At 37.2% G+C, this 132,350-nt stretch overlaps 1 protein-coding gene and 1 non-coding gene across 4 annotated transcripts; one reads left to right on the top strand and one right to left on the bottom strand.

Annotated features, from left to right (window-relative positions):
- Positions 1–54,659: 54,659 nt before the first annotated feature.
- LOC145564429 (small nucleolar RNA R71) lies at positions 54,660–54,766 on the bottom strand. Its single transcript, XR_014094827.1, has one exon. It is a non-coding gene; the product is annotated as a small nucleolar RNA R71 (small nucleolar RNA).
- Positions 54,767–78,958: 24,192 nt separating this feature from the next.
- Positions 78,959–108,961, top strand: LOC145557029 (kinesin-like protein KIN-UC). 3 transcript variants are annotated; one of them, XM_081618491.1, is made up of 21 exons: positions 78,959–79,483; positions 81,084–81,184; positions 82,690–82,812; positions 83,096–83,281; positions 84,096–84,317; positions 84,405–84,561; positions 85,096–85,245; positions 86,373–86,461; positions 87,399–87,611; positions 87,774–87,908; positions 88,562–88,741; positions 89,366–89,689; positions 91,285–91,404; positions 91,499–91,627; positions 91,721–91,838; positions 91,949–92,041; positions 95,042–95,167; positions 105,508–105,633; positions 105,920–106,063; positions 106,150–106,278; positions 108,611–108,961. In XM_081618491.1, the coding sequence occupies exons 1-21, from the start codon at positions 79,153–79,155 to the stop codon at positions 108,757–108,759; spliced, it is 3,345 nt and encodes a 1,114-aa protein (XP_081474617.1). In that variant the 5' UTR covers positions 78,959–79,152; the 3' UTR covers positions 108,760–108,961. The 3 variants fall into 3 exon arrangements, with proteins under 3 accessions (XP_081474617.1, XP_081474618.1, XP_081474616.1); XM_081618492.1 differs by having other exon boundaries at positions 91,279–91,404; positions 91,505–91,627; XM_081618490.1 differs by having other exon boundaries at positions 91,279–91,404.
- Positions 108,962–132,350: the final 23,389 nt, after the last annotated feature.

The following is a 132,350-nucleotide window of genomic DNA, read 5'->3' as shown; positions in this document are numbered from 1 at the left end:
TTGATGCATATGAGGGCCAATTATGAATGGGTTGTTAGAGGTCCGAATTCTCAGTGTTTTCTTGCTCAGGTCTTCTTCTTCTTCCTAACTCCATCAGGTATTAATTTCTTCTTCTTCCTAATTTCTGATATTAATAATCAGATATCTGACGATGAAGACCTCATATCTGACAATTATAATCTAATACATGATAAGTATAATCTAATATCTGATCATTATTATCTAATTTCTAACACTTATACTCTAATATTTGATATTATTAATCTAATATCTGACTATTATTATCTAATTTTTGACAAATAAGATTTTTTCCTCAATTTTTTTTTCTGTTTTGTATGACCGGACTCACGTGAGTTCGTTCTACACAAAACTTTTACTTGCTCATTTTGTATATGGACAATGAATTTTTGCTCATTTGACAAAATGAACAAAGAACTGTTGCTCATTTATCAAATGAGAAAAGAATGTTTTGCTCGTTTCATAAATATTGTTTGCTCATTTGATAAATGAACAAAGAATTGTTTGATTATTTTGACAAAATGAACAAAAAAATTGTTTCTCATTTGATAAATGAACAAAGAATTGTTTGCTCATTTGATAGATGAGCAAAGAATTGTTTGCTCATGTGATAAATGAGCAAAGAATTGTTTGCTTCTTTTCTAATTTGATAAATGAGCAAAGAATTGTTTGGCTCATTTGATATATGACTTTGGAATTGGTTCTTGAAGAGCTTACACCTAAAAACTACACTCAATTAGCATGTAAATTACAAAATTACAGCTAATTATTACGGAAAACCATAATGTACACCTGAAAATGGAATTATCCTAACTACAACGATATAGTTACTCTTACATAACCAAGGATCAGAATTGACTCAAAACTAACCATAGCTCAACACTAACTAAAAAATACTAATAACACCACTTCTTTACCACCCACTTTATGCTAGCCTCGGCTATCCTGCAATACACCACATGCCCAACCCACTCAACAACAGCTAGTGACACAGCATCACTATAATACCTCGTATTTTTATACGTATTTTAAGTAAAATAAGTATTTTGAGAAGTATTTAATTAAATTGAATTGCTTTATTTAAAGTATTTTAATTATTTATTTTAAATAAGTTTGTAAGTATTTATAAAAGGAAAGTTTATTTAATTAATTAATTTAATTAAGTTGGGGGTTTAATTTAAGAAAGTTTTAATTTAGTAAAGTTTTATTAGGGATGGGATTAGAAAAAATTAAAAGAGGAAAGTTAGGGAAAAAGGGTTTGTAGAGAAGGGGTATAAATATCCCACATATGAGGCAAATCAAACTTTGCCCAGAGTGGAGAAAACCCAAGGTAAACTTCTCTCTCCTTTCTCGTTATTTTTCTTTCTTTTTCTTTCTCCTTTTTCCCCTTCCTCTTTCTTTTTTTTTTCAACTGCTCTTTCCCCCCACCACTGCCGACCACCGACAGCAGGTGGTCTCCGCCGCCGGCAGCAGGCAACCACCAGCGCTGACAGCCGGTGTGGTGGTTGCCGCTGCACCCCTCTCCCCCTTTTCAATTATAAAAAAATAAAATAAAATAAAAAAATTTAATCTTTATTGTTAAAAACTAATTTATGCCTAAATCTAATTGTTAATTATGAGTTTTGGGATTTGATTTTGATGTTTGATTATAAGTATTATGTTAATTAATTTTCAAATTATGTTTTTTTTATTAAAAAGCCCCAATTTTTGAAACCCTAGGTTCTTGATTTGTAAATTATTGAAGGGTTATGATGTATAAATGCTTTAGACCTTTGATTAAAGTGTTTTAAGGCTTAATTACAGCAAGCTTTAATTAAAATATAGTGCTGAAATTTTTAGTAGAGCACTTAAAATCAAGTTTCTTTAAGGAATTTTAATTACCCATTAATTGGGACTAAATTATGATGTTTTAAATATAATTTCAGCATGTTTTAATTAAATTATGAGGGGTTTTATACGAGTATATATTGCTGGAAATTTGTGTAAAGTGGATTTTAATACTCTTCTATAATTTTAAATTGTAGGAGACTTTGAAGTGAGTGATTTTTACTAGTTGTGGCGGTTCTAAGATCGTATACAAGGTACGTTCGCGTACTTAGCATAATTATATTAATAAAATAGCATGCTAAATGTGTTTGGTTGATTATAAGTAGTATCATGCTAGGTTTGGATTGGAAATCATGATTTGGATATTATTGGTGATTGGATTGTGAAGCATGATTTATTTGTGATGGATTATTGAATGGAAAATAATAGTTTGGAATATTATTATGAACCACATATTATTTATGGCATGTTAGAGAGCATGTTTAATTAAACTAAATGTTTAATTTGGTTTGGAATATTAAAAAGGAATTTTTATTATGGTTCATATAATTTTTATTGATGCTATAATTAAGCATGAGGAAAGAGCAATATAAGTGTCTATGTACACGAGGAGTAAATTGTGTGTTGGTGCCTTAGTGCATTTAAGGTCACTAGTAGAAAATATGCTATTTGTAACGCCCTATTAGTAACTGGCGTATGTTATGCTAGTTACGAAATCATCAATAGTAACCGACTAATATAATGCCAGTTACAAATTTCATGACATTAGTAACCAGCGTAGTAAATGTCAGTTACTAATATGTGATTTATCATTGTTTGAAGTTTTATTAGTAACTGACTAAATAAATGTCAGTTACAAATATTAAGTCAAAAAAACTTTGACTAAAAAGCTTGTAACTAGCTTACAAACGTCAGTTACAAATATTAAGTCAAAGAAAATTTGACCAAAGCGTTTGTAACTAGCTTATAAACGTCAGTTACAAATATTAAGTCAAAGAAAATTTAACCAAAGCATTTGTAACTAGCTTACAAACGCCAGTTACAAATAATAAGTCAAAGAAAATTTGACCAAAAAGTTTGTAAGTAGCTTATAAACGCCAGTTACAAATAATAAGTCAAAAAATAATATTTTTTTTTAAGCAACAAAGATTAAGTTTCTACTTTCTATTCATATTATTTAATTTTCATTTAATTTTTATTAAAGGTTTAAAAAAAATTATTGAATGCCAGTAAATTTGCAGAAATAAAAAAAACAAACTGAAATTGTTTGCACCTTCGCTCCAACGAACTGCTCGAGGTGATACATAGGCTCAAAACCAAACATCCTTTGCCTTCAAGTTAACCTATCCAAATCCGGAGAATGATACATAGGCTCAAACCCCAGTCACTATCTAGACAAACTAGTATAAATCCTATAAAACGATTACTTCTACTGTAGTTCTTTATACTCTACCCTTTCATCATTCTTTTTCCGTTTTTGGCAAAAACTCTCCTCCTTAACATCAAACAACAAATTTCTCAAGGGTTTTTTCGCTTTTTCTTTTTCCCGATAATTCTTTCACTTTACATAAACCCTAATTTGATAATTTTAAATTCAAATTTCTCAAGGGTTTTTCCAGACGATCGATTTGAGCTCCGATTATCTGCGCTACCATGGTTTCCGGTGGGATTTTCGCTTTCAATTTCGTCGCTTTCTGTTGTATTTTGGTTCTTTCTTTAATGGCGATTTCCATTTGCTTAATCATTTCGTTTTATTTTTATATTGTTACAGATGCGGATATGGAAAATTACGAATTTGAGTAATCCGAAGATGATGGATATGAGCAAAATGTTGACATTGAGAATCAGTACTATAATTCCAAAGGTTATTTTTCGATGCTTCTTCAATTTGATTGATAATATAGCGATTTGTGGATTTCCTTTGAATTATTGATTTGTATAGCAATTTGGGAATGCCCTTTAGAGTTCATGATTAGTTTTGCAATTTGGGAATTTTGCAGTTAATATTTTGGAAAATTATACAGTAATTATGCCCTTCATTCTTCTGTAAATCTGAACTTGTGCGTGTTCGGCGCAATGCTTGCTATAGTTTGTTTTTCCTTACTGTGAGTATTGTGGAAAATGGGGCATGGCAATCAGTCTTCGCAATGCCTTTATGGTTCACTCAAGTTGTCAATATCTTTTATATTGAAAAGAAATTGGGTTGAATGTGGGTGTTAGTGTAAAGGTTCTTGGTTTATAATGCAAGGCAACTTTGAAAAATATGCTAACGGCATTATAATTGTCCATTTCTTGGGAATTATGGTTATAATGCAAGGTTAATAGCAGAAGGTGTTGTGGTGGACTTATATTTTGTATGAGGTCGTTGTACATAAATTGTATTGGTGAAGTTGGTGAATGAGGCAGAAAAACCTTCTTGATCTTGTCATCAGCCTTTTTTCATACTCCTTGAACTAAGAAAAGATAAAACTTCAGTTTGGGATAAGAAATTGACTATATGAATAGATTTTGTTCCCTTTGTTCACTCTCTCCTTGTACTGGTTAGGAGTGTAAATAGTTTGTGATTATTTTGTGTTTAAACAATCTCAAAATATGGGTAAAAGAAAGAAATTGATCTGGTGAATCTAGAGGCACTTTGCAAAATTGGTTTTTTCTCTCTCATATCCCTTACTTTTTTAAAAAATATTAAATCATTTTCTCTTTTTATAAGTATTAAATCCCCAACAAACTATACTTATATACGAAGTACTACCTTCGTTTCTTATAAGTTGACACGTGTAGGGAATATTTCAAGCATTACCCCTAGCTTGAACTCCACTGTGATCGTACACTTAAGTACGGTGGCGTCCAAAGAGAAAGAAGATAGAGCAAAAGAGTCGCCAACAAGTTTTTTTAGGAACTTGTAAACCGTTCACGAGGTGAAGGTTACACCCCTTAACGATCCAGGGGATCGTCAACTCCATAAGGTCTTGAACCAAATAGGGTTCGGGGATGAAGGTACAAATCCAACCTAAAAGAGATTGAACCTGCCCTAATAATAGGCCTCTACTTTATTCTGATCGTATTCATGTGCGCTTTCTGACTAACATGCAATCATTAATTAGGATTAACCCTAAACCTGTTTATCTATGTTGGTTGAATATTAATACACAAATAAACTATTATTGGCGATCACTTGAATTATAATCAAATTAAACCTAACATGATTATTAATTATCTTATGAAGCATGATTACAAGTACAAATTCCCTTTAAACATGCATAAAAAGGTGTGATCAAGCAATAACAATAAATATAATATATCAAGCAACAAAATAATAATAATAAAAATAACCATAATCATAAATCATAAATTATAATAATCATGATAATAATAAAAATAATCATAATAATGTTAAAGCATAATAATAATAGCAAGATCTTAGGCACGCATGATACTAACAAGATTAATAACAAACCCTAGCATGTCACTAAACATTAAAAATAAAAGCTTTAACCCTAACATGATACTAACATGAATATTAGGAAGAGAAATAGAAAGCATCATAACAATCATACTTGATTTAAGGAACTTATTATTTACCCTAAACATGATACTAGGAAGCAATAAAACATCCTAACATGATACTAGGAATCATAATAACAACCTAGACATGATTTCTATATCATAATCTCAATGTTAACAATTAAAACACTTACTTGGATGCCTCGTACCTCTTTCTAATAACAAAATACACGCGTTAGTAACTTCAAGGAAAATAATAAAACAAACAATTAAATTAAATAATTGAAAGAGAGATTTGGGACCAAACCCACATAAATTAAAACCTTTCACGTCTAGGGCGAAGGCAACTTCAAATTTAGCTAGGTGTTTCTAGTGCTAATGTATGAGGAATTGTGTTTGTAAAAGAGTTGGCTAGAAAAGAGAGAGAGAATCAAGAAATTCTTGATGGGATTTGATGATTGAAAAAGGGGAGATATGTCCTCTATTTATAGAGAAAAAAGAGAGTCGAAGAATAAGAAAAGAATCCGAATTCGAATCGAAATAAAACTCGATTGACAGCAGTTTTTGCGGATTTTGTTTTTATCATATCTTTGGATCTAGAAGTCCAAATAAGGCATATAATATTTCGTTGGAAAGATCTTTAAGTATAATTTCCAACCCAATCAGAATCACATTAAAATATTTTGTAGATAAAAAGATATGGCCGAAATAGTAGGACGATGTCAGTTTTGGATAGAGTTTCATGTCTAATTCATATCTTTTTCGTTATAGCTCGGATTTTATATTATAATATATCATTGGAAAGATAATTTCAAGATATATCCAACCATATAAAATTTGGATAAATATTACGAGGCACGAAAATATAATCTGAATATATTCCACTTCGTACAAAACAAGGATTCTAAAAAGGAGTAGTTTTATTCAATTTCAAACTCTTTGAAACATAATTATCAATCCTAACTCCATTAGGATTTAAAATAACCAACTAGAATATTTTAGAAGACTATAATAAATCTTAATAGCTTTAGGAATGATAATTAATAATAGACCCTCCTCTAGATCATTGGGCAGCATATAAAAACCAAATCGGGCCCAGTTTAGTATTTTGGCCATAACTTCCTCATTATTCATCGGAATTGGACTTATAATATATCGTTGGAAATCTCTTTTCAAGCCCTATACAACTACACCATTATAGAACCCTTATCATGGACCAAACTAAACTGAAATGCACGTTTTTCAAAAATAAGGTAAGAAAAGAAATATTTTCAAAAACAGAATGAAGATATATATTTTAATAAAAACATCCTCATCACTAGACTTTTCACACTTTCACTTTATTGGATAATCAAATGACATGAAAGGTATTCATCACTGGGTTTGTTTTTGGGGAGACACATTTGGGTGTCTACAGAAGCCCTCACTTTGACTGAGTTTGGAGAAACGCAAGTTTCGAAAACAAAAGTCAAAGTAGCAATAGGGACGGAGAATGATTCAGAACGTTCTGCGATCCTAAATCATTCTTGTAACGCCGATACCTGCAAAACTAGCGTTAGTTAAATAGATAAAAGAGTTAAGAAACGCGTATCTTGCACCGTCGACCACACGACTATGGAAGTAACCGATTTGTTGTTGTATAGCTATTGTGACAACCTTCCACAATCTATGGAACACCATCTTGCTGTTTTTGACGATCTTCCGCAAGCTAGAGAATACTGCCTGAAGACTGCTACGCTTGTAAATGCCTCCAATTTCCGCTGTGATAGTTGTAGGGAATAATTTCAAGCTTTAATCCCACTAGCTTGAACCCCACTGTGATCATACACTAAAGTACGGTGGCGTCCAAAAGGGAATAAGATAGAGCAAAAGAGTCGCCAACAAGTTTTAGGAACTTGTAAACCGTTCACAGGGTGAAGGTTACACCCCTTAACGATCCAAGAGATCGTCAACTCCATAAGGTCTAGAACCAAATAAGGGTTTGGGGATGAAGGTACAAATCCAACCTAAAAGAGGTTGAACCTGCCCTAATAATAGGCCTCTACTTTATTCTGATCGTATTCATGTGCGCTTTTTAATTAACATGCAATCAATAGGATTAGCCCTAAACCTGTTTAATCTATGTTGGTTGAATATAATGCACAAATAAACTATTATTGGCGATCACTTGAATTATAATCACATTAACCCTAAACAAGATTATTAATTATCTTATATAAGCGTGATTACAAGTACCGATTCCCTTTAAACATGCAATAAAAGGTGTGATCAAGCAATAAATAATAAATATCAAGCAACATAATAATAAATAATCAATGTCTAAAGGCAAGTGTTCCAATGTCTTTGATATGAACACGTCTCAAATTGCGTCTCTCATCGAGTGCTTGGTACCGTACCTGAGAAACATGAATGCTAAGTGAGTGATGGATTGCATGATCTGAGATTGTCTACATTGATTCAAAATAATAAAAAAAAAGATAAAAAAAGAAATTCAAAACAAAAAAAAAAGAAAAAAAAGTTGAAAATAAACTTGCAAAATTCAAAATTTTCAAATTCAAAATTACACATCTTGGGGATTCTCTCGGGTCTTGAGCCTTTTATCCCTTTCTTCCTCAAACCATCAACTTAACCACATTACAACCCTTGAAAGACCTCTTGAGGTGTACATACACTTGTGCAAAGTTTGGTTAGAGCTACGTTCGGCCTGATTCCTAACGGATACGTAGGCAACCTCACATCGAGGTGCGGCCACATTCATATTCATATCCATGCATGATCGAGTCAAAGAATATCCAATGCTTACCCCTACCCATTTATAACTAGACTTGGGGGCTTGAACCCAAACCATTTAGCCTACTTAGCCTAAAGAGTCATCATCTTTGACTCTTCTCACATCTCTTTCCATCGCCATAACCCTTGCAGCCAGCCTTAGTATCACATTCACACACTTCACTCACACATTCATATCCATATCATCCTTCCCTTTAGGAACCCTTTATCATGATATCTTATTTCCTTACAGCGCATGCTTCATCATCTTTCAAGATAACATTCATTAGAAGAAACGTTGTATACTTGCTTAGCTTCCTGACCTGAGCAATATTCATTGTTTCATGCATCGCATAATGTGCTGAGAAACATTTATATATCAATGATTTTTAATCATACAAAGCATATCGTGCTTAGCTCCTTGACCTAAGCAACGTTCATTATGCAATAATCACTTCATCTGTATACGTGCTTAGCTTCCAGACCTAAGTGACGTTCAAGATCGTTTCTTTACACCATAAATGATGCTTAGCTCCAAGACCTAAGTTAATTCATCTATCGTGTCACATGATGTAATTTTCCTTAGCCTCCTGGCCTAAGGACATGCATCATGCATACATTACTTTCAAGAAAAGCAATTCAATCCATGCGATTCATTTTGTCTTGCTCAACGAGGAAGCTCAAAACTTCTTTCCTTTTTTCGCGTCTTTTCTTTTGGAAGGAAGTTCGAAAATAAAAGTTCAGTTTTCACATCTTTCTTTTTCGGGAGAAAGTCGGTACCCTCCACTCATGACAAAAATTGACGGAAAATTTTTGCTTTTGCATCTTCGTTTGCTTGTGTCTGCACACACACATACACACACACACACACACACTCACAAGCCATACACATGTCATGTCACATCAAGTCAAACTTGGTCAAGTTAGTCAATCACAGTATATACGAGTCCATTGGCAAATTTATTTTTGCAGGTTTCATCTACAGCCCACGTCCGGGGACAAACTGACCATTTACAGCCCACGTCCGGGGACAAGAGGGCCATCTACAGCCCACGTCCGGGGACAAGCGGGCCATCTACAGCCCACGTCCGGGGACAAGCGGACCATCTACAACCCACGTCCGGGGACAAGCGGACCACCATCATTTCATGACGCAAGGTTCTCGATACACAGAGACTTGCAATCTCATCATCTTTCGACTTTCCTCAAGCATGGAAAGTATTATCCGGTGGATTTTTCTTCAAGTATAGAAAACCGCCAAATCGGCTTTCCTCAAGCATGGAAGGCATTATCGGTGGAATTCTTCAAGCATAGAATGACACCATATTCATCAGTCGGCTTTCCTCAGGCTTGGAAAGCGTTATCGGTGGATTTTTCTTCAAGTATAGAAAACCGCCAAGTCGGCTTTCCTCAAGCTTGGAAAGCGTTATCGGTGGATTTTTCTTCAAGTATAGAAAACCGCCAAGTCGGCTTTCCTCAAGCATGGAAAGCATCATCGATGGATTTCTTCAAGCATAGAATGACACCAAATTCATACGTCGACTTTCCTCAAGCATGGAAAGTATTATCCGGTAGGTTTCTTCAGGCTTAGAAAACTACCAAACTCCTCAGTCGGCTTTCCTCAGGCATGGAAAGCATTTCAACAGACGTCATCCGGCGGATTCCTTCAAGCATAGGAAGCTACCAAGCTCATTTGCCACCAATACACTAGTGTTAGATAAGCATTCTATCCCTTTACTCTTTTATCTGTAGAACTAACATTTTTCTGCAGGTATCGGCGTATACAGAATGATTTAGGATCGCAGAACGTCTTTAATCATTCTCCGTCCATATCGGCTACTTTGACTATCGTTTTCGAAACTGACGTTTCTACAAACTCAGTCAAAGTGGGGGCTTCTGTAGACACCTAAAAATGTCTCCCCAAAACCAAACTCGTTGATGAACACGTTTCACTGCCATTATTGGTCGAGTTGAGTATTTAATCTTTAGAGTGCTTAAATCCATGTTCTATCCAATATATTTCATGAACCAATCCAATTTCTAGCTCATTTCCCTAAACCATAACCTATTTTCCACTTTTCGTGTCCACTGAGAGAAACTGATTTTATGGCTATACAATTTTGATCCAATTATTATTTTGTTGGATAGGCCTTTAAATAAGCTTTCCAACCATATATCATAAGCCCAATTCCGAGCTATAACGAAAAAGATATGAGCAAAACACCAAACTCGGCCTAAAACCGACACCCTTCCACTAAAACGACCATATCTTAAAATATACATATTATTTTGACTTGATTTTAATTGTTTTGGAAATTAGACTTGATAAGATTTCCAATGATATATTATATGCCTCATTCCGAGTTACGGATCAAAAGTTATGATGGTTTTAAAAATGGATAAAAACCTGGAATCACCGCGCACAGTGCAATTCCACCGTGTCACGGGAAATTGCACCGTCTGACGGTGGCAATCCCCGTGACACGGTGCCCTTGCTGTGACGCGGGGCTATTCCGTGTCCTATTTGCGTTCTTCGTACCTAAACAATTCCCGCGTCACGACATTTTCCACCATGTCACGGGAATTTACACCGTCTGACGGTGGGATTCCCCGTGACACGGAGCTGTTTCCGTGTAATTTCCGCGTCTCCCATGCCGTGACACGGTGTAATGTACCGTGTCACGGTGGATACTGCCGTGTCACGGTACCTGTGCCGTGTCACGGGACATTCCGTGTCTTTTCCGCGTAAACCCTTAACGCGTTTTCTGAAAATTTCCCGCATCACACTAAAAATGTACCATGTCGCGGGAAAGTTTGCCGTCTGACGGTGGGACTTCCCATTTCATGGTACAGTTTGCCGTGTCACGGGATACTTTTTTAGGGTTTTTATCATTTTAGGGTTCCGTGTGCTCCCTCAGCACATTTTCTCTATAAATACCCCCTCATTTCTGATGTACAGGGCACCAATAATCATTCTCTCTCACCTTACACCAAAAATCATTCTCTTCTCCCTCTTTAACCTAATTTCTAGCCTCCTTATTCTTCCATAATAATTCCCCTAAGCACTCCAAGGAGTCTATACTTAACCCGAGGTTCCGTCCTTAAACCAAGGCGTGAAAGGTACAAATAACCGAGGGTTTGGACCAAATCAACTCTACTTTTAATTTAATTTAATTTCCATTTACTTTATATTTTTTTATTGAAGTTACTAACAGTTTATTCATGATGTAGCAATTTAAAGGAACGCGCGGAATGTGAGTAATTAATTAATTTAATTACTCTTATTTTAATTTTTTATTGCTAGTATCATGATTAGGTTATTTTGTATTTAATTTGACTAACGCTATTATTGTTGAATTGCTTCCAATATTAATGTTTATTCTATTATTATTTTTATGATCACCATATTGCATGTTTAAAGGGAATATGTAATTGAAAATCATGCCTAATAAGATAATTTGGACAACCGGTTTAGGTTCCTTTTTAATCTTATTGTTTAATCAAGTGGTCACAATATTTTAGAATTATGTGGTGCATTAATATTCAACCAATTTAGCTTAATAATAGTTTGGAACGAATTGAATATTTTGTTTGTATGCCTTTGAGATCGCATGAATCACTTTTCACTATAAGAATCGAGTAGAGGCCAATACGGGCGAATGTGACTCCATGACTCACTTCGTACCATCATCCCCGATCCTCCTTTCGTGGTTCCGAACCATATGGAGTTAGTAATCTCATGGATTATGAATGGGGTGTAACATTCACGGGTCAATCGTTGTTGCCTATCGTTGTCCCTTATCGTGGTTGCCTTTTTATGATCCGTGAACGGTTTACAAGTTCCACAAAAAACTTGTTGGCGGCTCCCTACTTTATTTGTCCCTAATCGTAATGTCAATTCCCACTTCCTATGAGTGCCAAGCATATTCACAACATGCTTTTAACGTAGGCGCACATCGAGCGACGCCTACACTATCTCTCGAGGTGCAAGGATTAATCCATCCTAGGCTATCTCAACTGTTGACTCCATGATGAAAGTATTTGGGTAACTTAGGCACGGAGGCTAAGTACTTCATACTTTGTGATGCAACGATGATTGATAAGTGATGAGCGATGTGACAAGGCATGCTTCATCGTTATGTTAAGATTTCATGACAAAGGGTTCCTAGGGGAAGTATATTTGGTCATGTATCTGTGCGGTGTGTGAAAGTGACACATAAGCTAGGCCGCAAAGGCTAAGTGTGTGGAGAAAATATTATTGAAAAGAGTCCAATGGTGGTGACTCTTAGGCTAGGTAAGCTAATGATGTAGGGATCAAGCCCCCAAGTCTAGCTCTAAATGAATAGGGATGAGCATTGGAGATCCCTTGATATGATCATGGTGCAAGTGTGTGAATGTGAATATGAATGCATGTTTATTACGGCCGCCCCTCGATGTGGGGTTGCCTACGTATCCGTTAGGAATCAGGCCGAACGTAGCTCTAGCCGAACCTCGCACAAGTATGTGTGTACCTCAAAAAAGTCTTTTTAAGGGTTGTAACGTGGTTAGGCTAAAGGTTTAAAGAAGAAGGGGATAAAGGCTTAAGACCCTAGATAAGCCCCCAAGGTGTGCAGCCTCGTTTTTGAATCTTTATATTTATGCTTGAGTTTCTACTCTTTTTTAGCTTTTTTTTTTTATCTTTTGCTTTAGCATCTATTTTATTTTTATAAGTGTGGGAAATCCCGATCATGCGGTCTATCACTCACTTGGCATTCATGTTTCTCAGGCACGGTACCAACCACTCGATAAGAGACGCAATCTGAGACGTGTTCTTATCGAAGATATTTTCATATCAAAGACATTGGAACACTTGCCCTTTTGTACACTTTTATTTATTTTTTTTGCTTTTGCTTATTTTTGCTATTTTAATTTTTTGAATCACTCAAGCCTTTTTAGAATTGCATAAGTTACACACCATCCCATCCCAAGGTTAGATAGATGTAGGTTGAAAAAAGAAAGGTCTATCGTTAGACGAGGCTCAAAGTGGTTTATGAAGAAAGGATGTATAATTGAAGGGTGAAAGCCTGAAAGGTAATATGATGTGGCTACAAGGGGTGCCTTAAATCATTGGTATACCTTGTGCTTAATTCAACATGGATTTTTTTTTTTTTTTTAAATGCAATGTAATGAAATGATCATATATAAGGAAATAAATGCTCACTTTATTAAAGGAAAAGAAATAAAGAATCTACAAAAATAATCTAAGGGAAAAGAAAGGTGCCTATGCTAGACTTATTGGGGAAGGAAAAAATGAAAAAGAAATAGAAAAAGAGGTCATGAAATCTTGTCGTTGAAGCTCGCCTCTGTCTTGTGTTGTTTGCTCCGACATCATCCAGTCTTCTCGCTAGCTAGAGGCAATGGGATCTTATTTGCCTCTATGAGATCTTGAATGAGGTTTTGAAACCTGTAGCATTCATCAGTATTATGACCGCGTCCTCGATGGTACTTATAATAGGAGTTTGGATTCCATCTCGAAGATCGATTTTCCGGTGTCGGATCCTCGGTAGGGCCAATAGGTTTGATTAATCCTCGATCGTAAAGATGGTCGAAAGCAGCATCGTAGGTCATTCCAATGGGTGTAAACTCTCGCCTGGGTTTCCTTTTAGATCCTTGATTTTCCATGGCTAAGACATCATTATGGTCAAAGGTACTAACATTATTACTAGAGTGGGCGTTTTCGGAAGAAGAAGGATTGTCGCTCTTCTTTCCTTTCCAGCCACCGTGGTTACTATTGTTAGTAGCTTTTTGCTTTGCGAGGTCGTCTTCGATTTCAATTCCGATGTCATAAACGGCCTTGAAAGTATTTAAGTTGTGTTGATATTTTAAGTGCTTTGAATACTTTTCTTGGAGATTCTTGACAAACATCCTCACAGACTCCTTTTCGTTGGGGACCTCAATCATCTTGGCGGAAGTTTCCCTCCATTTATTAAAGAAAGAAGTAAAACCTTCATTCTCTTTTTGTCTTAGCATCTCAAGTTGTCTATGATCGGTTTCAACTTGAATATTGCACTTGTACCTATCAACGAAAGCGTTTACTATCGATTCCCAGGTAGGGGTTTTCTCCTTGTTAAGGGAGAAGAACCATTGTTGGTAAACGGTTTCAAGAGATAGTGGGAACAGAGAGGGGAAAACCTTCTTATTGATACCCTTAATGCTCATTATAGTTTCAAAAGCTCTTAGATGGAAGTAAGGGTTATCTGTTGCCTTGAATTTAGGGATGTTAGTGGCGTTGAACTTATGCGGAAGAAGTTCCTTGTCCAGCGAGACCCCTTGTGAACTCATGCCCTGAAATTTATAGTCGCTAGATAGCTTTCTCAAGATTTCTTGCACGAGGTTCATTTGTTGTTGTTTTACGGGATCATCGACCTTGAGGGTGAGGAGCTTCAGTGTTTCAGTCATGGTAACTAGTTGGTTCTTAAGCTCATTGACTTCTTCTTGAGTTGCCATTATCTTTTTAGCCTTCCTCTTTTGACGAATTGGTTTATCAAAAAGTGAGACTTGAATAAAGAGGTTGTCCTTGATTAATCGCCCTTCTCTCCTCGACCAAGTACTGTGGAAAAGGAATTTGGGGATATTTATTGTTAATTATTTGACTCAAAATTTATTCAACATGCAATGGATGGAGGAAGTGAAGAAAAAATGGAATAGAATATGGAGGAAAAATGATGTAGATGGAGGGATATGAAGAATTAGGAATAGAATGTATCCCCCAACTCAAATGACGGAAAAGACCGACTCATGCATGAACCTAAGACATGGTCATGGTGATGTGTACTCAAAGTGTGTGCTAAGACTAGTGAGTGTAGGTGACATGTTAAGACTCTTGTCATGACCATGTGGCTAGACTATGTGACTAGACTCAAGCAAAGACTAAGTTAAGACTTCACGTATATGCATTAAACTGGACAGACTGTGGTATTTTAGTCATAACTTTTGATCTGTGACTCTTATTTAGATGAAACCAATGCCAAATTAAAGATAAAACTCGGGGCTACATATCCATAGGTTGTACGACTCGTAGTTCTTTCTAGAACTCCAGCTATGATCAAAACAAGTTGACGCTTGTGCCGAATACGGGAATAAAAATCCGGGTTGACTTAAAGGAACTATGATTCGATTTTATATTTATTTATTATTATCTCAAATTAATTAATTAACTAGTTAAACAAAGTCCTTTAGTCATTAATTAGTTTATTTATTCTTAACACAAGTCAAACAAACGGTTAGGAAAAATCACATAGAGTATGCACAACAAATAATGCACAATTAGTCAAATAGGCACAATATGATGCAATGCGTTTGCAACCTAACCATGGCTCTAGTTCTCTAAAGTTCGGGATATGGTTTAGTCAATGAGGGTCCATGGTTAATTGTCCGGATGCACCGCACAGAAGCCTAACCGTGAAGGGTTGGCGCGAGTGGAAGGGACACCGCGAGTTTTAGAAAAAACTCACTTCCATGGTTTGGTGAATTCAACATCTTGGATGTACCATTTGTTGCACAGAGCGTTCAATCAGGTAGATGGAGCATGAATTCCCAGAGGGTTATGTCCATATGTAGAACACATATGGGTTTCAGATTAGTGAGAAAAAATTCAATCAAGAAGTAGGATCGAGCAAACAATACGAAAAACCGGTCGAAATTAAAACGCATATTTCTGGCTCGGTATTGGGGGAAATTGGCGCCAGCAAACAGAGACTGGCGCTAGCTTTTAACTGTAGCGCCTGACGCCAATACTGGCGTCTGGCGCTACGGCTAAAATGCTGGCGCCAAGCTCTGGCCTCTGGCGCTACTTCCCACATGCCTCAGCAGCTGTCTGTACTCGATAAAATTTTCCAGTTTCGCGCGGTGTTATTTCAGTCCTAGTTGTGAAAGATATTTCTCAAATTTCCTACGTGTAAAATCCTATGTTTTTAACTCATTACGGATGGTCTTTCCAATGAGATCTTTTTTATGCATATAACAATAATGTTAATCAAAATTACGCACATGAAATACTTAGAACGTTTCGAGTCTCATCCACTCATTCTAAATCATTGCCGAAACAAATTCAGGAATTAAAATAGAAATCCTCCCCAGTGGAGTCGCCAAAAACTGTAGGGAATAATTTCAAGCTTTAATCCCACTAGCTTGAACCCCATTGTGATCATACACTAAAGTACGGTGGCGTCCAAAAGGGAAGAATATAGAGCAAAAGAGTCGCCAACAAGTTTTAGAAACTTGTAAACCGTTCACAGGGTGAAGGTTACACCCCTTAACGATCCAAGAGATCGTCAACTCCATAAGATCTAGAACCAAATAAGGGTTCGGGGATGAAGGTACAAATCCAACCTAAAAGAGATTGAACCTGCCCTAATAATAAGCCTCTACTTTATTCTGATCGTATTCATGTGCGCTTTTTAATTAACATGCAATCAATAGGATTAGCCCTAAACCTGTTTAATCTATGTTGGTTGAATATAATGCACAAATAAAATATTATTGGCGATCACTTGAATTATAATCACATTAACCCTAAAAAAGATTATTAATTATCTTATATAAGCGTGATTACAAGTACCAATTCCCTTTAAACATGCAATAAAAGGTGTGATCAAGCAATAAATAATAAATATCAAGCAACATAATAATAAATAATCAATCATTAGAATAAACATGAATAATAATAATCATCATCAAAATAATAATAATAATAATATTCATAATCATCATAAATTATAATAATTATAATAATAATCATGTTCATGTTAATATTAAAGCATAATAATAGCAAGATCCTAGGCATGATACTAACAAGATTAATAACAAACCCTAGCATGTCACTAAGCAATAAAAATCAAATCTTTAATCCTAACATGATACTAACAATCATAAATATTAGGAAGAATATAGGAAGCATCGTAACAATCATATTTAATATTAAAATTACCCTAGACATGATACTAGGAATATCATAATAACAATATAAACATGATTTCTACATCATAATAATATCAATTAAAACCATTAAAGTACTTACTTTTATGCCTCGTACCTCTTTCTAATAACAAAATACACACGTTAGTAACTTCAAGGAAGATAATAATCAAAACAATTAAATTAAATAATTGAAATAGAGATTTGGGACCAAACCCTCAGAAATTAAACCTTTCACGTTTAGGGCGAAGGCAACTTCGAATATGGCTAGGTGTTTCTAGATCTTGTGAATGCGGAATTTTGTATGTGAAAACAAAGTTTAAAGAAAGAATTGAATGATTAAGAGAATGCTAAAGAATTAAAACCGATTGTAAGTGAATTGGTGAGAAAAGGTGATGAATGAAAACAATTGGTTTGAAAACGGAGTTTTTAATACGATATTTATAGAGAAATCGGCCAAAAAGATAAATTAAACAAAACAAAGTCAGACGCATTAAAACCAAAGCTAGGCACCAACACCAGCGTCAGGCGCCAATGGCTAGCGCCAGGCCTGGTTCCAGGCGCCAAGGCCTGGGGTCAGACGCCAAGCTTGATTTTAACGCGTTTTCGAAAAAACGATAAGTTTACCGTACTTGAGGATAAAATCATATAATTTCCTCGAAAATGCTATTTGATTTTGATTAAAACTCTGAAAAGTCAACAAAAGTCAATTTATCAATGCTAATTGAATTAGGAATGAAAAGAACCTTCTAGAAGAATCTAGAAGACTAAAACCATTCCTAATTGCATTAGGAATGATAAATCATATTAGGCCCTCCCCTAGATCATTGGGCCGTACATAAAGCTCAAACCGGGCCCAGTTTAGTAAATTGGCCATAACTTCCTCGATATTCATCGGAATTGGGCTTATAATATATCGTTGGAAAGGTCTTTGCAAGCCCCATCCAACTACACTATTATTGGACCCATATCATGGACCAACCAAACTGGATTGACTGTTTTATTAAAATAAGTTTTCAAAAACAGAGAGAAGAGAAAAGAAATAAAACTTTCCGCAACACTAGACTTTCCACACTTTCGCTTCATTCGATTATGATTCGACGTGAAAGGTACTCATCACTGGGTTTGGTTTTGGGGAGACACAAATGGGTGTCTACAATAGTCTTCGAAAAGATCACTGCTTGTTGATCCTTAATGCTACTATGCCAGTACGTCGGTGCTTTGCTGCTTGTGAACCAGTATGTCGGTGCTTTTGCTGTGATGACAATCCTCTTTTCTTTGGGAATAGTTGCCAACATAACTCTTGTATAATGTATTACAATCCGATTTTGCCAATGCTACGTAACAATCCGTCATTGGAAATGTTGCTACGATGAAGCGACAATCCGTATCTCGGAAAATTTGCCAAAATCCAATTTTTTGGGAAAAGTTGCCAATGCTTCGTAACAATTTGTCATAATAATTTTGCTACGATCGACAATCCACATCTTGGAATATAACTCTTGAAAGCAATCCACCTTGGAAATTTGCCAACGCTATGCGGCAATCCTTTTAGGAAATTATTGCCACTATTGACAATCCGCGTCTTGGAACATTTGCCAAAAAAGAGTCGACCGACAATCCACTTCGAGAAAATTTGCCACTTACTGAAATGAATGACAATCCACGTTGAGGAACCTTTTCCGATATTTATGATGAATAGAGACCTACAACAATCCTTTGGGGAAATTTTTCCATAGGGAACTAGGTGTATGACAATCCAATCTCGGAAAACTTGCCAGAGATGACAATCCAAACTTGAAAAAATTGCCAAACAGAGAAGGAGCACGACAATCCACGCTTGGAAAATTTGCCAGAGATGACAATCCAATCTTGGAAAAATTTTCGTTGAAGAAGATGCGCAACAATCCATATTTGGAAATATTGTCAGTTGGGGATGACAATCCAATTTTGGAAAAATTATCGTTCAAGAAGAATGCGCGACAATCCATATTTGGAAATATTGTCGTTTTAGAAGAATGCGCGACAATCCATATTTGGAAATATTGTCGTTTTAGAAGAATGCGCGACAATCCATATTTGGAAATATTGTCGTTTAAGTGCTTGCTTTTAAACCGATACGTTGGTGCTTGTAATGAGCCAGTGTTTTCGGCGCTTAAGCTAAGTGAGACGATTTTTTGTCAGGTCAATCACTTACTACGATTGTAATCGAGCCGACTACTAATCATGTCAATTTGCTTATAGGGGCTAACTGGCGTACCAAGGAACCCGAAACTGCTGTATAAGGTCAAAATAATCATTCTGAGAGGACTCGAGCTCTATCGCTGCAGAAATATCGCGGGCGCCAAGAATTGGCTCTATCGCCAAACGCTGGGATCTAGAGTCAGGCGCTGAACTCTGCTTCCAGACGCCAGATATTGTTGCCAGACGACATCCTTGTCGTCTAGTGCTGGAGTCGGGTCTTCCCTATTCTGCTCTTTCTGCCGCTGTTGCTCGGTTTCGCTCCAAACTTTGAACTTGGTCGTTTCCTTTCAACCAAATCCGCTCAAATCTTTTGTAAATTAAAGCTCTTCATCTCTAATTTAGTGATCTCTGTAATTTTGCTCAAACTCCTCTCATCTTGGAAGAATCTCATGTATCATATTCGCGGTTTTTTTTTCGAAAAAATCCGGGAATGTCCTTAATTGCCTGCTGGGATGCACCTGCATTTATATATTTGACTATAGGACTTTGCTTATCTTTCTGTAGGGTTGACCTAAGACTTAGTGTTGCTTGACTCACTGACTTGTCGTGACTCAAGGTATGAACTTGACTCGCTGTGATTGACTCGAGGTTGACTCGACTCAAAGTGTTTGACACATGTGTTAGACTTAAATCAAGGTGATATCATGGCATGACTCAACGTGTACATGACTCGTGTGTGCATTGTATTGTTATTGTGGGACTCGAAAATGAAAAAAAAATAAAAAATTTCCGTCATTTTTGTCGAGGGTACCGACTTTCTCCCGAAAAAGAAAGACACGAAAAATAATCGAAGTGAAGTTTTTTTTTTTAAGATGCATATTGAATGAGCTTAATCAAATGTTGTCTCTCATAGTTCAAGGATTGTAACATCTTAGACTATCCTAGTTGACTCGATAATGAAAGTATTTAGGTAACTTAGGCACATAGGCTAAGCACTTCATACTTCGATATGCAATGATGAGTGATAAGCGAATTTGACATGACAAGGCATGCTTCAGTGTTATGTTAATATTTCATGACAAAGGGTTCCTAAGGGAAAGTATATTTGGTCATGTATCTGTGCAGTGTGTGAAAGTGACACTAAATTTAGGTGGCAAGGGCTAAGTGTGTGGGAAAATATTATCTCAAGAAGAGTCAAATGATGGTGACTCTTTAGGCTAGGTAAGCTAATGATGTAAGGATCAAGCCCCCAAGTCTAGCTCTAAGTAGATAGGAATGAGCATTGGAGATCCCTTGATATGATCATGGTGTGAGTGTGTGAATGTGAATATGAATGCATTTTTATTACGGCCGCACCTCGATGTGAGGTTGCCTACGTATCCGTTAGGAATCAGGTCGAACGTAGCTCTAGCCAAGCCTCGCACAAGTGTGTGTATACCTCAAAAAGGTCTTTTTAAGGGTCGTAACGTGGTTATGCTAAAGGTTGAAGAAGAAGGGGATAAAGGCTCAAGACCCTCGATAAGCCCCCAAGGTGTGCAACCTTGCTTTTGAATCTTTGTATTATTGTGCTTGAGGTTTCTCACTTTTGAGCTCTTTTTTTTTTTTTTTTCTCCTCTTTTTTTTTTTTTGCTTTTGCAATTTTTTATTTTTATAAGTGTGGGAAATCCCGATCATGCGGTCTATCACTCACTTGGCGTTCATGTTTCTCAGGCACGGTACCGAGCACTCGATAAGAGACGCAATCTGAGACGTGTTCATATCAAAGACATGTTCATGTCAAAGACATTGGAACACTTACCCTTTTGTACACTTTTATTTTTTTATTATTTTTTGCTATTTTAATCTTTTGAATCACTCAAGCTTTTGTTCTTTGAAAAATTGCATAAGTTACACACCATCCCATCCCAAGGTTAGGTAGATTTAGGTTGAAAACTGAAAGGTCTATCGTTAGACGAGGCTCAAAGTGGTTTATGAAGAAAAGATTGTAAATTAGAAGGGTGAAAGGCAATATGATGTGGCTACAAGGGGTGCCTCAAATCATTGGTATACCTTGTGCTTAATTCGACAATGTTTTTTTTTTTTTTTTTTTTTTTTTTTGTGCAATGCAATGAAATGATCATATGCAAGAAAATAAATGCTCATTTTATTAAAAGGGAAAAAGAAATAATCTACAAAATTAATCTAAGGGGAATAAAAAGGTGCCTATGCTAGACTTATTGGGGAAAGGGTAAATAAAAAAGAAAAAGAAAAGGGGAAAAAAAAAAGAGGTCATGAAATCTTGTCGTTGAAGCTCGCCTCTTGTCTTGTGTTGTTTGCTTCATCATCACCCAGTCTTCTCGCTAGCTAGAGGCAATGGGATCTTTTTGCTTCTATGAGATCTTGAATGAGATTTTGAAACCCGTAGCATTCATCAGTAGTATGACCGCGTCCTCGATGGTACTTGCAATAAGAGTTGGGATTCCATCTCGAAGATCGATTTTCTGGCGTTGGATCCTCGGTAGGGCCAATAGGTTTGATTAATCCTCGATCATAGAGACGATCGAAAGCAGCATCATAGGTCATTCCAATGGGTGTGAACTCTCTCCTGGGTTTCCTTTTAGATCCTTGATTGTCCATGGCTAAGACACCATAATGGTCAAAGGTACTAACATTATTACTAGAGTGGGCGTTTTCGGAAGAAGAAGGATTGTCGTTCTTCTTTCCTTTCCAGCCACTGTGGTTACTATTGTTAGTAGATTTTTGTTTTGCGAGGTCATCTTCGATTTCAATTCCGATGTCATAAACGACCTTGAAAGTATTCAGATTGTGTTGATATTTTAAATGCTTCGAATACTTCTCTTGGAGATTCTTGATAAACATCTTCACAGATTCTTTTTCAGTGGGCACCTCAATCATCTTAGTGGAAGTTTCCCTCCATTTATTAAAGAAAGAAGTAAAGCCTTCATTCTCTTTTTGTCTTAGCATCTCAAGTTGTCTATAATCGGTTTCAACTTGAATATTGCACTTGTACCTATCAATGAAAGCGTTTACTATCGATTCCCAGGTAGAGATTTTCTCTTTGTCAAGGGAGAAGAACCATTGTTGGCAAACGGTTTCAAGAGATAGAGAAAATATAGAGGGAAACACTTTCTTATTGGTACCCTTAACACTCATTATTGTTTCAAAAGCTCTTAAATGAAAATAAGGGTTGTCAGTTGCCTTGAATTTTGGAATGTCGTTGGCATTGAACTTATGCGGAAGAAGTTCTTTATCCACCAAGACCCCTTGTGAACTAATGCCCTGAAATTTATAATCACTAGATAGCTTGCTCAAGCTTTCTTGCATGAGGTTCATTTGTTGTTGCTTCACAGGGTCATCAATTTTGAGGGTTAAAGCCTTTAACACCTCAGTCACGTCAGTCAATTGACTCCTAAGTTCATTAACTTCCTCTTAAGTTGCCATTATCTTTCTAGCCTTCCTCTTTTGACAAATCGGTTTATCAAAAAGTAAGACTTGAATAAAGAGGTTATCCTTGATTAATCGCCCTTCTCTCCTCGACCAAGTGCTGTGGAAAAGGAATTTGGGGATATTCATTGTTAATTATTTTACTCAAACTTTATTCAACATGCAATGGATAGAAGAAGGTAGAAAAATGAGGGTGGTGCTATGGAGAAAGCATGTAGATGGAGAGATGTGGAAAATTAGGAATAGAATGTACCCCCAACTCAAATGACGGAAAAAAAAAGCCGACTCATGCATGAACCTAAGACATGGTCATGGTGATATGTATCAAAGTGTGTGCTAAGACTAGTGAGTGTAGGTGATATGTTAAAACTCGTGTCATGACCATGTGGCTTGACTATGTGACTAGACTCAAGCAAAGACTAAGTTAAGACCTCACGTATATGCATTAAACTGGACAGGCTATGGTATTTTAGTCATAACTTTTGATCTGTGACTCTGATTGGTATGAAACCAACGCCAAATTAAAGATAAAACTCGGGGCTACAGATCCGTAGGCTGTAAGACTCGTAGTTCTTCCTAGAACTCCGTCTATAACCAAAACAAGTTGACGTTTGTGCAGTATACGGGAATAAAAATCCGGGTTGACTTAAAGGAACTATGACTCGATTTTAGGCATATTTATTAGCTCAAATTAATTAATTAATTAATTAAACAAAGTCCTTTAGTCATTAATTAGTTTATTTAGGCTTAATCACAATTCAAATAAACGGTTAGGAAAAACACATATAGTATGCACAAGCAAAGAATGCACAAGTAGTCAAGTAGTCAAAATATGATGCAATGAGTTTGCAACCTAACCATGGCTCTAGTTCTCTAAAGTTCGGGATATGGGTTAGTCAAAGAGGTTCCATGGTTAATTGTCCGATGCACCGCGCGGAAGCCTAACCGTGAAGGGTTAGCGCGAGTGGATGGGACACCACGAATTTAGAAAAACTCGCTTCCATGGTTTGGTGAATTCAACATTCTCGGATGTACCCTTTGTTGCTCAGAGCGTTCAATCAGGTAGATGGAGCATGAATTCCTAGAGGGTTATGTCCATATGTAGAACACATATGGGCTTCAGAAAAGTGAGAAAAACTCAATCAGGAAGTAGGATCGAGCAAACAGTGCTAAAAACTGGTCAAAATTAGAATGCATATTTCTGGCTCGGTATTGGAAGGCGCCAGCAAACAGAGTCCAGCGCCACCTTTTGGCTTTAGCGCCTGGCGACAAAAGTTGTCGCCTGGCGCTAACGTCAAAATGTTGGCGCTAGTCTTTGTTCACTGACGCTAGTTCCTACATGCCTCAGCAGCTTTCTGTGCTCGATAAAATTTTTCAGTTTTGCGCAGCATTATTTCGGTCCTAGTTGTGAAAGATATTCCTCAAATTTCCTACGTGTAAAAATCCTATGTTTTTAACTCATTACGGATAGTCTTTCCAATGAGATCTTTTTTATGCATATGACATTAATGTTAATCAAAATTACGCACATGAAATACTTAGAACTTTTCGAGTCTCATCCACTCATTCTAAATCATTACCAAAATAAATTTCAGGAATTAAAATAGAAATCCTCCCCAGTGGAGTCGCCAAAAAACTGTAGGGAATATTTCAAGCGTTAACCCCTAGCTTGAACCCCACTGTGATCATACACTAAAGTACGGTGGCGTCCAAAGGGAAAGAAGATAAAGCAAAAGAGTCGCCAACAAGTTTTTTAGGAACATGTAAACCGTTCACGAGGTGAAGGTTACACCCCTTAACGATCCAAGAGATCGTCAACTCCATAAGGTCTTGAACCAAATAGGGTTCGGGGATGAAGGTACAAATCCAACCTAAAAGAGATTGAACCTGCCCTAATAATAGGCCTCTACTTTATTCTGATCGTATTCATGTGCGCTTTCTGACTAACATGCAATCAATAGGATTACCCTAAACCTGTTTATCTATGTTGGTTGAATATTAATGCACAAATAAATCTATTATTGGCAATCACTTGAATTATAATCAAATTAACCCTAAACAAGATTATTAATTATCTTATTAAGCGTGATTACAAGTACAAATTCCCTTTAAACATGCATTAAAGGTGTGATCAAGCAATAACAATAAATATCAAGAAACATAATAATAATTATCATAATAATAATTATAACAATCATAATAATCATGTTAACAATAAAGCATAATATTAATAGCAAGATCTAGAGTATGATACTAACAGGATTAATAACAAACCCTAGCATGTCACTAAACAATAAAAATCAAAGCTTTAATCCTAACATGATACTAACATGATATTATATTAGGAAAGAAAATAAAAGGCATCATACTTTTAATCATACTTGATATTAAAGTTATCCTAGACATGATACTAGGAATCATAATAAAACATCCTAAAATGATACTAGGAATCATAATAACAATATAAGCATGATTTCTATATCATAATAACAATGTAAACAATTAAAACACTTACTTGGATGCTTCGTACCTCTTTCTAATAACAAAATACACACGTTAGTAACTTCAAGTATAATAATAAACAAACAATTAAATTAAATAATTGAAAGAGAGATTTGGGACCAAACCCTCAGAAATTAAACCTTTCACGTCTAGGGCGAAGGCAACTTCGAATATGGCTAGGTGTATCTAAGTCTAATGAATGCGGAATTTTTATATTGTGAAAAGGCTAGTTTAGAAAACAAAGAGAGTAATCAAGAAATCTTGATGAGAGTTGGTGAATGAAAACGGAGTTTTTAGAAGGCTATTTGTAAAGAAAATCAACCAAGAAGATAAAAAAATCAAAACAGAGTTCTGACGCGTAAAACCAAGGTTAACGCCAAACGCTTACATTAGCGCCAGGCGCTAACGCTAGCTCCAGGCGCCAGACTTAGCATCAGGCGCTAATGCTGGCGTTTGGCGCTGACTAAGAAATCGACGCGTTTTCTTAAAATCAGATAGAAATTTCCGTACAGGAGGATAAAATCGTATTTTCCTCAAAAACGTTCTTTTATTCTGATTAAAACTCTAAAAGTCAACAAAAGTCAATTTATCAATGCTAATTAAATTAGGAATGAAAAGAACCTTCTAGAAGAATCTAGAAGACAAAAACCATTCCTAATTGCATTAGGAATGATAAATCCATATTAGGCCTTCCTATAGATCATTGGGCCGCACATAAGGCTCAAACCGGGCCCAGTTCAGTAAATTGGCCATAACTTCCTCAATATTCATCAGAATTGGGTTTATAATATATCGTTGGAAAGGTCTTTTCAAGCCCTATCCAACTACACTATTATTGGACCCATATAACAGACCAACCAAACTGGATTGGCTGTTTTCTTAAAATAGGTTTTCAAAAACAGAGAGAAGAGAAAATAAATTAAAACTATCCGCAACACTAAACTTTCCACACTTTCACTTCATTCGATTATGATTCGATGTGAAAGGTACTCATCACTGCGTTTGGTTTTGGGGAGACACAAATGGGTGTCTACAAAAGCCCATACTTTGACTGAGTTTGGAGAAACGCATGTTTAGAAAACAAAAGTCAAAGTATCGATTGGGACGAAGAATGATTCAGAACGTTCTGCAATCCTAAATCACTCTTGTAACGCCGATACCTGTAAACTAGCGTTAGTTAAACAGATAAAAGAGTTAAGAAATGCGTATCTTGCACCGTCGAGCACATGCTTCTGAAAGTAACCGATTTGTTGTTGTATCCTTGTTGTTTTGATGACCTCCTGCAAGCTAGAGAATGTCATCCCGCTTGAAAACTGCTACGCTTGTAACTGCCTCCAATATCGAAGATTGCTTCGCTTGAAATGATCCTCTAGCGCTTTGTGACCATCTTCCAATATAGAAAGGATGGTTGGTGTCAACAAGCAACCTTTCTGCCGTCTTCCAAGCTTGTCCCGTATGACTTTTTATTATCCCTGCAGGGTAAAAAGACAATATGGCCTACTTCAGACTATTCCTTCCGGTGATCTTCGTCGTCCCTACGAGCTCCCTATCTCTCAGGAAGTAGACAAATTTGATGCTTATTGGAGTGCCAGACCTTTAGGGAAGCAATTACCCAAAAGGTTCCTCCTTTCTTGCCCAATGATGTGAAAAAGTGGCTTCTGAAGAAACCTTCAAAGGAAGTGAAGAAAAATCAGAGTAAAACTGATGTGAAGAGTCGTCTAGGTGACAAGGTGATTACTGCTAAGGAACGCCTGGGTGAAAGGATCGAATTCAAGACACCTATAATACCTAAGAAGAAGAGCACTGCAAAAGATAAAGGGAAAAGGAAAGCTGACACCATAGAAAAGAAAGCTTGGGTAGAGAAGAAGCATGGAGTCCTAGCTGAGGGGGAAACTATTTACTCCAAGATTGAATGTAGGTCCTCTTAAGGATGCCTACTAACTAAGGTTATGGATGAGAAAGAAGAAGCAGACAAAAATTGGAAAAGGGCTGAGAAAGAGAAAGAAGATTAAGAGCATTGCTTAATTTTCAATTATTAGACTTAGTTTTTAAATTTAAAGTTAATTTATTTAAGCCCTTTTTTTTAAAAAATTCCATCAATAATGTAATTTTATTTTATTAATGAAATTCCAGTTTTTAAATTAAATTATTTACTTTAAATTTATTTTATTAAAGCAATGAAAACCGAAGAATTAATTTTTCAGAAATTTTTTCGAGTACGGAAGTCGAAAATTTTCCGAAAAACACCGAAATATTCCCAGAAATTTAACTGTAAATTGGCGCCACAGATCAGCGACTGGCGCCGGCTGCGGCAGTCTGGCGTTAGGCGACAGATGCTGTCGTCTGGCGCTGATGTTGATCGGTTGGCGCCAGAACTTTTTCTGTGACGCCGATGTTTCGTCGATCTCCTGTTGAATTTTTATTAATTATGGGATGCGAGATTTTAGAAAAATAAAGTGGTCGCACCCGTAAAGGGTTGTCTACGTATCCTTTCTTAAGGAATCAGGCCAAACGTAGCTCTCTTGAGTATCCTACTCCAGTAATTATGGGTAGTATTTCTTAAGTTGGTCCAGATTTGTCATGTTCGAGAACTCATTGCCATCCATATCAGTTAATTTTGCTGCACCTCCTGACAGGATTGTTTTGACAATGTAGGGTCCGGACCAATTAGGTCTGAATTTTCCCCTTGGATCTAAAACATTTTTCCTTAATGCTTTTAACACCAAGTCTCCTACTTTGATGTTTCTTGTCTTGACCTTCTTATTAAAATGCCTAGCCATACGAGTTTGGTAACACTAAATGTGATGTAGAGCTTCTAGTCGTTTTTCATCGAGTAGAATTAGCTCTTCGTATCTTGCCCTAGTTCATTCAACTTCATCAAGTTTGCTCTCTAACGCGATGCGTAGAGATGAAATCTCTAGTTCTACAGGTTGTACGGCATCCATTCCATAATCATTATAATAATAAAAATAATCATAATAATGTTAAAGCATAATAATAACAGCAAGATCCTAGGCATGATAATAACAAGATTAATAACAAACCCTAGCATGTCACTATACATTAAAAATCAAAGCTTTAACCCTGACATGATACTAACATGAATATTAGGAAGAGAAATAGAAAGCATCATAACAATCATACTTGATTTAAGGAACTTATTCTTTACCCTAAACATGATACTAGGAAGCAATAAAACATCCTAACATGATACTAGGAATCATAATAACAACCTAGACATGATTTCTATATCATAATATCAATGTTAACAATTAAAACACTTAGTTGGATGCCTCGTACCTCTTTCTAATAACAAAATACACGCGTTAGTAACTTCAAGGAAAATAATAAAACAAACAATTAAATTAAATAATTGAAAGAGAGATTTGGGACCAAACCCTCAGAAATTGAAACCTTTCACGTCTAGGGCGAAGGCAGCTTCAAATTTGGCTAGGTGTTTCTAGTGCTAATGTATGAGGAATTGTGTTTGTAAAAGTGTTGGCTAGAAAAGAGAGAGAGAATCAATAAATTATTGATGAGAGTTGATGATTGAAAAATGGGAGATATGTCCTCTATTTATAGATAAAATAGAGAGTCGAAGAATAAGAAAAGAATCCGAATTCGAATCGAAATAAAACTCGATGGACAGCAATTTTTGCGGATTTTGTTTTTATCATATCTTTTGATCTAGAAGTCCAAATAAGGCATATAATATTTCGTTGGAAATCTCTTGAAGTTTACTTTCCAAATCAATTAGAATCAAATTAAAATATTATGTATATAAAAAGATATTGCCGAAATAGTAGGACGGTGTCAGTTTTGGATAGAGTTTCATGTCTAATTCATATCTTTTTCGTTATAGCTCGGATTTTATATTATAATATATCATTGGAAAGATAATTTCAAGATCTATCCAACCATATAAAATTTGGATAAATATTATGAGGCACGAAAATAAAATCTGAATATATTCCACTTCGTACAAAACAAGGATTCTAAAAAGGAGTAGTTTTATTCAATTTCAAACTCTTTGAAACATAATTATCAATCCTAACTCCATTAGGATTTAAAAGAACCTTCTAGAATATTCTATAAGACTATAATCAATCCTAATAGATTTAGGAATGATAATTAATAATAGGCCCTCCTCTAGATCATTGGGCAGCATATAAAAACCAAATCGGGCCCAGTTTAGTATTTTGGCCATAACTTCCTCATTATTCATCGGAATTGGGCTTTAATATATCGTTGGAAAGGTCTTTTCAAGCCCTATCCAACTACACCATTATAGGACCCTTATCATGGACCAAACTAAACTAGAATGCACGTTTTTCAAAAATAAGGTAAGAAAAGAAATATTTTCAAAAACAGAATGAAGATATATTTTAATAAAAACATCCTCATCACTAGACTTTTCACACTTTCGCTTTATTCGATAATCAAATGACATGAAAGGTATTCATCACTGGGTTTGGTTTTGGGGAGACACATTTGGGTGTCTACAACACGTATTCCTTTTTAAGAAGTGCTTTTTTAGTTGACACGTTTCCTTTTGGGGTAAATTTTTTTACCTTGTATTTACTAGATACTCTACTTGCCTTTACATTCTCTCTCACTCTCTCTCTCTCCTTAATATATGTGCCTAAATCAAACGCGTCAACTAAATAGAAACGGAGGAAGTATTATTTAACAAGTTCAACTCAAATGTAAAAAAAAAAAAAGTTCAACTCAAACTCTTAAGACTCCGTGTCGAAAAAGCTTATGTAACATGTATATGCACAGGGAAAGTATACTTTTTCCTCTTTATCTTTGTTAATTAATTATTGCTAGATGAGATGAGATTAATGATGATACTAGAATTGTTAAGCTGGCTTGGAAGTCAAAAGAGGACTACCTTGTGTTAGGTGAAAAGATGTGAATATATTTGACATTGAGATAAGTTGAAACAAACGCCATTAATTTCTATATGATGAATCTAACATGATTGATTTTTGGTTGTATATCTTTTATTTGGGCACCTTGTGCTAGGTATAAAGATGGTGGTACCGAATGTGCTTAAAAGTCTATTAGTAATGAAAGTAATATTTAATTTATTAAATAATTGTACTATGTTCATTTGAATTAGTGTGCTCAACAATGTGGTGGTACCGAATGTGCTTATCATGTGATGAGATATATGTATGAGATAGTATCTTTCCATAGCGATTGGAAGGGTAATTTGAAAGAGGATAGTGATGAATTTACCTCTTTTGTGCAAGCTAAAATGCTTTATACGAGTTTTGGTTGATGTTTTATTTTTATAAAGTATAATATATATACACGTTTTTTTTTATATATTTGCAGGAGTATTTGGTAAGACTTCCAGCCTACAATGATGTAGAATTGGATGAGATTCAAGAACAATGGGCTAAGTTTTTTAGGCTTAATTTTTTGTTGAAAGACTAGTTATGATTAATCGCATTTAGCTTAATTAAACAATGTAACACATTTAATGTATCTACTTTAATTTTTTTTAGCCTATTGGTTATCGTTATTACATTTCTAAATTATAAATCAATGAATTTTTTATTCAAGTTTTAATTTTTTTTTGGATATTAAAGTATAGTTAATTTTGTGTATTTTATGGTTGTGGATGAATAATTCAATTGAGTTGTGTGAAAAACTATTTAGAGTGTTTGTATTGTATGTTGTAGGTGAATTTAAGTTATATGGAAGTATTCGGAGTACGTGTTTTGTTGGTTGAATAGTAACATGTTATAACCCATTTGACGATGGGTCGTTTGGTAGGATATACTACCATTCTTGTATTAGAATCAAATATTTATAAAAGAAAATTATTATTCATTAGTAACTGGCGTAATCTAGTGCTAGTGACTAATAGTATTTTTTTTTAAAAACAAAAAAATATATTCGTAACCGGCGTTGTGATTTGCCAGTTACTAATAATACCCTTATTGTAACCGACGTAACTTAATGTCAGTTATGAATAGTATGAAATCTAACTTGGAAAATAGACTTTTTGTAACTGGCGTTGGGTTAAGCCAGTTACGAATAATACATTATTTGTAACTAACATTAGCCGGTTACGAATAATATTCACTAGTTGTAACGGTGGCATTCGCAACCAACAATGTCAGTTACAAAAAGTCAATTTCGCCAGTTACAAATAGCACTTTTTCTACTAGTGAGTGTTCTTAACACCAAGGGATAGGTTTTGTGGTGCTTTATGCGTTTAAGGTGTCACTGGCACCGAGTTAGAATTAAAAAGGATTCAACATTAAATATTATGTGGTAACTAATTATTCAAGAATTTAATTGGTATATTTGGTTGATTGAATGATCATTGTTGATTGAATAATTATAGTTTGAGAGTCATCACCAAGTTTAATAAATTGTAAATAACGTAAAGTGAAAAAGATTATGCACCAAAAAAACTCTTGGAACGTATACACCTTGAGTATGAACATATGGGGGGAGTTATGTAACTTTATATTTGGTCATAACTTCTACTGTGGTACAGGACATTGTATATATATTCCTTTTATTATTATTATGTGCAGGAATTTTGCCACTTACGAGTGGTTATTGATGCTGGCACGGTTAGCTCCCGTGTCAGTAACCTCAAATTTATTTGGGGGAGGTTGCGGGGGGGAAACCCGTTCGATGCGCATTCAATACTAAATAAATTATGTAGTGTCTAGTGAGAACTTTTATTGAATGTTGTATGCTTGAAACACAGGTGCAACAAGGTAAGTTGTGTGTTAATAGGAAATTATATGTCAGTGTGTTAATTACGCTTATGTACTTAGCTTTGCTGATTGTGTGTTTTGTATGTTTGTTGGTCTTGTCTTTACCTTGGCCCTATGATGACCCATTTTTAATGGAGAGTAGTGGAAGCAAGTAGAGATAAGTTTTTCAGGTGATGAAGCATTTTCATGAATGGGCATGAGTGAAGAGCGAATCATGCTAGTTTCCATAAGTATATGAATGTTTAATTGCTTTAATTATTTATGACTCTATTTATTTCATGTGACTAACAAAAGGGTTTTGGATTTCGGTTTTGATTAATATATAAGGGCCTACAATGGTTCCAAGTTGTAGGTTGATTTTATTTTACTTCGTATGACTTTGGTTTGACTTTACTTTCGTTTTTTGATTTTCAATGTTGAATTGGTTTGAAATGTTTTGAAATTAGTCTTATGCTGTTTGTCTTTGATAGTTGTCTTAATCGTTATCACGGTGGCAGTAATGTCTTCGATATTCCTATTTAAAGTTTTAAACAGGGGAAAACAAGTATTTTAAAAGGAAGGAATTTCTAGGGTGTTGCAATCACACTCATCCTCCCTGGCCACAGATATCCCACACCATTCACACAACGCCCAAGCCACAACAAATAAGTCTTGCTGCTTCTACCAAACATAACCCCCTCACACAGCAACTCTCCACGCAACCATTAAAAGCAAAACCACACAACCAAATAATATTCAGCCACTTCAATCAACTCAGAAGTAAATGACATAAACTTAAAAGTAAATTACATAAGCAAAAATATATTGACATGGTTTAGATTTAGTTATCAGTTACACATACACTCTTACACACACACACACACACACACACACACTAATGAGTAAATAATTCATTGCTCGTTTGACAAATGAGCAAATAACTCAATGTTCATTTGTGAAATGAAAATACACTCTTACACTAACTCTCTCGCTCACACACACACACACACACACACACACACACACACACACACACACACACACACACACAAATCTGAATCTAAAATTTGAATTGAAATCATTAGTTTCTGAAGTCGGAACCTAAAATTAGAACTACTGGCAAAAAAAAAGAGGGGCAGAGGGGATAGGTTTGTGCATGGAACTGGAAGAAGGGAGTGGGTTGGTGTGCAGGAAATAGACCAAGAATGGGGTGGGGTTAGTGCACAACAAGCAGACCAAGGAACTCATAATATGTTTGCTCATTTTAATTATTTTTGCTCATATTGTGTATACTCATTTTGTGTATACTGAGTACTTATAGATCCTTGAATTACATGTTAATCTCATTAATATTTGCTCATTTTATATTATATTTTGCTCAATAACGAGTTAAGAAAACAGTAAGAAATGTTCTATTATACATATTTAGGTTTGCTCATTCATTTTAATTTAGGAAAAATTGCTCCCATTAATCTGAACTTTGCCTCATCCTCCGAAATTAATCCCAATTTTTGTTTATTATCTATCACTCCCAACTTTAGGGGGTATTAATTTCTATTGCACCTACAGGTCATCCAACCTGGTATAGTAGGTTACCTAGACATGTGTCAACACGTGATAGGTCCAAAAATTAATTTCGGCGGATGAGGCAAAGTTCAGATTAATGGGAGCAATTTTTCCTTTTAATTTATTTGGTCATTTTAAATTTGATTGAAAATAAGAGCATAATAACAACATTCAATTGAAAATAAGAACCTACTAACATTATAATAAGAGCATTCAATTGGAAATTTTAGAACTGTTCTTAATTTTTATTAATGTAATTCAAAAATTAACATGTAATTCAATAATTTTAATGAAAATTCTAAATTAACATATAATTTAATAATTAATGCAATTCCAAAATTTTCAAAGCTGTAAAAATAAAAAAATAATAAAAAAAAAGTGAACATTAAGATTAACATGCAATACAAAATTAAAAGTATACAAACAAACCTCAATGATTGATGAAATTGTTGACTATCGAAATTGTTTACTATTTTACAAGAATAGGAGAGAGAAATTGCCGACCAAATGTAATTTCTAATTAGTTTCCATTGTTGAGCTTTGAGGTGCAGAAAGAATAGATAGGTCACTTGTGAGAAAGAAGAGCATAATTAATGAATCGCCATTGATAGAGCTTTGATTTGCAAACAGAATAAAGGAGAGAGATAAAGCAAAGGCAGGAGCTTTGATATGCGTAATTGGCAGGCTTTAGGTTATAATTTCTGCTGTTGGATTTGATCTAATCTAGCGGCTGAGATTTGTCCTCACATAAGGGATGGGTTCTCACGTAGAGGGTGGTTCTCACCGGATCCTGACCCAAATAAAAGACTATTGAAATTTTTTTTACTAGAGAAACAGGAGGGTATTTGGGAAACTGGGAGTATTGAACTTTGAAACAGTTTCATCCTACAAAAAAAATGACATCCATTGCAAAGTTATGGTGGGATTTAGGACTATCATCTGATCAAAGCAGAAAAAAATCTACGAAAATAACATCAGGTGAAAGTAAATTTATCCTCAATTTCATCCTATATTAATCTTTTTTCAGGTTATGCCCCTTTTGATTTACGAAAATTGAGTTAGGGTTTATATTTTATAGATTTTTAATGTGAAATTTTTACAATTAATTTATTTAAATTATGCTTATATATATGATGTTCTTGACCATCTTATAAAATTTTGTGAGGTATGGTTTGAATTTATTTAGAGTTTTGAGGCCAAATTTTTTTTGTTTATAGTTGATTAATTTAAATTATGCTTATTTATGATGTTCTTGACAATCGTATGAACTTTTGTGAGGTTGGTTTCAATTTTTTGAGTTGAATTTCATGTATTTAAGTAGGTGATTGTATGTAACTAAATGAAGACTAATCTATAACATTTGAATAATTAAGTTGTTGATGAATGTTGTTATGATCATATATGATCAGTTTAGGTAATTGTAGACACCTAAAAATGTCTCCCCAAAACCAAACCCGATGATGAACAACCTTTCACCGCCATTATTGGTCGGGTTGAGTATTTAATCTTGGAGTGCTTAAATCCATATTTCAATTTCATAAACCAACCCAACTCCTAGCCCATTTCCCCAAACCATAACTTATTTTCCTATTTTCGTGCCTTTAAACCCAAAATAATTCATTTCGTGTCCTTTAAAACCATTCATTTCGTGTCCTTTTTACAAAAACGTTTAATCCAGTTTATTTTGGTCCATAATCTGGGTCTAATGATTTAATAATTGGATGGGGCTTTAAAAGAGTTTTCCAAAAATATATTATAAGCCCAAATTCAAGTTATAAAGAATAAGTTATGACCAAAATATCAAACTGAGCCCAAACCGAACCTAAGCCCACCTTACCTACGACCCAATGATCATGTGGAGGGTCCAAATTATTTAATCCCATTCCTAAACCAATTAGGATGAATTAGAAGCTTCTATAAGTTTCTAAAATATCTTAATTATCCTTTTTGAAAAGATAAGATCAAAGAGTTTGAAATTGATTTTCGGGGCAGTTTTTTATTTTAACGAAGTTTTTTTTATATTTAAAATATTATCCTTGAGTTTGATAAATAAAATTAATTATGTTTAAAGTTAATTAAGCATAAATATATGTTTTTATTGAAGTTTTAAGTGTTGGAAATAGTTTCTAAGTATTACTTTTGATGTTTTATAAAGAGGGTTTAATCACCCATTAAAAAGGGAGATTATTAGGGGTTTTTAAATAATTTTCAGATTTTTATTAAACTTTAAACTTGCTGTAATTTCATGTATAAGAGTGTATTTTAAGGTTTTTATGAAGAAAATTTAAAGAACTATATATAAGCCTTTAATTTTAACTAAAGGGAAGGTTTTAAAGTGTTGTTTGATTTGGATTTTGAAGGTTTTAAAGTAAGTTAGTATTGCTGTAAATTTGATTGATTGGGTATTGATTGAGATGTTATTATTTGGTTTAGGAGAGGAGTTTATTGAAGGTGATTTCTAGATAGTAAAGTGGCATACCAATTCGTTTGCTCAAGGTACGTACAAGTTACGAAACCTTGCTTGTAGGTGCATGTTTAAGGACGGATCGAGAACTTAGTATCATGTATAGGGTTGACTGAGTTAAATTGTTTGGTTATGCATTGTGAATTTCAAATGATGTGCACTATTTTATATTGCAAGCATTATTTGTGCTCTAATTATGCAAGGTGCGCTTAGAGGCAAAGGTATGTGATTGGTGTAAAGATTAATTTATTACTCATTCATGATTATGCAAACAAGATGAGTAAAGGAAGAATTCAAGTCTTATAAGACGAGATTAAGGTTTTGGGGTGCCTTATGCACTCAAGGTGTTTATACACCGAGGTAGTAAAGGATTAAATAATAAATGTTGTTTGTCACTAATAAATCAAGAATTGAAATTGGAAACTTGCCTTGCTTGATTGAATTGTTATTGGAATGTTTGTATTGTTATGCATATGAGTCACCACCAAGTCTTAACCTGTAAATCACGTAAAGTGCAAGATGGATGAGCAATAAAACTCTGGATTGGTGCACAACTGGAGTAATGACAATCAGGGGTTGGGGTACATGGGGTATTAGACGTGTACTTTTATCGAGGCCGTCTGATCTACGAGTCTCCTATTTCAAATGTTATTTTTCTAAAACTAGGAGTTAGGTGAGATCTCATACTAACTACGGTCACGGAGTCGCGCCCGTGGTCGTTGGATGTTTATTGATGTTTCCGAAAGGAGGCATGGGTTTTTATTTTATTGATGTTCCAAATGGAGCATGGGTTGGACAACCTTGTCTATTGCTTAATCCAATGAATAAAAATAATGATTTACCTATTATTAATATTAGTAATATAAATAGTTGAGTCGTGTGTTGAGTCTATAATTTAATGATGCATGATGATTTATTATTAGTAGCATGTTATGGATTTCTTATTTGTTTCACAGCTTGTATGTACTCAGCTTTGCTGATTGCGTGCTTTTGTGTGTGTCTTTTTTTTGTCATGGCCTTCCCTTTTCAATGACCCTGTGACGATCCAATTTTTACACTTGTAATATTGGGGAGCAGATTAACCACAGGTTCTTACACACGCAACATTCGCATCAGGGTTGTGGGATTTTGAGTGGAGAGTTGGTTATTATTCGCAGTTTATTTCTTTTCATAAGTTTGAATTTATTTAAACTCTTGTTTTATTTATTTACTACTTTTGTGGGGTTTTCAATAAGGGCCTTAATGGTTCCAAGTTGTATGATTTAATTTGGTTTTGGTTATTGGTTTTGAAACTTATTTATAACTGAGTTAGTTTTTTCGCTGCTAATTTCTGATATAGCCTTAACGTTTGAACACGTGGCGGTAGCACACCAGTAATTCTCTTGAATATTGTTCAGGGTCTTCACAGGTTTAAAGAGAGAATTATTGGGGTGTTACACAAGCACATTCACCACATGCTTTTACGTAGGCGCACTTCGAGCGACGCCTACAGTAATGAATGGGAATTATGTGATCTATATCTATTGCTCATACATTTGTGTAAAAGTTTTGATTATTTGGATTATCTTGTATATATATGAGATACAATACTTAATACTTTTAATGATGTATATATGTCATGTAATGGATGTTGAACTAGTTTATTCTTTATTATTGTCAGAGTAATGGATATAAAAGGTTGTTTGGTTATGCATCATGGTGGTCAGTGGCAAATTGGTGATGAAGATGTATCTTACTTAGGGGGGTCTATAAATGTCTTTGATAACATCCCTGAAACTGTTGATGCGAGGTATGCGAAAAATATAATAGAGAGTTTGGATTATAATGACATTTTGAAGGTTCATTTTTTTAGACCCTATGAAGGATTTTAATTCCAAAGTTAGGTATCTTGTATTGTAGGGAATATTTCAAGCGTTAACCCCTAGCTTGAACCTCACTGTGATCATACACTAAAGTACGGTGGCGTCCAAAGGGAAAGAAGATAAAGCAAAAGAGTCGCCAACAAGTTTTTTAGGAACTTGTAAACCGTTCACGAGGTGAAGGTTACACCCCTTAACGATCCAAGAGATCGTCAACTCCATAAGGTCTTGAACCAAATAGGGTTCGGGGATGAAGGTACAAATCCAACCTAAAAGAGATTGAACCTGCCCTAATAATAGGCCTCTACTTTATTCTGATCGTATTCATGTGCGCTTTCTGACTAACATGCAATCAATAGGATTACCCTAAACCTGTTTATCTATGTTGGTTGAATATTAATGCACAAATAAATCTATTATTGGCGATCACTTGAATTATAATCAAATTAACCCTAAACAAGATTATTTATTATCTTATTAAGCGTGATTACAAGTACAAATTCCCTTTAAACATGCATAAAAGGTGTGATCAAGCAATAACAATAAATATCAAGCAACATAATAATAATTATCATAATAATAATTATAACAATCATAATAATCATGTTAACAATAAAGCATAATATTAATAGCAAGATCCTAGGCATGATACTAACAGGATTAATAACAAACCCTAGCATGTCCCTAAACAATAAAAACCAAAGCTTTAATCCTAACATGATACTAACATGATATTACAAAAGAAAATAAAAGGCATCATACTTTTAATCATACTTGATATTAAAGTTATCCTAGACATGATACTAGGAATCATAATAAAACATCCTAACATGATACTAGGAATCATAATAACAATCTAAGCATGATTTCTATATCCTAATAACAATGTAAACAATTAAAACACTTACTTGGATGCCTCGTACCTCTTTCTAATAACAAAATACACACGTTAGTAACTTCAAGGAAAATAATAAACAAACAATTAAATTAAATAATTGAAAGAGAGATTTGGGACCAAACCCTCAGAAATTAAACCTTTCACGTCTAGGGCGAAGGCAACTTCGAATATGGCTAGGTGTATCTAAGTCTAATGAATGCGGAATTTTTATATTGTGAAAAGGCTAGTTTAGAAAAGAGAGAGATAGTAATCAAGAAATCTTGATGAGAGTTGGTGAATGAAAACGGAGTTTTTAGAAGGCTATTTATAAAGAAAATCAACCAAGAAGATAAAAAAATCAAAAATAAGTTATGACGCGTAAAACCAAGGTTAGCGCCAGATGCTGACATTAGCGCCAGACGCTAACGCTAGCGCCAGAAGCTAAGCTTAGTGTCAGGCGCTAATGCTGGCGTTTGGCGCTGACTAAGAAATCGACGCGTTTTCTTAAAATCAGATAGAAATTTCCGTACAGGAGGATAAAATCGTATTTTCCTAAAAAACGTTCTTTTATTCTGATTAAAACTCTAAAAGTCAAAAAAAGTCAATTTATCAATGCTAATTAAATTAGGAATGAAAAGAACCTTCTAGAAGAATTTAGAAGACAAAAACCATTCCTAATTGCATTAGGAATGATAAATCCATATTAGGCCCTCATCTAGATCATTGGGCCGCACATATGGCTCAAACCGGGCCCAGTTCAGTAAATTGGCCATAACTTCCTCAATATTCATCGGAATTGGGTTTATAATATATTGTTGGAAAGGTCTTTTCAAGCCCTATCCAACTACACTATTATTGGACCCATATCATGGACCAACCAAACTGGATTGTCTGTTTTCTTAAAATAGGTTTTCAAAAACAGAGTGAAGAGTAAAGAAATTAAAACTATCCGCAACACTAAATTTTCCACACTTTCACTTCAATCGATTATGATTCGACGTGAAAGGTACTCATCACTGCGTTTGGTTTTGGGGAGACACAAATGGGTGTCTACAGAAGCCCATACTTTGACTGAGTTTGGAGAAACGCATGTTTCGAAAACAAAAGTCAAAGTATCGATTGGGACGGAGAATGATTTAGAACGTTCTGCAATCCTAAATCACTCTTGTAACGCCGATACCTGTAAACTAGCGTTAGTTAAACAGATAAAAAAGTTAAGAAATACGTATCTTGCACCGTCGAGCACACGCTTCTGAAAGTAACCGATTTGCTGCTGTATCCTTGATGTTTTGATGACCTCCTGCAAGCTAGAGAATGCCATCCCGCTTGAAAATTGCTATGCTTGTAACTGCCTCCAATATCGAAGATTGCTTCGCTTGAAATGATCCTCTTGCGCTTTATGACCATCTTCCACATCTTAGGGAACACGATCGAAGACAACTTCGCTTGAAATAGCTTCAAGTTGTTTGTGACAACTCTCCGCATGCTAAGGAATGTTGCCGAAGATATCCTCGCTTGAAGCTATCCTCATTTGTTGTGATAATTATCCAAAGGAAATTACCGAAGACCTCCGCTTGTCGATCTTTAAAAGTTCGCTTGAACTTTTCTTCCGCTACGCCTGTACGTCGGCGCTTTTGCTGCTTTTGAACCTGTATGTTGGTGCTTTTTGCGATGAGTCAATGATTAGGCACTTTAAGCTAAGTGAGACAATCTTTCATCAGGTCGATCACTTTATGTAATCAAGCTGATTATTAAAAATCTTGTCAAATTGCTTAGAGGGGCTAACTGGCGTACCCAGGAACCTAAAACATATTGCAAAAAAGTTAGAACAACCGTACTGAGTGGCTGACTGTTCTGGCGCCGCTGAAATAACATCAGCGCCACTTATCTGGCTGTAGCGCAAGACGCTAGAGCTAACGCTAGGCGCTAAACTTATCGATTGACGCCAAGGTCTAGCGCTTGGCGCTAGAGTCGGGTTTTCCTTAAATACCCTTCTCTTCTTCATTTCCGCTGCTGTTGCTCGTGTTTCTTGCTCGAGAATTCTCAGAACTTCAATTCACTCGTTCTTGCTCGTTTCTCAACTAAATTCGCTCAAATTTGTTGCAAATCAAAGTTTATTTCATCCATTTTCCTGATCTATGTAAGTTTCCTTCAAACTCACACCGGTTTTGATGAATTTTACATGTGTTTATTCTCGAATTTCTTGAAAATTCAAAACTTAGAATGCTTAATTCTCTTTGTTTATCAGATTTTATGCAATGAAAATTGCTTGATTATGTTTATATATTGCCTTGGGAGTAATTTGAGACTTGTTTGACTCAATTTGGTGAAGAAATGAACAAATTGCCATTATTAGACCTCTTAAGGTCGGGAAAACAATGTGGCTTGTTTTGATGTTTTTGCTAGCAATTCTTGTCCAATTTGTCACAATAATTACTATAGTATTACAAGAAATTGTTTGATTTCTTGGAAAATGCCATTATGCTCAATTTGAATTTGTGCTCTGTTTTAATACTACGTACTCTGTTTTTTGCGAACATAGTATCATGCGGCTAGGCGAACCTTAGATACCATAGAACCTTAAATTATGATGATTCTGCACAATGTAGCATGGCTAAACAGCGAGGTTCCGGTTCACGGTCCCGAGACGTTCGACGGGAGCACGAGCCCATAGAAGACGATGCCGAACCGTCCACTTCACTTGGCCGACTCCCTGAGTGGGATGAGCGGACCTTGTACTTTTCCCCCGTCCATCACATTTCTGAGAGGGTGAGATGGGGCATCACTGTTGGGAGGACGCGCTTTCATGGTTCCGGCTGTGACGGCTTGGGCGATCTGTACAAGATGTACATCGCCAGAGATGATCAGACGAGACTTCTATGGGAGTCTTGCGGTCTTACTGCGCTGTTTGAGACCTCCGAGGCAATGGTTACCTCTAGCGGGGGTCACCATGTATTTTGTGCTTTGGTGGAGTTCTTTTGGGACACCACCAACACTTTTCACTTCCCCTAGGGTGAGATGATGGTCACTCCTACCGACTTCAGTCTCATCACAGGACTGGAGTTTAGCTCCGTGCCACTGCCGTTCGATAGCGGAATCGACGTCTTTTCTCCTGAGGTCGAGGAGATGTTGGGTCTGATTGCTATTCGGGCTCGAGCTGAGGTTGAGTCGACTCAGTTCAGCGCTAGGGGAATTCGCCGCTCGACTCTAGCAGCGGCTTTTGACGATGGTGCGACTACCCGAGAGCAGCGGGTACGCATCTTTGCACTCATCTTGCTGTCGGGGACGTTCTCCCCTGACAAGGGTAGTAGGGCGCTGCTTTACTACCTTCTTGTCGTCCGCGATCTACACCGGATCGGGACTTATGACTCGGCCGGCTTGGCCTATGCTGATTTTATCCGAGCGCTGCGGGACTCGTGTCGACATCGGTCCTTCGGGGCAAATGTCGCTCTGTCCGGCTTTTGGAGGGCGGTAGAGGTATACTTCATTCTCTATAAATTTAAGCTCTACATTTTAGTTAGAATTTGCTGACAACTTTAGTTTCTTGTAGATCTGGTTCTACGAGTACTTCCCCTCAGCTGCACTGGCAAGACCGTCGTCGCGCAGGCTTCCAGTTAGTGCTTCCTGGGGCAGCCGCCGCGTGGGGATGTCCACTGCCTATGTCCGAGATTGGATCATCTCGGTATGATTCTCTCCTTATTTGATATTTTGTGATGCCTTAGATAGATTCTTGCCTGATTGACGCTCTTTGTAGGAGCCTGAGGTGTTGTACCTACCGTGGGTCGACTTGGCAGTCCCTGGGTTAGCCGCGCAGTATTCTGCTGAGCGTTGCTATTTCTTAGGGACCTATGGAGCGGCTGCGTACCTTGGAGAGAGGGTTGCTATTCAACATTCCTCAGATACCTTTGTCGTTCCTGCTCCTCCACCACGTCACATGTTTAACGCCACGAGGTTGGTGAGCATGTCGGAGGGAGCTGGTACCCCTTGGCGATCTTGCACGATCCCTGGGCGATGCTATGGGGAGGAGCTAATACCACTGTTAGCTCCAGTTCCTGTACCTGCTGAGGATGTGGCGGTACGATTTTCGGCTTTTACCTTAAGTTAAGTAGCCCCTAAGTAATGCTTTACTGATTTTGTTTTGCCTTGTCAGGATGATGCTGTTGAGTTCGTGCCACCCCGTATGTCTATCCATTATTAGGGGACATATGGGCCGAGTGAGGAGATGATTCCTCCGGCTCCTGAGGACGAGCGCTTTGTGGAGCGGTCGATTCCTCCCCACCAGACTCGGGTAAGCTGTTTATTTGAAACTTTTTGTCCATATATCTTATGCATGTTTACTGACTTTATTTCTTTGACAGTTCCCACGCGAGGTGGTTTCAGCAATGGCACGATGCGTAGATGCCTTCAAGAGCCAGCTTGTCCGGATGAGGAACATGGCTACCTGCCGTAGAGACGACGCCGTTCTGGAGGTAGTCTTCCCTTCATATGTTTTTGTATTACCGCTTCTATTTTGCCTGTATCTGATTTTAATTTCTTTTGCAGGGTCAGCCCATTCCTTCTCGTACCCGCACGAGGCCTGAGGCGCGGAGGGATCCGGCGAGGTCTAGCTCGAGACGTCGCTGCACTGCTTCCGGAGGTCGGGGCGGTCGTTCTGAGGCTACTCGTACTGAGGCGGTAGAGGGCTTAGGTTCTTCATATGAGGGTGACCATGCTGCGCCGGTAGGCCAGGGAGAGGCTACCTCGGCTCTTAGAGGTGGTGGGATGTACGAGGTCGGCTCGTCATCGCAACAGCCTCCGCAGCCTCAGCCTCAGGGTTATCTAGGGTGGACGAGTCCTGTGTTGAGTTTTCCTCCTCCCGAGGAAACCGGAGCTGGTGCTGGAGCTGGAGCTGGTGGAGCGGTTACTCCTCGTACGGCGGAGTTTTATGAGATGATGGGTTTACGTCTCCCGGCACCGTAGCTTATTCCTGTGCTTTCATTATTTATTTTGACTTTGTATAGAACTTTGCCATTCAGTTAGACTCATTACTTAGACATGTTTTGTATATACATACTATTATGAGTTTATTCCTTATTTATCATGTTTTTCATTTTTTATTTTTATTATTATTATGTGCATGTTTGTTTGTGCAAGGAAATGTGAAAAAATAATTTTGCGCAAAAAAATCCGTCATTTTTATTATTGATGGAGGGTATCCGACTTTCTCCCCCAAAAAAGAAAAAATGAAAAAAGGAAAAATAAAAATATTGGATTTATAAAAACTTGGAAGTTAGTCCAAATAAGATTAGAAAAATAATATAAGTAATATAATAGCTATATTAATTAAAAGGGAGGAATAAATGAATATTTAGAAAAAGATAAGGAAACCGTAAAGTCGTTAGCAGACTCGAATTAAGTTAAAAACGCGGTTTTGTAGAAAGCTACACCAAAACGTGTGGCGCCAGGCTCTGGCGTCTGGCGCCAATATTGGCGTCTGGCGCTAATGAGTGCTGACCCCGAATCCTTCGTAGATTAAAACTGCTCCGATTTTGTGCATAAATAGCCCCCTGCCCAGCCGATTCTCTTCATAATTTCAGTAGATAAAATATTTCTTAGATTTTAGAAAAATAAAATCATGTCTTTAGTCTCCAAAAGTTTTACCAACTACACCCATGAATTGTGTCGGTCACTTAATGCCAAAGAGAGAAAAGAATTAGATGTTTTTCACTTGGGGGGTATTTATGGTATCAAAGGGGTAGATCTTGATTCAAATTTTATTCATACCGCTCTAGAATATTGGGATGTAGATACTCATTGCTTTAGAATAGGGTATGATGAAATTAGCCCTTTGCCGGAAGAATTTGGTGCTATTTTAGGCTTCCCTGCACTAGATCTTGTAGTAATCCCTACAATAAATGAATATTATTATAAGGATTTTGAACGCTTCTTCAATTTAAAAGACAGAGATCTATCAAAAATAGTAGATGGTAGCATAGTTAATTTGAAAGAATTTGCTCGCCATTATTTTGATAGACCTTATTATGAGTCTTTCCATGTGTATAGAAGAAGGGCTTTCCTGTTTTGCATGCTTAATCAATTTTTTCTTACTAGTGGTAAAAATAATGAGGGTCAATCAATTATATCCACTGTTTTAGAACAAATTGAATCAGGGAGAAATCCAATGCCTTTAATAGTTGGAGAGACTATGCTTAGTCTCGATGAATTGAAGAGGAATCCAAAAGCACCTTTTGGGGGCTCTCCAATTTTATTACAGGTAGAAAAATAATATTTTTAATTATAGAAATCAAAAATATATTTTTGTATAGTAATAATAATTTATTTGCAATGTAATTTTTACATATGTGGCTAATGGAAAGACTGGAGTTAATTAGCCCTCCAGACAACATTGAAAAGTATACTCCAAATTGCTTCGTGAGGAGGAAGAAACGCTTCTCTAAGATGGGGCGCCATGAATGGAAGAAGCTCTTCGAGTCTTGTAATTTTGCCATCAAGTGGGTCATCCCTTGGTGGAAAATAGAAAGGATGGTTGGTGTCAACAAGCAACCTTTCTGCCGTCTTCCAAGCTTGTCCCGTATGACTTTTTATTATCCCTGCAGGGTAAAAAGACAATATGGCCTACTTCAGACTATTCCTTCCGGTGATCTTCGTCGTCCCTACGAGCTCCCTGTCTCTCAGGAAGTAGACAAATTTGATGCTTATTGGAGTGCCAGACCTTTAGGGAAGCAATTACCCAAAAGGTTCCTCCTTTCTTGCCCAATGATGTGAAAAAGTGGCTTCTAAAGAAACCTTCAAAGGAAGTGAAGAAAAATCAGAGTAAAACTGATGTGAAGAGTTGTCTAGGTGACAAGGTGATTACTGCTAAGGAACGCCTGGGTGAAAGGATCGAATTCAAGACACCTATAATACCTAAGAAGAAGAGCATTGCAAAAGATAAAGGGAAAAGGAAAGCTGACACCACAGAAAAGAAAGCTTGGGTAGAGAAGAAGCATGGAGTCCTAGCTGAGGGGGAAACTATTTACTCCAAGATTGAATGTAGGTCCTCTTAAGGATGCCTACTAACTAAGGTTATGGATGAGAAAGAAGAAGCAGACAAAAATTGGAAAAGGGCTAAGAAAGAGAAAGAAGATTAAGAGCATTGCTTAATTTTCAATTATTAGACTTAGTTTTAAAATTTAAAGTTAATTTATTTAAGCCCTTTTTTTTTTAAATTCCATCAATAATGTAATTTTATTTTATTAATGAAATTCCAGTTTTTAAATTAAATTATTTACTTTAAATTTATTTTATTAAAGCAATGAAAACCGAAGAATTAAATTTCCAGAAATTTTTTCGAGTACGGAAGTCGAAAATTTTCCGAAAAACACCAAAATATTCCCAGAAATTTAACTGTAAATTAGCGCCACATATCAGTGACTGGCGCCGGCTGCGGCAGTCTGGCGTCAGGCGACAGATGCTGTCGTCTGGCGCTGATGTTCATCGGTTGGCGCCAGAACTTTTTCTGTGATGTCGATGTTTCGTCGATCTTCTGTCGAATTTTTATTAATTCTGGGATGCGAGATTTTAGAAAAATAAAGTGGTCGCACCCGTAAAGGGTTGCCTACGTATCCTTTCTTAAGGAATCAGGCCAAACGTAGCTCTCTTGAGTATCCTACTCAAGTAAGTATGGGTAGTATTTCTTAAGTTGGTCAAGATTTCTCATGTTCGAGAACTCATTGCCATCCATATCAGTTAATTTTGCTGCACCTCCTGACAGGATTGTTTTGACAATGTAGGGTCCGGACCAATTAGGTCTGAATTTTCCCCTTGGATCTAAAACATTTTTCCTTAATCCTTTTAACACCAAGTCTCCTACTTTGATGTTTCTTGTCTTGACCTTCTTATTAAAATGCCTAGCCATACGAGTTTGGTAACACTGAATGTGATGTAGAGCTTCTAGTCGTTTTTCATCGAGTAGGATTAGCTCTTCATATCTTGCCCTAGTCCATTCAACTTCATCGAGTTTTCTCTCTAACGCGATGCGTAGAGATGGAATCTCTAGTTCTACAGGTTGTACGACATCCATTTCATAAACAAGGAAAATGGCGTATTTCATGTTGACGTGCGAATTGACATGCGATAACCCCACAATGCGAAGTGAAGTTTTTCAGGCCAATCCTTATAATTTTCCGTCATTTTCTCGATGATAGTCTTTAGATTTTTATTAGCTACCTCGACTGATCCATTTGCTTGAGGTCTATAAGGGGAATAATGATGATGTTGAATGCCATATTTTTGTAGCAATTCTTCACATTCGGCTTGAAAGTGAGTTCAATTGTCACTTATCATTTCATGTGGGACTCCGTATCGACAAATAATATTTCTCTCGATAAAGAGTGCTACATGTTTTGCAGTGAGTTTAGCGTATGATTGCGCTTCGACCCACTTTGTGAAGTAATCAATTGCCACTAGGATATATTCGTGGCCTCCTGTTCCTGGGGGAGTGATTCTGCCGATGATGTCAATTCCCCATGTAGAGAACGGCCATGGCGACGTGTAGGTGTAGAGCAAGGATGGAGGAATATGTTGTAAGTTGGCATAGATTTGGCACTTAGGGCATCTTTTCACGTATTGATGGCAATCCCTATTCATTGTAGTCCAATAATATCCTTCTCGCATTATCTTTTGGACTAACATTTTGCCATTTATGTGAGTGCCACAGATTCCTTCGTGGACTATTCTCATTGCTCTTTGGGCATCCTTTTTTCCTACACATAATAGAGCTCGACCCTTAGGTACCCTTTTATGTAACTCGTTGTCTATAAGTACGTATTGGGAAGCCAAGAGTCTTAATGCTCGTTTTGCTCTTTTGTCAGCATGGGGAGGGTATTCTCCTTTGGTGACGTAGTTGAGTATATCCGTGTACCACGGTTCTTCTTCTTTTTCTTCTTCGTCTTAGACTACTTCTTCATCTTCTATAGCTTGTATATATGCTGGTTTGTGCCTTTTTTCTATAGTAAGAGGCATTTGCTCGATTTCCGTGGGAATCCTAACCATCAAGGCTAGTCTTGCCAAGGCATCAGCAAATTGATTTTCTTCTCTAGGCAGGTATGTGTATTCTACCTTCTCTAACTGATTAGTAAGAGTTTCCAAATAGGTTTGGTAAGGGGCTAGACTTTCGCTCCTTACTTTCCACCTTTTGGATATTTGATTGATGATTAATGAAGAGTCCCCGAATATCCGTAACTTTTTTAATCCCAATGCCAAAGCTGTTTCAAGGCCTACCACGCATGCTTCGTATTCAGCAGCGTTGTTGGTAACGTTGAAATCAAGCTTTATGGAGATTGGAACATGCTCTTATTTTGGTGATACTAGTAGTACTCCAACGCCACATCCCTTTTGGTTTGAGGCTCCGTCAAAGTATAAGGTCCAAGTATCGTCTTCAGTGACCATTAAGTCTTCATCTGGAAACTCATTGTCGTGTATTAGCGTCGAGTCTTCTATTGGAAAGTCCGCTAGAAAGTCTGACACCACAGATCCTTTGATAGCTTTTTGCGGCATAAACCTTACATCAAACTGGGCTAAATTGACTATCCATCTTGATATGCGTCCATTGAGTGTAGATTTCTCGAATAGATACTTGAGTGGATCTAATCGGGAGACTACAAAGACGGTATACACTAGCATGTAATGTCTTAACTTGGTTTTGGCCCACATCAAGGCGAGGCACAACTTCTCAAGAGGTGTATAACGTGCTTCATATTCAAGCATTTTCTTGCTTAGATAGTAGATTACGTTCTCTTTGCCTTCTACTTCTTGTGCTAGCATAGCTCCCATTGTCTCTTTGGTAACTGTTAAGTACAACCTGAGAGGTATTCCGGGAAGTGCTGGTGCTAATACGGGAGGATTTGCAAGATAGGCTTTGATCTTTTTAAAGGCTTTTTGACACTTGTCATCCCATATTAATGGTACATTCTTCTTAAGCTTTTTAAAGATTGGTTCACATATCGTCGTCAATTTTGATATGAACCTACTTATGTATTGCAACCGGCCAATAAATCCTCGAATTTGCTTCTCGGTTTTGGGCGGTGGCATTGACATGATTGCTTTGATTTTGGTTAGGTCTATCTCTATTCCTCTAGAGCTTATGACATAACCTAAAAGCTTTCCCGAGGTGACTCCAAAAGCACACTTAGATGGGTTCAACCTCATATTGTATTTCTTAGCTTTTCGAAAATTTTTCTTAAGGCTACTTGATGGCCTGGACGGTCTTTTGATTTTACAATCATGTCGTCCACATATACTTCGACTTCTTTGTGCATCATGTCATGGAGTAAGGCAATCGATGCACGTTGGTAAGTGGCACCCGTGTTTTTCAACCCGAATGGCATTACCGTATAGCAGTAAGTGCCCCATGGTGTTATGAAGGTTGTTTTCTCCATGTCTTCTTCTGCCATGAGAATCTGATTATAACCTGCGTATCCATCCATGAATGAAAGAAGTGCATGATTTGCTGTGTTATATACCAGAATATCGATGTGTGGTAAAGGGAAGTCGTCCTTTGGACTTGCCTTATTTAGATCTCAATAGTCGACACACATTCTTACCCTTCCATCTTTTTTCGGAACTGGGACGACGTTGGCGACCCATTCGGGGTATTTTTGATACCTTGATGAAACCTGCAGTTATCTGTTTTTGAACTTCTTCTTTTATTTTAAGAGCTACGTCGGGTTTCATTCGACGTACTTTTGTTTTACAGGTTTCATTCCCGGAATTAGTGGTATAGTGTGTTGAGCTATTTCTCTATTAATGCCTGGAATATCTTCGTATGACCAAGAAAATACATCGATAAATTCTTTAAGTAAGTTAATTAAATTGGTTCTTTCTTATTCATTAAGTGTTAGTCCGATTTTAACTTCTCTTTTATTGGTTGAATCATTTGAGATATCAACCGTCTCAGTTTCTCCAATTACCGGTGTTTTCTTTTCAAGTGTTTCCATTGCTTTAATAAGTTCTTTGTCTTTTTCATTGTTAGTTAAGCAATGCTCGTCATCTTGGGTTAGAGAAGAACACAAGAAGTAAGGAAAAGAAATTATATCATTATACTCTGAGATCATTACATCAAAGAGTGATATGTCTTCAGGGACTTGATCACTAACTATTCTAGGAGAAATGATAGAAGGGGAAGGTGCTAATACTAAGGACTTAGATGACTCTATAGGGAGGGACTCTGACTCTAACTCTGACTTAGACGACTCTTTGAACATCGGTCCTTGCCCTGTCGTGATGGATATCTTTCTTCCACTTGGAGTCATCACCTTGACGGTCTTGCGTCACCCTTGTAGTGATCCTTCCGCTGGAGTGATTAGCTTCGAAGGATCGAATTTTTCACTTTGTAGGACTGTTTGAATGAGCGAGGAGTTATCCTCTTTGTATGTCGGTTCATTCTTTTCTCGCCCAAATAGTAGTCCCATGACGTTAAAGTCAAAGCATGGGGGTGCTTTCTCCTTATGGATAGGAGTTGGGATTTCATCTGTGAAATAGCAATCCAAGAAAATTTCAAATCCCGGTTGCCTTAAGCCGTTTACGACAAATGGCTCGGGGAATTCGTGGCATGGATAGTCCTCTCCTTCTTTTATGAATTGACCATTAAGGGTGAGAGGGTATTGATCCATTGGGATTGCTTTCTTTTGGATGCGAGCGTCCCTACGTGCCTTTGATTTTTCCTGGGCTCGCTTAAGATCTTTCCCAGTCGGTTCGAAACCAAGTCCGAAAGTATCTAATTTAGGGAGGCCAGGTGACTCCAGTGGTTTTGCTATTCCTTTTTTCTTTCCTAGGGTCATCCCAGGAAAATGTCCTTGTTTCTTCAGAATAGCATTCACGATCATGTTAGAATGGGGGTCGTGGCCGAGAGGAGTCCTTTCATCCTCCTGGATTAAGGAGACCTCTTCGTTAAAGCCCTATAAATCTTCATCATCTTCATCGTGCTCCACGTTAATTATTGGATTTTCTATAGACTTGATTCTCATAGGTGAAGCATCGATGGTGACAGGAATTCCCCCAACTATAGCTTTTACTTGTTGGTGGAGAGATGAGGGGACGGCTTTTAGGTCATGAAGCCAAGGGCGTCCCAACAGCAAATTGAATGAAGCCTTGATATCTACTACTTGGAAAGTAGTAGCGTGTTCTATTGCTCCCGCCGTAACATTCATGGTAATTTTTCCAAGAGCTTGACGACGAGTGTTGTCGTAGGCTCTTATTCCTTGTGTTGACGGGGTTAAATCTCCATCCCTTATACCTAGCATCCTCGCAGTTCTAAGTGGACAGACGTTAATGGCTGATCCATTGTCTACAAGAGTCATAGGGACGTTCATTCTCTTGCAAACTACTGTGAGGTTTAATGCCTTATAGTGTTTGTCACCTTCCGGGGGTAAATCCTTGTCAGAAAAGGTGATCAAGTTGATGGGACTAGGTACATCACTCGTGAGGAAGTTAGCCAACCCCTCAGGGGTGGTGTCGGAATCTATCCCTATTTTGTCCAAGGCATTCATTACAGCCAACCTATGTTCTTGAGATGTCGCCAGAAGTTTCCACACGTTCATTTCAACTTTTATCTTCTTGAACTGTTTGACGATATCATTATCTTCAATGATAGGTGTGGGAACTTCATGTGTGGTTGGCATGGGTTGTGTTGAAACAGGAGGTTGCATTCTCCCGGATCTTGTGAGGGCGTCTATTGATGAATCCTCTTCAACCCAAAAGTCATCCATGGAGTATGACACTTAAGGTGGAGGTCCTACCATGTCTTTTAAATAGACGTCTTCTTCGTCGCTGTCCCAAACTCCATTAATACTTGCATCCTCTTCTTGTGGAAATTGGACTAGTTTCTTTTCATCAATCATTTTCTAAATTAAATCCTTGAATTTAAAACAACTTTCGATAGTGTGACCTCTTGATTGATGATACTGACAGTAATATCTATCTGTCCTTTTCAATGATTCGAATGGTCTCGGTTCGAGAGGTTTGATCTCGCCACTCTCGGAGAGCATTTCGAACATTTGTATATATGGGATCCCAATTGGAGTGTAGAGTCTATTACTCTTCTTGGGTTTTTCGGTGACTTATAAAGGAAAACGTGTCGCCTCGTAAGTCGTTCCCATTGGTGTGAACTCTCTCTTAGGTTCACTTTACGGGAGTGGAACCTCGTCATATTTCTCCTGAAGTTCCTTTATAGCCTTAAGAGTTTCACGTAGCAAGTGCGATCCTTCGATCATAGACAGTGTAAGCGATTGTATGTCTTCTTTACTTGCTAATTCCGGAAGATTATCCATGGCGTCAAAAAAGATCTCCTCCTCTTCTTCGATGGTATGGATTTCTTTAGCAGGTTTTATGAGAGACGAGGGGTCAACCTCATTTTCCTCATCAGAGATAGCCAAGGAATGAGCGAGAAGCGCATTATCAATACTTGGCTTCTTACTGGCAGGGGGCAATGGCAGCTTGTTGTTGTCGATTAAGTCTTGGATAGCTTCTTTAAGCTTCCAACAGTTCTCGGTAAGCTGGCCCCTACCTTGGTGATACTTGCAGTGTGCATTGGGGTTCCAGTTAGCCGACCTCTTTTTGACTGGCGGGTCCCCAAATGGTCCAATAGAAGTTATAAGACCTTTTGCATTTAATCGATCAAATGCGGTGTCATAACTCATGCCAATAGGAGTAAAGTTCCTCCTAAATGGTTTCTTTTGTCCTTGATTATTCATAGCAAGGACTTCACTTAGGTTAAAAGTGCTAACATTGTTTGAGAGGTTGGTTTTGGAGGAAGAAGGATTGTCGTTCTTCTTTCCTTTCCAGCCACTGTTGGAGTTATTGTTGGCAGCTTTTAACTTAGCCAGGTCGTCTTCAATATTGATTCCAATGTCGTAGACGGCCTTGAAGGAATGGAGATTATTTTGATACTTGAGATGTGATGTACACGTTCTATACCATATTTTACCCTCATTTTATAGCTATTTCCGTATGGTTTTTGAGCTCTGCGGAGTTACTTCTCGCTAATATTCTCTTCTCTAGTGTGGCTTGGTCTATTTAATTGATTTTGTAGGCACATGAAGATTTTTGGATGATTTGGACTTGTTTTAGATAGCCATGAGAGCTTACGAAGATAGTAGAGAATTTTCCCGTGTCCGCCCTGGAGGGCAACATTGCCTTGACAGCCAAGGTGAAGGAAGGAAGAGAAATGCGGAGAATATGAAGAACTCAACTTCCGTCCGCCCGAACCGGGCAGCCTTGCCCGGGCAGCCCGGGCAGCCGAGGTACTACATGAGGAAGCTAGATAAAGAAGCATTGGGTGAATTTGCTTCTCGCGCCCGACCGGGCGGAGTGTCGAAGACCCCGTTTTCCTTTTTTTTGGGATTTTTCTTAATAAGGGATATAAATACCCTTTGTAAACCCCGACTAGAAGATACTTAGTTATTATTTTGCAGCTTTTAAACATTCATTAGAACCCTAATATTCTCTCTAGATCTAGATTAATTTGCACTTTCAAGTTTTGATCTTTATTCATCAACAATTGGTACTTTTCTTCATTCAAGCAATTGGTATTCATCTTTATTTCTTCTTTTACTTTTAATTACTTATTAATCATGTTTTTTTCATTGATTATTGTTTTTGCTTTCATTAATATGTGTGAGTAATTTCTTTATTCCAAGATCTAGCGGAACCCGAATATGATTAATGCATGATTTAATTCTTTAAATTCTCTAACAATAATTGTAATTGATATGCTTAATTGATTATGCTTATGCCAATACTAGATTAGGGATAATTGGTATTGTTATTAATCCTTTGTTTTAATCACAACGGGAGTTGGGTTTTGATGGATTTGAATAAATCAATTAAGGGTTTGAAGTTCATCACGGGAGTAGTTGAATGGATGATTAGGAAGTTAGAGTAATGTGCTTAAGGTCTTTAATTTACATGATTCCACGGAAGTAGGCTTGATTGTGATTAGAGAAGCCATTGATAACTCGGGAGAGACCATTGGTATTATTCATGGATTACTTTTCCTCATTAATCAACTGAATTATGTGTTAGGGGTAGAATGACTATTGCATTAATTGTATTCGTGGTGAAGCTTGATCTTGGATATTTTTAGCATTGAATTGTCATATTCTTTAGATTTTATCGTTTTAATTAGTTTTTTTTAGATATTGATTCTTACTTATTTTATTTGGTTACTTGCTTAGTAATTGCTTGAGTCTATCTAATTAGTTGAACCATAGTCTCTTGGGATCCGACCCTTGCTTGCCCGTCTACATAGTAGTGGTCTAGTTAGGTTTATTTTTGTTAGGTACACGACACGCCTATCAAATTTTGGCGCCGTTGCCGGGGACTAACGGTTTCATTCTAGTTATTTGTGATTCGTTTTACTAAGCATATGTTTTGTTGCTTCGGCTATTGTTTCTTGTGTCTTTGATCTCCCGTTTTAGTTTCTTTGTTGCATGCAAACTCGAAGTTCAGGTTCAGATGATTTAACACCTTTTGATTATGAGATCGAAGCTACTACAAGAAGACGAAGAGGTAGAAGAAGGAGAAATCGAAATATAAGAAACATGGTCGACCTAGGAACAAAATCTCTTTTGGAGTATGGTATTCCGGATACAACAACCGGATTTCTCTCCAGTATTGTTAGACCACCTGTCACCGCTCAGAGTTTTGAGTTAAAGCCCCAATTCATACAGTTCATCTCCAATGATTCTTTTTCGAGCTCATCAAATGATTGCCCTATGACTCATATTGATAGTTTCTTGGAGAAGTGTGACACTATGAAACTTAACGGTGTCACTGATGATGCTATTAGACTACGCCTTTTCCCTTTTTCACTAAGAGATAGGGCAAGGGAGTGGCTACGGGATGAAGGTATTGGTTCCTTTGATACGTGGGAAAAGCTTGCTAAGGCCTTCCTAGTAAAATTCTTGGGGAAAGAGAAAACCGCAAAATTAAGGAACGAGCTATCTACCTTCCATCAATCTAATGACGAGTCTTTATATGAGGCATGGAGAAGGTTTAAGCGATTGCAGAGACAATGCCCTCACCATGGTATTCCATAATGGATGTTGATCCAAACATTCTATAATGGTTTGACCCATGAGTTTCGCATATATATTGATGTTGCGTCTGGAGGTTCTATCATGACAAAGAACCCAATCGATGCAAAGGATTTGATTGAGAAGATGGCGGCTAATGATAACTACCATCCAAGGGGACGAAATGCTATCAACACAGGCAATAAACATGATGTTGATGCTCAAACCATGTTGACTAGTTCTGTGCAGGCACTAACTCATAAGGTCAATCAACTCCAAGCCGAGTCCCCTCGACCCTTGATGGAAACTTGTCAGATGTGTGGATTGCAAGGCCATACTACACGGGAGTGTCAACCTAATTATGATGGAATGACAATTGAACAAGCTAATGCTTTTTATACCACAACCTCCACAAGGCCATTTGATGAAGGGTGGAGAAATCATCAAGGGCTCTCATATAAGAACAATCAGGCTCAAGTGAATCCTCAACCACCACCTGCTTTTCAAGCAAGGGCACCTTTCAATCATCAATCCACACAAATACCACCACCCCAAACCTCAAAATTTGATCTTGAATCAATTATGAAGGCTTTTACTACCTCCCAAATTCAACAACAAGAGCTTATATCAAGGCAATTTGAGCTACAAGCAAAGCAAAATGAGTACTTTGAAAACTCAATCCAATTGCTCACCGCTCAAAATAAGAGGATAGAGACTCATCTTTCTCAACTTTCACAGCAAGTGAGTCATCTAACAACTCTTCAAGATCAAGCAAAAGTCCAGACAAAACAATGCAATGCAATTTTCGTGAAGAGTGATGAATTGTTTACGGGTGGATTAGAAGAGAAAGTGTGCAATGTGGAGTCAAGAACTGAGAAGCATGAGAGAGAAGGTCCCAAATATGTTGCTCCACAAGCATATGAGGAGCCGATGCCTTTCCCGCAAAGGTTATCAAAAGCTGTGCTCGATAAGCATTTTGGGAAGTATTCCGAGACTCTTAAGAAGGTATATGCTACCATTCCTTTTTCCGATCTTGTAGTTCAAATGCCTCAATTTGCAAATTTTGTGAAAGGAATTCTAGATCATGATCATAATGATAATAAATTAGAAAGTTTGGTAGTAAAGAAGAAATGTTCTGATCTTTTACATGATAGCTTACCACCTAAATTGCATGATCCTGGTAGTTTTACTATCCCTTGTATGATAAACGAAATATATTTTGATAGGGTCTTGTGTGATTTAGGTGCTAGTGTTAATTTAATGCCTTCTTCAGTGTATGACAAATTAGGTTTGAAAAACCTTAAACCCTCTCCTATATCTCTTCATATGGCTGATAGAACTGTTAGACTCCCTAAGGGTGTGGTTGAAGATGTATTAGTTGGGATTGGTGAACTTGTTTTTCCTGTTGACTTTGTTGTAGTGGATATGCAAGAAGACCATAAGATCCCACTCATCTTTGGTCGCCCTTTTCTTGCTACAAGTCAAGCTTTAATAGATGTTCCTAAAGGACAAGTGACCATTAGAGCTCAGGATAAACAAGTTGTGTTTAAGCTTTTCAATGACCATAATTTTACTTTTGATGGTGGTACTTGTTTGAGAATCGATGCTACTAACCTTTTGGTTGATAAGTGTATTTCTAATAGAAATCCTGTGAGCAAAAAGGACAATATTCCACCACATGATGGGTTTAGTTACATGAAGGTCAATTCGAATACAAAGCACATCAACTCTAATTTGAAGGAGTCGTTTGGAGGTGGATATATTGATGAGAAATACCATAGAGTATCTTCTTCGTGTGGTGACCCAGGTTGAGCTACTAAAGAGGGGTCGAGCTAAAGACCTTAAACAAGCGCTAAATTGGAGGCAACCCATTCCGTTTTTTTTATTTATTTTATTTTCCCTTTATTTTTTTCTATTTATTTAATTTTTTTTTTAGTGTCTTGGGGTTACGATGCGACGTTATTTTGAGGGCGGTCCCAGCTCCGCCCTTAGGTATGATCCCTCCTCTGTCAGTAGGGCCTAGTTTTCTTTTTCCCTTGCTTGTTCTTATTCGATATATGTTCACATTGAGGACAATGTGAAGTTTAGCTTGAGGGATGGATTACTTTTGGCTTTGGGCAGTTACATTGTGAATCATGACGATGAATAGCTAGTAAACTACTTCTCTGTGCCCCTATCCTTGATGATTTAAAGGTTTTTGGCTTGATTTTGATTGAAAGACTTGCAATGCGGATTAAATGATCATGATCTGATATTGGATTGTCTTGGCCTAATGGAAATCAACTTTGCACAACTGTGTATGAATCTGGAGCTTGGCTGTGTTAACTGTGAGGCTTAAGCCTTTATTATTTATTCATGTGTGTTAGTTCCTGGTGTGACATTGATCTTAGTTTTGTCTTGAGACTTTTAGTAGTGTGTCATGGTACATTACACATGCACGATGAGGAAGACGAAGGCCATGTTCATTAGGTAGCCTCCAGATGAATTTAGAAACGTCTGTCCCCTTCTTGCTTACCCATGTTGTAGCCTTGTCCATGTTTTTCATCTAAGTTACAAAATTAACCTATCGGCCCCAATTAGTAACTTATCCCAAGTCTAGCTTGGGGGAGCCATCTATCTTGGTGTTCTCTATGGTTTGTGATGATGTTTTGGAGAAGATTAATTTGAAGCTTGAAGGTTATTTTTGCTATATGATCTTTTTTTTTTTAAGCTCTTATAGTTTGTTATAAAAAAAAAGAAAAAATTTCAGCTTCTTGAAGGATAAATAAAAGAGTTTCAAAAAAATAAGAATAGTGCGATGAATTGTTATGTAGGGTGAATAAGGTGGTAGTTGCTCTTAATTCAAGTTATGTTTGGAGTGTGTATTCTTGTGAATTAGTTCGATGGGATTTTGATGTGTATTGTTCATTTTTTATGGTTTCCCTGAAGGACTATATTTACCTACATTTTCCAAATTTTTCCTACCCATTTTCACCCGACTTACATTACAAGCTTGAAAAAGACCTTCTGACCTTCGTGCATAGTATTGTGTTCATGTGAAACGAGTCTTTTGTCAAAATGCTGGAGCATGTGTCACATTTCGAGTCAACTTTTGACTAGGTTGAGCGGCATTATTACCCTCTAAACACGCGAGTGTTGTGAGAATGGGGGGTTGTTATTATTAGTGGGGATGGAGAGAGATCGGGCTCATTTTTAGCTCGCCACATAAAATTGTGCGGAGTGACCACTAAGTGAGATATTCTAGTCATCGATTCCTTATGTGTACATAGTTGACTCTGTTTGATGGCTATTCAGGTTGATTGATAGTCTTAATGAGGTGATTGGTTGGCTAAGATGCTTGTGTGTCCGATTTCGATTTTGAGTATGGTATTTTCAAATGTATTATGGGGTGAAGTATGTTTATTTGGTCGTTGCTAGTCATTGATTGTCTTGCTTGAGGGCAAGCAAGAAGTTAGCTTGGGGGAATTTGATGTACACGTTCTATACCATATTTTACCCTCATTTTATAGCTATTTCCGTATGGTTTTTGAGCTCTGCGGAGTTACTTCTCGCTAATATTCTCTTCTCTAGTGTGGCTTGGTCTATTTAATTGATTTTGTAGGCACATGAAGATTTTTGGATGATTTGGACTTGTTTTAGATAGCCATGAGAGCTTACGAAGATAGTAGAGAATTTTCCCGTGTCCGCCCTGGAGGGCAACATTGCCTTGGCAGCCAAGGCGAAGGAAGGAAGAAAAATGCGGAGAATATGAAGAACTCAACTTCCGTCCGCCCGAACCGGGCAGCCTTGCCCGGGCAGCCCGGGCAGCCGAGGTACTACATGAGGAAGCTAGATAAAGAAGCATTGGGCGAATTTTCTTCTCGCGCCCGACCGGGCGGAGTGTCGAAGACCCCGTTTTCCTATTTTTTTGGGATTTTTCTTAATAAGGGATATAAATACCCTTTGTAAACCCCGACTAGAAGATACTTAGTTATTATTTTGCAGCTTTTAAACATTCACTAGAACCCTAATATTCTCTCTAGATCTAGATTAATTTGCACTTTCAAGTTTTGATCTTTATTCATCAACAATTGGTACTTTTCTTCATTCAAGCAATTGGTATTCATCTTTATTTCTTCTTTTACTTTTAATTACTTATTAATCATGTTTTTTTCATTGATTATTGTTTTTGCTTTCATTAATATGTGTGAGTAGTTTCTTTATTCCAAGATCTAGCGGAACCCGAATATGATTAATGCATGATTTAATTCTTTAAATTCTCTAACAATAATTGTAATTGATATGCTTAATTGATTATGCTTATGCCAATACTAGATTAAGGATAATTGGTATTGTTATTAATCCTTTGTTTTAATCACAACGGGAGTTGGGTTTTGACGGATTTGAATAAATCAATTAAGGGTTTGAAGTTCATCACGGGAGTAGTTGAATGGATGATTAGGAAGTTAGAGTAATGTGCTTAAGTTCTTTAATTTACATGATTCCACGGAAGTAGGCTTGATTGTGATTAGAGAAGCCATTGATAACTCGGGAGAGACCATTGGTATTATTCATGGATTACTTTTCCTCATTAATCAATTGAATTATGTGTTAGGGGTAGAATGACTATTGCATTAATTGTATTCGTGGTGAAGCTTGATCTTGGATGTTTTTAGCATTGAATTGTCATAGTGTTTAGATTTTATCGTTTTAATTAGTTTTTTTTAGATATTGATTCTTAATTATTTTATTTGGTTACTTGCTTAGTAATTGCTTGAGTATATCTAATTAGTTGAACCATAGTCTCTTGGGATCCGACCCTTGCTTGCCCGTCTACATAGTAGTGGTCTAGTTAGGTTTATTTTTGTTAGGTACGTGACACGCCTATCAAGATGCTTGGAGTATTTCTATTGAAGGTTTTTAATGAATAACCTTGCAGACTCTTTTTCACTCGGCACCTCAATCATCTTAGCTGTGGTTTCTCTCCATTTGTTAAAGAAGGAGGTGAAGCCTTCGTTCTCCTTCTGCTTGAGGATTTCAAGCTCCCTATGGTCAGTCTCAACTTGGATGTTGCATTTGTATCTATCGACGAAAGCGTTTGCTATGGACTCCCAGGTGGAGGTTTTTTCTTTCTCGAGAGAAAAGAACCATTGCTGGCAAACGGTCTCGAGAGATAGTGAGAACAGAGAGGGGAAAACCTTCTTGTCGATACCCTTGATACTCATTATTGTTTCGAAGGCTCTTAAATGAAAATAAGGGTTATCGGTTGCTTTGAATTTCGGGATGTCGTTGGCATTGAACTTCTGCGGAAGAAGATCTTTGTCCACCGAGACCCCTTGTGAACTAATCCCTTGAAACTTGTAGTCGCTAGATAGCTTGCTTAGAATCTCTTGCATGAGGTCCATCTGTTGTTGTTTCACGGGATCATCGATCTTAAGAGTTAGGAGCTTTAATTTAGTGCCTTAGTCACGGTAACCAGTTGGTTCCTGAGCTCATTGACTTCTTCTTGTGTTGCCATTGCTGTCCTAGCTTTCCTCTTACGAGCAATGGGTTTGTCGAAAAGTTGGACTTGTACGAAAAGGTTGTCTTTGATTAATCGCCCTTCCTTTCTTGACCACGCACTGTAATTTAAACCATTTTGTGTTTTAATTACTTGACTCAAATCAACCTTGACTTTACGGTTTTAAAGAGGAAAAAAAAAAAAAAAAAAAAATAGGTACATATTTTAGCAAAAAATAATGTATATATTTTTTTAAGAACCAAGTATTGTATTTAAATTGGAGGATTAATGTAGGGAATATTTCAAGCATTAAACCCCTAGCTTGAACCCCACTGTGATCATACACTAAAGTACGGTGGCGTCCAAAAGGGAAGAAGATAGAGCAAAAGAGTCGCCAACAAGTTTTAGGAACTTGTAAACCGTTCACGAGGTGAAGGTTACACCGATCCAAGAGATCGTCAACTCCATAAGGTCTAGAACCAAATAAGGGTTCGGGGATGAAGGTACAAATCCAACCTAGAAGAGATTAAACCTGCCCTAATAATAGGCCTCTATTTTATTCTGATCGTATTCATGTGCGCTTTTTAATTAACATGCAATCAATAGGATTAACCCTAAACCTGTTTATCTATGTTGGTTGAATATTAATGCACAAATAAACTATTATTGGCGATCACTTGAAATTATAATCATAATTAACCCTAAACAAGATTATTAAATATCTTATTAAGCGTGATTACAAGTACAAATTCCCTTTAAACATGCATAAAATGCGTGATCAAGCAATAGAATAAATAATAAAGCAACATAATAAATAATAAAAAATAATAATTATAATCATCACAAATATAATTAAGAATAATCATCATGATAACACCCATATTAATCATAATAATATTTATTATAGCAATAACAAAATTATAATCATAATAAAATAATCATCATCAAAATAATAATAATCATAAATTATAACAATTATAATCATAATCATGTTCATGTTAATATTAAAGCATAATAAAAATAGCAAGATCCTAGGCATGATACTAACAAGATTAATAACAAACCCTAGCATGTCACTAAGCAATAAAAATCAAATCTTTAACCCTAACATGATACTAACAATCATAAATATTAGGAAGAACATAGGAAGCATCGTAACAATCATATTCAATATTAAAAATACCCTAGACATGATACTAGGAATATCATAATAACAATATAAACATGATTTCTACATCATAATATCAATTAAAACCATTAAAGTACTTACTTTGATGCTTCGTACCTTTTTCTAATAACAAAATACACACGTTAGTAACTTCAAGGAAAATAATAAATCAAACAATTAAATTAAATAATTGAAAGAGAGATTTGGGACCAAACCCTCAGAAACTAAACCTTTCACGTCTAGAGCGAAGGCAACTTCGAATATGGCTAGGTGTTTTTAAGTCTTGCGAATGCGGAATTTTGTATTTGAGAAAAAGAAAGAAAGAATTAAGAGAGAATTAGAGAGAATTGATGATGAATGAAAACTGATTGTAGGTGAGAATTGGTGAATGAAAACGGAGTTTTCAATACGTTATTTATAGAGAAATCAACCAAAAAGATAAAATATCAAAACAGAGCACTTGGCGCACGGAAAACGAGATTGGCGCACCTAAAACAGAGCTGGCGCCAGCACTAGCTCATTGGCGCCGCCAATGGCTAGCGCCAGGCGCCAGGCCTGGTTCTAGGCGCTGATTTCAGAAATTCACGCGTTTTTGTTTTTATCATATCTTTTGATCCGAAAGTCCAAATAAGGCATATAATATGTCGTTGGAAAGCTCTTAAAGTCTACTTTCCAACCCAATTAGAATCAGATTAAAATATTTTGTAGATAAAAAGATATGGCCAAAATAGTGGAAGGGTGTCAGTTTTAGATAAAGTTTCATGTCTCATTCATATCTTTTTCGTTATAACTCGGATTTAATATTATAATATATTATCTGAAAGATAATTTCAAGATCTATCCAACCATATAAAATTTGGATAAATATTATGAGGCACGAAAATAAAATCTGAATATATTCCACTTCGTACAAAACAAGGATTCTTAAAAGGAGTAGTTTTATTCAATTTCAAACTCTTTAAAACATATATATCAATCCTAACTCCATTAGGATTTAAAAGAACCTTCTAGAGTATTATAAAAGACTATAATCAATCCTAATAGCTTTAGGAATGATAATTAACTCCTCTAGATCATTGGGCCGCATATAAAACCAAATCGGGCCCAGTTTAGTATTTTGGCCATAACTTCCTCGATATTAATTGGAATTGGGCTTATAATATATCGTTGGAAAGGTCTTTTCAAACCCCATCCAAATACACCATTATTGGACCCATATCATGGACCAACCAAACTGGATTGACTGTTTTCTTAAAATAAGTTTTCAGAAACAGAGAGAAGAGAAAAGAATTAAAAATTATCCGCAACACTAGACTTTCCACACTTTCACTTCATTCGATTATGATTCGACATGAAAGGTACTCATCACTGGGTTTGGTTTTGGGGAGACACAAATGGGTGTCAACAATTAATATCCGACTTACCCCCCTAAAAAATGACGGAAAAAACGCGCATACAAGACTCTCTTAGACATGGTCAAAGTATGTGTATTGGTGTGTGTGTTGAGTGTAAGTGACATGCTTGGACTCTTGTGTAAGACCATGGGACTTAGTGCCTAGACTCAATTAATGACTTTACAAAGTATAATTGACAGTAAAGTTTAACCATTAATTAGTAAACTGGTTAATTAGACACAAAGCAATGACTCGATCAATAATCCGAACTGTCGTCTAAACGACAGGACTGGCGCCTCTCTTTGCAGTGTAGCGCCAGACGACAGAGCTGTCGCCAGGAGCCACACTCCACAGAGTGGCGCTACAGTTCAAACTTTTGCGCCATTGCTGGAGCTTCGATATGAGACTGTTTTCGGTGTTACTAATCAACAGGGGTATGCCTAAAGTCGTACTAGGTCAATTCTGATTAAAATACTAGACTTTATTTACTCGAATTAATTAATTAGGCAAAGTTCTTTTTAGTCATTAATTTATTTAATCTTAACACAAGTCGAACAAACGGTTAAGAAAACATATATCATATGCACAATAAATAATGCACAATTAGTCAAATAGGCACAATATGATGCAATGAGTTTGCAACCTAACCATGGCTCTAGTTCTCTAAAGTTCGGGATATGGGTTAGTCAATAGAGGGTCCATGGTTAATTGTCCAGATGCACCGCGCGGAAGCCTAACCGTGAAGGGTTGGCGCGAGTGGATGGGACACCGCGAGTTTAGAAAAACTCGCTTCCATGGTTTGGTGAATTCAACATTCTCGGATGTACCCTTTGTTGCTCAGAGCGTTCAATCAGGTAGATGGAGCATGAATTCCCAGGGGGTTATGTCCATATGTAGAACACATATGGGTTTCAGAAAAGTGAGAAAAACTCAATCAGGAAGTAGGATCGAGCAATCAATGCGAAAAACTGGTCAAAATTAGAACGCATATTTCTGGCTCGGTATTGGAAGAATTTGGCGCCAGCAAACAGAGATTGGCGCCGGACTTTGGCTGTAGCGCCTGGCGACAGAGCTGTCGTCTGGCGCTACAGTCAAAATTTTGGCGCTAATATTCTGTTCGCTGACGCTAATTCCTACATGCCTCAGCAGCTTTCTGTGCTCAATAAAATTTTCCGATTTCACGCAGTGTTATTTTGGTCCTAGTTGTGAAAAATATTCCTCAAATTTCCTACGTGTAAAATCCTATGTTTTAACTCATTACGAATGGTCTTTCCAATGAGATCTTTTTTATGCATATGAGAATAATGTTAATCAGAATTACGCACATGAAATACTTATGACGTTTCGAGTCTCATCCACTCATTCTAAATCATTGCCGAAATAAATTTCAGGAATTAAAATAGAAATCCTCCCCAGTGGAGTCGCCAAAAGCGTTAACCCCTAGCTTGAACCCCACTGTGATCATACACTAAAGTACGGTGGCGTCCAAAGGGAAAGAAGATAAAGCAAAAGAGTCGCCAACAAGTTTTTTAGGAACTTGTAAACCGTTCACGAGGTGAAGGTTACACCCCTTAACGATCCAAGAGATCGTCAACTCCATAAGGTCTTGAACCAAATAGGGTTCGGGGATGAAGGTACAAATCCAACCTAAAAGAGATTGAACCTGCCCTAATAATAGGCCTCTACTTTATTCTGATCGTATTCATGTGCGCTTTTTGACTAACATGCAATCAATAGGATTACCCTAAACATGTTTATCTATGTTGGTTGAATATTAATGCACAAATAAACCTATTATTGGCGATCACTTGAATTATAATCAAATTAACCCTAAACAAGATTATTAATTATCTTATTAAGCGTGATTTCAAGTACAAATTCCCTTTAAACATGCATAAAAGGTGTGATCAAGCAATAACATAAAATATCAAGCAACATAATAATAATTATCATAATAATAATTATAACAATCATAATAATCATGTTAACAATAAAGCATAATATTAATAGTAAGATCCTAGGCATGATACTAACAGGATTAATAACAAACCCTAGCATGTCACTAAACAATAAAAATCAAAGCTTTAATCCTAACATGATACTAACATGATATTAGGAAAGAAAATAAAAGGCATCATACTTTTAATCATACTTGATATTAAAGTTATCCTAGACATGATACTAGGAATCATAATAAAACATCCTAACATGATACTAGGAATCATAATAACAATCTAAGCATGATTTCTATATCATAATAACAATGTAAACAATTAAAACACTTACTTGGATGCCTCGTACCTCTTTCTAATAACAAAATACGCACGTTAGTAACTTCAAGGAAAATAATAAACAAACAATTAAATTAAATAATTGAAAGAGAGATTTGGGACCAAACCCTCAGAAATTAAACCTTTCACGTCTAGGGCGAAGGAAACTTCGAATATGGCTAGGTGTATCTAAGTCTAATGAATGCGGAATTTTTATATTGTGAAAAGGCTAGTTTAGAAAAGAGAGAGAGAGTAATCAAGAAATCTTGATGAGAGTTGGTGAATGAAAACGGAGTTTTTAGAAGGCTATTTATAAAGAAAATCAACCAAGAAGATAAAAAAATCAAAACAGAGTTCTGACGCGTAAAACCAAGGTTAGCGCCAGACGCTGACATTAGCGCCAGGCGCTAACGCTAGCGCTAGGCGCCAAGCTTAGCGTCAGGCGCTAATGCTGGCGTTTGGCGCTGACTAAGAAATCGACGCGTTTTCTTAAAATCAGATAGAAATTTCTGTACAGGAGGATAAAATCGTATTTTCCTCAAAAAGTTCTTTTATTCTGATTAAAACTCTAAAAGTCAACAAAAGTTAATTTATCAATGCTAATTAAATTAGGAATGAAAAGAACCTTCTAGAAGAATTTAGAAGACAAAAACCATTCCTAATTTCATTATGAATGATAAATCCATATTAGGCCCTCCTCTAGATCATTGGGCCGCACATAAGGCTCAAACCGGGCTCAGTTCAGTAAATTGGCCATAACTTCCTCAATATTCATCGGAATTGGGTTTATAATATATCGTTGGAAAGGTCTTTTCAAGCCCTATCCAACTACACTATTATTGGACCAATATAATGGACCAACCAAACTGGATTGGCTGTTTTCTTAAAATAGGTTTTCAAAAACAGAGAGAAGAGAAAAGAAATTAAAACTATCCGCAACACTAAACTTTCCACACTTTCACTTCATTCGATTATGATTCGACGTGAAAGGTACTCATCACTGGGTTTGGTTTTGGGGAGACACAAATGGGTGTCTACAGGGATTTAACAACACTATTGTTGATCCATTTTTTACATTACTTCTTCAACACAACTCATTCATGTTTATGTAGAACACGAGGAACCTAGCACCCCTTTAATTCAGAATTTAGGGAGAGAGAGACAAGGATCATTTGTGAGGTTATTAACTACAGAAAATGAAGGAGAGAATGTGACTGAGGTTAATGTTAACAACGAGAATGAACCAGTTTCTATTCCAAGGGAAAACCATGGGGATATAGACTATGATACAGAGGGGACTGATGAGGATGATGATGAGTTTGTAAAGGCAAGGTTAAAAGTGTCAAATGAAAAAAATGAATATTCTTATCAGAAGGAGTTATAAATAATGCTTAAAAAGGTTGTTGCTTCTAAGGGATTAGGTGAAATATGTAGTGCTTTTGAGGGCTTTAGTGATATCCCTATTGAGGATAATGATGACAGCGAATGTGGTTTTCTAGTTATGCCACCTAGCAAAAAGTATTTAAGAGTAATAGTAGACCAAGTGAGGAAAAAGAACAAGTTTTCTATGTTGGTTAAAAGTTTGATAACCCAACCACTTTTAAAAAAGCAATTAGGAATCACTCAATTGCACAAGGCAGAAACATTCCTTTTTGTAAGAATGACAAGATGAGGGTAGGGGCTTTATGTGAACACAAGGCAAAGGGTTGCCCATGGAGAATTTGGGCTTCATGAGATAAAGAGAAGACACATTTTACAATTAAGCCACATGTTAGTGAGCACACATGTGGCAGATCACCTAGAGTAAAGAAGATGTCAGCTTCTTGGATTGCAGAAAACTATCACACACAATTCAAAGTGAATCCATACATGAGGTTACATGATATAATGGAGACCATTTGGTTAGAGTGGGGTATTAAGGTAACTAGATACATGGATTATAGAGCTAGGAAGAAAGGACAATCTCTTATTGTTGCTGAGTACAAGGAGCAGTATGCATTACTTCCTAGGTATGCAGAGGAGATATTGAGAAGCAATAGGGGAAATTTAGTGAAGCTGAAGTAAAATGGCAATGTTTTTGACAGGATATATATATTTTCTTTGATGCAATGAGGAGGGGTTTTTTAGGTGGTTGTAGGCCATTTATTTCATTAGATGGTTGTTTTTTGAAGGGCCCTTTTTGGGGCTAGTTACTAGTAGCAGTAGGTAGGGATGGGAACAACTAGATGTTCCATATAGCATAGGATGTTGTAGAGGTTGAGAGTATAGAGACTTGGTGTTGGTTCTTGAATCTACTTGCTGTTGATTTGGGAACTAATGAAGGAGATGGGTATACATGTCAGATCAACGAAAGGATTTGATTAATGCAATTGCAAATATGTTTCCTCAAGCAGAAAGTAGGGTGTGTGCAAGACATGTGTACTGCAATTTTCGGGGGGTTTTTGGTGGTAGTTTGGAGTTCAAAAAACAATTTTGGATAATTACCAAGAGTACAACAGAAAATGATTTTTTTGTAAAATTACAAGTCATGAGGGAGCTTTCAAATGATGTAGTCGAGGACTTGCTGAAAAGAAACTACAAAAAGTGGTGTAGGGCTTTTTACACACTAATGTCATGTTGTGACAGTGTCGACAATAACATGAGTGAGATTTTTAATGCTTATATCCTCAAATGGAGACATAAGCCAATAATCACCATGCTAGAAGACATTAGAGAGGGCTTAATGGAGAGATTACATAAGAAAAGAGACATGATCAAAGAGAGAGACCTCAATATATGTCCAAGAATACAACAACAACTAGAGAAGCATTAGGTATGGGCTAGGTGATGGAATGCCTTTTGGGATGGTAAAGTCTGTTATGGTGTTAAGGATGGGGCAACCTAAACCAAGTATGCCATTAACTTGGCAGAGAGAACTTGTAGTTGTAATGCATGGCAGGTGAGTGGTAAACCATGTAAGAATGCTATGGTGGCCATATGGAGTACAGTTGACCAACCACAACATTATGTTAATGGTTACTTTAGGAACCACATATATACAAAGGCTTATGATCATCTACTTGAGCCATTAAGTGGTCCAGAAGAGAGGTCATATTCAGAGAACATTGTCATTGCCCCCACGCTGAAAATTAAAGGTGAACAATAAACCAAAAACTAAAAGAAGTTATGGAGTTGAGGAGGTTACGTATTCGAGGAAGTTGAGAAAGAAAGGGGTAGGCATGACATGTAGCTTATGTGGGCTGCCAAGACACAACAAGACAACATGTAGGAATGCACCTAAGGAATCAAGAGTCAGTGCACCTAACACTACTACAGCCACCCAGCATGAACCTTCTCCCACCACGGTCCTAATGCACCAGAGAGGTGTGGGTGTCTACACTTATCCCGATGGCTTTCAAAGAGTTGCAACTATATGTACCACCTAATGACTTAATGTCTTTATGGTTATTTATCCTTAATTGTATAGTTTGTGTATTTATATGATTTTTTCTATGTGTCACAGCCTATTAGTCAGCCTATGACAACTTTATCAAGAGCTGCAACATTTTACTCTGACTATGAAGGAGAACATACCATACATTCTTTCTCTCAAGAATATCCATTGTCACAATCACAAACAGAAAGTGCATCTCATCCACAACAAACAATATCCAATAACTCATTGCAAGATCTAGCTAGGGCAAAGCAATTGGAGATAAGACACAAGAACAGATTACCAACTTTTTATTGATATATTGTTTAATCATTACATAATTAGTTGACACCATCAATTGTAAATGCAAATATAATTACATAATTACCCAAAAAAAAATTTAAAAATTTGAAAGACCGATAAATTCAAAAAATTCATGCTATTCATAATACGGTTCCCAATTGATATAGTTATGTGTAGGTACTTGGTATTTAAGTTTGTAACGCACCCACAAGAAATATTTTGAGCATATGACTTTGATGATCAACAACAATCTGAAGAACATCCAACAACAATTTTTTTTAGTTATTTATAATTACTATTTTTTTTTACCGAATGAATTTTTGGATAATTTGCTATACAAATATGTTGATTCATTAAATGCAAATCCTTAAAATATCGACTGATTTAGTTTTTCATCTTTTTTTCATGTAATTATAAGCATTTTTTATGGAAGTCCCTAAACTATTGATGACTAAGCAGGCAAAAAAATAAATAAATGTAAAGTCCCTAAACTATTGCCAAGCATGCATTGTAGGCCCCTAAACTATTGATGACTAGGAAAGATCCCTAAACTATTGGCTGGAAATAGTACTCCTAGGTGGTTGAGGGACCAATTTGCCTCACTCAATAGTTAAGGGACTAAAATGCTACAAATACGTTAGTTCAGGGACCGTATTTAATTTTAACTCAACTAGTATCAATCAATCAATCAATCAATAATCTTTTTTTTTTACAGCGGGTAAAAGGAGACTAGCTCCCAACAGACTCGACGCAAGAAATAAAACTACAGACAAACTTAGACCTCTTCGTAGAATTAGTAAAAATAGAATACATCCAAGAAATAGGGGGACTACTAACATGATAATCTAAGGGGGGGATACAATGAGATTGACTAATTCCAGTATGGGTGTTAGACATGAGATACTCGAGGTTTGATCCTTTACGTTTTCTTGTCCTGCAAAACTGATTCCTATGATGAGAAACAGCTGGCTTCTTCCTCTTCCTCTTCTTCACATGCGACCTACCCAACCTTCTATTCTTCAATTTATTGGAGTTAAATATGAAGGTAACGGGGGTAGGGATGAGTGGCTCCTCCAGCTCCCATGGGTTCATCCTTGTTAGATCCTACCGACTCCACCCAGCTTGATCGGTAACGTGAAAGTCGTTTATAGGCGTTTTGTTACCATTCTCGATGCATGTGGATGCTTGCTGTAGTCAATGGTGCTTGAGTGTATGTGATCATCTGATTTTTTATAATCAAAAGTGGAAGTAGTGCCACTGCCAACAAACTTGTCAAACTCTAATGGGGGGGGGGGGGGAGAGACCTTCTTCTTCCTCCTGCGATTTTCCCTTGTTGAAGCTTGAAATAAGACAAGTAGGGGATCTTGAGGTATTGGTTTGTCCTCCTACTATTGGGAAAAGAGTAAGTAGTTCCAACTTCATGAACCGATGCATAACTAAGATCCTTGATTGTTCTTGGAGTAACTTGAAGCTTCCTCCCCGGAGACCAATGGGAAGAAGGCATTATTGGTAATAACTGAACTCTCCACTTCCCTTTCAATGACGGGGTCAGTGACAGTCATGTTAGTCAGCCCGCTCCGTTCATCTTTTCCCATTGACACACTATCGGTCCCCAAAATAAAAACCTCACTAACCTTACGTACCTTTCTTAATGTGGGTAGGATGGGTCAGGTGGGTAGACATGTCCCTCCTCTTACCATGAGCCTTCTTAGGCTCTAGCCTGGCAACCTTGCCAAGATCCTTATCAATTTCCTGGACTTCCCTACCACTCTTTAATTTGCTAATCTCTCGGAGTAACCCCTTAATATTCTCCAATTCCTGGATAATATCATGATTGTTAGGTTCAACCTTAGCTGCCTTACTAAGGTCCTCATATGCTTCTTCAATTTGGAAGAGCTTAGCCTCTCCTAAGGCCCTTCTCTAGAAAGCTTTTTCATTACAACCATCATACTTAATGACTAAGGAGCAGAGTTCCTTAGTTTGTTCATGATCATGCACCTTAAGAGCACAAGCTACAAGGTTTAATTCCAAAGTAATTGCAAGATTCCAAAATAAACTACTGTCCTCCCCATTTCTTGGAGAAACAAAGCAAAGGAATTTTAGACCTCTGTCATACCTCTCTCCCGCATCAATAACCTTACCATTTTTGAAGTAGGCATTACCTTCCTCTTTCAGAAACTTGACATGGTGAAGGATATTACGGGGATAATTATTGGAAGCAAATTCAACAATACTATCATCATAGTCGTCATTTAGGTGAATGACCATGAGATCATTTATTAAGGATTGACACTCCATTGATAAACTGAAGAAAACAAGAAAGAAATGACTAAGACAAAGCAACGGGAGCCTTATATAAACTACCTAGACAAGGTATAGAAGCGACTAGGAAGTAGGAATGGTGGTGGTGAGATGTCTCGAGACCCTGTTGACTCAGCCACATCAAAGGAACGGCGACTTGGTTGTTGTCGGAGAACCACCGTCCAAGCAGACCCCCTTCAACCTCAAAGGCGGGACTTCGCTGAGACCCAAATGCGAATAGCTCTTCACTGGCGATCGGAGGACGACACTAGAGTGGAGCTAGAGAGGGGACGGTGATGAGTCTATTTTATATATATATTTATTCCCCGTCCCACGGTCATATTTGTGCTTATTTGAGCTCTGCAAAGCTATTTTTATTACTAATATACGTTTTCTAGTGTTTTTGTAGAGTTGGTATTATTTTGTAGGAATTTGCAGAATTATGATAATTCACAGGCTTATTGAGCCACTACAAAAATATTAAATACGGAGCGTATTTTATGATAGTATATTTTAAGCCCAAGGCCGGGTTAGAGAAATTTAGCTCGGTGATTAAGGGCTCGATACATGAAAAGGTCCAAGATTTCACAAGTTATTATTATTATGGACCAACCAAGGAAAGAAATTGGGCCAAAGAATTAAATAGCTCAAGCGTACAAATCCAAGCTTGCAAGAGGGTTGTTGGGCTTCAATCTCTAAGCTTCAACGCGGGTCCAATCCAGCGGATCAAAGCAAACTCGAGTTTCAAATTCTGAGCTTCAACGCGGGTCCAATCCAATCTTGTTATTTGAGATTTCATAATTGGGGTAGGAAAGCAAGAGTCGGTGGACTTGATTTGTTTTTTAGGAGATTGAGTTGGAGTAGATGTTTGACTTTTCTTATATAAGGGAGGTAGTAGTTACGTAGGAAGGGGGCTCTAGATTTATTAGCTTTAGGGGCCGTTTGGTTGGGGTTAATAATCAAAGGGAAAGGGAATGAAGATGGTTCATTCCCTTTGTTGTTGTTTGTTTGCCATTTTTTTCATTCCCTTTACCCATTTTCATTTTTGAGTTTACCCAAAATCCTTCTATATTGATTCCCCACCCCCCTCTAGACTTTAGCATTCCCTTTCCCCAGCCACCACTACACCACCAACCGCTACCTTACCCAGTCACGCCCACCGCCAAGGCACCTCGCCGGAACTCGTCACACCTCCCCCTCCCCTCGCCGGAACTCAAACCCTAAGAGAGAGAAACCTCCAATTTGCCACTATTTTACAAGAAAATGGCCTCAAAGCGTTCAAGGAACCAAAGGGGTGAGAGCTCGAGGGCACCACAACCAACAATCAACCCGGATCTTCAAATTCCGGGATGGGAGGAGGTTGTCATTACCTCGGAGGAGCAACGGGTTAGGATGGTCAACCTCATCGATCGTCAGGTAATCTCTACCCGTTTTATTCATCATCCCACATTAGTTAGGTTAGGCCTAGATAAATATGTGGAAAAATTATTCAAAGGTATAGGCATGAGTGGTTTTTTTCAAATGTGCCATGATACATATGATTACTTAACATTGGAATTTATCTCAAGTTTTAATGTTATTAAAATGAATGCACTAATTACTCATGTACAATTCCGATTATTAAACAACGATGTGAGACTAACTCTTAAGGAATTTGGAAAGTTGTTTGATTTAAAATCGGATAAACCTATTGAACCCTCTGAAGACCACACCGTCGTGGTCTATAAGAGGCTAACTGGGGAGGATTTAGGGAACCTCCAGCATGCCAAAGGGACATGGATTCAACATCCCGTCCCAAAACTTTGGCAAAGATTTGCCGGCCTCACTATTTTTGGGAGGCATGAACCGGCAAATGTTAGGAGAGATGAATTGGAACTATTGGCATCCTATATAATTCCCACTGCTGAAAAATTAAACATAACCCATAGGATAGCCAATCACTTCCAAAGGGCGGCCAATTCGGCCGAGGCTAGTAGGTCTAGGGCACCTATTTACTTTGGGGGGTTAGTGACCCACATTGCTAGGAAACACCTACGTTGGAACCCGGATGGGCATAGGAAAGTTGTGGGATCGAACCTCATGGACCTACCCTATTTAGGGAGTTTGAACTGGGTGCAACCTGTGGGGAGTGATACTTGGTGGATAGTCCACCGACAATCGGGTAGGAGAGACCAAGCCTTTACCTTACCCAACCCCGCCTTGACCAAATTTGAGAGGGGGAAGCCCTCTTATACTTTCGAGATAAATGGTCAAGGTGAGGTTCACCCACCTCACCCCTCACCACAACCCCACCATTCCCCCATTCACCACTCACCACACTACCAACCACCTCCACCCTTCACCTATGGCATGCCCACTTCCTCGGTCGATTACAACGTCGACCCCAATGCCCCATATGACTTTTCGGCTTTTAGGAGCCAATTAGACCGCATCGAGACGGGGCAAGGGAGAGTTGAGGGTATGATGCAAAACCTAGACTCTAGGTTAAGCACCTTAGATGGGCGGGTTGGTCTTATAGAGAGGAACCTAGGGAGGGGCCTTTATCCCATGTACGATGATTACACCCGTCGGGGGGCTATTCCTCCCGATTCACTTACTCCCGATTGGTTCCAATACCCCCAAGGAGGGTATTCTCACCCCGGTGCGTATGGTACTTACGTGGACTACTCTTCGGTCCACGGATATGGGGGTGATGCTCCTTTTGGGGGTATGGGTGGGAATGTGGACCCTAACTACTATGAAGGTGGTTCGGGGTATGGAGGTGGTGGCTCTAGCCATGGAGGAGCCGGTTCTAGCCACGGCGGGGGCTTTTCGAGGATGGATGAGGATGAGGAGTAGACTACTCTCCCAAGTCAATGAGGGCATTGCTTGATTTGGCTTGGGGGGGTGTTCTTCACTTGGTAATTCTCTTCCTTTTCTCTCTTTATTTGCTTTCTAGTTTAGTTTTTATTTGCTTTCCTAGTGTAGTTTTTATTGCTTTCTTATATATGAAAAATACAAAAAAAATTGAAAAATAAAAAAATTCAAAAATACGTTCCAATGAATTGTAAATCATGCTTCCCTGTGCCCCGTACTTGAGAAAAATTGTTTTGATTCTTGGTATTCGATGATGAATATTGTGGATTTGTTGGTTATGATTTGAAGTTTGATTGCTTGGATTCCTTAACATGCGTCAATTTTGTCCAACCAATTGTGAATATAGTGCTTGACTAGTTGATTTGGTTAGGAATTGTGTGATAGTTCCATAATTCCTGGTATGTCAATGAATTTGAGTATTGATTTGCAACTATGAGTAGTGTTTCATGACTTATTATTATGCACATGAGGAGGACGAAGGCGTTCATTCTTTTAGGTAGCCTTCACATTATTAGATACATTTGTTCCCTTCTTGTTACCCATGTTGTTGCTTGTGCCCCTTTATTGTTTATTTAGCCACATTACAAGCCTATATGAGCCCTATTGGTTACTAGTCCCAAGCTTGGCTTGGGGGAGCTATTAGTTGGTGAGGTGAGGGAGTTGTGGTGTGCATATTATTTGCACAATGTGGGAATAAAAGAAGAGTTATTGTTCTTTGATTTTTGATTGGAAAATATTGATGTTGTGTTTCAAAGTTGAAATTTCCAATATGAGTTAAAAAGAAAAAAAAGAGCAAAAGAAAAAATTAATGCTCAAATGTTCTATTTGAAGGTTGTTCTAAAGAAAAAAAAAAGAAAAAAAGAATGAGTTCAAAGTTTGTTTTTCACTCAAAGTTCTACATTATCATATTCTTATGAGTGAAATTGTAAGTGTTGGGATTGTTTATTTTGTTTGGAGTATATTTGGTGGATTGTTGTTTGGAGTTGGTTATGTTGGAGATGTGTATGATCATTATTTTTTATCATGGGTTTATTAGGTTTTGGCTCCCTTAATGCATAGCTTTTCTCTCACATACTCCCAAATTTATCCTACCTCTACCCTAGCCTTACATTACAAGCTTAAAAGACCTTCCGACCTTGTGCATAGAAGTTATGTAAATGCGAAAGTGTTGTTTGTCAATGCAAGTTATGACTTGGCATATTTCGAGTCGACAAGTAGGATGAGCATTCAATGTTTTTATACACACGAGAGTGTGAGTTGGGAGGGCATTGTTCACATTAAAGGGGTTGGTTGGAGAGAGATCGAGTACATTCTTTACTCGCCACATAAATGAGAGTTGAGTGTGTGAGCACTAGTCTTGAATTCTATATGCTCTTGTGGTTTGCTCTACTTGACAATTGTTGGGGAGGAAGGGTGATTAGATGAATAAGATTGATTGATGTTGAAGCGTGTTCACTAGTTTTGCCTTGAATCGTTGGTTTTAATTTGATTATTGGGGTGAAGTATGTTTTATATGTTCATTGATGAGCTTTTTGCTTAGGGACAAACAAAGGTTTGGCTTGGGGGAGTTTGATATGTCTATTTTATATAGTGTTTTATCCCCGTCCCTTGGTCGTTATTAGTAGTGTTTTTGGCTCTTCCGGGCCACTTTTATTACTAATTTGTGTGTTCTAGTGTTTTCGTAGTTTTAGTTGTATTTTACAGGAAATTGCACTCTTGGAGCATTTTCCCGGGCTTTATTGGATCGACTATGGAAGCTAGAAGGACACGACCACTTTTGGAGCCCAAGATCGGTGAGAGCCGGTGATTAAGGGCTCGGTAATTGGGATCACGAGGCATTTGGACCAAGTATTCGAGACCCGAGAGGAAATATGGATTGGGCCGAGAAATCTAGCCCAATCGAAGTTCAAGCCTCGAAGAAGAAGACCGGGCCCGATCGGGCAAGCATACGCCCGATCGGGCGGCTGCGCGCATAAGGGCCCTCAAGGAAAAGGCGCGCCCGATCGGGTGAGCTAAGCTCGATCGGGCGCGGCACATCAGTAAAGGCATTGTAAAAAAGGCGGGCCCGATCGGGCGGCCCTTCGCCCGATCGGGCCCGTGTTTTCTTAGAAGCTGATTACTTTAGTTTTAATTCTTGTTTTAGGAGAGGTTTAAATTACGTTTTGTACGGAATTATTACTTACTTCTTTCTTTAGACTTTCTCTCTCTACTTAGTATTTTTCTCTCTCTAAAATTCTCTCTAAACTCTTGTTCTTAATACTTCCTTTAATTCCAGATTCACTTTGGTACAATTTCTTCCCTTTTTAATTTCAGCTATTTTAATTGTTTTCTTAATTATGCTTTTAATTATTTACTTGATTGGATTAGTTATGATGATTAGTGAGTAGTTCCATTCTAGGGTTTATGGGGATCCATAATTAATATGAAGGGATAATTTGTTATTATTGATTATTGGTATTGCATGATAATTTCTTATTGAATTGTTTTAATTCTTTGCAATTAGATTATGAATCGAGCAGATGTAATTTGATTGTGAATGTTTAGCAATATTGAATTGATGAATCGAGCAGATGTTAATTTAATATTAAAGACTATTTTTAATAGGAACTTAGATCTAGTAAATTGCGAGAGCCTGTTAGATCTATGTTGATTAATAAATTGCGAGAGCCTGTTAATCATGTTATTTGTGCAATGTTAATTATTAATTATTATGTTTTATCCCGGAATATTAATTATTGGTGAACCTGTGACCCTAGGTTTCCTTATTATTGATTCTTTTCTCCCTAAACTTATTCTTCGTAGTATAGAATTCATACCTAAAAATATTGGTTACTTGGATAATTTAGATTATAATAATTAATTAGAATTAAAAAGACTTGTTTCCCTGTGGAGTTCGACCCTACTTCCCTATCTACTGTAGTTAGTGATTTAGGTAATTATTTTTGATTAGGGGATACGACTTTACCCTGTCAGTGGTTTTGCGGTGGAAGGAGGTTTTTTGGGGGTGGGTGAAGGGAAGGGGTTTTCGTGGGTGGGGGAGGGGATTTCGGGGGTGGGGGAGGGGTTTTCAGGGGTGGGGGAAGGGAAGGGGTGGGTTTCGAGGGAGGGGGAAAGCTGGGCGGTGGTTTCCGGCAGCAGGGGAGGGGGTTTTCGTGGGTGGAGGCCGGAGGGGATTTCGGGGGTGGGGGAGGGGTTTTTTCGGGGGTGGGGGAAGGGAAGGGGTGGGTTTCGAGGGAGGGGGAAAGCCGGGCGGTGGTTTCCGGCAGCAGGGGAGGGGTTTTTCGGGGGTGGGGGTTGGGGTGTGGTGGCAGCCATTGGATATGGGTGGTTTGTGGGGTTTTTGTTTTTTGTTTTTTTTAAAAAAAATATAAGCCAATCATACGCTGACACGTGGCTAGGTAACTTGTTGCATCAGGTTAGATGACCTGTTGGGTGCAATGAAAATTAATACCCCCCAAAGTTCGGTGCAATAGATAATAAACGAAAGTTGGGATTATTTTCGGCGGACGAGGCAAAGTTCAGATTAATGGGAGCAATTTTTCCATTTTTATATATATAGAAAACTTCTTCTACTACAAATATTTACTATACAACAAAAGAAGGAAAATTTTGCATAAAAAAACAAAAGATGAAATTTTTAATATCAAAGATTTAAGATATTCAATCTTAATATGACTACGGGGCTACTCTTCTTACAAAAAATGTTGTCCAACAATCCAATGACATTATTTACATAGAAGGAAAAAAATTCCAAAACAATAATTTATAAAACAAAATTGCATAATATTTAAAGAAAAATTAAAAAAACAATTAATTTTAAATATTGAAAATTTTCAAAGAAAAAACTAGTTACATTAATTAATGAATAACATATGAGTTGTTGTGAAAAAGTACTTAGACTACATGAGGTATATATTGCACTTGGTTGTGATTAGATACATAGTTAGTGAGTAAACACTATATAACCTTAAACGATCTAAAGAAAACGAGATAATATATTAATATTATACTTCTATTAAATTCCTACTCTAATAATATAATACACCATCAATTTGTCTTTGAAATTTTATAATTACTCATATGAGCAACAACATATATACAAAGTATTATTTTAAAATACTCTTTGGTTTCATTAGACAAAACAACTCTTTTTTTTTTTTTTTTTTTTTTTTTATTTTATTTTTTGACACATCGACCAAACAACTCTTTTACATGCTTTTAAATTTTTGTAAAGACATGAAACAAGAAGAAAATGAGGTCAAAATTTGTTCACAATAGTTTTAGATAATTTTATTATTTCAATTAAATATTAAATATAATGCTAAATTTACAATGAATATAAAAATATACCGTGAATGGCACATGATCTAACCTAGTGTATATATCTATCTATCTATAGTAATATATAAAGTGAAAGGGGGTTTTGGGTGATAAATTTTACTAGTGAAAAGGGGTTTTGGGTGATAAATTTTACTTTCCCAACATACCCCTCATTTAAAAAAAAATTACCATCCTTTAAAAAAAAAAAATTGTAACTACTATCTTAAAAACTACCATCTTTAGTTTTTTTAAAAAAAACCTAAACTTCTATCTTTTCTTTTCTTTTTTTTTTTAATAAATATTTTTCAAGAAAAATCAAATTCTATTATTTAGCCTACATGACATCATCAACATGTTTTTTTAATTATATTTTGTACGCAATTCTTAAACCTACTAATATTTTTTTAAAAAATAATTAAACGATAATATTGTGGGAAAAAAAAATCGAACTTAGTAGATTATATTGCACATGCACGCATTGTGTGCGTCTCTTAGCTTATGTATATAAGCACAAAAATTTAAAATCACTCAAATTTAAATTGAATCCAACCAACTCAACTCAAACAAACCCGACCCAATTACTCGAATTGACACCACACCCGTCCTACTCCTACAATTGGTATACGCGGGAAAGAAACCCAACTCAACAACATTCGATTGAACAGAGTCGAATTCAATTATTTTAGTTTTGTTTTTTCCCCTTTCTTCAGTCGTGCTTCCAACTACATCACCTCACCTCTACTCTCTCTCTCTCCTCCTTTTCATCCATGAAGAACCAACGACTACTTCTCCATTTCTCACCATCATTTTCCATTGAAACCGCTTCTCCATTTCTCTCTCTTCCTTCTTCTAACCTCAAAGGGGGAGACATTTGAGGTAAAACGGTGAGAAATTCCATCAATGGCGACCCAGAAATCGGGTAAAGAGAGGCAAACATGGCAGACTTCATCGCCTTCTTCGTCGTCTTCATCATCGTCTAATGTATCGGGTAATTCCCTTAATAAGAGTGTTAATGGTCCTATAATGCATCAACCCAATCGATCTAAGACGCCTGCTACGGCGAAACGGTCCGTAACCCCGAATTCTAGGGCTCATGATTCGAAACGCTCTGTTACTCCGGTTCCGAGAAGTCATAACAATGCCGGAGATGTTGATTTTGTCAAAGCGCCGAACACCAAGCGCCCTGTTACTCCTCTTAATAGAAGCAATTCTATTGTTGCTCATGACCCAGGTTCGTTTCTAATTAATCGACACATTTCTTTTATCACGTTTGTCAATTTAAAAATGTAACTGTAAATTGAATTTATCAATTAGTAAATTATAAAAACTTAGATATCTTGAAAATCCCATGTCATTGTATTTATTCCGTCTATAAATCACAAAAGCTAATCAAAGTAGAGTGAGAAGCATGTTTTTTTAGGCTGATAAATTTCCTAAAATTTGGTTATCATCAAATACTTTTATTGGAGTCGTATTAAGCTGAGAATGTATGACATAATCTCGAGTAATTGGGCGGTTTTAATTGATCAATTTTTTTTAATGTATTTTAGGATAGACTATATATGATGCTTTTTTTTTTTTTTTTTTTTTTTTTTTTTTTTTTTTTTTGAAGAAACTGTATATGATGCTTAATCATAGCTAAGTGTAACCTTTATTTATTTTTTTATTTTAATTATCCATAATTATAGTTAGTTTAAGTGATTGATTGGTTTTGTTGATCTAAATGAGCGCAATATGAATTACAATTGAGAGTGAGGGGTTCAGTGTTAACCACTTGGTCAAGACCTCATTAGTTAAATGATTAAATTGTTGATAACCATTTAATATGTCAACTTTGAAGAATTATATTATTAGCAATAGAGTTTGCATAAGTTTAACCGAATATTGTGAGTTAAATGTACAAGAATATACATTAATCTTTGTGATTTTACTTTGCTTATTACTTTGTACTTTGTATTAATAGTGTTATAATAGAGTCATGATGACGATAATCATAGCGTTGATTAAAGATTGTGATTATCAAATTTTTGTTCTTCCCTATTGCTCCATTCTCTCTCTCTTTTTTTTCCCTTGATGTTAATGATCTTGAGTTCAAAAACTAATGAGCATAGCCAACTCTTTTGAGATTTGCTATTCTAAAAGCCTTATATCAAGCTAGATTATTGTTTGTGTCGATCATCTTGGATTATTGATCAGCACGTAGTATTTTAATTTAGTCGAATAAGGAATTTCAATGCAAGCTATTATGGTTCACATGAAGAACAGGACAGTTTGACTAAGTTTGAGAGATTTTATTGGACAAAAGAATTGGATATTTGTGTTCATGACTTCATGGACAATAGCTTTGTTTGATTTATCTTTTTTTTTTTTGTCAAATTTTGTGAAAGATAAGTAAATGGAGTTTTGAATCATTATTCATGGATTAAGGATTTGAATGTTTGCACTAAAATAAATGAATAGCTAAGAATAAGAGGGAGGGATCTTGCCTCATATGGAGAGAAATTAAAGGAGGTAAACAACTATTGTTTATGGATTAAGGGACTACAATGCATGAACCATGGCTATGAATTAATTGGGGTGGGGGTAGGAGCTTTTAGAACTTTTGTTATATTGAATTTTGAAGTTCAATAACTTCGTATATCATTTTAGTTGTGTATGCTTTAAAGCTTTGTTAAATCTAGGGTTGTTGATACAACTTTAATCTTTGAGAAATTCACTTTCATTGTATATAGGGAAATTTTGCATGATAATCAAATTATTTGCATGAAATGGGATTTTGTTTTCTTTTTCTCTTCATTTTACTAAACTAGCTCTAATGCTGCCCATTACAGAACCCGGAAGAGTCAGAGTGGCTGTTAGGCTTCGGCCAAGAAATGATGAAGATCTTGCTTCAGATGCAGATTTTGCTGATTGTGTTGAATTATTACCTGAGGTGATTATTTCTCCTCTTCTTTTTTTGTCAATAATGTAATGATTTTAATATGAAATGCTTTGTTTTTATAGCCTATTCTCTCTTTCTTTCCATAACTAAATAAGATTGTGTTTGGAAAACCTGAAATTAATATTAATTAGTTGAATTCAATACAAGAAATATAAACATTGATTTTCATTGTCGTTTTTAATGTTTGGAGAACATCTGGATTTGAATTCCTAAACTTGTAAATTTATCTATAACCTAGTACTAAAATTTAAATCACAAACTTTTCTCTCCTTACTTTCTCCACTCTTGCTCTAGCTCAGTGTCATCTTCTAAGAAAATCCCTCCACTTGCATGGCTATGAAGTTGCCAACTTTGTTAAAACCAAACTCCTAATCTAAAACCCTGCCAGCTTCATACTTAATTTTAAAAAGTGCTCCTATGCACAAGACACAATCAGACGTGAGAGCTGGCGCCTCAGTTCTGCGAGGCGCAAAGACCTATAAAAGAGCACACCTATGCACTTTTTCTAGGCTGCTTTGAGCGCCTTCACAAATTATGTCGTGTCTTATGTTGTATGACGTCAATAGCTAATATGTAAGATAATTCTTGTAAAAAAACACCACGTGACTTTGTGGTGGTCAGGTTTACTTTACTTCTAGAGGAGAGATGAAATCCGTATCCCCCAATTTCATTTGAATTTGAAGAACCCTAGCCATTGATCTCATGGCCCATTCACCTTATTTCAGAATTCTTTTTTTGCCTTATTAAATAAATATTAATATCTTTTCTTATATAAATAAGTTGCACCTCACCCACAAAAGGCGCGCGATTTTGCCTTGCACCTAGACTCCAAGGAATTTTACCCCTTGGTGCACCTTGCGCCCTCTAAAACTAAGGCTTCATATTTCTAGATGTGTGTATACTCAGAAGACTAAGTTAGGAGAATAATACGGCGAAGATTTGATGCTTAATGTGTATACTCAGAAGACTAAGTTAAAATGCCTCCCAAACGGTTCTTGAAATCGGAGGGTGTGTGAATGATGGTTTAGGAAGGAGGAGGATAGTCAGGGCGGCGCTGGCCCGGGGTAAGGGGAGGGTGTTTGGGCGGCGGCCGGCGCCTGGAAGGCTGGGGGTTGGGCTGGGCTTGTATGGCAGTGGGGGTGACTGGTTGAAGGTCACTGGTGAGGAATGGTATGGTTTTTGAAGGATCTTTAGTCAATATGTTGTTGGTTGGGTAGTTATTTGACAGTTCTTGATCATATGCTTCATGTACTTTTGGGGTAGTTGTATTGTAGTATCATTGTATTGAATGTTGTTTCTGCAGTCTTCTTTGCTCTCCCTTTTGTTTTATTGGATGCCTTCTTTTCTGTACAGCTTTTTTTGGCATGTCAATAAACTCTTGCTTCTAATAATGAAAAAGGAAATAGTCTAGAGTCACTTGTTGTTTCATTATTTGGCAGTCTGCGGTGCAAGTTTGGCTGGGTGCTTTACTGATTAATTGTTCTTTATTAATGCAGCTAAATAAACTGAGTTTGAAGAAAAATAACTGGAGTTCCGAATCTTATAAATTTGATGAAGTATTTACTGAATCTGCTTCCCAAAAGCGCATTTATGAAGTTGTAGCAAAACCTGTTGTTGAGGTAATTTATTGTTCTAGTTGACTTTAGTACTGTTTCTCACTAACAGAGTAACAGGTAACTTTTATACATCTGTTGGAGTGTTATGTAACTTCCATATTTCATGCCAAAATTTATATCATTATTAATGATTAATGTCCTAATTTTTATAAATGAACTTTCTCATTCCCATCTAATCTTTTATTATATATCTTAGAAATTTGACAAAATCTATTCTATAAAAGGGTTTGTTTCTCTACATATATGATTTTAATTGATTATATTTAAATATCCACTTGCTTGGCAGAGTGTGTTGAGTGGCTATAATGGGACAATTATGGCTTACGGTCAGACAGGTACTGGGAAGACTTACACTGTAGGCAACCTAGGCAAAAATGATGCATCAGAGCGCGGCATCATTGTTAGAGCTGTAGAAGACATAATTGCAAATACATCTCTTTCTAATGAGAGCGTGGAGTTCTCCTACGTACAGGTATTTGACTGCTTTATGCTTTATAGGGTTATATGTTGCTGATCCTAATGTATTTTAGTAATGGATTAACTTGTATAATTTGGGGTACTGGCAAATTGGCAATAGCTTTGCTTAAGTTTTGATATTGGTTGGCAGTACCATGGGATTGTTGTGAACACTAATACTAAAAATGTGACTAGTCATGGTGCCACTTTTTATGTTCTTTAATGCATGACATGAGAACTTGGCTACTATTAGGTTATATTTCTAGAGATTAGAATCTTAAGGATAGTTCAATACTTGGGTTCGTGGTTTAGTTTTCTTTGTTGAAGTGAAAAGCCACAGCTTGCGATTTAAGGGTCATTCCCTTCTAATTTTTTTAATTGCATCACTCTCCTAAATCGGCCAGTGCATCACTTATTCACTTTCTTTTTTGGGCATCTTTCTTATTTTTTTTTATTGTTTCTCTCCTCATATGGTCCCCACTTCTATTTTAGTTCCTTTTTTTTTTTTAATAATTATCTCTCCTCTCACATCCCTTATTTTTTTCAATAAACTATTACCCCACTATCTCCTTTCTTATTATTTTTTGAATTCCCAACAAATCTCACTTACTCAGTATTATACTCCATTCAACTCACCTTCCTAAAACTTCTTGCCGGTCAAACCGATGCACTTACAAAACCCAGTGGAACTAATTAGTAAATTAATTATAATTGCAATTCTGGTTATATAGTGTTCCCCCAGATGCCACTACTGATATGGCCTATTGAAAATTCATTAGCATATTCTCTACCATTTTAGCTGTTACTCATCTTTCGTTTATTTACTCTAGCTGTACATGGAAACAATTCAAGATCTACTTGCACCTGAGAAGGTTAATATTCCGGTTGTTGAGGATGCTAAAACGGGGGAGGTGCTGTTGCCCGGTGCTTCAGTGATTAAAATTCATGATCTTGATCACTTTATGGAACTGCTTCAATGCGGTGAGGCAAATCGCCATGCTGCAAATACCAAGCTCAACACAAGCTCTTCACGCAGTCATGCTATATTAATGGTGATAATTATTTTAAAGTTTTTTCTTTGTTACATATTTCTTTTCTTTCATTTTACATATTACTTGCTGTTTTTGTGTCTGCTTCAGGTTTCTGTGAAAAGGTCCATTGTTGGGAAAGGTAAAAATGTTACTTGTGAAAAAGTGGCTGCTACTGAAGCACAGAGTGATGTGGGCATAGATAAGATACGAAAAGGCAAGCTGCTAATTGTGGATCTTGCTGGATCTGAAAGGATTGACAAATCTGGTAAGTTGGTAGAGTGGGTGTTTATATTTTATGTTAGCCAAAAAGGTATTGTGTTTGATAAAAGCTAGTATCTGTGAAAGCATCTTTGTGTAATAAGAGCTTCTTTTGTAACTTGAACTTTTAGTTCCTGTAATTATATATTCTGACTGGATCTGAAAGGATTGACAAATCTGGTAAGTTGGTAGAGTGGGTGTTTATATATTATGTTAGCCAAAAAGGTATTGTGTTTGATAAAAGCTAGTATCTGTGAAAGCATCTTTGTGTAATAAGAGCTTCTTTTGTAACTTGAACTTTTAGTTCCTGTAATTATATATTCTGACTGTTTCTCTTTCTACAAGTAATGTACTATCAGCCCCGTCAGAAAAAATATATATTAAAAAAGAAGAAACTGAGATAAGTAATGTTGTTATTGGTGTATGATGATAGCATGCAACTGACTTGATGATTGTATTTTTGAAGCTAATGGTTTGATCATACTGTTCTTTCTAAAATCATAGCACCTTATTTACTTATGAATTTGTTTTTTCATGACAGGCAGTGAAGGACTATTGCTTGAGGAGGCTAAATTTATCAATCTCTCTCTCACTGCATTGGGAAAATGCATAAATGCATTGGCTGAAAGCAGTCCTCATATCCCAACTCGAGATTCCAAGTTAACAAGAATTTTGCGTGATTCATTTGGGGGTAAATCTAAAAATCCTTTCTAAATCTACATGTATGGGACTTATTGGTATATGCTGGATACTTTCTCTGTCCTGAAATCACCTGCTCAAATATAAAGTCTGCGTAAGCAATCTTTGGCCATTGGTAATCTTTGAACTCCCAATTTTATCTACTAATGAATTTAGGGTATCACCCCCCTCCTTTTAGTAGGGCTACCTGCAATAAGCTTTCACATGTTTGCTCTTTACTGAAATAAAATTCTTATTTTGGGATGTCCCACATTCCTACATTTGTGTTTTAACTCCTTGTCTTGGGTCTTCTCTGTTTTCTTATGATATTCTGTTGTTAGTATTTCCCGTGCTTGTATATTATTTCCACATGTAGGGGATGCACTTTTTTTTTCAGGAGTCCATGTTTAAAGGAGAGAGACAGAGTGAGGAGTCATGTAATAAGGAGAGAGATCTAGCGAATCCATTGCCATATTAGTAATGTTGTTATGAATATGCATCTCCAAATAAAGGAAATGTTGCAATAAATAAACTGAGGAAGTGTATTAGTGTAGAAGGTTGTTTACCCAAATTCGCTGAATCTTTACATTAAATTCTAAATGCCTTTTCTAAATTTTGATGTAGCAGACAGTTGTCGTTTTGAATCAAGAATCAAATGTGAACATCTTCTATGTTATCACAAGGGGGGTATGTTTAAGTTCATATGAACAACCCCGCCTTGCCTTGGGTAGGAAGTAATCTTATGTTGATGGTGTTGAGTTTGATTAAGTGCTTTAGGTTATCTCCTTGAAAAGAAGGCAGGAAAAGCAAAGTAGTCACCAAAGTTTTTATATCTACTCTAACATCAAAAGCCAAGGAAAAGTTGGTGGAAAGTGGGTAGTAATGAAATCATATAGTATAATAATATAAGTAGATCATCTGGTGGGCTAAGGAAGGTAAAAGAGGATTTCTTTGGCTATCAAAGGAATCTAGTAAAAGTGGGAAGGTAAAAAAAGAACACCCTAGAACGGAAAGCAGGAAGATAAATATAAAGGAGGGACTATCATGCAATCTCTTTGACTTGTCGTATTGTCCATCAGAACTGATCTTGTAATCCTACTTTTGCTTGTCCTAATTTTGGTGTGCATCTTTGTTGCTTAGGCTCTGCTAGGACCTCTTTAATAATTACAATTGGGCCTTCAGCACGTCATCATGCAGAAACAACTAGCACAATAATGTTTGGGCAAAGAGTAAGTAACTTCTCTAAGTTTATGGTTCAAAATTTCATGGTGCACAAATGTCTGTTTGATACCTGCTCTTGATTTTTTCTTTTTGTTTAGAGATTTATAAGCTTCTTCAAACGTACTAACTAGATTTACTGGCTAATGTCTGTGAGATATTTTAATCTTCTTGATTATTACATAGATTTACTGGCTAATGTCTGTGAGATATTTTAATCTTCTTGATTATTACATGGTGGCATGCTTTCTTAAAACTGTGGTGAACTAATTATTTTGATTTTCGAAAAATAAATAAAAAAATCTCAATGCTTATGTGTCTTAAATAATCTTTTGAAGACAGATGGCTTATCTCTTACTTGTGTTTCTATCTTCAGATGGTCTGGTACAGTGTTATGAATAATTACAAATTTTTTTTAATGTTTGCGTGAGACAAATTTGGATGATGTGTCTCATCTGAAAGTTGATTACTTTGGCATATAATTATTTTCTCTGCATGCTTCCTAATGTACCATGTAGTTAAAATTTTCTTCCATTTCAATGGATGATGACTGCTTATTGCCACTGTAATGAATGCTCTCTAATATGCTACTCATCATTGTTTAGTCACTTATGGGATTATGTAATTTTGAAACTGTGCTCTGTGGGAGGGAGGTTATGCTCGTTTTGCCTAAATTCCCTCTTGTGTGAATTTTGGTCTGATTTAATCATTATTGAAATCACTAGCCTTTATTTAAACTTACTAAAGTTGTGATTTAAATTCATTAGTCATCCAGAATTTTCGGAAATGGTCTGAATTATAAGCCCTAATTTGAACTTCTCAACTCAATAAACCTGAATGCCAGGCTGTTTCTCTGTGTGTGTGTGCACGCTTGTTTGTTCTCAATAAATATGCCATTTTCACATTGGTCATTCTATAAGAGTTCTTAGTTGTTTGTTGTGATTTCAGGCTATGAAAGTAGTAAATGTGATGAAGGTGAAAGAAGAATTTGATTATGAGAGGCTTTCCAGAAAGCTTGAAAGCCAAGTTGACCATCTTACTGAAGAAATTGATAGGCAACAAAAGATGAGGGATAAATATAAAAATGAAATGGAGAAGAAGATCAAAGAGTTTCAACGTTCATCCGCTGAGGAAGAAAAGAGGCTAATTGCAAGGTCTGAGGTAGTTTCCTTGTCTTTTATATTCTTATTATTTTTGTTGCCTAATAGTCTCATACTCTCATGAGATCCATCAATTATCTTTCCATCACCTTTTAGACTGTATTTTATTGATTTTGTAAATTCTGTCTTATTTACAGTATCAGATTTACTCATTTGTTTGTAGATCCTAGAGAAGGAAAATGCTCGTTTGGAGCAGGATATGAAAGCTATGTTGGATGAATTAAATCACCAGAAAGATTATAATAAATTATTGCATGATGAAGTGGCACGTCTAGAAATGAGTATAGAACAATACAAGGTATCTCCTTTAACTTCTATTCACTTAGCCCGATTTTGTCACAATTTTAATTATTATTTCCCTTCAAAAGACATTTTATTGACTATGTGTGATTTGCTGTAATTTTACTCTATGTTTTCCTTTGGGGTGGTCATTATATGTATTCTGGAGGTTGAGGCTTTGGAAGTATAAACAATTTGCATACAAATATTAAGGGAATGAAATATAATATGGAAGAACAACTTATGATAGTAAATACTTTGTCTATTTGAGAAACTCTCATGGATTAACTCCAGCATGATCTTAAAGAACTATATATCTATTAAGCTTTCCCAACAAGCTTTTGTAAATGACTATTGCATCTTTGGGACTTATCATAAGCCCATGTTTGAGATGAGTTGCATCACTTGCATGTCCACGTTGTTGGTGAAGGTTGAAGTGTCCATTCCCATTTGGAGTTCCTGATATCAGATATGGATACTTGAGCTGAAATGATGAATGGTTATTATGATATGTTAGTCATTGAGTTGGCATTTCCATGTTTCAAGTATAGTGTGATTTTCATCCTCTTGCACAGCCTCAATTATTCCCTCAGTAATAAGTGTAAATAGTTTATCATCAATCTAATTAATCTTTGGTTCATGAGCTATACTGATTTTGATCTATTGTTGTAGCAAAATCATCAAGAAAACTCGACATATCAGAAAGCTCTTGCAGACACTACTCAGATGTATGAAAACCAAATAGCAGCATTGATTGAGCAGTTGAAGGATGAGCGAGCTCGCTATGAAAGAGCTGGAAATCAATCAGATGTCTTGAAGGCACTTCTGAGTGATCACGAGGGCTCCATGAAGGTCAGTTGCTTTTCCTTTTGATTGCCACACCATAGGGTGGGTGGGGATTAGATTTCAACAATCTGATTTATACAATTGCAAAGACTTTATTGCTAGATACTTGGTTCAGAAGAAAATTTACTTTTTAACTTCTTCACAGCTGGTAACATATGTAGGACTGCCAGTTGCAATTAGTCTCATTACAGCCCAAAATTTACTATTTTCTGCTTACATATCTGTTTTTTTAATTTTATTGTGACATGTAAGCACTATTGCTCCCATCACTGACTCCTTTATTTACATGTTCCAAACTCGATGTTTTCTTTCTGCTGGAAATTCCTATAATGCTGATAGAATTTCTAGCCATATTTTAGTTTGTTTTGAGTATAGTTTTAGGGCCTTTTCTCATTTCTTTTTTTTTTCGAACTCCTGCTATTTTCAATATTAATTTTCATTTTCCAGTTTTTATAATGATTAGACAGGTATGCAACTGTATATTTCATTTGATTGTATGTACTCTCAATTTTCGGCATGCTAATTTTGCTGCTTGAAATTTCAATTTTTCTATACAATCTCTTTTGCAATTTGTGATACTAATGTACCTCATGAGTCGTGACTAATGTTGGGGTTTTTTTTTCTTAGTAGCTATTTCAAACAGAAAATTCCAAACTGAAGAAGGAGCTGCTTGATGCCAAGGAAACACATGAGAAGGCAATAGCAGATTTAAGTAAAAAATTAGATGACATGTATTTTCGTTGTGAACATGCTGAGAAGCAAGTGGACTCTCTTAGAAATGTCTCAAGTGATCAGACTACTGAACAGAAATTGCTCTTAGAAACCATCCAGTTGTATGAGGAGAAAATATCCAATTTAGAGAAGCGTTTTGAAGATGAGCGTGCTTGTCGTGCACATGCAGAGGAACAGATGGAATCATTGAAGAAACATCTCAGTGAAGAGAAATCAAGTCAGGTAAGTCTTCTAATATATGAATCTATAATTTTATATAAACCTTGATTACAGTGGCTTTGATGACATGTTGAATTGGCTACAAGCCTACAAGTACCAAATTTGGGATGTATCTTAGAGTGTAACATGTAAATTTTTGTAACTTGAAGATACTGGGGAATTATGAGTTTCCAAAATTATGATACAAGGAAAGTATTATTTTATTGGGCAGTATTAAAGTGTAGTGTTGATGCATTTTTGTAGTGTTAATTATCAGACACTAATATTTTTGGATAGTATCATACACTAATAGTTGGGGTGAAATAAAATGTTGTACTATAGAGTGGCTTTTCCCCCTGTTTGCTTCCCCTCTCTTTCCTGAGTTTTTTTAACACAAGTTTGGTAAATACCATTTATTTACTGTTATGAGACTTATGAATATGTTATTATCAGGTTTCTTTTTCTCCACAGTCTGACTTCCCAATTTTAAAAATGAAAGAAATATGGATGATTGTGGAAATTACTACACTTTCTTTCTACTATAGCCTATAGGGAAAACTACTGACTTGTGATGTCTGAAAAGGCTACCTTGGTTGGATTTATCTTGTTTTCACCTATTCTAACAAGGCAAGTAACTCTTGCTTAACAATTAACCTTATCTATCATGGCTTTTAACCATTAACTAGTTTTTATGCCCGGGTGATGCCCCGAGTTACTGCATTAATTCCATGATTGAAATCCTTATTTATATTTAATTTTGATAGAATGACATATAATATGGTAATAGCTTAGTGGCTAACACTATACTTTCAAAACTTAAGGTCGTGGGTTAAAACTTCAAATCTTGTACAAGCCATATTCTTCAGTGCGAGAATGAAAGACTCAATTGATTGAGGAAGGTGCAATGTGGCACCTAAATTCTTTAGGAATGCCTTATAATATATTGTATAGATGTTATTGTGCAAATTTCAAATAGAGATAAAACATGAGTACATGACACTAGTACATAAGTGCAATTTTATTTATCTATTACTGACAGAAGCTATAAACTAAAAAACATGGTACAAAGAAAAGACATAGAAGCCTGAAATGTAAAGGTAGTAAAATCAAATGGGCTGTTACATGTTTGTTTATGAACAAGCAATGGGGGAGTTGGTCCTCTTTTATACTGTCTCTTCCCCTATAAAATTTCCACACTTTGTTTTTTAATTTTCCCAAACTATATGTAATTCACAATTCCATTTCAATCAAACTCTTTTGGCAGTCTTTTTAAATCTCTCCATCACATTAACCTGACTTTCTCTCCATCATAGCACTTTGTATACTTCATCTTGTCTCTCTGTCAACAATCAAACTTTTATTGACATTTATAATTTACATCTATACTTTATATATGAGCTAAATTCACTAAAAATAAAATTAAAATATTAAATAAATAAATAAATTTGGAGGTACAGTTGGAGTAATAGAGTTGAAACTTGAATATAGTCAAAAGATTATTGCTGACATTTTGTTTTTTAGCAAGTCCATGATGATATTTGACAGGTATTTATAATCTATAAAATTAGCTAATAATTGTTGTAATTTCTTCATAAAATTGTTTTCATGTATAGGATCAGGTGAAGAGCAAGATAAATGATTTGACAGAAAGATTGCAAGAAAAAGACCAGAATTATCGAGATGCTGTTGATAAAATGCAGTGTCTGCAACTAGAAAATGCGAATTTGCTATCAGACAAGGTAGAACCCTCTAACTTCAATAAATCATTGTATTGTCTAGCCAATCTCAATGTCTCTCAATTTAGTGACAAGGTTTTGTCATCTGTATTTTAAGGAAAAGTTCAAGGATGAACTTGATACTTTAAAGGAGAAATTCTTGACGGAGGAGAAACAAAGGATGACACTTGAAGCCGAATTGGTCAGGTTAAAGAAATGTTTATCAGCAAATAGCGAAGGCATTGAGGTGACTTGAAGTTATAACACCCTTTATTTATCTCTGATGCTGCACTTTCCTGGTGTAGAATATGAAGGTTCCAGATTTTTTTTTTGTTTTCAGGACAAGAAATCATATGCCAAACAGCACATGAAAGAATCATCATCATTCCGGTCAGCCATGGGTTTAAATAGGTCTATATCTGGCCAGAGGGCAACAATTGCTAAGATCTGTGAAGAAGGAAAGTTATTGTTTTTTATTTGCATCTTTGCTTTTTGTTAGTGTGAAAAGGATCTAGGTTTCATCCAAAACTTTTATTTCAAAGGTCCTGATTATATGTCCTTCTATCAGTTGGGCTTGAAAGGATACTAAAATTGTTATCATCTGAAGATATTGAAGTTCAAATGCATGCACTAAAGGTTGTAGCAAACCTTGCTGCTGAAGGTAATGTATTTATCTCTTAGCTATGCTCTGATGTGTTCAGTATACAATTGCTGTCTCTTAAATTCGCTTATGTTCATTTTATTGAATGTTCTAAAATAGTGTTCTCTTTCTATAAACAGTTTAAAGGTGACTGCTTTAATCTTATTGTTTCCTTAAGAAGTGATTAATTGACACTTGTTTAATCAAAATCGTACACTTTATAAAATGTGATGCATTTTGGGCAAGACTGGCATGCTAAAGTGATCCTCAATTGTGCATGCGCTTGTTCTTGTGTGTGTTTTTGGTCCACTCTCCAATCTCTCTTTATGAATGATAATACTGGGGATGTTTGATTTAGTTATTTAGGACCAAAAGAGAGGTTGTACAATTCCAAATCTCTTGTGGGAGTGTCGAGTGTTTGATTGAGAGAGGATTATAAGAGAGCTTGTAGCCTTGTAGGAGATTTTTGGAAGTGAGGTTTATTAATGTAGTTGTGAAAATCTAGGATGCTGGGTATAGGTGTCGGACTTGGGTATAGGTCTAAGTGTTAGACTTGGAAAGCTATATAATTAAGGATCAAGGGGCACGTTTCCATGGAAAAAAATCCGGCCATTACGTTATGTAATGTCCGCTTTGTAATGGGTTTTTAGAATTGCCGATCCAAAAAAGGCTTTTATATACCGCCAAATTGACATTCACACCCAAATAGGCGAGTTGGCCGTTCTGTAATGGTAGAACTCTGTTTTTGAAATCATTACATTCACAAGTAATCGTTTTGGCCATGCTGAGATGCTCTGAATGGCCTTCATCCCTATGAACCAGTGTTGCCATGGCTATGGAGAAGGAAGAAATTTGAGGGAGCGGGAGGTTAAAAAAGAAAGAAAGTACAAAAAAATCCGAGCGTCAAATGAGTCGCATGGTGCTTTACAGCGCTGTATTCCACCTTTTCCCTCTTTTTACTTTTTTATTTTTACCCTTTTTACTGTTGTGACAATTGTTTCCCATCACTTTTTTTTACCCCTTTACTTATTTCTCCTTTGTGGTGAGTTACTGAGTTACCTAATAGCAGTCTTTTTTACCCCCTTTTCTTTTTTTTTTTTTAAAAAAATATTACTCCTCCGTTTCATAATGTTAGTCCCATATACTATTTTGGGCGTTTCAAAAAAATATACCCATATTAAATATGTTCCATTTTTAACTTAATTTTTTTTGGAATTAATTGGTTGTGGATTGATGATATAACTCTAAATAAGGAAAATCTCTACCTTGAATTATGCCATTATGATTTATGTTTCCCCAAAAAAAAAAAAAAAAAAATCAAAAAACTTAAATAAGGTAAACTAATTATGAATTATTTTGTACTTTAATGTTAGATTCCAAATATTCATTTTTTCTTATTTTATGTGATTGATTCTATATGGGACTAACATTATGAAACGGAGGGAGTAATACGTATTATTGTCATAGTTTGAGCATAATATGGTACGTACAAATACTAAGACAGTGAGTAAAGAAGCTGTTTTTTGAATAAGTGTTATTGTCTTTGTTTGGCATCGCTGTGGTTTTCTGATTTTGTTTTTTGTTTTTCAAACTCATATGATATATGTCATATAATGAATAAAAAATTAGTCAAACTTATTAAAATCATGATGATTTTGAAAGCCGATAACTGAAAAGTGGAAACATTCAAACATCTTTTTTATGTTTTTAGTTTTTGGTTTTTTGTAAAAAAAAAAAACTGAAAACAGTAAACAATGACAAACATATGTGATTTTTGTATAAAAATTCACACCGTGAAATCTGCGATTCGTTCTATTTAGCCGTTACAAGCCGTTCCCGCGACGTGGTTGTTATTGTAAACGCGACCGCCATGCACATTTCTAAAGAGTTTAAATTTTTAGTATGGACTGGGGACATGGTAATGCATAAAAGCTAATTTAATAATTTGTAATTTAATAAAAAAAATTTTAAAAAATTGTTTTATAGTTAACTAAATTTTTTTTAAAGTTATGTGAGAAAAATGAAAGGTAATGGTTGAATATATCCATCAACAAGCATGTAAAATGAAATGTTTCATTTTTAAAGAACGGAAAAAGTATATGATATGGATTAGTTTTCTAATCGGTTATAATTTTTATCAAAAAAATACAATGCTGTTACCACTGTTTCTCTACTAATGTTTAAAAATTCTTAATATCAAACCAATATATTACAATGTTAGTAACACATAGATTAGTAAACAAAGGTAACAAATAGTTGGTACAAACGAGTGCTCATTTATGAGTTTGTTATTTGAATTAATTTAAGCTCATTGTTAGTAGTTTATAAGGCTAAAACTAATATGTTATGCAAAGCATGCATTACATGAGTTTATAAAATAATTATAACAATTTAGAAAAAAAGTGAACTTAAATGAGATGATCTAATTGTTTATATATGATCTGCTCTAGTCTGATATGATTTGGTCTATTTTTAACTTAAAAAAAAGGCAGTTATTAGCTTATAAGTTCAATTGAATGCCATAGGACTTATAACCTTCATCAAAATACTTGCGATAAATATTATCGTTGGGAATCACAACAAGCTAGAACTTGAAATAGGCTATGCCGAAGGGTAAACTTTCGACATGCAGGAAACACCCAATAAGCATGGCTTAAAGACCAAATAATGAAATAAAAATATGTACAAGGAAGATAGGAGAACTTTGCTAGTGGAGATGCATTACCCATTCTTAAAGGGACATTCCATGAAAAGCAAAGCGTTAATTTCATTTTTATTCTAAGTCATAATTTAATAGACTCATATCCTCTTTAGATATTTTTTTTTTTAAAAAAAAAAAAATCACTTTAATATAGTATGTGAATATTCGATTCAGGTTTTGTTAACTCATGATGAAACGAATCCGTCATACTTGTTAATGAAGTTACTTGTTCTATCTTCTTATAAAATTACCTTTTTTATTTACTTCTGACATCTCTCTTTTTTTTTTTTTTTTTTTTTTTTTTTTTTTTTTTATGTCAGATATTAATCAGGAGAAGATTGTGAATGAGGGAGGCCTGGATGCCCTGCTTATGTTATTGCAGACTTCTCAAAATACCACTATTCTTAGAGTGGCTTCTGGTGCTGTTGCTAATTTGGCCATGAACGGTATCCTCTTTTACCTTTTCCTGCTAATTGATGTTTAGAGATCATCATAATTATTCATTGGAAGAGCCATATATCTTATTATATGTAGATCTTCCTAAGAGGCTAAGATTGAGTTTGTGTGTGTGTGTGTGTGTGTTTTTTTTTTTGTGACTTCAATGTTATAACCATAATCCGGAGGCAACAAATAAGGGCTTGTTGGTTAATATACCTGTGATATTTACTCAAGGGAGGTGATTTGGATTCTAAAATCAGTTAACTAGCTCTAGGTTTAGTAGTATGGACTTGATAATATAGCAGCGCCCCTGCTACATATTTGTGTGTGTGTGTGTGTGTGGTGTGTGTGTGTGTGTTGGTGGGTGTGTGTGGGTTGCGTGTGCGCGTGTGTGTGTGCTAGGTTGTCACTTTGCAAACAGCTTTGATTGATAATTGGAGAATATAAAGGCTGCTCCAATTGGATATGAACTTCTTAGTGTAGATCTAATTGTTATGCATATGGGAAGAATAAGTTGAGTCATGATGTGGGAGGTGGAAGGAGGTGCGGATGGTGTTGTCTCAGATAAAGTGCTAAACCAATTTCCAATGGAATGCCACTTTGAAACAACTTTGTTTGATAATGGGGGAACAAAAAGGCTGCAATTGGACAACAACCTCTTAGTAGAGATTAAGTTGTAATGCAGATGGGAATAATAAAATGAGTCATGATGAGGGAGGCTAGAGGAGGTGCCATCATTTACTGCTATTGTTAATGTAAATGGAGAATTTTCTAATAGTATGTTAATAGAAGTGGTATCTGTTCTTCAGTTAGTAACTAATTATTGTTTTAAGGTGTAATAATTTAGGAGCTCTAGACCATACTATGGCCCTTTTCTTTTCACTTTAGTTTTGCCAAACTGAAACTATTTTCACTGAACTGAATTTAATTTTACTTCACTGAAATTATATTTACAGATTCTTTATTATATTTCTTCTTTACAGTTACTGATCTACTCAAATGAACTTATTTTTAACAAACTGAAGTTATTTTTATAAAACTAAAATAAGTATCTTATCTTCAGATGAATTATGAGGAATTTGTTCAAGAGAATGTTGTAGAGGCTGTTTGGTACAGGCAAACCAGCACTCTTACTTAAGGATTTCTGTTCTATAATCTTTGCTCCCTATACCCACTAATATTCTCTAGTTTCTACTCTTATGTTCAATCTCTTTGTAGCTAACTTAATCAACCTCTCTCTGAACTATATTTTGTCTATATTCAAAGGATTAACAAATGTGCTAGCTAGTTTGCGATTAATGACAATTAACAACAATGAAGACGGAAAAACAAGTAATAAACGAGACAAGGAGTATTTACCGTGGGAAACCTAAGAACCGGGAGAAAAACCCACCAATCCAATATGGATTAATAGTTTGATGAAGATGTAAGGGACCGGTTTCTCACACTAATTAGTTTATAAGGATTAAGGCAAAAGCTTGAGTCTGTTTAATTGATTAACGAAGGATTACACACAAAAGGGATAGTTGACATCTTTAGGCTATCACTCTCTAAGGTAGCTTGAGGCTACTTATCTCTGTCAAGTTCTCACAAATTTTCTGGATGAGTGGCTACAACTACAAGCCTTACAATTTATACTCAAGCACTACAATTTGCCCTAAACTATATACGGCTGACTTCTACAAATTGGAATTCACAATCACTTTGTCATAGTTGCTAAAGTGGTGTCTCCTCCTTTTCAAGCTTGTCTCTTTCTCGAAATAGCTTGCTTGACAAAAACTACTGCTTCCCCTGTTCTTCCAAATTCGTCTCCTCTCCCTCTTGGTTACCGTTGTAGTTGACTTGAGGTTGCCTCTCTTGTTGCACGTGATTCTTCTTGGACTTGGACCTACGGTGGTAAACCTTAATGGGCCGACCCGAGTGCTGATCCATTACAATACCCGCCGCCTCGAGATTCACCTTGTCCTCAAGGTGGAAGGAAGAAAACCGCTTGACAATGGTGGCACTATCCTCCCAAGTAGCTTTAAAGGGTGGCAATCCACGCCACTTGATCAGGACCTCTGGAAAAGTATTCGATCCCCTTGCTGATTGCCTTACCTCGAGCACGTCCTCGGGTTCCACGACTAATTCCATCTCCGCCGTTAATTGGACTGGGATCGAAGGGTTCACCGGAGCTGACCCCACTGCACGTTTGAGTTAGGATATATGAAAAACCGGATGAATCTTGCACGCCGGTGGGAGGTCTAATCTGTATGCCACCTTTCCAATTCTGCCCAACACACGAAAGGCCCATAGAATCGAGCCCCAAGCTTCTCATTTGGCCGAATTGCATGGGACCTCTAACGGTACGGCTGCAACTTCAAGAATACCTCATTCCCGACTTCGAACTGCTCGTCACGGCGTTTCTTATCCGCATAATCTTTCATGACTTGCTGAGCTTTCAATAGATTCATCCTTAATTCGTCCAACATTTCGTCCCTCTCTTTCAATGTCTCCTCCAATTTATCCACTGGAGTTTGCCCATTGCCAATTCGCCATAGCTTAGGCGGTTCACAGCCGTAATCCACCTTAAATGGTGTGAGCTTGGTTGCGGAATGGGGGGAGGTGTTATAGGCATACTCTGCCAGTGCAACCAATTAGCCCATTTCTTGGGTTGATCGGCGATGAAGCATCGCAAGTACGACTGTAAACCCTTGTTGACATTCTCGGTTTGGCCGTCAGATTGTGGGTGATAAGCGGTGCTCCGCTTCAATTGAGTCCCTTGCAAGTGAAACAACTCGCGTCAGAAAATACTCATAAACACTCTGTCCCGATCCGAAACGATGGAAGAGGGAAATCCGTGCAAGCGCACCACCTCGCGCACGAAATAATCAGCTACTCTCGGGGCGTTGAAGGGATGTTTTAGCCCGATAAAGTGGTTGTACTTCGACAACCTATCCACCACCACAAGTATCGAGTCAATCCCCTTCGACAAGGGTAGCCCCTCCACGAAATCCATGGAGATATCTTCCCAAATAGCCGTTGGAATTGGCAGTGGTTGGAGTACACCCATTGGGCTCCGTTGACTAGCCTTGTTTCTCTGGCAAACATTGCACTTCCGCACGTAATCCCCCACAGCTCGTCGCATACCCACCCAGAACTAGTCGGCGACGAGGCGGAGGTACGTTTTGACCTCTCCGTCATGGCCGCCGGTTGAGGTGTCGTGATACTCATGGAGTAGAATCTGGGTGAATTGGGATGTTTTTTTTAGGATAACAACTCTCCCTTTAAACATCACTCTTGGACCTTCTAAGTGAAAGCCTACTGGGCTCTCTTCTCCCTTCTCAAGGCCCAATCTGATTTGGGCTATCCACTCATCCGCCTCAATATCCTTTTCCAATGCTTTCCAATCCACAACGTATGAGTGACTTAGTGCACTCAACTGCACTTTGGCTTGGTCTCTTCAAGAAAGAGCATCGGCTACCCGGTTTGAGGCCCCCGGCCGATATTGCACTTCAAAATCGAACCCTACTAGTTTACGCATCCACTTTTGATATTCTCCACCCACCTCTCGTTGTTGAGTGATGTAGCGAAGGCTTTGTTGATCGGTCCTCACTATGAAATGTCTCCCAAGGAGGTAGTGCTTCCACCTCAAAATAGCCAAACATATGGCCATAAGTTCTTTCTCGTATATCGATTTTTCTCGTGCTGGGACCCCTAATAGCTTGCTAAAATAAGCAATGGGCCTTCCTCCTTGCACCATCACCGCACCTACACCAAATTCGGAGGCGTCGGTCTCTACCACAAATTCCTTAGTAAAGTCGGGCATAGTGAGCACCGGTGCCTTAGTCATAGCCATCTTGAGCTCTTCGAAAGCCTTAGTAGCCTCTTCGGACCATCCAAAGCTATCCTTCTTGAGTAGGGCGGTTAATGGGGCCGTAATTTGCGCGTATTTGGCTACAAACTTGCGGTAGTACCCCGTTAGCCCAAGGAATCCTCTCAATTCCCTCTAGTTCTTGGGTGTTTCCCACTTCACAATTGTCTCCACCTTCTCTCCATCCATGGCCACCCCATGAGCCGAAATGACATGCCCATGCCACCTTGGCACGTCCAAAATCACATTTCTTCAAGTTGGCACACAAACTATTTTCAGCCAACTTCTCAAGTACCAACTTCACATGCCTCACATGCTCCTCCTTACTCCTATAAATCAAAATGTCATCAAAAAATACCAACACAAATTTCCTCAAGAATGGTCGAAACACATCGTTCATCAACGATTGGAACGTAGCCGGGGCATTAGTCAACCCGAATGGCATCACGAGAAATTCGTAGTGCCCTTCATGGGTTCTAAAAGCCGTTTTATGTGTGTCCTCGGGCCTCACCCGAATTTGATGATAGCCGGACTTCAAGTCCAACTTAGAAAACACTACCGCTCCATGGAGCTCATCAAGTAGCTCATCAATCACCGATATCGGATATTTATCCGGAACTGTTTCCTTGTTCAAGGCACGGTAATCAACAAAACCGCTAAGAACCGTCCTTCTTCTTCACAAGTAAGACCGGGCTACTAAAAGGACTAGTAGAGGGTCTAATGATGCCGGCATCAAGCATCTCTTGGATGAGCTTCTCAATCTCATCCTTTTGAGCTTGAGGGTAGTGGTACGGTCTCACGCTAACCGGGTTGCTACCCCCTTTGAGGGTAATGGCGTGTTCATGATCTCGGTTTGGTGGCAACCCGTTGGGCATCCGAAACACCCCTTCGAAACTACTAACCACCTCACTTAAAAATTCCGGAACCGCACTCTCCTCCTTCGGCTCTCTTGCTACCTCCACACGGTTTATTTCCACAAGCAATCCCCCCTTATTTCGATAAAGGTTGCGAATCATGGCTTTAAGGGACACTTGGGTTTTGTCGAGGGAAGAATCCCCCACCAAGGTAATCGGCTTCCCCTAAAGTTCGAAACTCATGACATGAGTTTTCCAATTCGTAGTTACCGTTCCAAGCTTCTCAAGCCATTGTACTCCAAGAATGACATCGACATTGCCCAATCCCAAGGGTAAGAAATCCTCTACCAACACCATGCCTCCTTCCAATTTGATCTTCACCCCTCTACATACGCCCCTTCCCCTTGCTGTTTCACCATTGCACAAAGACACTTCGAACCCACCCCCTTCATCGAGTGGCATCCCAACCTCCTCGGCCAACCGGAGTGACAAAAAATTATGCGTTGCTCCGGGGTCGATCATGACTATCACCTCCTTGCCTTGTACTTGTCCCTTGAGCTTCATGGTTTTAGGATTAGTTAGTCCTAAAACCGAGCATAAAGAAGCACGCACCTCTTCTTCCTCCTCTTCCCCTTCGGTTTCCTCCTCTAATTGCGGCTCGCCGGCCACCATCAACACACTCAACTCCTTCCGCTTGCATCGATGTCCAACACCCCATCGCTCATCGCATCGAAAGCACAACCCTTTTGCTTGTCGCTCTTGGAGTTCAGCTTTTGTCAACCTTCGAGGCTCATTGATAGACTTGGAGCCTGAGGTGTGACTGGGCTTGTTAAGGCTTACTGAGCCTTGGGATTCACTAGCTCTGGGCCATACTCTACTTGGGCCGGTATTAGTGGGCAGCCCATACGTAGATATGAGCCCACCTCCTCCCTTAATGTTGGGTCCGCTCCCTGCTGGGCCGGATGAGCTGGACCCGCCCCGCCACGGGCCCACACTCGTCTTGCCCTTGCTGACCCATTTTCTAGCTTCGATTTTTCCGGCCAAATCCATGGCCCGATCCAACGTGGCCGGGTCCAAGAGTCGGATTTCAGCCTTAATCTCTTCATTCAACCCATTATTGAATTGACCTCTCATAATTTCTTCAGGGATGTCATCCAAAGGAAACGCCATTTCAATGAACCTCCTTCTGTATTCTTCCACGGTCTACGGTTGTTGCACGGCCAACCATTGTTCTTGCAGCGATCCCGATTTCATCGGGAGAAACTCCTTCAACACTCGACTCCTCAAATCTGCCAGTGCGTAAATGGCCGCAACCGGTTCTCCCAGTGATACCACTGGAGTGCCGGACCATCCATCACCAACACGGCCGCCGTAACTCGGTCTTCGTCGGAAAGTTGGTAGAAGTCAGAGTACATCTTTGCTCTCATCACCCAAGTGTCCGGATCTTTCCCATCAAACACTGGCATATCCAACTTCCTGTGTTTCCACCAATTACCTTCTCCGCCGCCCTCGTCTTGCCACCCACGCGACTCCCTCAATCTCTATTCCGGCATTCCAAACCCACCACCTACGGAAATTTTTTCATGAAAAATCGACATGTGTACAATGATGATGTAAGCGGTTTTTATTTTAGTTATAATTATTATAGATAGATTGCATGGCTTGTTTAGTTGTTTGGCAAAAATTGATGCTTGTCATTTGTTGGCTGGTGGAGATGGTGGTGGTGGTGGCGGTGGTCGGTTTCCCCCCACTGCTGTCATAGAGGCATGAATTTTGTCCCGAAATTTCTCCTGCTCCTGCGCCGCTATGTTGGCCTGCACTTCCTGGTCTTTTCGGAAGCGGTCGATTCTCCCCTCCAACTGGATTCTGTCATCCTCCTTTCTCTTCTTCTCGGCTTCGAATAGAGTTGCGAAGCTGTCGGTAATGGCCTTCTGGGTGTCCGCCATGGCCTTACTCACGGCCTCCGCCACCGCACGCCCTATGGACGCGTCCTGGTTCTGGAATTTGTCCTCAATGGACTTCAATCAGGATTCGACTACTTCCAACCTCTCATCCGCCGCATCAGCACGTTGGCTCAACGACGGTCCTCCGGCCATGATCGTACCAATTGTAAGGGACCGGTTTCTCACACTAATTAGTTTATGATTAATTAAGGATTAAGGCAAAAGCTTGAGTCTGTTTAATTGATTAACGAAGGATTACACACAAAAGGGATAGTTGACAGCTTTAGGCTATCACTCTCTAAGGTAGCTTGAGGCTACTAATCTCTGTCAAGTTCTCACAAATTTTCTGGATGAGTGGCTACAACTACAAGCCTTACAATTTATACTCAGCACTACAATTTGCCTTAAACTAATTACGGCCGACTTCTAGAAATTGGAATTCACAATCACTTTGTCATAGTTGCTAAAGTGGTGTCTCCTCCTTTTCAAGCTTGTCTCTTTCTCGAAATAGCTTGCTTGACAAAAACTACTGCTTCCCCTGTTCTTCCAAATTCGTCTCCTGTCCCTCTTGGTTACCGTTGTAGTTGACTTGAGGTTGCCTCTCTTGTTGCACGTGATTCTTCTTAGACTTTGACCTACGGTGGTAAACCTTAATGGGCCGACCCAAGTGCTGATCCATTACAGAAGATTAATGTAGTTTACAACCTTTCAGTCACCATGAAAGCTCCCACCCCAAGCTCACCCTCTCAAACACTCAAACCCTAAGTGTTTTGGGTTTACATTTGAAGCTCTCTCTCTCTCTACATCTTTCCCTTCATCCTATTACTCTAACAATGACAAAACATGAGTATATATAGTGCTAGATTACAAGGAAGATCAACGGCTAAGATTAAATCTCAAGCGAAATAAAAGAACTCGCACGCTGGAACACGGCAGCCAGTTCGACCGAACCTACCCTGAGTTTGATCGAACCAGGGGTGGTTCAGTCGAACCTCTTACCTCCAAGAGGTTTGGTCGAACTCACGGGAGTCAGTAGCTTCTGCTCGAAATCCTAAACTCCCATATTGCACGGACATCTCTTTGTAAACCGGCCATAACTTCTTCAATTCTTGACCAAATCAAGCTTATGACCTGTCGTTGGAAAGCTCTTGAGACGAGCTATCACCTCCAACTTGAATCATCTCAATATCATATATATATATATATGTATATATGTATATATATATACAATATATATATACTGTATATATATATATATATATATATATATATATATATATATATATATATATATATATATATATATATATATATATATATATATATATATATTGTTAAAACTCATGATTGTTGAGGTGCACAATCAACGAATGTCTCTAACATAGCCTTTGCGCTTGTTTTTTCTAAGATATATAAGGTGGAAGATTGACATTAGAAGAATAAGATAACCATGATGATCAATTGGAAATAACTGTGTAATTGAAGGTAGTGCCAGCAGTTTTGTGACTTGGAACTCCCAAAGCTTATCAACTAAAAAAAAAAACATTACTATTACTCTCTCCTACCCTATATATGAATATTCTTATTCCGTTCTCACTCTCCATCTTATTCCTTTTCCCGCAAGCTACCTCTAAAAGCATTATAATGCCATTCCCCATTGTATCCACCCCCTTTGCCTGATGCTTAGCATTTTGCTGCCTTGCTGGGTTGTGTCATAACAGTATATTCTTCACTGTACAAGTATAAAGTTGAAATCTAATTGATTGTGAGTCGAGATATTAGGGCTTCTGTCAGGTAGTATGCAGTTAATTAAGTGGTTCATTTTTTACCATAGTTAATTTCTGGTCACCACTCTAGCTGTTTTCTTTCTGATGATGAGCGGCTGGATATGCTAGTCTTTTCTCATAAAGATTCTTCATAAGCTGCACTGGGATTTGGGCATCCCCCCTTATTTTTTTTACTGTGGGTAAGTTTAACACATGCAACTCATTTTTTCTTTGAATTTCTATGTCCTTCCACTTTCTGCTCTTATGCTAGCTTATTTGCAGGGGTCCTATCAGTGGTGAAACCTTTAAAGGCTAATTATCTGCCATATTATCCTCCAAGTGCTCAAAAAGACAAAAATACTACCAAATGCTTCCAGTTACCAATGTAGCTGTAATCCAAGCCTCAGAGTCCATTAAAACTCATCTGATTTGCCAAGTTTTGTATATATAGATAAAAGAAAGTTACCATTGTGGAGATCATAAAACACACCATATAGTGATCCTCAATAATCCTTGAAGTCTAGCAGCTCTGCCATGCTTCTTAATATGCTGAGATTATTGAAAGCCCACAAACTTCCTTAACGTTGGCCACAAAATTTTGAGGTTTTTGTGTTTAATGTTGTTTATTGAAGAGATCAATAAAAAAAATATGCAAAGGGTAGTTTTGGAGTATGTAGATTGTAGAGTTGGTGGTTAACTATTATGAAAAAGAACTTAGAACTTAGAAGTTCAGAATGCAGAAACTTTCCGGAATTAGGCTATCTATTAACTTTATTAGATTAATAGTTGTTAACATGCCTATTGTTAAACAGACTGGATGCAGCTTTGAAAGAGGCAGGTCCATGCTTAGTATTACGGGATTTTTAAACATGGATGTGCCTGTTTGAGATGAGAATGAGACAAGAAGAAAAAAAAAAATGTGAGCACACAATGTGAAGAAAGAGCGCACAGAACATATCGATGAATAAAAGTCTTTTCCCCTTTATTCCCTACAATGGAAAATAATATTTAACCGCAAAGGTGGGGTGGGGGGCAGGTGAGGTGGTAAAATGCCTCCTTAATGCTTTTTTTTTTTTTTTTTTGTTAAACTCCTTTATGCTGTAACTTCAGGAACTCAGGAAAGTGAGTGAACCAGGCTCACAATGTCGGATATTGGGCGTGTCAGCATGATCTCATGATGAGCTCCTTGATTTATATGCCCCTGTCCTTCCCTTAACACCCTAAAAAAATTTCTGTCAGGAAAGTATGCCAAGAAAACAATTGTAATATATGAGGAAAGTGAAATTTTGGGAGCAAGTGTTATTCAAAGAAATGAAAATATTAGCGCTTGTACCCAAAGATGTGGACTGTATTGTCTCACTTTTACCTCCGATCCCTTTCAATTTATCATCATGTACATCAAATTCATTAATATTGAGTATCTATTGATCATTCGGATTAAGGTCAAAAGAGGTTTGGTTATTCTTAATTTTTTTTTTTCACTTGAGGAACCTTCTGAATTGTCATCCTTCTTTCCTGCTAAAGTTGTATATTACTGATTGCTACCCTCAAGGAGATGGAATTACTTGGCTTTGTACTATTGAATCTATGATGGAGTGTCTTGTTTTGTATTCTAACTTTCTGCTATATATTAGTCAAAGCATGGGGAAGGTGAATGTTTATTGCATCGCTTATTTTCGACGTTGGCTGTGGTAATGTTGCTTGTTCCCATTAAGATAGATTTTTTTGCTGCAATTTGTCGTGTGAAGGGAACACACAATTTTCTTAACCAAGAAACTAAAGATGTCATTGAACATGATTGCCCTACCATATCTTAATTAGTTTCATAGGTTCAATTTTTTTTTTTTTCGTTCTTTCATAACCTTGCTCCAGTGATTAGTTTATATAATCTTACATTTGAACTCAAATATGACATGCTTGAATTTTCTTCAGAGACTAATCAAGGCTTGATAATGAGCAAGGGAGGTGCTCGTCTTTTGGCAGATACAACAACAAAAACAGATGATCCCCAAACTCTTCGAATGGTGGCTGGAGCAATTGCAAATTTATGTGGCAATGGTAAGCAGACATGACCACTTTCAATAACTTGCCATGAAGAAATTTAGTATCACCATTTTTCTTATACAAGTCTAGCATATATTTCATTTGTGCCTTTGAGTTGGCTCTTCCTACAATATTAGATGGGGAACATCTTTCCACTAAAACCCTTATAGAAGAATGATGTGCCCTTGTCTTGTCAATAATAGCAGCAATATGGATTTTGTTCATGCTACTCATCTGCATGATTATACTTGCATACTATTATCATGAATTTTGATGTGTTCATGATTTGGATATATTCCAGTTGCATTACACTCGGCACTCAAAGATAATGGAGGGATTAAGGCACTTTTGAGCATGGCTGGTTCTACAAATATTGATGTTGTTGCACAGGTAGCCAGGGGATTGGCCAACTTTGCCAAATGTGAAACACGAGAAGTTATACAGGGTATGTGAAGATTTTCCATCATTTGGTAAATTTATGATCCAATCATCTTCAGCAATTTTAAACATTGAAAGTATTTTCCCCTTCAGGTCATAGAACAAGCCGCTCACTTCTTATGGAAGATGGTGCACTTACATGGTTGATTGTCAACTCAAAGACTGCCTCTGAATCAACTAGACGCCACATGGAACTTGCCCTTTGCCATTTAGCACAAAATGGTATGCTAATTTATTTCATCTGTAAAATTTGGCAATTTCTTTTGTTAATTTGTTTAAAATCTTATACTCCCTCCGTGTTTTTTTAAGTGTTACAGTTTGACCGGCATATAGTTTTAGGCAATTTAATTGACTTAAATAAAATAAGAGGTAAGTGGGGTAGTTGGAGTATTAAAAAATTGTAAAAAAAAGATAGTGAGGTTAATAATTTATTGAAAAGTAATGAATGTGAGAGGATAGATATAATAAAAAAAAAGTAGTAGTAGGTTTGGGTGGGGACCATGAGAGGAGAGAGATATAATATTTTAATGTAGTTTTTTGCCAAAAAAGAAAGTGTAACACTTATTAAAACACGGCCGGATTTGGTAAGTGCAACACTTAAAAAACACAGAGGGAGTAGCAGGAATATATATTTTTTCTTTTTCCTGAACTTATGCCCTGTTTGACTAGGATGCTTTCTAAGTGTATAAAGGGATGGTGTTGTTTTGCTTTAGTGTGTAGACCTGGCTTATTGGGTGGGCTGTTGTGGGCCACTATCTGAGTGGACTGATTTGGGGCCTATCAAAATTATTAGCGGGCTGTGATGGCTATGTAACTTAGGGCTAGGGTAAAGCATTGTTATTGAGCTGGGTCAAAATGTCATTCTAAAATCTTGCTGGTCAAAAAATTTTCATCTGTGAGGATTCTTCGAAAAATACCACTCCCTCCATCCCCAAATACATGTCTAAAACTTTATCTATTCCTCGACTTACTTTTAATCAACCAGAGCCCTATATATATATATATATGGGAGGGATCCGGTGAGAATAAGTCCATGTGTGAGAATTCATACTTATATGAAAACTGATTTAAAATTTAAAACATGTGAGTAAAAATTTAGAACATGTGAATTAAAATTTAGAACATGTGAGTTAAAATTTAGAACATGTGACTCAGATTAAAATTTTGAACATATGAGTAATAATTTAGAACATTTGTGTGAGTAATATGTTTAGAAAATCTGATTTAAGAATTAGAACAAGTGATTAAAAATTTATAAAATTTGCTTTATGAAATTTTAAACATATGAGTAAAATTTAAATATATGATTAAGATTATGAACATGTGAATAAAAATTTAGAACAAACTGATATAGAATATAGAAAGTGTGAGTAAAGAATTTAGAACATACGAGTAAAAAAAATAGAACATACAATTTAAAGTCTGGAACATATAATTAAAAATCTTTGAACATACAAGTTTAAATTTTGGAACAAGTTATTTAAAATTTATGACATCGAACTTAACTAATTTATGGTTTAGAATATGTGAGTACTAAATTAAAACATTTGATTTAATTTAGAACACCTAAGGAAAAGTTTAGAACATCAGATTTAAAATTTAGAACATACGAGTAAAAATTTAGAACATAAAGAGTGTTCTCACATAAAAAATTCTCACATAAGAAAATTTCTCACGAGAGCCTTCCCCTATATATATATATATATATATATATATATGTTCCTAAACATGTGTGGAAAAGGCGAATGATGATCCTTTTATCACAAACCCTATATTTGCCATATCCAAAGCGGTAAAAGGGTCAAAGCCTTTTCATACATAGTCTGACTATATTACCAATGAACAGCAATGTCCTATAACCACCTCTAGCCATATGTTATTCTTCTCGTGTCAAATAATCTGGATGATTAATGTTTTAAATCTTCTTCTAGTTTTCTAATTTTCTCAGGTGTTCTTATTAATTATTCCATGTCTAGAGTGGTAGGGGAGAATATTCATTTTGTTTTAGTTATGTCATGGAAGTATTAGTTGATTACTCAACATAAGCATATACTTTGTATTATTGCACCCAATAAAATAAGGAGTATAAGGCAAAAGTTGCAAACTCAAACTTAGTGAATCACTCATTGATTTGATCATTTATTGGAATATTTCTTTGATAAACTTTTATATAAAACATTTAAGTTGTGGTTTGCAATGATACACCTTAGTAGCGTTACATTATACTTTTCGTGCTCCTTGAAATATTGCTTATAGAGCATCAATACAATTTTTTTTTTTTAAAAAAAAAATAATAATTGGGTGGACAAAACTTAGTTTAAAAATTGAAAATAACATATGATGACCAAAAACTTGTTGAATAAAAAACAGGTATTGAATTTCATTTTTGTTCATCATTTGTTATTAGTAAACCTTTGTTTCTTACAACCATAGTGTCAATTTCAATGCTATCACATGCTATATTTTGTGGAGCAAAATGGGGGAGCACACAACACAAGATTGATTTTGGTTTTGTCCAGCTAAATTTTATCTGTTAATGTACTAATTGTTTCAGAGGGTAACACACAAGACTTCATATCAACTGGGGGATTGAAGGAGGTAATTCGAATATCGTCTGAATCTGCCAGAGAAGATATCCGCAATCTGGCTAAGAAGACATTGAAATTGAATCGAATGTTTCAAGCACAAATGTCAGCTGACTAATGAAATTTCAGTTGTACTAGAGTGTGGTGCTACATCCTTAGGCTTTTACTTCATATTTGTAAAATAGTGTAAATTTTTCCTGATAAAGGTTTGCTAGTGATGAAATGTAAATTGTTCGATCAGTATGGTAAACTCTAAACAGAAATAGCTTTTGTGTTGTACTTTGAGGTATTAGCAAGAAATCCATTTAATTTTTGAAAAATGTACTTCAATAATCTCAACTATTGACAATTTACTTCTAATAATCATAATCTCAACTAAGGTTTATTATCTAATAATCCTAATTATGGGGTTAGTTTGCCTCCAATGGTTCCAATGACCTGTAATCTATTAAAAGAGTATTTTTTTTAAGCCATTAGTGTAATATTAATAAAAAAATAAAAGAAAAAAAAAAACAAATTCGGTTTTCCAGCCACCCCTCACCTTCCTCGTGAAACCATAAGCCAACCCAGCCCACCTCCCAAACCCCTAATTAACGACCGATCGACCCTTCCCACCCTCGAAACCCGTTGTTTGACTTTCTCAATTCTCGAATTTCCAGCGGCGCGTCACTCAGAGTTTCACTTCCTTTTGAAGCCTCACTTTGGCTGCACGTCAGATCTCGCTCCCCACCAAGGAACTTCGGTCCAACAATAGAAATCAACGCGATCTCGATTTGCACTTTTCTTTCGGGTTGAGGCTGGTGTTGAAGAGAATTGCGAGCTGGTTTAGTTGGTGGTTTCGGGGGGTGGATGTGCTACTGTGTAGTGGTGCAATGGTAGGTTTCGGGGGCTGGCACAGGTGCGGTGTGGCTGTTTGGGTGGATTCGAGGGTCGGGGGTAGGTTAAATAGGGTGGCCGTCTGGTTTTGGTGGTTAATGGTGGACGGTGGCCGATTTCCAACATATTAATTGGTGGGGTTAGGGTTTTGTGGTGGAGGTTGGTGGCTGAGAATTTTTGTGTTTTATTTATTTATTTTAATCTTTTTATTTTTTAAAAAAAATTGGACCACTCACGTGTTGACACGTGTCATGGTAACTTGTTGTAACCGGTCATTGCTTTGGTGTTGACCGGTTAGGACTATTAGAGGTAAACACATAACATAGTTGAGATTATTAAAGTGTATTTTTCCTTTAATTTTTAATGAACTTAATTAGTTTATAGCTTCGAGCGATACCTCGAGTTATTATATATGTTACAATAATTGAGAATGGTATTAAAGATACATATCAAGACATGTTATTGATATGTCTATTTTATATAGTGATTTATCCCTATCCTGAAGGAATTATGTCTTCAATAATTGCAATTAGTAGATATATCAAGGATCACTATTATGCTGATAATAAGTTCGTTCTTTTGGGTCGTCATTGTTTGGTGTTAGATCTGACAAATGATCTTTGGGCTAGTTAAATAGTCCAAAGCCCAATAGAATGGATCCTATAAGGTCACACAACAAGGGTATTGGGTTAAACAAGTTAGAGGCCCATTAATGAGCCTCATGAGATTATGACATACCACATGGAGTGTTGGGCTAGAGCAGTTTGATTAGGCTTAGGATTTTGGGCTTGACATGAACTCTTATTTACAGATATGATCTATAAATAAGATCCATGCTTAGGGTTGACATAAGACACAATTAACACGCAAATTACAAGGTGAACCATGGTGCACCTTATTCTGTGTGCACCACCAATAGCTTGCTGCCACGTAGCTTCTTCTTTTCCTAGTTAAACTGTAATACTCTAAACTTTTCTATTTTAAGTTTCGGGGACGAAACTTGTTTTAAGGAGGGTATATTGTAATACCCGAATATTTTATGATTTTATATTATATATTTTATTAAAAAAAAATAGTTATTTTTATTTATTAAATAACTTTCCTAATCTCATATTTTTATTTTAGAGTTCGAAAAGTATTAAAACCCTATTATAATTTAAATATGACTCTTTATTTTAAAGCGTAAATAAACTACTTTAACCCTATTATTTATTTGTACAGCCGTAACTTTTGGTATAAAAATTCTTTTTTCATGGGCTTATATGTAATCCCCCGTATTTATAAATATATTATAAATGAATTTTTATTTTATTTATAATATTTATGTGTGTATTTCCGGGATTTAAGTTTTAAAGTTCCAAATTATTTTTGAGTTGATAATTGATTTTGTTCAAAAAGGATTTTTAATTGTCCATTCTACAATTTATGCCATACATATTAAACAATGCTAGTCCATTTCATTTGTCTAATTGGCCCATTATTTTTTTATGAGGCCCAATACTCCTATTTACCCTACAAATCTCTCTCCTATAAATACCCCATACATCCCAAAATTTCCCCCACACAAAAATGTTAGTAAACTTTCTTCTCTTTATTTTATTCCTTTATTTCTTTTTCCTTTTATTTTTCTTTTTCCTTTATTTTTTTTTCTTTTCTTTTTCCTTTTTCTTTTTTTTTCTTTTCTTTTTCCTTCTTTCCTTTCCTCCTCTTTCACGTGAGATTTGCCTCACGCTGCTGCCGCTGCCACTGTTCACTGCCGGCCACCTGACGCCGGCCACCTGACGCCGGTGACCTAAAGCCCCCTCGTGGCTGCTCCTTCCTCTCTCCCCTTTGTTCTTCTTATTTTGCTTAAAATAATTAATTTTGTTTATGTTTTGATTTTATAGTATAAAGTTCATATTTTTAGTATCAAAATCATGTTTTTGATAGTTTAAAGTATTAATTTCAGATTTTAATTGTGTTATACATTTTCAGATTTTATAATTTATAAACCTAGGGTTTTAATTTAATCAAATTGGGATTTTAGGGTTCTAATGAGCATTTAATTTGGGCTTTTGTTCCTATTATATTTATAATGATTAATTAACCATAAAAACATGTTTTAAAGGAAGTTTTAAGGACTTTTAATGTAAATTATATTGCTGGAAATTTTTGTAAGTATTAATTTGTGATTATTGGTTGTTTTCTAGGAAGTGATTTTTATATAGGAGACTTTTAAGTAATTAAAAGTGGCACAAAGGATTGTTTATACGAGGTACGTACATGTCTACTTCGTTATAAGTAGTATCATGTTTAGGTACCAAAAGGAAAGAACTTAGTTTCATGATTAGGGAACACTTGGATGGAAATTGTTTGGTTACACATTGATTTAATTCATGTGCTTATGTTTATGAGATATGTTTTGGTGAATTGATTATGTTTGTATGGAATTATGGATGCAAACATGTTGAATTATATTGGATTAATTGTTTGTATGGAATGTTGATACAAACATATTTTATTGGATTGGTTTGTTAACCACATTTGGATTATTAAAGGATTGGAATTGAATGGTTTAAGTGGAATGAATTTATTAATTATTCCACAAGGTTATTATTTATTTATTTATTACTCAATCATGACTTGTTAGTATGTTGAGTAAAGGTGGATTAAGCCGAAATGGCTAGGTGGATTGACTATGTTCAACAATTTTGAATAATTTGGAAGTTTAATGGAATTAAAGGTCAACTTGTGATGTGATCACCATTGTCCTAAATAAGATTAAAAGTGAATTGATGTATGATTGTTATGTATGGTCTTCTTGATTGAGTCGGCTATTAATTAAAATTGTAATCACGTAAAGTGAAACATGGATGAGCAATAAAACTCTGGAAAGCGTGCACTTCTAGAGTATTGACAATTATGGGTTGGGGTACACGGTGGTAGCCCGTGGCTTTTCGAGGCTTGTTTGATCAACATGTCCTCTTCTCTTTTGGTATTTACATTTTTATTTTATAATGAAAGTTAGATGGGATCCTAGACTAACTTTGTGAAAATGGAGTCGCGCCCATTCTTGCATCGTGCTAAACTTTTATTTTAAATGGTCATTTGGGACCAAAATGATTTGATGGATTGGACAACCTCGTCTATTGCTTACTCCAAATTAAATTAATTAAATTAAATATAAAGAGTCAAGTGTTTGGAATTGATTAGCAAGTATGTTGAGTCGATTGAATTGTTTAAGTGTGGAGTCTTGATTAATGAATTTGTGTTGTATGTTTATTTACTTTAATTAGTTGAGCATGCTGGGTTTTGTGCGTTGTAGCTTGTATGTACTCAGCTTTGCTGATTGCGTGCTTTTGTGTGTTTTCTTTTGGTCATGGCCTTCGCCTTTCAATGACCCTGTGATGATCCAATTATTACACTTGTATTATTGGGGAGCAGTATTGCATAGGTTAGCTTGATGATGTGAAGTTCGGGGATTTGACATACGCGTTGTAAAGGGATTGGTGTGATTGAGAGTATTCGTTCTTTGTGTTGAACTTATTTATGTTTTTACTATTTTAATTATGTTTTGGGATTTTGAATATTGGTTTGGTTTTAATAAGGGCCTTTAGGGTTCCTATAGGGAATAAATTTCAAGCTTTAATCCCACTAACTTGAACCCCACTGTGATCATACACTAAAGTACGGTGGCGTTCAAAAGGGAAGAAGATAGAGTAAAAGAGTCGCCAACAAGTTTTAGGAACTTGTAAACCGTTCATAGGATGAAGGTTACACCCCTAAACGATCAAAGAGATCGTCAACTCCATAAGATCTTGAACCAAATAAGGGTTCGGGGATGAAGGTACAAATCCAACCTAAAAGAGATTGAACCTACCCTAATAATAGGCCTCTACTTTATTCTGATCGTATTCATGTGCGCTTTCTGATTAACATGCAATCAATAGGATTAACCCTAAACCTGTTTATCTATGTTGGTTGAATTTAATGCACAAATAAACTATTATTGGCGATCACTTGAAATCATAATCACAATTAACCCTAAAAAAAGATTATTAATTATCTTATTAAGCGTGATTACAAGTACCAAATTCCCTTTAAACATGCAATAAAGGTGTGATCAAGCAATAACAATAAATATCAAGCAACATAAAAATAAAATCATAACAATAATTATAATAATATTCACAATCATAATCATAATCATAATCATATTCATGTTAATATTAAAGCATAATAAAAATAGCAAGATCCTAGGCATGATACTAACAAGATTAATAACAAATCCTAGCATGTCGCTAAGCGATAAAAATCAAATCTTTAACCCTAACATGATACTAACAATCATAAATATTAGGAAGAACATAGGAATTGAAGCATCATAACAATCATATTTGATATTAAAAATTACCCTAGACATGATACTAGGAATATCATAATAACAATATAAACATGATTTCTACATCATAACATCAATTAAAAATCATTAAAGTACTTACTTTGATGCCTCGTACCTCTTTCTAATAACAAAATACACACGTTAGTAACTTCAAGGAAGATAATAATCAAAACAATTAAATTAAATAATTGAAATAGAGATTTGGGACCAAACCCTCAGAAATTAAACCTTTCACGTCTAGGGCGAAGGAAACTTCGAATATGGCTAGGTGTTTCTAGATCTTGTGAATGCGGAATTTTGTATGAAAAAACAAAGTTTAAAGAGAGAAAGACTTGAAAGATTAAAGAATGCTAATTAAAACTGATTGTAGGTGAATGTAGATGATTGATGATTGTAGATGATTGAAAACGGAGTTTTTAATACGATATTTATAGAGAAAATCAGCCAAAAAGATAAAATAAACAAAACAGAGTATGACGCACCAAAAACAGAGTTGGCGCAAACCCTGGCTAGCTGGCGCCAGACACCAACACTAGCGCCAGGCCTGGTTCCAGGCGCCAAAGCCTGGGGTCAGGCGCCAAGCCTGGTTTTAACGCGTTTTCGAAAATCAGATAAGTTTGCCGTACTGGAGGATAAAATCATTTACTTTCCTCGAAAATGCTATTTGATTTTGATTAAAACTCTGAAATGTCAACAAAAGGTCAATTTATCAATGCTAATTGAATTAGGAATGAAAAGAACCTTCTAGAAGATTATATAAGACTAAAACCATTCCTAATTGCATTAGGAATGATAAATCATATTAGGCCCTCCCCTAGATCATTGGGCCGCACATAAATCTCAAACCGGGCCCAGTTTAGTAAATTGGCCATAACTTCCTCAATATTCATCGGAATTGGGCTTATAATATATCGTTGGAAAGCTCTTGTTAAGCCCCATCCAACTACACTATTATTGGACCCATATCATGGACCAACCAAGCTGGATTGACTATTTTTCTTAAAATAAGTTTTCGAAAAACAAAGAGAAGAGAAAAGAAAATTAAAACTATCCGCAACACTAGACTTTCCACACTTTCGCTTCATTCGATTATGATTCGACGCGAAAGGTACTCATCACTGGGTTTGGTTTTGGGGAGACACGAATGGGTGTCTACAGAAGCCCCCACTTTGATTGAGTTTGGAGAAACGCAAGTTTCGAAAACAAAAGTCAAAGTAGCGATAGGGACAGAGAATGATTCAGAACGTTCTGCGATCCTAAATCACTCTTGTAACGCCGATACCTGCAAAACTAGCATTAGTTAAACAGATAAAAGAGTTAAGAAACGCGTATCTTGCACCGTCGAGCACATGTCTCTGAAAGTAACCAATTTGCTGTCGCTTTACTGTTGTTTTGATGACCTCCTGCAAGCTAGAGAATGCCATCCCGCTTGAAAACCGCTACGCCCGTAACTGCTTCCAATATAGAAGATTGCTTCGCCTGAAACGATCCTCCTCCGCATTGATAATATTCCATGTCCAAGGGAATATCATCGACGATTGCTTCTCTTGAAACAAATCTCCATCCGCATTAATAATATTCCACGTCCAAGGGAATACTATCGAAGATTATTTCTCTTGAAATAATCTCCATCCGCATTGACCATCTTCCATGCCTAAGGGAATATGATCGAAGACAACTTCGCCCGAAATTACCTTCAGTTGTTTGTGACAACTCTCCGCAAGCTAGGGAATGCCGTCGAAGATATCCTCACTTGAAGTCATCCTCATTTGATGCGATAATTTTCCAAAGGAAATTACCAAAGATCCACGCCTGTTGATCTTCAAAAGTTCGCCTGAACTTTGCTTCCGCTTTGCCTATACGTCGGCGCTTCTGTCGCTTTGAACCTGTACGTCGGTGCCTTTTGCGAATGAACCATTATGTCGGTGCTTCTTTGAAAATGAACCAGTATGTTGGTGCCTCTTTGCGAATGAACCAGTATGTCGGTGCCTTTTTGTTAACGAGCCAATGCTTAGGCGCTTTAAGCTAAGTGAGACGATCTTTTATCAGGTCGATCACTTTATGTAATCAAGCCGATTACTAAATCATGTCAAATTGCTCAGAGGGGCTAACTGGCGTACCAAGGAACCCAAAAATATGTTGCAGAAAGGTAGAACAACCCCACTAGGTGGCTGGGTGGTCTGGCGCCATTGAAAAGTCATCAGCGCCACACAGCTGGCCTTAGCGCCAGGCGCTGAGATTGGCGCCAGGCGCCAAGCCAAATTTGTGAAGCCAATGCATAGGGCTTGGCGCCAGCACGGGGATTTCCTTAAATACCCCTTTCCTCTTCATTTTGCCGGCTGCTCGTCGCGAATTTGCTCGAAAAAATCCGAAAACTTCAATTGCTCGGTTCTTGCTCGTTTCTCAACCGAATTTGCTCAAATTTGTTGCAAATCAAATCTCTTTTCATCTATTTTCCCGATCTATGTAAGTTTCCTTCAAACTCACATCAGTTTTCATGAATTTTTGGCATGTTTTATTCACAAATTTCATGAAAATTCGAAATTTATAATGCTCAATTTGCTTTGTTTGTCAAGTTTTATGCCATGAAATTGCTTGATTATGTTTATATATTGCCTTGGAAGTAATTTGAGACTTGTTTGACTCAATTTGGTGAAGAAATGAGCAATTTGCCATTGTTGGACCTCTTAAGGTCGTGAAGAACAATGTGACTTGTTCTTGATGTTTTTGCTAGAAATTCTTGTCCAATTTGTCACAATAATTACTATAGTATTGCAAGAAATTGTGTGATTGCTTGAAAAATGCCGTTATGCTCAATTTGAATTTGTGGTCTGTTTTAGTACTACGTACTCTGTTTTTTTGCGAACATAGTATCATGCGGCTAGGCGAACCTTAGATACTATAGAACCTTAATTTATGATGTTTTTGCACAATGTAGCATGGCTAGACAGCGAGGCTCGGGTTCACGGTCCCGAAATACTCGACGGGAGCACGAGCCCGTAGAGGATGACGCCACACCTTCCACTTCGCTTGGTCGACTTCCGGAGTGGGATGAGCGGACCCTGTTCTTTTCCCCCGTCCACCACATTTCTGAGAGGGTGAGGCGGGGCATCACGCCCGGGAGGACGCGGCATCATGGCTCCGGCGGTGATGGTTTGGGCGATTTGAACAGGATGTACATCGCCAGGGATCTTGAGACGAGACTCCTATGGGAGTCTTGCGGGATAGCTACCCTGTTCGAGACCTCTGAGGCTATGGTTGCCTCCAGCGGGGGTCATCATGTAGTGCGCGCTTTGGTGGAGTTCTTCTGGGACACCACCAACACTTTCCATTTCCCTTGGGGTGAGATGATGGTCACCCCTACGGACTTCAGTCTCATCACAGGACTGGAGTTCACCTTTGTGCCACTGCCGTTTGACAGTGGAATCAACGTCTTTTCTTCGGAGGTCGAGGAGCTGTTGGGGCCGATCGCTATTCGGGCCTGAGCTGAGGTCGAGACGACTCAGTTAAGCGCTAGAGGAATTCGCCGCTCGACGCTGGCAGCGGCTCTTGATGACGATGCGACCACCCGAGAGCAGCGGGTGTGCATCTTTGCGCTGATGTTATTGTCAGGGACATTCTCCCCTGACAAAGGTAGTAGAGCGTTGCTTTACTATCTTCCTGCTGTCCGTGATCTTCACCGGATCGGGACTTATGACTGGGCCAACTTGGCCTATGCTGACTTTGTTCGTGCGCTGAGGGACTCGTGTCGACACCGGTCCTTTGGGACGAATGTTGCTTTGTCTGCCTTTTGGAAGGTCGTAGAGGTAAACATCATTCCTTATAAGGTTTAGCTCTACATATTAGCTAGCATTTACTCACACTTTTAACTCTTTGTAGATCTAGTTCTACAAGCACTTCCCTTCTGCTGCGCCGGCGAGACCATCGCCGCGCGGATTTCCAGTGAGCGCCGCTTGGGGCGGCCACCATGTGGATATGTCTACTACACATGTCCGGAACTGGATCATTGCGGTATGACTTTTATTGTTTACTTGCTTTTTCGCGATGCTTTAAGTATACTTTCGCCTGATTGATGTTCTTTGTAGGGTCCTGAGGTGGTATACCGGCCATGGGGCGGTTGGACAGTCCCTGGGTTAGCCGCACAATATTCTGCTGAGCGTCGCTATTTTCTGGGGACTTATGGGGCGATCGCGTACTTAGGAGAGAGGGTTGCTAGACAGCATTCCTCTGATGTCTTCGTCGTTCCTGCTGCTCCACCACGTCATATGTTCGACGATGCACGGTTGTCGAGCATGTCTGAGGGAGATGGTACCCCTTGGCGATCCTATGTGATCCCTGGGCAATGCTATGCTAAGGAGCTACTACCGTTGTTAGCTCCAGCCCCCGTACCAGCCGAGGATGTGAGGGTAAGATTTTTCAGCTTTTACTTTCCATGAAGTAGCCCCCAAGTAATATTTTACTGATTTTTGTTGTTTATCAGGACGGTGTTGCTGAGTTCGTGCCACCCCGTATGTCCATCCACTACCAGGGGATGTACGGGCCGATTGAGGAGATGATTTCTCCTGCTCCCGAGGGCGAGTGCTTCGTAGAGCGGTCGATTCCTCGCCACCAGACTCGAGTAAGCCTAGTTATCCACAATTTTTGTTTTTGTCCATATATTATGTATGTTTACTGACTTATTTTTCTGACAGTTTTCACGCGAGGTGGTTTCGGCGATGGCACGATGTATAGATGCCTTCCGGAGCCAGCTCGTCCGGATGAGGAATGCGGCCACTTGCCGTCGGGATGACGTCACCCGAGAGGTAATCTTTCTTTATATATTTTCTTGTATTACCGCTTCAATTTTGCCTTGTTTTTGATTTAATTCTTTTTGCAGGGCCAGCTTATTGCTTCTCACACCCGCACGAGACCTGAGGGGCGGAGGGATCCGGCGAGGTCTAGCTCGAGACGTCGTCGTACTTCGTCAGGGGGTAGAGGCGGTCGCTTTGAGGCTGCTCGTGCTGACGTTGCAGAGGGCTCGAGATCTTCTTCTGAGGGTGCTCATGCTGCACCGGTAGGAGAGGCTACCTCGGCTTTCAGAGGTGGTGGGATGTACGAGGTAGGCTCGTCATCGTGGCAGCTTGCGCAGCCTCAGCCTCAGGTTGATCCTGGGTGGAGTGGTCCTACATTGAGTCTTCCTCCTCCTACGAAGACTGGAGCTGGAGCTGGAGCTGGAGCTGGTGGAGAGGTGACTCCTCGTACGACGCAATTTTATGATATAATGGGCCTACGTCCTCCAGCGCCGTAGTTTGTTCCTGTGTATACTTTATTTTGACTTTTCATAGAACTTTGCCTTAGACTCATTATTTATAGACACATTTTGTATATTTATGCTATTATGAGTTTATTTGTTTGTTATTATTATGTGTATGTTTGTGTGTGCAAGAGAAGTGTGACAAACAATTTTGCGCAAAAATTCTGTCATTTTTATTATTGATGGAGGGTATCCGACTCTCTCCCCCAAAAAGAAAAAATAAAAAAGGAAAAGTCAAATAAAATGTTGGGTGTTTGGAATCTAATTTAAATAAAGTCCAAAAAAGAATAATATAATTAAAAATAATAGCTATTTTAATTAATTAAGAAAAATAATGAAAAAACTGTTAAGGAAAAATAAACGGAGCCATAAAGTCATTAGTCGACTCGAGTGTAGGATTAAAAACGCAAGTTAAACACGCGCGTCTGATGTGGCAACTTGGCGTCAGCTGGCGCCACAATATGGCGCGTGGCACCAGGCGCTACACTTGGCGTGTGGCGCCAAGCGCTGGCGGCTGGCGCCAATTACGGGATTTTGACGCCAATTGACGCTTATGCCGTATTTCATTCTGATTAAAACTTCTCGCAATTTGTGTATAAATAGCCCCCTGCCCAGTCGATTCTTCCCATAATTCCAGCGAATAAAATTATTCTTTGCTTTAGAAAAAATAATAACCATGTCTTTAGTCACCAAAACCTTCACCCAATATACTCATGAATGGTGTCGATCTCTTAATGCTAGGGAGAGAAAAGAATTAGATTTATTTCACTTGGAGGGAATTTATGGCATCAAAGGGGTAGATCTTGACTTAGATTTCGTACATACCGCTCTAGAATTTTGGAATATTGATACTCATTGCTTTAGAATAGGGTATGATGAGATTAGCCCTTTGCCAGAGGAATTTGGTGCTATCTTAGGCTTCCCTGCAATAGACCTCATAGTAATCCCTAGAGTAGATGCATACTATTATAAGGATTTTGAGCGCTTCTTTAATTTAAAAGAAAAGGATTTATCAAAAATAGTAGGTGGCAACATAGTTAATTTGAAAGAATTTGCACGCCATTATTTTGATAAACCTCTTTCTGAATCTTTTCATATATATAGAAGAAGGGAGTTCCTATTTTGTATGCTTAATCAATTTTTTCTTAGTAGTGGTAAAAATAATGAAGGTTAATCAATTATAACCACTGTTTTAGAACAAATTGAATCAGGGAGAAATCCAATGCCATCGATAGTTGGAGAGACTATGATTAGTCTTGATGAATTGAAAATGGACCCAAAAGCACCTTTTCGCGGCTCTCCAATTTTATTACAGGTAGAAAAATAATATTTTTAATTACAGAAATCAAAAAATATATTTTTGTATTGTAATAATAATTTATTTGCATTGCAATTTTTTTACAGATGTGGTTAATGGAAAGGCTAGGATTAATTAGCCCTCCGGACGATATTGAGAAGTATACTCCTAATTGCTTCGTGAGGAGGAAGAAACGCTTCCCTAAGATTGGGCGCCATGGGTGGAGAAAAGTCTTCGAATCACGTGATTTTGCTATCAAGTGGGTCGTCCCATGGTGGAAAATAGAAAGGATGGTTGGTGTTAACAAGCAACCTTTCTGCCGTCTTCCAAGTTTGTCTCGTGTAACTTATTATTACCCCTGCAGGGTAAAAAGACAATACGACTTGCTTCAGAATATTCCTTCCGGGGATCTTCGTCCTCCCTATGAGTACCCTGTTTCTCAAGAAGTGGACAGATTTGATGCTTACTGGAGTGCTAGACCTTTGTGGGAAGTGGTTACCCAAAAGGTTCCTCCTTCTTTTCCCAATGATGTGAAGAAGTGGTTGCTGAAGAAGTCTTCGAAGGATCAGGGTAGAACTGATGTGAAGAATCGTCTAGGTGACAGGGTGATTCCTGCCAAGGAACGCTTAGGTGCAAGAATTGAATTCAAAACACCTGCGATGCCTAGGAAGAAAAATGCTACCAAAGATAAAGGGAAAAGGAAGGCTAACACCACAGATAAAAAGGCTTGGGTTGAAAAGAAGCATGGAGTGTTAGCTGAAGGGGAGACTATCTACTCTAAAATTGAATGTAGGTCCTCTAAAGGATGCCTACTAGCTAAAGTTATGGATGAGGAGGAGGAAGCAGACAAAAATTGGAAAAGGGCTAGAAAGGAAAAGAAAGATTAGGAGCATTTCTTAGCTTTAAATTATTAGACTTAGATTATTTTTATTTAATTTAAAGTTTATTTGTTTCAGCTTTATTTAAATTCCATCAATAATGTAAGTTTATTTTATTAATGAAATTTCAGCTTTTAATTAAATTATGTACTTTAAATTTATTTTATTAAAGCAATGAAAACCGAAAAAAATTAATTTTCCGGAGATTCTTCGAGTACGGAAGTCGAAATTTTTTCGAAAAACACCGAAATTTGCCCAGAATTTATTTTCAAATTGGCGCCACTTATTTGCAATTGGCGCCTATCATTGGAGTCTGGCGGCAGGCGCCAATTTCATCGGCTGGCGCTGATGATTGTTGGCTGGCGCCAGGTTCTTCTCTGCGACGCCGATGATTCGCCGATCTTCTGTTGAATTTTTAATTAATTCTGGAACGCGAAGATGTCTAAAACTAAAGTGGCCGCACCCGTAAAGGGTTGCCTACGTATCCTTTCGGAATCATGCCGAACGTAGCTCTCTTGAGTATCCTACTCAAGTAATTATGGGTAGTATTTCTTAAGTTGGTCAAGATTTGTCATGTTTGAGAATTCATTGCCATCCATATCAGTTAATTTTGCTGCACCTCCTGACAGGATTGTTTTGACAATGTAGGGTCCAGACCAATTAGGTCTAAATTTACCCCTTGGATCTAAAACATTTTTCCTTAGTGCTTTTAACACCAAGTCTCCTACTTTGATATTTCTTGTCTTGACCTTCTTATTAAAATGCATATCCATACGAGTTTGGTAACACTGAGTGTGATGTAGAGCTTCTAGTTGTTTCTCGTCGAGTAGAATTAATTCTTTATATCTTGCCCTAGTCCATTCAACTTCATCGAGTTTACTTTCTAATGCAATGCGTAGAGATGGTATTTCTAGTTCGACAGGTTGTACGACATCCATTCCATATACCAAGGAAAATGGCGTATTTCCTGTTGATGTACGGATTGACGTGCGGTAAACCCACAATGCGAAGTGAAGTTTGTCAGGCCAATCTTTATAATTTTCCGTCATTTTTTCGATGATAGTCTTTAGATTCTTATTAGCTGCCACGACAGCTCCATTTGATTGAGGTCTATAAGGGGAAGAATGATGATGTTGAATGCCATATTTTTGTAGCAATTCCTCACATTCAGCTTGAAAGTGAGTTCCATTGTCACTTATCATTTCATGTGGGACTCCGTATCGACAAATAATATTTCTCTCGATAAAGAGTGCTACATGTTTTGCAGTGAGTTTAGCGTATGATTGCGCTTCGACCCACTTTGTGAAGTAATCGATTGCTACTAGGATATATTCGTGGCCTCCTATTCCTGGGGGAGTGATTTTACCAATGATGTCAATTCCCCATGTAGAGAATGGCCATGGCGATGTGTAGGTGTAGAGCAAAGATGTAGGAACGTGTTGTAAATTTGCATAAATTTGACACTTAGGGCATCTTTTTACATATTGATGGCAATCCCTATTCATTGTAGTCCAATAATATCCTTCTCGCATTATCTTCTAGACTAGCATTTTGCCATTTATGTGAGTGTCACAGATTCCTTCGTGGACTATTCTCATTGCTCTTTGTGCATCCTTCTTTCCTACACATAGGAGAGCTTGACCCTTAGGTACCCTTTTATGTAGCTCGTTGTCTATGAGTACATATTGAGAAGCCAAAAGTCTTAATTCTCGTTTTGCTTTTTTGTCAGCATGAGGAGGGTATTCTCCATTGGTGACATAATTGAGTATGTCCGTGTACCACGGTTCTTCTTCTTCTTCTTCTTCTTCTTCTTCTTCTTCTTCTTCTTCTTCTTCTTCTTCTTCTTCTTCTTCTTCTTCTTCTTCTTCTTCTTCTTCTTCTTCTTCTTCTTCTTCTTCTTCTTCTTCTTCTTCTTCTTCTTCTTCTTCTTCTTCTTCTTCTTCTTCTTCTTCTTCTTCTTCTTCTTCTTCTTCTTCTTCTTCTTCTTCTTCTTCTTCTTCTTTTTTGCCTTGGACTACTTCGTCGTCTTTTATGGCCTGGATGTATGCCGGTTTGTGCCTTTTTTCAATAGTTAGAGGCATTTTCTCGATTTCCATGAGAATCCTAACCATTGAGGCTAATCTTGCCAAGGCATCAGCAAATTGGTTTTCCTCTCTAGGTAGATATGTGTATTCTACCTTCTCTAACTGATCGGTAAGAGTTTCCAGATAGGTTTGGTAAGGGGCTAGACTTTCGCTCCTTACTTTCCACCTCTTAGATATCTGATTGATGATCAAAGAAGAGTCTCCGAATATCCTTAACTTCTTTACTCCCAATGCCAAAGCTGTTTCAAGGCCTACCACGCATGCTTCATATTCAGCAGCATTGTTGGTAACGTCGAAATCAAGCTTTATGGAGATTGGAACATGCTCCTCTTTAGGTGATACTAGTAGTACTCCAACGCAACATCCCTTTTGGTTTGAGGCTCCGTCGAAATACAAGGTCCAAGTATCATCTTCAGTAACCATTAGGTCTTCATCTGGAAATTCATTGTCTTGTATTGGCGTCGAGTCTTCTATTGGAAAATCTGCTAGAAAGTCTGACACCACAGATCCTTTGATAGCTTTTTGTGGCATGAATCTTACATCAAACTGGGCTTGATTGACTATCCATCTTGATATGCGTCCATTGAGCGTAGATTTCTCGAATAGATATTTGAGTGGGTCTAATTGGGAGACTACAAAGACGGTATGCACCAGCATGTAATGTCTTAACTTAGTTGTGGCCCACACCAAGGCGAGGCACAATTTCTCGAGAGGTGTGTAGCGTGCTTCGTATTCGAGCATCTTCTTGCTTAGGTAGTAGATTGCGTTCTCCTTGCCTTCTACCTCTTGTGCTAGCATAGCTCCCATTGTCTCTTTGGTAACCGTCAAATATAACCTAAGAGGTATTCCGGGAAGTGCTGGTGCTAATACGGGAGGATTTGCGAGATAGGCTTTGATCTTTTCAAAGACTTTTTGACACTCGTCATCCCATATTACTGGTACATTCTTCTTGAGTTTTTTGAAGATTGGTTCACATATGGTTGTCAGTTTTGATATGAACCTACTTATGTATTGCAACCGGCCAATAAATCCTCGAATCTGTTTCTCATTCTTGGGCGGTGGCATGGATATGATTGCTTTGATCTTGGTTGGGTCTACCTCTATTCCTCTAGAGCTTATGACGTAACCCAAGAGCTTGCCTGAGGTGACTCCAAAAGCACACTTAGATGGATTTAACCTCATATTATATTTTCTTAGCCTTTCGAAAAATTTCCTTAAGGCTACTTGATGGCCTAGACGGTCTTTTGATTTTACAATCATGTCGTCGACATATACTTCGACTTCTTTGTGCATCATGTCATGGAGTAAGGCAGTTGCTGCACGTTGGTAAGTAGCACCCGCGTTTTTCAACCCGAATGGCATTACCGTGTAGCAGTAAGTGCCCCATGGTGTTATAAAGGTTGTTTTCTCCATGTCTTCTTCTGCCATGAGAATCTCATTGTAACCTGCGTACCCATCCATAAACGAAAGAAGCGCGTGATTTGCCGTGTTATCTACCAGAATATCGATGTGTGGCAAAGGGAAGTCGTCCTTTAGACTTGCCTTATTTAGATCTCGATAGTCGACACACATCCTTACCCTTCCGTCTTTCTTCGGATCTGGGACGACGTTGGCGACCCATTCGGGGTATTTGGATACCTTGATAAAACCTGCAGTTATTTGTTTTTGAACTTCTTCTTTTATTTTAAGAGCTACGTCGGGTTTCATTCGACGCAACTTTTGTTTTAGAGGTTTCATTCCTGGAATTAGTGGTATAGTGTGTTGAGCTATTTCTCTATTAATGCCTGGCATATCTTCATATGACCAAGCAAATACATCGATAAATTCTTTAAGTAAGTTAATTAAATCGGTTCTTTCTTGTTTATTCAATGTTAATCCGATTTTAACTTCTCTTTTATGAGTTAAATCATTTGAGATATCAACTGTTTTAGTTTCTTCAATTACCGGTGTTTTCTTTTCGAGTGTTTCCATTGCTTTAATAATTTCTTTGTCTTTTTCATCGTTAGCTAAGCAATGCTCGTCATCTTGGGTTAGAGAAGAACACAAGAAGTAAGGAGAATGAGAAATATTATTATACTTTGAGATCATTACATCAAAGAGTGATATGTCCTCAAGGACTGGATCACTAACTATCCTAGGAGAAGAAATAATAGGGGGAGGTGTTACTGCTAAAGACTTAGAGGACTCTAGGGGAAAAGAATCAGACTCAGACTTAGACTCAGACGACTCTTCGAACATCGGTCCTTGCCCTGTCGTGATGGATATCTTCCTTCCGCTTGGAGTAGTCACCTTGATAGTCTTGCGCCACCCTTGTAGTGATCCTTCAGCTGGAGTAATTAGCTTCGAAGGATCGAAGCTTTCACTTTGTAGGACTGTTTGAATGAGCGAGGAGTTATCCTCTTTATTAGTTGGCTCTTTCTTTTCTTGCCCGAACAGTAATCCCATGACGTTAAAGTCAAAGCATGGGGGTGCTTTCTCCTTGTAGACAAGAGTTGGGATTTCGTCAGTGAAGTAGCAATCCAAGAAAATCTCGAATCTCGGTTGTCGTATGCCGTTTACAACAAATGGTTTGGGAAATTCATGGCATGGATAGTCCTCTCCTTCTTTTATGAACTGACCATTAAGCGTAAGAGAGTAATGATCCATTGGAATTGCTTTCCTTTGAATGCGAGCGTCCCTACGTGCCTTCGAATTTTCCTGGGCTCGCTTGAGATCTTTCCGAGTTGGTTCGAAACCAAGTCCGAAAGTGTCTAACTTAGGGAGGCCAGGGGCTCCAGCGGTTTTGCCATTCCTTTCTTCTTTCCTAGGGTCATCCCAGGAAAGTGTCCTTGTTTCTTCAGCATGGCGTTGACAATCATGTTGGAATGGGGGTCATGGCAAAGAGGGGTCCTTTCATCCTCCTGGATGAAGGAGACTTCTTCGTTAAAGCCCCATAAATCTTCATCATCCTCGTCGTGCTCCAAATTAATAATTGGATTCTCTATGGATTTGATTCTCATAGGCGAAGCATCTATGGTGATTGGAATTCCCCCAACTATAGCTTTTACTTGTTGGTGGAGAGATGAAGGGATGGCCTTTAGATCATGAAGCCAAGGGCGTCCCAACAATAAGTTGAATGAAGCTTTAATATCTACTACTTGGAAAGTAGTAGCATGTTCTATTGCTCCTGCCGTTAAATTTAGGGTGATCTTGCCAAGATCTTGACGACGAGTATTGTCGTAGGCTCTTATTCCTTGTGTAGACGGAGTTAAATCTTCGTCCCTTATGCCGAGCATCCTCGCAGTTCTAAGTGGACAGACGTTGATTGCCGATCCATTGTCTACAAGAGTCATAGGAACATTCATCCTCTTGCAAACTACTGTGAGGTTTAATGCCTTGTAATGTTTGTCACCTTCTGGGGGTAAATCTTTGTCAGAAAAGGTGATCAAGTTAATTGGACTAGGAAGGTCACTTGTGAGGAAGTTGGCTAGTCCCTCAGGAGTAGTGTCAGAATCTATCCCGATTTTGTCCAAGGCATTCATTACAGCCAACCTATGTTCTCGAGATGTTGCCAGAAGTTTCCATACATTCATCTCAACCTTTGTCTTCTTAAACTGCTTAACAATATCATTGTCTTCAATGATAGGTATGGGAACTTGTTGTGTGGTTGGCATAGGTTGTATTGAAACGGGAGGTTGCATTCTCTTGGATCTTGTGAGGACGTCTATCGACGAGTCTTCTTCAGCCCAAATGTCATCTGTGGTGTATGACACAGAAGGTGAAGGTCCTACTATGTCCTTTAGATAGACATCTTCTTCATCACTGTCCCAAACTCCATTGATGGTTGCATCCTCTTCTTGTTGAACTTGGACTAGTTTCTTTTCATCAATCATTTTTTGAACCAAATCCTTGAATTTGAAACAGTTTTCTATAGTGTGACCCCCTGATTGATGATACTGACAGTAATATCTATCCGTCCTTTTCAACGATTCGAATGGTCTCGGTTCGAGAGGTTTGATCTCGCCACTCTCGAAGAGCATTTCGAACATTTGTGTATATGGGATCCCAATTGGAGTGTAGATTCTATTGCTCTTTTGGGGTTTTTCAGTGACTTGTAAGGGAAAGTGCTTTGCCTCATAAGTCGTTCTCACTGGTGTGAATTCTCTTTTAGGTTCATCTTTCGGAAGTGGAAACTCATCATATTTCTTATGGAGTTCGTTCATAGCTTTGAGATCTTCCCGTAGTAGCCGCGATACCTCCCTCATAGACAGTGTGAGCAATTGTATATCTTCTATATTTGCCGGTTCTGGAAGATTATCCTTGACATCGAAAAAGATTTCCTCTTCTTTTTCTTTGACACGGATTTCTTTGACAGGTCTAATGAGAGATGAGGGGTCAAACTCGTTTTTCTCATCGGAGATAGCCAGGGTATGAGCGAGAGGTGCATTGTCAATGCTTGGCTTCTTACTGACAGGGGGCAACGACAGCTTGTTGTTGTCAATCAAGTCTTGGATAGCTTCCTTGAGCTTCCAACAGTTTTCAGTGAGATGGCCCCTACCTTGGTGATACTTGCAGTGTGCATTGGGGTTCTAGTTAGCCGACCTCTTCTTAACTGGTGGGTCCCCAAATGGTCCAATAGGAGTTATAAGACCTTTTGCATTTAATCGATCAAATGCGGTGTCATAACTCATACCAATAGGAGTGAAGTTCCTCCTAAATGGTTTCTTCTGTCCTTGATTGTTCATGGCAAGGACTTCTCCTAAATTAAAGGTGCTAACATTGTTTGAGTGGGCGGTTTTGGAAGAAGAAGTATTGTCGTTCTTCTTTCCTTTCTAGCCACTGTTGGAGTTATTGTTGGCAACTTTTAATTTCGCCAAGTCATCTTCAATATTGATCCCAATATCATAAACGGCCTTGAAGGTATGGAGGTTATTTTGATATTTGAGATGCTTGGAATATTTTTCTTGAAGATTTTCGATGAACAGTCTCACAAATTCTTTTTCACTTGGCACCTCAATCATCTTAGCTGAGGTTTCTCTCCATTTGTTAAAGAAAGAGGTGAAGCCTTCATTATCTTTCTGCTTGAGGATTTCAAGTTCCCTATGATCAGTCTCGACTTGAATGTTGCACTTATACCTATCAACGAAAGCGTTTGCTATGGACTCCCAGCTGGAGGTCTTTTCTTTCTCGAGAGAAAAGAACCATTGTTGGCAAACGGTCTCGAGAGATAGTGAGAACAGGGAAGGGAAGACCTTCTTATCAATACCCTTGATACTCATGATTGTTTCGAATGCTCTTAAATGAAAGTAAGGGTTGTCAATTGCTCTGAATTTTGGGATGTCGTTGGCGTTGAACTTCTGCGGAAGAAGCTCTTTGTCTCCCGAGACCCCTTGTGATGTTAGTTCTTGAAACTTGTAATCGCTAGACAACTTTCTTAGACTCTCTTGCATGAGGTCCATCTGTTGTTGCTTCACGGGATCATCGATCTTGAGTGCGAGAAGCTTCAGTGTCTCAGTCACGGTAGCCAGTTGGTTCTTAAGATCATTGACTTCTTCTTGTGTTGCCATTATAGTCTTAGCTTTCCTCTTACGAGCTATGGGTTTGTCGAAAAGTTGGACTTGTACGAAGAGGTTATCTTTGATTAACCGTCCTTCTTTCCTTGACCACGCGCTGTAAATTAAACCATTTTGCGTTTTAATTACTCGACTCGAATCAACTTGACTTTACGGTTTATTTTAAAGAAGAAAAGAAAAAAGAAAAAAGAAAAGGTTGCATATTTTTGGCTAAAATAATGTACATATTTTTAGGGAACTAAGTATAGTTTTTTTTTTTTTTATTATTGGAGGATTAATATCCGACTTACCCCCCTAAAAAAAATGACGGAAAAATGCGCACACAAGACTCTCTTAAACATGGTCAAAGTATGTGTATTGGTGTGTGCGTTGAGTGTAAGTGACATGCTTGGACTCTTGTGTAAGACCATGGGACTTAGTGCCTAAACTCGATCATTGACTCAAATAAATACTATTGACAACAAAAATTAACCGAATTAAATAGAAAGCTGATTAATTAGACTCTAGGTGATGACTCGACCAATAATCCAAACTGTCGGCCAAGCGACAGGACTGGCGTCGCACTGTGGAGTTTGGCGCCAGACGACATAACTGTCGTCAGGCGCTACGCTCCATGATGTGGCGCTACAGCTCAAACCTTGGCGCCAATATTGGAGCTTCGGTCTGGGACTGTTTCCGGTGTTATTAGTCAATTGGCATATGTCTAAAGTCGTACTAGGTCAATTCCGATTAAAAAATTAGACTTTATTGACTCTAATTAATTAATTAAATAAGCAAAGTTCTTTAAGTCATTAATTTTTTAGTCTCAGCACAAGTCAACAAACGGTTAAGAGAAACATAGAATATATGCACAACAAATAATGCACAATTAGTCAAGTAGGCACAATATGATGCAATGCGTTTGCAACCTAACCATGGCTCTAGTTCTCTAAAGTTCGGGATATGGGTTAGTCAAAGAGGGTCCATGGTTAATTGTCCGGATGCACTCGCTTCCATGGTTTGGTGAATTCAACATCTCGGATGTACCCTTTGTTGCACGGAGCGTTCAATCGGTTAGATGGAGCATGAATTCCCAAAGGGTTATGTCCATATGTAGAAAACATATGGGTTTCAGAAAAGTGAGAAAAAATTCAATCAGGAAGTAGGATCGAGCAAACAATACGAAAAACCGGTCGAAATTAGAACGCATATTTCTGGCTCGGTATTGGGGGAAATTGGCGCCAGCAATCAGAGACTGGCGCCAGCTTTTAGCTGTAGCGCCTGACGCCAATACTGGCGTCTGGCGCTACGGTTAAAATGCTGGCGCCAATGCTCTGGCCCCTGACGCTACTTCCCACATGCCTCAGCAACTTTCTGTGCTCGATAAAATTTTCCAGTTTCGCGCGGTGTTATTTCAGTCCTAGTTGTGAAAGATATTTCTCAAATTTCCTACGTGTAAAATCCTATGTTTTTAACTCATTACGGATGGTCTTTCCAATGAGATCTTTTTTATGCATATGACAATAATGTTAATCAAAATTACGCACATGAAATACTTAGAACGTTTTGAGTCTCATCCACTCATTCTAAATCATTGCCGAAACAAATTCAGGAATTAAAATAGAAATCGTCCCTAGTGGAGTCGCCAAAATCTGTAGGGAATAAATTTCAAGCTTTAATCCCACTAACTTGAACCCCACTGTGATCATACACTAAAGTACGGTGGCGTCCAAAAGGGAAGAAGATAGAGCAAAAGAGTCGCCAACAAGTTTTAGGAACTTGTAAACCGTTCATAGGATGAAGGTTACACCCTTTAACGATCCAAGAGATCGTCAACTCCATAAGGTCTTGAACCAAATAAGGGTTCGGGGATGAAGGTACAAATCCAACCTAAAAGAGATTGGACCTGCCCTAATAATAGGCCTCTACTTTATTTTAATCGTATTCATGTGCGCTTTCTGATTAACATGCAACCAATAGGATTAACCCTAAACCTGTTTATCTATGTTGGTTGAATTTAATGCACAAATAAACTATTATTGGAGATCACTTGAAATCATAATCACAATTAACCCTAAAAAAAGATTATTAATTATCTTATTAAGCGTGATTACAAGTACCAAATTCCCTTTAAACATGCAATAAAGGCGTGATCAAGCAATAACAATAAATATCAAGCAACATAATAATAAAATCATAACAATAATTATAATAATATTCATAATCATAATCATATTCATGTTAATATTAAAGCAAAATAAAAATAGCAAGATCCTAGGCATGATACTAACAAGATTAATAAAAAATCCTAGCATGTCGCTAAGCGATAAAAATAAAATCTTTAACCCTAACATGATACTAACAATCATAAATATTAGGAAGAACATTGGAAGCATCATAACAATCATATTTGATATTAAAATTACCCTAGACATGATACTAGGAATATCATAATAACAATATAAACATGATTTCTACATCATAACATCAATTAAAAATCATTAAAGTACTTACTTTGATGCCTCGTACCTCTTTCTAATAACAAAATACACACGTTAGTAACTTCAAGGAAAATAATAATCAAACAATTAAATTAAATAATTGAAAGAGAGATTTGGGACCAAACCCTCAGAAATTAAACCTTTCACGTTTAGGGCGAAGGAAACTTCGAATATGGCTAGGTGTTTCTAGATCTTGTGAATGCGGAATTTTGTATGAAAAAACAAAGTTTAAAGAGAGAAAGACTTGAAAGATTAAAGAATGCTAATTAAAACTGATTGTAGGTGAATGTAGATGATTGATGATTGTAGATGATTGAAAACGGAGTTTTTAATACGATATTTATAGAAAAAATCAGCCAAAAAGATAAAATAAACAAAATAGAGTCTGACGTACAAAAAACAGAGTTGGCGCAAACCCTGGCTAGCTGGCGCCAGGCACCAACACTAGCGCCAGGCGCCAATGGCTAGCGCTAGGCCTGGTTCCAGGCGCCAAAGCCTGGGGTCAGGCGCCAAGCCTGGTTTTAACGCGTTTTCCAAAATCAGATAAGTTTGCCATACTGGAGGATAAAATCATATAATTTCCTCGAAAATGCTATTTGATTTTGATTAAAACTCTGAAAAGTCAACAAAAGGTCAATTTATCAATGCTAATTGAACTAGAAATGAAAAGAACCTTCTAGAAGATTCTAGAAGACTAAAACCATTCCTAATTGCATTAGGAATGATAAATCATATTAGGCCCTCCCCTAGATCATTGGGCCGCACATAAAGCTCAAACCGGGCCCAGTTTAGTAAATTGGCCATAACTTCCTCAATATTCATCGGAATTGGGCTTATAATATATCGTTGGAAAGCTCTTGTTAAGCCC

Source organism: Chenopodium album, chromosome 1 (genome assembly GCF_948465745.1).
Source record: "Chenopodium album chromosome 1, dcCheAlbu1.1, whole genome shotgun sequence".
NCBI lineage: Eukaryota > Viridiplantae > Streptophyta > Magnoliopsida > Caryophyllales > Amaranthaceae > Chenopodium > Chenopodium album.
This window is presented reverse-complemented; position numbering and strand designations above follow the sequence as displayed.

Bases quoted from the DNA above. Each gene is read 5' to 3' on its own strand.
- LOC145557029 (XM_081618490.1), top strand. From the start codon at position 79,153: ATGGCGACCCAGAAATCGGGTAAAGAGAGGCAAACATGGCAGACTTCA. The intron at 86,462-87,398 runs GTAAGTAACTTC...TTGTGATTTCAG, and splicing joins CAATAATGTTTGGGCAAAGA to GCTATGAAAGTAGTAAATGT. The intron at 87,909-88,561 runs GTATCTCCTTTA...CTATTGTTGTAG, and splicing joins TGAGTATAGAACAATACAAG to CAAAATCATCAAGAAAACTC.